The sequence below is a fragment of the Parasteatoda tepidariorum genome, chromosome 10 (genome assembly GCF_982258835.1).
Source record: "Parasteatoda tepidariorum strain Cologne lab strain chromosome 10, Ptep-v5.0, whole genome shotgun sequence".
NCBI lineage: Eukaryota > Metazoa > Arthropoda > Arachnida > Araneae > Theridiidae > Parasteatoda > Parasteatoda tepidariorum.
In genome coordinates this window covers 19375608-19519786 of record NC_141764.1, presented here as the reverse complement: position 1 = coordinate 19519786, position 144179 = coordinate 19375608, and the positions used below count along the sequence as shown (strand labels likewise).

General features: G+C 30.0%; 7 protein-coding genes across 7 annotated transcripts; 1 reads left to right on the top strand and 6 right to left on the bottom strand.

The window, feature by feature from the left end:
- Positions 1-31949: 31949 nt before the first annotated feature.
- Positions 31950-45524, bottom strand: LOC139424803 (uncharacterized). Its single transcript, XM_087153282.1, has 2 exons — positions 44937-45524; positions 31950-32502 (listed from the first exon to the last, which is right to left on the bottom strand). Exons 1-2 carry the CDS (start codon positions 45293-45295, stop codon positions 31968-31970), a joined length of 894 nt encoding a protein of 297 aa, XP_087009408.1. The 5' UTR covers positions 45296-45524; the 3' UTR covers positions 31950-31967.
- A 5981-nt stretch (positions 45525-51505) lies between these two features.
- On the bottom strand, positions 51506-54379 carry LOC122272675 (uncharacterized). Its single transcript, XM_087153281.1, has 2 exons — positions 53778-54379; positions 51506-52049 (listed from the first exon to the last, which is right to left on the bottom strand). The coding sequence occupies exons 1-2, from the start codon at positions 54125-54127 to the stop codon at positions 51602-51604; spliced, it is 798 nt and encodes a 265-aa protein (XP_087009407.1). The 5' UTR covers positions 54128-54379; the 3' UTR covers positions 51506-51601.
- A 2942-nt stretch (positions 54380-57321) lies between these two features.
- Positions 57322-66995, bottom strand: LOC107449845 (uncharacterized). The gene is made up of 2 exons (XM_087153583.1): positions 66482-66995; positions 57322-57874 (listed from the first exon to the last, which is right to left on the bottom strand). The coding sequence occupies exons 1-2, from the start codon at positions 66838-66840 to the stop codon at positions 57340-57342; spliced, it is 894 nt and encodes a 297-aa protein (XP_087009709.1). The 5' UTR covers positions 66841-66995; the 3' UTR covers positions 57322-57339.
- A 7820-nt stretch (positions 66996-74815) lies between these two features.
- On the bottom strand, positions 74816-120313 carry LOC147802204 (uncharacterized). Its single transcript, XM_087153109.1, has 2 exons — positions 119964-120313; positions 74816-75359 (listed from the first exon to the last, which is right to left on the bottom strand). The coding sequence occupies exons 1-2, from the start codon at positions 120311-120313 to the stop codon at positions 74912-74914; spliced, it is 798 nt and encodes a 265-aa protein (XP_087009235.1). The 3' UTR covers positions 74816-74911.
- On the bottom strand, positions 77526-87365 carry LOC147802205 (uncharacterized). The gene is made up of 2 exons (XM_087153637.1): positions 86680-87365; positions 77526-78078 (listed from the first exon to the last, which is right to left on the bottom strand). Exons 1-2 carry the CDS (start codon positions 87036-87038, stop codon positions 77544-77546), a joined length of 894 nt encoding a protein of 297 aa, XP_087009763.1. The 5' UTR covers positions 87039-87365; the 3' UTR covers positions 77526-77543.
- Positions 97928-101478, bottom strand: LOC107440250 (uncharacterized). Its single transcript, XM_043050795.3, has 2 exons — positions 100956-101478; positions 97928-98773 (listed from the first exon to the last, which is right to left on the bottom strand). Exons 1-2 carry the CDS (start codon positions 101303-101305, stop codon positions 98323-98325), a joined length of 801 nt encoding a protein of 266 aa, XP_042906729.2. The 5' UTR covers positions 101306-101478; the 3' UTR covers positions 97928-98322.
- Positions 120314-122647: 2334 nt separating the features above from the next.
- On the top strand, positions 122648-123049 carry LOC147802203 (uncharacterized). The gene has a single exon (XM_087153110.1). The coding sequence runs from the start codon at positions 122648-122650 to the stop codon at positions 123047-123049; it is 402 nt and encodes a 133-aa protein (XP_087009236.1).
- Positions 123050-144179: the final 21130 nt, after the last annotated feature.

The window sequence follows — 144179 nt, the reverse complement described above, 5'->3', positions numbered from 1 at the left end:
GATTGATGAAATTGCGATTTCATTTTTAAAAGTTCCTTATATTGAGGTTCGAAGTGAGATGTGCTTATTTTAAGAAACGAGGCTAAATGCTTGTCTGTTAATCTACTTCTGAAGTAATTTTTTCTGAAATAGTTGTTTTATAATTGAAAACTCTTGTTAACATAAGATTAAGCAAACATAGCACTGATTTTCTAGGCATGAAATACTAAATTTTGGAAACTAGCTTTTGGTAATGATTTGTAAAACTCAAACTTTGACTATTTAGAAACAACTGCTTCAGATGATTGTTAGATTGTCCGCTCGTTGGAGCTTAAAATGCGCAGTCTGCCACATGTGAAGTACAATTCACCTATATTAGATTCCATAAGTCTGCTCCTCGAGAAAGACAAACGCTAGTTGGAGCTGAATCTACGGCTATTCTATAAGGAACGTCTGCTTTCAACATTTTACCAATTGAAGCTGTCTGTGCTAACTATTTACATCAATTTATGTTTTGTAGAACAAAAATAGAGAAACTAAAAAGGTCATCAGTGCTTAGTTAAAAAAGAAAGAACAGAAATAGCTTTAAACAAAGTCGACAAGGAAATGGATATATGTATATTGTTTATATTTGCCACGGATCGGCAAGTTAAAATTCTATCCGAGGGCTGGATAAAACCTTCCGGCGGGCCACAGTTGGCCCGCGGGCCATAGTTTGCCCATCCCTGGTCTAAAGTATTGGAAAATTATTGAATAGTTACGAGCTCCCATGCGTATCATCGACTCGACACTCTATAGCCGCCTAGTGTCCTTATAGGACGATCAACTCCGACGTCATCACGAAGCTTTTCTAAAAGTTTTCTTCGTAGCCTAATAGGCTGTTGCACTGTCTTGCTAAACTGTTAGTTGATACTGTAGATTTGAAATGTCGTAACTTAACGGTTTGTAATTTAGTGTCTCAGTCATATCTTTGCTTACTTCTGTATGATTATATTTGTAGTATGAATAACTGCTGCTTCTCTGAGATTTATAGTTCTAAAGTTGAGATTTCAGCTTGGAATTTCGTAAGTTTTTTCCTACCGAGAATTAATTTCTTATTCATATCAGATATGAATTTCATATGAGAGATGACATGAAATATGAATTTCATTATGTAACTTAAAAACAGAATAGCTGAATTTCAGTTGAAATTAATCATTACAAATTAAAAAAATACTTTCCAAGAAAACTATAAGAATGTATTAATGATCAACACAAATGATACTATTTCAAGTATTTAGGGTGATTCCTTATTGTTGTCTTCCGAATTATATAGATACAGAAATAAATACTATTCTATAAAGAAGAAGAATATTCTATGAGTATTATAGCTCTGCACTTCTGTAATCATATTTATTCATGGGAATGAAATAAGCCATGCGGACTTAAATGACTTGTTCCCTTTAATTTATAATAAATTGAAGACAAACAAAAAATGTATTTTACTTTAATACACACATCTTTAACAGTATGCGATCACGAAATTGGAAGTTATCAGATGCAAGTTTGTTGATAATGGAAAGGAAAAAAGTTTTGAGAAATTGTTCTTCAAATGTTGGGTGCATTCTGTTGATTTGCCAACGTTCTTTGGGTCGTTTTTTAAAGTTTTTATACCTTTTCCTTAGGGAAATTTTGCTTCTTATTTGCTGCTGAAAAAAAAGACGTCATATTCTACCAATGATTCTGATAGAACTAAATGAAAGCCAGAAAGAAATCCTCCCTGCTATTCAAGAGTTGCGATAGCGAATTAACTTTTTACATCTTCAAAAACAAAATTTTCAAATTAATAACAGCAAACGATCCGAAAAACATTTTCATTCATCCCAATCAATTGATTTCTTAGAAAATGTTAGTTTTCGTAATTTTAAATGACAACTAAATAGTTGAATAAAATGATTAGGCCTAATAAACACACTTTTTGGAACATAAATTATTCTTCAGCGATACTTTGAAAGTTAAGTAAATTTTAATATCCGTTTTTATAGGAATTAATTTATGAATGTAGTGTTTTCCTATTTCTTAACATTAGCGAAAAAGAACCTTAAACGAAAGATTTTGAAGATTAAGTAAAATAAAATAATTTAACTAAGGAATATAAATTGCCCGATCATTTTCCATGAAAAGTTCTCAAATTATGCATAAATTAGCTCTGAAGTTTAGAGGAGAATAACAACTTAAAAGATTATACACAAAAAGAAATTTATTTCCAACTAATGGAAAAGGAATATTAATGAGCTTAAAGGTAATGATAAAGATAAGGAGAAAAAATAAGAAAGGAGTTTAATGATTCAGATGTCGAGAGAAGATTGATAGAAAAGTTATCAAAATCAGCACATGAAAATAGTAAATGAAAGGGGAAAAAAAAAGAGTTCATTTAGAGTTTTAAAAATAAAATTTCTTGAATTTAAATGCTTTCCTAAGTATAAAATTATCGCGGTAATGAGGAAATTGCACTAAGTGCTAAAAAAAATCCTGAAATCAGAAAAAAGTTTAGATTTATAGATTATGTGCCAATAAATTCGAATAGTATGTAGTTTATTTTTAAATCAAATGATCGGTTTCTAAGCTATTCTCCGAAAACGGCTTAACTCTCTTTATATTTAAAAAAAAAAAAAAAAAATCTTGAAAGTTATTGCTATCGCTGTCTTGTGTGTTCGAATTTGCTTTATAATTTACTTTGCTGTGCAAAAACTATGATTTAGAAACTTGAAATTTCGAAGATGTGTTAAAATTGTAGAAGGAGTACGTTTTTAATAGGGATAGAAGACACAAGGAGGGAATAAAAAAAAAATAAAAAATATGTTAACCATTCCTGCAAAATCAGTCTGTTGAGTCTCGGAGGTATCATGGGGGTCAAAGCTCCCCAACGTCGTGTCAAACGTCATAATTGTTGCAATGCGGCCACATCGAGCACAGGCCGCCTTTACATCTCATGCAAGTTGCCACTCTCCAACCTGAAGCTAGGTGGGCAACAATTAGTTCGAGGATTATTAACTGTTAAACCTGTAGTAAAAAATACCACGTGGGCTGCTATGAAGGCACAGAAATGGAACTACAGAGAGTTGAAATTTAGCGTGTTGAAACGACCAATTTTGATTATAAGCTTCACACGAGTCTTTTTTTAAAATTTACTTTGTTCGAGAGTTACTGGAATTTTAAGTGCTTTTCTCGCGAATTTTCTGATACTTTTTTTTCCTTTAAGTTAAGTTTTGTTTCGCCGAAAAAAAAAGCTATGACTTAGAAACTGTAAATTACGAAGGTATGTAGATAAATGCACAAGAGGTACAATGGAATCACAAAAATGTAAGACTCTATTATTATGTGGAGAACAATAAACTGTTAAATTTGTAGGAAAAATACCATGGAAGCTGATTTACCGTCTTCTGAAATGCACCTACAGATTTGAAAGTCGACATACGGAAAGAACCATTTTTATTTATTTCACGCATGATTTTATCTTATAACATGCGGTTGAACAGCCGGTCTGATTCTAAGCTTATGACTACCATTATTCAACTTCGTGGCATTGCAATTTTAAACAAAATCCAGAAGACAAGGGAACTCATGGATCAAATATAGGAAGAAACTTTACTTTCGAGGTTGCCTTTTTGAAGGAACTAACCCGCATTTGCATAGAGAGGAAAACCACGAAAACCTCCTACGGTTAGCCTGACGGCAAGGGAACTCTAACTCATGATCCGTCTACCACTGAGGATATGTTACATCAGCACTGTGGTTGATGCGAGCCGGGTGCGTATTTCGTTTCGACCATGCATCGCTTGGATCGAACCCGGGTCACCGAATTTGAAAGCGAGCCCTCTATCCTTTGAACCACCACTGCTCGGAGAGCTTTGATTGTCAGCGTTCTCTAGAGCGATAATGTGTTAAAAGATTCGAAATAAATACTATGGAATTTTATAAAAGGAAAACGCTTTAATTACGATATTTACAATAATTTTGGAAGCCTAATGAAAATTCGAATTACAACATATCTAATCAAAATATACAACTACTGTAGAGTTGAGTTGTAGGCTGCTGATACTTCAACAATAATGTGCAAGACTTGCTCGTTTAGGGAACATTGAACGAATTTCCAAAATAGCATTCATAGAGCGCGGAATCCTTTGAATAATGCATAATACAAGGTTGTTTATCAATTCGAATTTGTGAAATATAGGGCGTGATATGATAGATTGATCTTTATTGATTTTTTGGAAACATCATAAGAATATAATTCTGCAATTCGAATTTTTTAAAAAGTAGTTTAGTACCCATTGGCAAAATAAGGGTTGTTTTGGGTTTAATGGCGTGCGTGCTTACCTTATTTGGACGTCATCACACTTCTCAACTGTCAAGTGTAATAGTAAACAGTGCGCATGCGTCGTAATTGCATGCGTTACTATGGCAACCGCTGCTGCTTGATAATTTTTTTAGAGTTCTTTTTTTTCATTTTTAATTTTGTTATGTATTAAGTTGGTGAGTTTATTTAATTATTGTCTCAAGTTAAAAGTGTAAAATGAACAGAGCAACTTCCATTAACTTCAAAACTATAATATCAAAAATAAAATTCCATAAGTTATAAGAAATCAGGCTAACATAAGCATTAATAAAAAATCGACACAGCAAGATCAAATAAAAAAAAGCAGATGATAATTTTGGAATATCTTGGAGTTGGTTGTTTTTACTTCTTTTTTCTCTTAATTTCCCAAGCGAACATTTTTAATTTCATAGGTAATTATTTTAATGTTCATTTTTGTGAATCACTTATTTATAATTACTATCTTATTGGTGACTTTGTGGGGGATTTATTTATAGACATGTCAACTTTCATCTATCAAAAGGTACCTCAAGATAGAATTGAGTTAACATGTCTTATATACTATTGATTTGGTATTTAATATTTGTAGTGGTAGTTACGCCACATTACTCCCCTTCCAGAATTGTATCTATGATAGAATTCGATGAACAATTAATTACCACTAGTTGATTAATGCTGTTTATTTATTAACTTCAATTTTTGCTCATTATAATTTTTTCTTTCTTTCTTCCAAGCATTTCGCTTGTTATTTTTTTTTTTTTTTTATAACTTTTCGCTATTTTTTCCCATCATTTTTTTTATAGCTTTTCGCTATTATTTTTTTTTTCTAGCATTTCGCTCACTATTATTTATTAACCGGGAGACTTTATTTTCTTCACCAGATTTTTTTTTTTTAAGCAAATCAACGGTTTAATGTGGATTCATCCATCATTATTGACAATTTCTTATCACGTCCGTAGGTCACCAATGTGCGGATTTAATTTTATGAATTTTATTCCTATAAATGGAGAGGACAAACAAAAAACTGCAATAATTACCCCTTTCGGAATCTTTGAATTCAACGTTATGAGTTTCGGCCTCAGAAATGCACCTTCAGCGTTTCAACGCTTCATAAATGAAGTTCTGTGTGGACTTGATTTCGTTTTTCCTTATCTAGACGATATATTAGTGGCATCTCGAAACAAAGAAGAGCATCAATCTCATTTAAAACAACTTTTTGATAAATTAGATAAATATGGCCTCAGAATCAATATCTCCAAGTCAGTCATTGCTGTGGAGAAATTGGAGTTTTTGGGATATGAAATCAGTTCGGAAGGATCTAAGCCCCTTTCCCAAAAAGTAGAAGCAATCCATAATTACAAGTTGCCAGAAACTATACGTGAACTGAGAACCTTTCTTGGTCTAATAAACTATTATAGACGATACATCAAAGACGCTGCTAAAACACAAGCAATTCTCCACGAATATTTGAAAGGAGCTCATAAAAACGACAAAAGAAAAATAATGTGGACTGAACAAGCTATTAACATGTTTGAAAAATGCAAACAAGACTTATCCAATGTAGCCTTGCTAACATATCCGAAGTTTGAATTACCTCTATGCCTTTGCTCAGATGCTACAGATTTCGCAATCGGATCTGTATTGGAACAATACGAAAATGGTGCTTGGAAACCGATAGCTTTTTATTCAAAAAAATTAAATGATGCACAGAAACCATATAGTACCTACGACAGAGAATTATTAGGGATATATCTTTCTGTAAAGCATTTCAAACATCTATTAGAAGGTCGAGAATTTACTATATTTACAGACCATAAGCCACTGGTTTTTACCTTCAAACAAAAAAATGAAAAAGCATCTCCAAGACAAAATAGACATCTCCAGTACATATCCCAGTTTTCGACTAACCTTCAACACATTATTGGCAAAAATAATATCGTCGCAGACGCGTTATCTCGAATTCAAGAAGTAACTAGTGTAGATTATGACAAAATTGCTGATGATCAAAGTAGTGATGAAGAATTAAAACAACTAATGCAATCAGACGCAACCTTAAAATTTAAACAACAACCACTGCTGTCTGGTAAATTTCTATGGTGTGATATCTCTACTAATAAAATTAGACCATATATACCTAAAAATTCAAGAATGATTATTTTCAAGCAGATACATGGTTTATCTCATCCAGGAATCAGATCAACTATCAAACAGATAGCGTCAAGATTTATTTGGCCTGGATTTCGAAAAGATGTTCGATTTTGGGCACAATCCTGTATTGATTGCCAAAAAAACAAAATTTCAAAACATACTAAATCCCAGTTTGGAGAATATCAACAACCCGATGAAAGATTTAACGAGATACATATTGACCTAATTGGACCGTTACCCCCATCCAATGGAAACAGATACTGTTTGACCTGTATTGACCGTTTTACAAGCTGGATAGAAGTAGTTCCTATACCTGATATCAAAGCCGAAACAGTCGCCAGATGTTTCTATGAAAATTGGATAGTTAGATTTGGAGTGCCATACAGAGTAATTACCGATAGAGGATCACAGTTTGATTCTGAAACGTTTAAATCTCTTACCAACTTATGTGGAGTAAAAATCAACAGAACAACTGCATATCATCCTCAGTGCAATGGCAAAATTGAGCGTCAACATCGTACATTGAAAACTGCAATAAAGGCACACAACTCTATTAAATGGTCTGAAACTCTTCCTACTGTCTTACTTGGTCTCAGAGCTGCTCTACGCGATGACACCAACTTTTCAATATCTCAGATGGTTTATGGTAAATGCATTGAACTTCCAGGTGAATTTTTTGATAACTCAAAAGTGACAACATCCACGGAAAACTTTATTAGCAATCTTCAACATCAAATGGAAACATTAAAACCTTTAGAGTCAAAATATTTCAAAAGGAACAAAGTATTTGTGCACAAAGATTTAAGTTCATGTTCACATGTTTTTATGCGGGTTGATAGAGTCAGGAAGCCATTAGAATCTCCTTATCAAGGACCCTATAAAGTGATGGATAAGACAGAAAAGTATTTTGTAATTAGTTATAAAGGAAAAAACGTAAGCATTTCAATAGACAGGCTTAAACCAGCTTATCTACTGAATTCTGAAAATGAGAATCCAGATTACGATGAAAACCTAAAAGCTGCAAAACCTAACGAATGTTTAACATCAAATAAATTACAAGAAAATGCAGTCAATCCCGAGCAAAATGTTAAAATGTCTAGATTTGGCAGAAAAATAAAAAAGCCTGTTCGCTTTTTAGAACAAAACTGTATTAATTAGATACATATACATTTATTTTATATATATATTTTTTATTGCGTTGAAACTAGAATGGTATAATTTGTATCTATGTTACATTAATATCTTGTATATATGTTTTCGTATTATGATGAGTCATTATGTAGTATAATTTTTGAACTGTATATATGCTGTTATATTATCATTATATGACAAATTTGGCATACTTGCCTAGCATCGTAACTTAGTTACTGGTGAGGGAGTATTGTAGGAACATCATATGTCACATGTCTATTCATATTATTTTTATGAGAGTTGCGAATGGCAACAGATCAAAAAATAATAATAAAAAAATGAGTGTTCTAAAAAATGTCTGCTGATCATTTATGCTGTATACCTGTTACGTACAACTTTATATGATATAAATATGAATACTGGAAAGGAAAAGAGTTTTGTGATGTCTTAAGAAATGTATATTGACTGGAATTGATGAAAACCAAAGAACAACGATAAGAAGACAAATCAATTGATGCAGTTTTTGCAACCAATGACAATTTTTGTTCAAAAGTCCATTAAAGAAGAAAAAGAAACCTTTGACTAATGGTTAACCAGTGATTGCAGTAATACAATCACAATTTTCTTCCTTTTGTAAGTATTTTTTTAGCCTGTATTTGTCTTGTTTCAGTTTTTGATGAATATTTTTGTTTCATCAGTTAAAACAATAACAGTAAATTTAAAAAATCTATAACATGCAACAGTATTTAATTTTCTATGGAAAACTATAAATCGCATAATTTTATTGCTTTACCTTTTTTGAGAAAAAAATAAAATCGTTTCAGAAATTGCTGGAAATTCCATTTAACAGCACGGTACACAAAAACATCTTATTGTCAACACAGAAATTGAGTTTTTCTCCGAAAATGCTATTATAAAACGCTCTCTTGCACGATTTGTTATGGAGCTCTGAAACACAGATGAGTAAATGCTCTCTCTGTCTCTCTCTCTCTTCCTGTGATTAGTGGTTTCTATATTAGTGGTTAGTGGTATCCTGGTATTTAAATTATAAAAAAATAATTCTATTAATAATGTCATGTTTGTTATTAAATTTGCTATGTCGTTATCAGATAATGTAAGAGACCAGTCAATTTAACCAAAATTCTGGAAACTGAATAATTCTAATTGATTTAAACTAAAAAATTATTGAGGTAAATTATCCAGTTTAATACGTTTAGAAATATTTCATAATTTTTTTTTGTGCCATAAAAGTAAAAAAAGTAAAAGCAAGTATAAAAAAGTCTAATACGTAATACATATCTACCATAAGTATCATACACAAATTTCAATAATGTAGTATAAAAAATATAAAACATTTATGCTAACAGACATGACATCAGTTTGCCGCCAGTGTAGAAATGGGTTAATCCACAAAATACTAATAACCTTAAAATGCTTGCAATTGTTTTTATACAATTTTAAAGATATAATTTTGAGAATTCAACACAAGTATTAAATACTGGAGTAATATTTTTTACTTTAAAAGAATGTCTAAGAAAAATATTAGGGTTTTATGTTTTGTGAAGCAATACATAAAGCAGATCAATAATGAAACATTGTTTTTTTTATTTTTTTGTTTTTATTTTTTAAAATTTTTTTTCTTATCATTATTATGCTTATATCACATTATAATCAATAGTCGTACAATATCTTTGAGTTTTTATGACATAGTCGGGAAAGTTCTCAGTTTCGAAAAAAGAGTCCATCCTTTTAGGGGCTCATATCACACAAAAAGAGTCCATCCCTTCAGGGCTCATATCACATAATAGTCAAGAATCGTTCAATATCTTTAGTTCTTATGACACAGTCGGGAAAGTTTTCAGTTTCAAAAAAAGAGTCCACCCTTTTAGGGGCTCATGTCACACAAAAAGAGTCCACCCTTTCAGGGGCTCATATCACACAAAAAGAGTCCACCCTTTCAGGGGCTCATATCACACAAAGAGGAGTCCGCCCTTTCAGGGGCTCATAGCACACTAAAAGAGTCCACCCTTTTAGGGGCTCATATCACACAAAGAGTCCACCCTTTCCGGGGCTCATATCACACAAAGAGTCCTCCCTTTCAGGGGCTCATTTCACACTATAATCACCAGTCCTTCAATAACTTCAAGTTTTTCTGGCACAGTCGGGAAAGTTTTCCATTTCAAATAAAGAGTCCATTTGTTAAGGGGCTCATGTCACTCAAAATCTATGCGTCGAATTCTTCACATTTCTGTTGAAAATGTCCAGAAAGTAGTGAAGTTCAAAGTATGGACAATTTAGTCCTTACAATTATTTGGATCATTTCTCATCTCGGAATCGCCAGTGTCCTTAGGATCACCGGAGAAGGCTACATCCAGATTTTCTGGCTGTAGAAAAGTAAATAATACATTAAAATTGTTGAACATCAATTCACAGATCATATATTACTAATATAATGAAAAAATGGCTTAAATGAAAAAGTTCTTAAGCAAGGCATTGAAAACGAAATGTAACAGCAAATCACATTTTCGTATTTTCTGAATATAGCCTAGTTGTCACAAAAATATAAATCTAAGTACATCTGTGTAAATTTAGAAAGAAATAAAATTCAGTTCGAAGTAGATCTACGTTAATTAAAAAAATTAAATTCAGTTAATAGTAGATTTTTAAAATGCAAAAACTATGTAAGCAAATTCAAAAAAAGTAAAATTTTAAAAACTCAATAGTTTTTGTCTGTATATTTCCAATAGACTCTCTTTACCTATTGGTCTATTTATAGAATAGAAATAGGCACGTTATCATTGCTTTAAAACTTGATTTTTAGTGTTGAGGGAATTGTAAATAGTTGTAAAATTTCAACTAATTTTTCTGAAAATCATTTTGCTAGTGAGGATTGTGGTGTTTTTTGGATAGGGGTGTTTTGCTAGAAAGAATTTTGTGTTGACCCCCCCATAGGTCAGGCTAACAATATTTATGCTATTTCCTCTAAAAAAATCTATATTAAACTTTTAACTGAATTATTAATAAAAGGTTGGCTGAAATGAAATTAATTTCTGTATAAGCCTTATGGAAGAATAAATATTGACATACACTAAAAAAATTCTCAATTGTAATAGAAGAATGTTTTAAAAGTGTACTACTTCACTATACCAAAAAGGCCATTTTGAGTGCATGATTTTGATACATTTGATACTCATTTTGGTTTATTTGATAATTTTTTTGAATTTTATTTTTAACTTTTTTTTTTTGAAAATAGAAATGTCAGCTTTAGATATGTAGTGAAATGTAGTCCAGGTAGTTAAGCTAGATACTGACGAAAAAAGTTTTGTAACTATTTTATCTCTTGACATTTGAAAAACACGTTTTTCTGAATGAAAATGAAAGATTTATGATTAGAAAAGCTACATCCTCTTCTATTGCTTAAAAATTTAACATCATAACCTCAAAATTTATTAAAAAAACTTCTAGACTGCCTAAAATTGACTAGCAGAAAATCTAACTTTTAGTCAGTGTTATCAAGAACTTTCAATTCATTTATATCGATCTGGTATCATTGCGATTTGAAAATGAAAAAAAAAAAAAAAAAAAAAAAAGCCGAAGTTTCTAACATTTAAATCAAACAATCCACACAAGCCTCATTACCATGTTTTGACACTAGTCCCAAGAAGACTTATGTTTTTAATGCCTAATGATACGATTTAAGCTGGCTTAGAGATGGTTGGTTACATGCACGCATATAAGTAGAATAAGAAAATTTTGCCATTATTTATTTGGATTTATAAAAATAGAATCGAGAAATAAAAATAAATTACTTATAAAATAAGCATTAATGATACAAGCTAGCAATATTAAATTACCTGAGCCAAATTGAGATCCAGGTATTCTGATCCAATTCTACCCACGAAGGGTTTAATCACATCATAGTTATCCAACACAACATCTTTAAAAAAAGATTTGTGGTTGAAGGGCTTTCCCTTCTTTTTTTCAACCACGCCATCCTCCTTCAAATAGCCATACTTTTTGACGCCAGATCTTTTGACGTTGACTCTAAAAGGAAAATTAAAATGACAGAACACGGGTTTAATCATCCGTTTTATCCGATAAAACTATGATTTCACTCCGTCCTATCTAAAATAAATTTTATGCAGAGAGTATAAGAATAATCCAAAGAAAAAAAATTGAAAAAAACATTTAACAACTGAGCCGAGTTTTAAGGATTACTCACTATTCAATATTTTCAAATACCTTATATTATATTTTGTGAATAAAAATAAACCAATAAAAATAGAACAAGAACCAATCACATAACGGTAAATAAAACAAGCGGAAACCCGATGGTGACGTCAGGGAAAGTAAAGACAGCAAAGAATATCATAGTAACCAAAAAAAGGGGCTTCACTAAAATTGAACGAAAATTGAGCTGTAGTGTAGAATCGGAGGCTCCTTGGTTTGGCGATAATTTTCATTCAGTTTTGCTGAAATCACATTTCTTGTTACCACATATACTTCGCAATCTTTGCTTTTAATGACGTCGTTTACGGCTTAACTCAACTTTTGTTAATCTTTATGTGATTTACATATATATTCGTTGATTTGCAAATCGCCAAAAACGATTGTAAACTATTACCAAAAATTGACACTTAATTAAACAGTCCCTGACTTTACACCTTATTTTTATTATTTACTTATTTTTTATTATTTACTTATTTGACTTTAATTCAAATTAATATATTAAAAAATGCTTAAGTATGAAATAATTTGACTTACATTTGCTTTCTTATCCACTTTTTTACACCAAAAGGCATTTTGAAATATCTCAAAGCACTTAATCAAACCTCTTTTTATAGCAGTTCAATCAAGAATGATACTTTTTTTTGGAACATAACTATTGTAACAATTGATGTTATTTGTTAGCATTGTTAGAATGAGTAAAAACCATCACCATTGTTAACAATTATAAATCGTCAATTGTTTTCTTTTAGTGAATGCATCATTGTTGACATATATTTAATTTTAATTGTTGGGATTGGAAACTGTAAACAGATTCAAATAACGATATTTAGAAATGTTTTAAAGGAAATTAATTTTAGCTGGAGTTCTGTGCTGGAAGCCAGTAACAGTTAAAATTTAATAGCTATTTTAATAGGGCATGCAATTGTACCGCGATTTCCAATCTAATCTAAGATTAGATTCCACTGAAACCGATTTTCGGTTTTTGGCATGACAATCGTCAAAAACTTACGAAAACATCAAGAACAATCAAAAATTTAAATGTGAATATTAGATAATCCGTTTGAAGTTTTTGATGTTAAATTTAAAATATTAAAGTAATGTAGGTTTGAATATATGCTTATGTTAAAGCAAATATTTAACAGTCATTATTTCAAGTCAGAAATTATAGTTATAAGCAAAAATTTTTTTTCTAAACCCATTTAAATTTTCAGTTAGTAACCAGTGTCCGGTAGACTCTAATAACTTAGTAACCACTTTCTCCTCGAACCTACTGCATCGATTAGCAATGCTGAAAGATCCTATTCATTTAATAGCCACTTTTGGCCCATCTTTTTGCTTGGATTGAATTATATGTTTTTTTTTTAAAAAAAATTCATTATACAAATAATCTAAGTTTATTAGAAGTTAATTCAACAACATGAACAATATAAATATATGAAAATATTTAGTTAAACATACTGACTTGACTTCACCGTCCAAGAAAATTCGATGCGCAATACAGAAATATTTTTCCAAAAAAAAAAAAAGAAGATCGGAATTAGTGTCAAATTGCGTATTTTATTTATGTCGCCATATATTTTTGTTGACTCGCCACGTGACTAGTTGTTATTTTCAGATCTACCCACTATACTTTGTCAAATGACAATATTATTTTTGAACTATTCAGAACTATTGCATTTGGTAATGTAAAGCAGAATAAAAGATTTCGCACTAAAAATAAATTAATTTAATTAATATATATATATATATATATATATATATATATATATATATATATATATATATATATATATATATATATATATATATATATATATATATATATATATATATATATATATATATATATATATATATCATTATCAGCTACTTGTAACTGATTTTTTTAAATCAGATTTTGCCAGTAGGTATTAAAGAGTCCTCTTGCTATCAGGCTAACCGTGAAATGTTTTCGTGGTTTTCCTCTCCATGTAACGCAAATACGGCTTAGTTGTCTTCTTAAATGGATTTAAAATTACAAGGCTACGGAGCTCAACATTAGTAGTCGCAAATACTTAAATATCAACTACAACTACCAACTTATAAATGATTAGAATTACTCACAGATGGATCGAAGCTTTTAGTTAGCAATGAATTTAAGATAGGAGGCCCTACCGTGGCCTATCTTTCGTATTACCAATCACGTGTTCGTGTACGAGGCTGTATTATGGGTCATCCTCCATTCGATTCGTTGGCTTAAAGAAAAAAAAATTACAGATAAAATTTTAATTTATACCGCCCTGTCTAGTCTGCATGCAACTCTAAAGAATATTTAGTCCACTTAATGAAACAAGAATTGACAAGCAATATCGTTTTTCATTGGATAAAAGCACATGCAGGCCATAATGGGTAACGAGGAGGCTGATAAGTTTACCAAATTAGCCTGTAAGAGATCGACAGCCAGCCTGTTTGAAGATCCCAGCAGGCGGACTGCAAGAACTTTGGAACACGAAAAATATATTGCATGGCAGGAGAGATGGAATGGTAATTTTACAAAGGGGTGGCACACCTTCCAGCTCCTCCTGAAAGTTCAGAGCAGGAAAATCACAGGGAATTTCTTTTTAAATCAATTCCTAAATAATCATAGCTGTCATGGACAGCATCAGTCCGTCCAGGCTTTCTGGGAGAGTTTAGTTGTGTCATATGCACATAGTTAAAAATGATCGCATCGCTTCAAGAGTAAGGCACCTAAACTATGGCTTTTTTTTATTTTCTTTGGCGACGGAGATTCAAAAAACAGCTTTGTAGGCTATTAATCGGTATTTCCTACACTAAAGTGTTTTTTTCTTCTTTTTCTGAGATTAAGTTTTTTTCTTCCTAATTTACCATTAGTGTGAAATTCGTTGCGAAAAAAATCTTCTCTGGGAGAGAGTTTAGCAAAGGGGAAGACTGGATACTGGTTTTCGAATATTGCATGTACAATTATATGAAGTATTGTATAAGCAATTGTATAAGTAACTGAAGCTAACAAAAGAAACAATCCAAACATTTCCGTCACTAGAACAATTAAAAAAATACATAATTCATTATTATTTCTAAAAACAGCTGTACATCGAAAATTAAAAGTGCTAACAATATAAATGATTAAAAAATGTTCGCAACGTAAATGAATTAAAGTCATAAAATGCTTTTGATGTAACTAATCAATACTTTTTGATATCTAAAAGTCGCCATTCATCTTGTCAGATGAGTTTATTCCATTCTGTTGCGTTGTATTTCTCATGTAGTTCTCTTTTGCTTTCCAATAAAGAGTACGTCTGGTTTTACCATGTTCCTAAAACAAATTAAGAGTTTTATTCCCTTCCTGTCAATAAAGGTAGGTAGGTACTTTATTTACGTCGCACTAGAGCTGTACAATGGGTTATCGCTGACGATCTGGGAAACATCCCCGAGGATAATCCGAAGATCTGCCATCGCAATTTTGATCCTCTGATGAGGGAATGGCTACCTTGCTTTGGTTGGTAGTCCGAATACCTGGACGCAAAGTCGAGCACTTTACGGTAAAACAGTTTAATGAGTACCGATGTCGCTCACCCTCGGTCCCTACGCAGGCTGATCAAAGAGATCACCCACCCGCTTACTGACCGCAGCCAGTGATGCTCGACTTCGGTGTTCTACTGAGAACCGTGTCTTTCTGATCAGTCCACTGCAGGACCCTGGCAATAAAGGAGTTCCTACCTCCCGTAATTTAGAGAGGAGATATAATGGCAACGAATTCTAATGTCTGATTAGCTCTTCTTTTTTTTAAAAAAAAATTTAAAATTAGTTTTCTTTGAATTATTAAAATTTTTGCTTCCTTTCAGCTTTTCGAATTTTTTTAAAAATCTTTTTATTTTTAAAATTTATAACAATTTTGTTTGAAAACGGTTTTTCAGCTTATTTTATTCATTTTCAACGCTCAAAAAATGATGATAATGTTTATTATTTACATTTTAGATATTTTCAAAATAATTAGTAAACTATTTTTTGAATTTCATATTCACGACTGTTACTGATCTTTACTTACGTAGTCGGGGTTTTTAAAGAGAAGGTTGATCCCTTAGGGTTCCGCAGTCGAAAAAAATTGGAACCGCTAGTTTACATGATATATTTATCATACTAGTGGGATGCGCCCAGTGCTCGCTAACGCTCGCCATCCCCCGAAAATTGCTACGCAATCTTATATGGTTTGCATCGCCAACCAAGCTCGCTACTAACTTAGGTACATAGCAAATGTACAAAATTCTAAGAATTCAAAACAATCATTCAAATCCATATAACAACTTTTTTTTTTAAAAAAAACATCTTTTTAGTAAATACTAAGTCATTAAAATAAATTTGAATTCAAATAAATGACATGTAATTCGTTAAACCTATTAGAAATGTGCTATATAATTCATGATATAAATCAAAAATCGTCAAATAAATTCGTAATATATAAATTCGCGAAAAAAAGCGCTTTCGACAAAATACTAAAATAGAGATCTATCGACAAAAACTATTCACTTCTGCCTAGCTTAATAGTATGAGATTGCCGAAGCTGATGGCGTGAATTTCGGAAGAGATCACATTTGGTGAGAATGCTCTCTCTGGTTATTTCAGTTTCCGTTTTCAAAAGCGCTATATGTTGAGCCACCTCAGCTAGATTTGGCATGTGACATTTTTAGCGGCAATCATTGGTCAATTTTCTAGCGTTGCCATTCGGGGAGTTGTAATGAGGCTTTTTTTGTCGTCGTGTAAGAGAAATATATATATATATAGATAGATAATACTCATTTTTGAATAGCACATTCGCAACTGCTAATGAACTTTGTTTACGTACGTCTTTAAAAATGTGAATTTTTTTTTCAATGTTGGACACTTGGGCCTATTTCCCATTGGCCTCAGAAATGCCAGAATATCTACTCTCCTATCGTTACCCGGTGGGCACCTGTGGCTAAGCCGCGAGGGTGGAGTAGCGTTGCCTACGTCATACAGCCACAACCCGTTTTATAGGACGGGTTATATTCACGCAATTCACGCAATGAACAAATTGAATACTTTATAATTATTAAATTTCTCTATTTTAAAATAATCTCAAATCTCGCTGCCGTCGCTCTTTACGGTGTTCAACTTAGCGTTGCATTTAGTTTAGCTGCGCAAAATCTATAAGAACAAGAAGCTTGAAACTATAACGATGTGTCGAAAAATGTTCAAGGAGTACAATGGAATAAGAAAAAATGCAACATTTGAATATCAGCTCAAGAATTATTGACTGTCAAACGTCCAGGAAAAAAATACCATAAGGGTCGCTATGCAAGACGAGCAAAATTATTTTTCGTTTATTTTCCCTTATTGTGTCATACAATCTGTATTTCTTAGTTAAAATATTTTTTTTAAAATTTCAGTCAGATTATTATTCAAATCATTCCGATTATTTTGTCTGATTATTTTTCAAATTCCTGTAATCGTTCAGTTTGTTATGATTAACATATTAACAAAATGCTCTTGCACAAAAAAAATTATAATAATTATATATTTTATTAAAAAATTTTCTTTCTTTTTTTCTTTTTGAAAAAAATCGACTTTTTATGGGGGAAAAAAACGATGGTGAATAATAATCAACCATGGGGGTTGGTGAACTGGGTGAACAGAGGACAGAGTCTCCTGGTAATTTAAAAAAAATTAATCTAATTAAAAAAATTTACAATTTAAAACAATAAAGCTTGCATAAAAATGAAGGATGGAAGACAAAACAGCTTTTTTAAATTCATACTGCCAGATTTCGCTAACCATCTCTTTCCTCCAATCCTACATTGCTCCAAATAATCCACTGATTTAATTAAAATTCAATTTAGAGTTTCCTTAAATACGGCAAAATGTCCCATTACTTTTCGAATATTCAAATAATCCTGTTCTCGATCTTCCAAAGCATGGAATGACAAATAGAGAAGTCACTGCATTATCGATCGAACATATTTATGAGGGAAGATGTAAGTTATAAACAAATAAGATATTCATTTATGCCTCTCAGAGGTATGTTTTCGAACATATTCCATCCGAAATAGCCGCCTGGAGAACGTAAAGCTGTCGTGGCAGTATTTTTGCTTCTTCTCCGGCGGTCGTTTTAACTTGATAATTTATTAGTTATTTATGCAGCCACCAAAATGTGGCGAAAACATTTTTCTGCCTGAAAAAAGTCATTAAGTGTTTTCATCGGTGAGAGAAAGAAATTCACACAAATGACATACAGGGCACAAGATAAAAAAAAAAGAAAAATAAGAAACGGAGCTCACTGAATAACTTTTGATCTAATGATCGGATATTCACGTACTGGGATTCAATCCAATCTTAATAATTCGAAAGTGTCATCTCAAATATGCTAATTAATTAGTGCAGACGATTTTTTAAGTTATGAAATCAGATCAGACACAAAAACGCACTTTCTCAGAATAACTATATATATCAGGGCCCGCGCGAAGCATTTGCCATCTCGCCAAATGCAATAAAATCGTAAATTTGGTGATAAAATTGTATTTCGGCGAAAATATAGACGAATGATTTTTTAAGGGGAAAGAAAAATACATCCTCAAAGAAAGCTAATTTCTCCCAATGCTTAATCCAGGGGTTATTTTGTCTTCTAGATTGAGTTTAAAATTACAAGGCTAAGGAGTTGAATATCAAAGTCGTAAACTCAAAATTGGGTCAGCTGGCCCAATAATAGTTTGGCGATTTTTTAACATCTCTCGAAATAAAATAGTATTTATATTTTTCTCTCGTATAATGCATGTGGACCAAAGAAGGGATAGAAAACTAAGGAAAAAAAGAAGCATTAAAATAAAAATATTGATCAACACTATAAAAACCATTAAGTTATAAGAATTTTATTGCAAAAACTGTTGACGGTATTGAAATAAGGACTCAATCAGATTACTTCCTCCTTCTTTAAAAGTGAGTTCGCTTTCAAAGGCAATTAAGGTTAAATATTGCTTTTGACGTTTGGAAATGTCCAACCTTTCGATTCCATTGGGCATCTTAAAGCACTCCTTCAAACTGCGCCTGATGGTACACCTGCTAAGATGCTGTAATGATCTTGGCCCACCTTCTGGGCAGTCTGGACCTCTCACCAATACGTTGTACCATTCCCAGGCTTTAGTTGTTTCCATCAGGCTGTTCAAATTCATCCAAGCGAAAGTTTTCTGCAAGTCATCGAGAGTCGGAAAGGGATCTGGAACCGAACTCCATAGAATGAGAAGAATAATTGCGTAATCAGAAGAGGGGTGCTTCTTTCCGTACAAGTGGCCCATGAAGAGATACAACACTTGGTATGCTCTCAACTGGACCTAATTATAGTAATCTTCTTCACCCAGTTCATCCAGTTGTCGCTGTACTATTTTCTGACTCAATTCATAATCAACGCTGAAAGGGAAAAAAATAATAGCAATGTATATATTAATAACAATGTCTAAAAATCAACATTACAAAAAGACAATTATTTTAATGCTTTGACAGTCACGTATGTAGAAAGATGACTTTCTTCAGCGTATAACAATATACCAGTTTTCCAATGTCATCAGATAGCAGTGTTTCCCAAACTTAAGACTTTTGTGTACCCTTTCTGAATTTTTCGTAAAGCTGTGTACCACTAGGAAAAAAAATTATAGTATTTATTACTATAAGAAATTGCACAAAAGTTATAAATCACAACTGGCTGCTGACACTAATTCTTTTTCTTCTTTAGCACGACAGCCCCTTACAGGCCTTGGCTGCCTCAACCACGCGTAGCCTCCAACGCCTCCTATCTATGGCGACTTTTTTCCAGTTGTTAATCTTTATTACTTTGAGATCTTTAGTACTGTCATCCAGCCATCTAGTTGGAGGTCTTCCTCTGGCCCGAGATCCCAAGGATTTTTAAAGGTTGCGATTCGTACTGCATTGTTTTCTGGACCTCTCCAGATATGGCCAAGTCATCTTAATCTATTGTTTTGGATGACCTGCACTATCTGTGGCTGTCCATAGAGTCTATATAATTCAAAGTTGTATCTGATTCACCAACAGCCTCTTTCCTGTACTGGGCCAAAAATATTTCTAAGGATTTTCCTTTCAAAAACACCAAGAATACGCTGAGTGTCTGCGTTTAGTGTCCATGTTTCAAATAACAATCACTGAGAACTTTATACTCTTGAATGTTTTGTATCTGGACCTAGGAACGTGCATTCTGTTGTCAGTTTTTTTTAAAATATATTTTTAAGAAAATCTTCAGCAATTAACACTAAAACATGGCAATATTTATTAAAATATTTTTTAAGCAAAACTTTTTTCTTATAGGAAGACTTAATGCAACTGTCGTTGCAATAAAATAGTGGGTCGCTGTATTAGACCCTGGTATAATATTAATCTAACATTCAATATATGCTTTATAAAATATTTAACTTCTTGTACTCATTTGAAATACTTTAAAAAAATTCTAATCAGACAAGTGCAGGTCTCTAAAGAAATTTGAAAGACAATCTTTGTTACATGCCCATAAAATAACAAACAATCACAGAGGGATTGTTTGTACTGTGATTGTTGTGAATGTTGCGTATCTTGACCTAGGAATGTGCATTCTGTTATCAGTTTTTTATAACAATAGGATTTTAAGAACATGTCGTCAATATATAACACTAAAATATGTCGTTATTTATTAAACTAATTAAAATATCTTTAAAGCAAAACTTTGTTCTTATAGAAGGACTTGTTCGTTGCATATCATTTACATTTTTGTCTATGCAATAATTTTTTTAGAAGGAGGATAAGGAAAAAAATAAATTAAATCTAACATTAAGAACACATTAAATTTTTAATATTAATAATACTGTATGAATTTAAAATTAATATGCAAAAAAAAAAAAAAGGCTGACAGCAAAATATAATCTAACATTAAGAACACATTAATTTTTTAAGATTAATAATACTGCATGAATTTAAAATTAATATGCAAAAAAAAAAAGCAGTCAACAAAATATATAGCTGATAACACGGATAGGAAAAAATCCATTAGATTTCACGAAATAATATAAATTTCATGATAATTGTCGCATAAATTACTGAATATGTTACGCATAGGGAATTTTAGGGATTTTTAGTAATCAAAATAAGAAAAAACTGCAATATTTTTCAGTTATGACTGACATTAAACATACTTGAAATGTTGCTACGTGCTATATTAACTCATAATTTCGAACTTAAATAGATATTTAATTCATCAAAGATCAGTAAGAGATTTTTTCAATTAATTTAAAAAGAAAGTTCTGAATAAACATTTTAGAACGAAAAAGGTTTTGAGCTGATTTCTAAAAATGACGTTCATTTCATTTAATAGTAATACTTATTTATATATTCAAGCAAGCAAGAAATAATCTGTTCAAAAGTTCTATTTCCATAGGGAGCTTTTTTAGGAATTTCACTCAAGTTTAGGGAATTTTCTAAAATGTACAAAGACCAAGATAATTTTAATTAAACCAGCACACCAGGAGAAAATTGCAAAAGCCAGTAATCTACTGGAAAATCCAGTAAAGTTGGCAACTATGAATTCCTGATAGGTGTTTAAATTTATTTTCCTAAAAACTAAAAAAGTGTTTCTCTCAAACAAATTATTTCTTAAGGAAGTTTTAAATTCAGGTAAAAATAAGTAGATATGGATACGAATTGAAAAAATATTTACTCGTGCAAAAGCTTTTTGCTGTATGCGTTAAATACAATCATGTATGGGCCCCTGATATTCATTAAGTCCTCCAAATTCAGTGACTAACTTGAAACTTGAAAATTATTCATCAAAAAACAGTGAGATAAATTACCGTCTATAAAAGGTTTATTTTGGAACATCAGCACAAAATCCACCCTCATTTCATTGGAAAGTTCTAGAAGAGATTTTAATTCTTCAGGTTTTGCCAAATTGATAAATATTGTGAACAGGGGACGCATGGAATTTTCATTGATGGAGTCAAATGGATAGAAAGAAGCTTTGATTTTTTCGAACGCAGTAATAAGGAATCTATTCTAGAGGTGACAAATATTCCATATTTCTTTGCTTATAGTTAAGGCTTTTATTAAAATTAATATTTAGCTATGGCACAGCGCTTTAGCTTTTTTTTTTCCAATTTCGAGGATTGATAGAGCAGAGAAATGTGATTCTGTTTAAGATCAAGGAAGTTCTGGTGCAGAATGTAAAAGAAGTGGCACAATTCAGTTTTGATATGAAATGATTGATTTGACTAATTGATTCTTCAGGACGTGCACTCCATTAACGATAGTTTCATGGTTACTATTACTTTAAAAGAGTGCAGTCCTTTCTATTGATAGAGGCTATGTGTTTCTACTCAGTGACAATCTTGTTTTTCAGTCACCACAACCACCTCTGTTTTTCTTCTTAATGATAAGGAAATACATATGTTTAAATTCTATATCTGTTGTTATCAATTTTATTGTTATAGCAAGTGTTCTTATTGTTTCCTATCCCCCTTGTTTCTTTCCTTTTTTCTTCTTGTTAATATTCAAAATGCTTATTCACTTTTTGCTATCAAAATTTACAAGGATGCATAGCTGCCTTTATGGATCGGAAAAAAATCTAGTAGATTTTATGAAGTAATATCAATTTCTTGATACTTGTTACAAAATGCACAAAATATTTTTCACGTATGGATTTTTAGACATCAAAATAAAAAAAATTACAATATTTTACGGATTCTATACGATCAAAATTAAATGAGTTTGAAGTGTTATATATTACGTTTACTCTTAACTTTGAATAGCAATAGGTATTTAATTCCTCAGAGATAGTTAACTAATTTTTATAAATGAGACTCGCTTCTTTGTGTATTAGTAACACTTTTTTAAATATTCAATAAAGCAATAATCTGCTCAAAAATTCTATTTCTATAGGGATTTTTTAAGGAAACTAACTCTATTTTAGGGAATTTTCTATGCAAAACTAGGACAACTATTATTAAACCACCAGGAGAAACTTTCAAAAATCCAGTAGTCTTCTGGAAAATCCAGTAGAGTTGGCAGCTATGATAATATAATAATTAAAACATTAAAGGAACTTAAAAGTTTATAATTTTTTTACATAAACATACATAATTAAAAAATATGCGTTTCCCCCCAATACTTTATTCCCATTGAAAAAATTAGTTTTCTAATTTGTTCCAAGTATGTAATTACTAAGTTAAATTAGACGCCTCACATTTCAGGAAGGAAAATGTTAGAGAAGCGGAAGCCGGTAGATACTTTAAGTACTTTAGTGATTTTAAAAGATTTTAATGATTTAATGCTATTTGAATTTTGTGACTTTACGCAGAGATGTCTACTGGGGAGGTATCAAGTGTGACAAAAAATGATCATTGTATGACATTTGTAATTGTATGTAATTAAATGACATTTGTATGGGTAAGGAGATACATTTTTAATATTTAGATACTTTGTTCGCAGTTTTATGAAAGTAAAATAGGTTTAGGGGATAGTTTTGATTATTTATTGGGAAATTTTCTTTTTTAATTGGGGGCAGGGAAATCTTTTTCAGAGGGAGATATTTTTGCAATCGAAATTATTATATTTTCAACGTATAAATAAAAGACGCACATTTATGAGCAGTTCTTAAGAGGAAATAGCATGTAAATTTGCTGAGGTGGTAGGCTATTTTTAAAACTTTTTAAGTAGAGTGGTTAATTTTTGGACAAATTTTCAGAAGGATACTTGGAATTATGGTAAGGGTTATTTTTCTTGTCAAATTTATTACATCTTCAATTCACAATTTCAAAAAATTTAGTGATATAATTTTATGACTTAGTAATTTGATTTGACTAAAACAGGAGTGCCTTATCTTTTTGCTGGGGTAGCTTTTTAATCATTTTTTCATGATGTTAGAGTTATCAGAGTTTTAGAGTTATCAGAGAAATTCAACGTCTTATGTATAAAGCCTTTATTTTTTGAAACTGCAGTGACAATTGATGACAATTTTATTGTCATAGAAGACGAAATTGATTCACTGTGCATATATTAGGGATTAATCTCCTTAAATTTAAAGGAAAGTATGTAAGTCCCATACATATGGGGGAGAGGGGGGGTAGAGTGGATAATTTGATTAACTTTATTTATAAGTTAAATTTCTTCTGTGAGATATCGTAGATTGGTAACATTTATGTACACTTTTATGTTCAGTTGCATGATCACTCTGTGCATATTTTAATGGAAATAATAATAAAAGTATTAAAAGATGGTGTTTAGGGTGCGAAGTAACTTTCAAGTTATCTTTTTGCACTTTAAAAAAATATTTTATTTTCAAAATTTTCACAAAAGCTCATATTTTATAATTTTTAATTAGTGGTCGCAAAAGCTATATTTCCTTTGTAGTTAACTTCAACTACTTTCTTTTTTTTTAATGTAGCGACTACAAAGTACTTTTAAAATGTAGTCATTACTTCGCTACTTTTAGACGACAAATTTAACAGAACTTAATTTGAATTATGAATTTGTTATTTTAGCTTTTAAACCTTATGCTTTCTTTGACAGTGATTTAAGAAATGCTAGGGAATTATCAAATATTTTTGATTTGAGTGATCAATGTTTTTTCATGTCCTACAAGAAACAAAGTACAGTGCGAAAAACAAAAAAACGGACCACCCTGAATAACTTTGGATCTAAGATCGGATCTTCACGTTCTAGGACTCAATCTTAAGGGTTTGAGGGCGTAACCGCAAATATTAATGCATATGTTAATGTAGACGTAATATAATTCATGCAGACGATATTTCAAGTTACAAAATCAGGACCAAAGCGTACTTTATAGCTCGACTTTTCGTACTTTATATACGAAAGCGAATTAAAAAAATCACTTATGTTCAAAATTCTATTTCTCAGGAACAATTCGACCGATTTCACACCGAGTGAAGTAGATCTTATTAACTCTCGGCCACAGAGGTATTCTCATAGCGTATATTGACGGGCCTGCAAAGGAATTACGCAAATCAAATTCAATTTTTTTTTCTTGCTTTCGAGCTTTTTTTAAATTTTTTTATTTAACTAACGTTGAAAGTAGTTGACGGGAATCACTGCAAATTGTTTTTTTGCATCGCACTACTCACTACACTACTTCTTTTAAAAAGTAGAGCACTGTATTCGTTTCGCAACTTGTAGCATGCCACTTTCGATCACTGCTCATACTTTGCTCTTTTACTAATTTTCTGCTCTGTCCAGGGCAATCATTCAGCACTAGTGGGCTACGCCCCCTGCTCTCCAATGCTCTCCAAGCCCCGAAAATTGCTACGCAATCTTATATGGTTTGCTTCGCTCGCTACTAACTTAGTTACATTGCAAATGCACAAAACTCTAAGAATTCAAAACAATCATTCAAATCCATATAACAACTTTAAAAAAAAAATTGCATCTTTTCAGTAAATACTAAGTCATTAAAATAAATTTGAATTCAAATAAATGACATGTAATTCGTTAAACCTACTGGAAATGTGCTATAGTATAAAATTTCTAAAACTGATATCTCTTTAGAAAGGTTAAAATTTTGGCTATAATTAATCGTCAAATAAATTCGTAATATATAAATTCGTGAAAAAAAGCGCTTTCGACAAAATACTAAAATAGAGATCTATCGACAAAGACTACTCACTTCTACCTAGCTTAATAGTATGAGATTGCCGCAGCTGATAGGGTGAATTTCGGAAGAGATCAAATTTGGTGAGAATGCTCTCTCGAGTTATTTCAGTTTCCGTTTTTAAAAGCGCTATATGTTGAGCCACCTCAGCTAGATTTGGCATGTGACATTTTTAGCGGCAATCATTGGTCGATTTTCTACCGTTGCCATTCGGGGAGTTGTAATGAGGCTTTTTTGTCACCGTGTAAGAGAAATATATAGATAGATTGGGCATAAATGAAAATATATTGCATTGTCTTTGAGTACATTGACGGACCGGGGTCAGCAAGGGACTTACACCAAACAGATTTGAATTTTTTTTTTGCGTTTGAGTTTTGTTTCTTTATTTAACTAACGTTTAAAGTAGTTGCCAAGTAACGCTACAAACTACTGTTTTCTTCCCTCGCACTACTCACTACACTACTTCTTTTAAAAAAGTAGTGCACAACAGTAGTTTTGCTGCTTGCAGCACGCTACTTCCGACCACTGTTTTTACTTTGCTCTTTTATTAACTTTTGCTCTTATAGTATAATTATTCAACATTAGCGGCAAAAACAAAAAGATGTCCTCGTGGTTCTAGAGTAAGCACATAGAGGTGAGGTTAGTGTTTAGTGTAGACATGCCATTGGAAGAAATAAAAATTTACTAGTGGGCTGCTCCCCCTGCTCGCTAACGCTCGCCAACCCCCGAAAATAATCTTATAAGCTCGCTTCGCTCGCTACTAACTTAGGTACGTTGCAAATGCGCAAAATTCTAAGAATTCAAAACAATCATTCAAATCCATATAACAGCGTTTTGCAAATACTAAGTCATTAAAATAAATTTGAATTCAAGTAAATGACATGTAATTCGTTAAACCTATTAGAAATGTGCTATAGTATAAAATCTTAAGATAAAATTTCTAAAACTGATATCTCTTCAAAAAGGTTAAAATTTTGGCTATAATTAAGTCTATTAAAAATTGAAATAAGTGAATTGCAATGGAAAAACCTGCATAAACAAATAAATTCTAGTAAAGCAAATAAATTCGTGATATAAATCAAAAATCGTCAAATAAATTCGTAATATAAAAATTCGTGAAAAAAGCGCTTTCGACAAAATACTAAAATAGAGATCCATCGAAAAATACTACTCACTTCTGCCTAGCTTATGCTCTCTCTGGTTATTTCCGTTTCCGTTTTTAAAAGCGCTATATGTTGAGCCATCGCAGCTAGATTTGGCATGTGATATTTTTAGCGGCAATCATTGATCGATTTTCTAGCGTTGCCATTCGGGGAGTTGTAATGAGCCTTTTTTTGTCACCGTGTAAGAGAAATATATATATAGATGACATGTAACACATTTGATTTTATTTATTTTCTTAATTAGAATGATATACATTTACAAATAGTGGTTTCAATCTCATGTTGAAAAATTAGTATGCAGTCTTAATATTAACTCGCCTATGAAAGGGTTTAAAAAAAACTTAAAGGAGTTGTTTTTATCAAGTTTGTTAAAAAATATAACTCAATATAGATGAATTAATGGAAAAAACAATTTTTATACAGTTATTTACTTATTGCCTTACATTAATCTAAAAGAGCAAACTTTTGAAAAGTCTTCTCTTTTGTGATTTGTTTTCATTGCTGCATGGAGGGATATATCACTCAAGCATTCAAACCGTTTCATTATCAATTTAAAACCAAGATTATTGAAATTGATTCAACTCAAAATTTGTTTCGGTGCTTTCAAATAAGTAAAATTGAATGATAGTTTTCAAACGCATTGTTTTGCTTTCAGACTGTCTTCCTCAGTATAGTGAAATGCTGTATTACAAACTAGTACTTTAATAAAAATATGCCATTATTTATTTTCCTATGAGATTTAGATTAAAATTAATTGCATTTTGGTTTTAGATATACGTTGCAAAGTTATATTAAGTCACTACTTACTAAGTGATCATCAAGATAATCCGCCGTTAAGCGTGACTGGTACAACATTTTCGTAATATATATATATATATATATATATATATATATATATATATATATATATATATATATATATATATATATATATATATATCTGTTACGCTTTGAAAGCCTAAACATTGTAAGTTCGTAGTGTGGCCGGTGCTTCTTGAAAAAGATACAGGAAAATGCAGGAATCCTAATATAATTTTATTAAAGTAAGGGCCAGAGCCCCAGAATGACAACTTTACATGCTGGTGGATAGGTATAGAATAGCACACTTGACCTTGGAAAGAGGGTTTTTATATCTTTCTGGACAATATATTTAAATGTTAATAGGTCTCAGTAGCGTGGGACTGATCAATTTCCCAAGCTACTAAAGCCACATCATCACATTTTTTGAGATATATATATCAGAGTTGGCCGTTGATTACAGTAATCGATTACAACTGTAATTGATTACAGATAATTACAGCTATGTAATCAATTACTTGTAATCACGATTACAAGTAATCAATTACTTGTAATCGTGATTACAACTTTCCAAAAATTTTGATTACAGCTGTAATCATGATTACAATTTTGATTACAGTAATCAATTACTTGTAATCACGATTACAAGTAATCAATTACTTGTAATCGTGATTACAACTTTCCAAAAATTTTGATTACAGCTGTAATCATGATTACAATTTTGATTACAGTAATCAATTACTTGTAATCATGATTACAAGTAATTGCGATTACAAGTAATCACAATAAAAACGATTACAAGTAATTATGATTACAAGTAATCAAAATATATGATTACATGTAATCATGATTACATGTAATTTGATTACATGTAATTGTGATTACTTGTAATCAAACTATACGATTACAAGTTATTACGATTGTATACTATAGTCAAATTTTTTATGTAAGTATTCATGTGCTTACATATTTTTATGTACATAGAATGTACGCACGCATGAACGTACAATTTGCGATTCCTATACATACAATGCATGCACAAACGTTGCTTGTACGTACAATATTCATAATTATATTGTAATATACTTAATGCAATGCGTATATGCTTAGTACATATAATTATGCATTTATGATACATGTACGCATGTATGTTAGTTTGTACAAAAAGGCAATGCTTTGTATCTTTGTATACATAGACAATGTATGTATGAACGTATATGAAAATAATGTTTATGCGTTTGCATGCTTTTATGTACTTAAGTTCATATATTGTATGAATTTACGATAATAGCACGTATATACAATGTACGTTTGTATATAAAATTGTACGTATTTGCGTACAATATGTAAAAATGTTATTTAAAGGTACAATATATGCACATAGTTGCGTAAATAAAATGCGTACATGTATACATGCATATTTATATGTACATCGATATATGTGCACGCAAAGTATGTACTTATGTACCACTTACGTATGTACTTGTATAACTACATACTTTGGTAATACTTATGCGCATGTAATGCATGGATGTACAAAAAAATAGTTATATGCACAATGCATGCATGTGCATACAACGTATACATGTACATAATTACAAGTAATGTACAAATACGTGCGTACATTTAAATATATGTAATTACAATATACACATACATTGTGCATACATTTAAAAAATTTATATGAGTAAAGTTATTAAAATTTGTTTTAAAATTATTCTAAGGTATATGAAACTCGACCTCATATTTTTTAGAAAGCAAACGATAATTTTATTTGGAATTTCTAAATATTAATTCCACACATAAAATTTACCGCTTTTCTTACCATTTAAAAAATTTCTATGAATCATGCATTATGTTATAAAAAAAATAAATCTGTATTGTCAAACATTTCATGAAAATACCTGAAAATAATTTTTTATTCAGAGAATTTCAAAATGATATAGAACAATTAAAGCTGAAAACTAAATTTAAATATCGTTTGATTTTGTCATTTAACTTGCTTGAGTCATTAAAAGTTAACTTACATGCATTTTATTTATTGCATTGTACACATATTTAGACATAAATGTAATGTGCATATGTATACGTGTAATGTATGTACGCATGTACAATGTATGTACATACATTCATGTATTGTACGTGCATATATAGTACATATGGATATGCATACATGGAACATAGGTGTATTGTACATGTGTGGATACATTCATTGTACATATATACATTACACCATATGCATAGATAGGGATAGCATGCATGTACACATGTAAAATTTGTACGAAAGAATTATGCCCAATATATTTATGCACATACGTACTGTATATGTACACACATATGTACATTATATGAACATTATATGTTCATTTCATCATATGTACATTATATGAATATACATCTGTACGCTATATGTATATACATCAGTACGCTATATGTATATACATCTGTACAATATATGCATCTCAAATGTGTGTATGTACGTACGTTATGCATGTCGAATTCATGTATGAATATATGTGAAATATAAATACGCCCAATGTACGTACAATAGTTCACAAATGTATTATGCACATTTGGATACTTACATTTAACATGAACATATTATGTAAATGTACATAAATACACTGGACATGCATATCATGTACATGTATACATACATATATTGTACATCCTACAGATATACCTATATTGTACATGCATACATATATTGTACTGTTCATAAATAAATTGCACATGCATGCATGGGACATACATTGTACAGACAATGTATGTATGTTCGTACAAACACAAGTACTTGTATATACATGCGTACATGAACATAGATATACATTTTATATACACAAATATTTGCATAAAATGCATATATTCATTGTGTATAAATGTACATGCCTACATTGTTTGCACATACATACGTAATTATTATCTATATACATACGTACATATATTTTATACCTACAATATAAGTGTATGTACATGTGTGTGATACTAAAATGTCTGAACATATGCACTTGATAAAATCATATGTACATACATTTCAGTTACATTCATTTGTACGTATACAAATACGTACAAAATGCAGTACATTTTAATACGTGCAAAATGTGTCATTATAAAATACATTCTACTATCTACTGTAAAATATAATCATTTATAAGAATACAATAGTCTTGTAATCGTGTAATTAGATTACATGTAATCATAATTACATGTAATCAAATTACATGTAATCATATATTTTGATTACTTGTAATCATAATTACTTGTAATCGTTTTTGTTGTGATTACTTGTAATCGCAATTACTTGGAATCATGATTACAAGTAATTGATTACTGTAATCAAAATTGTAATCATGATTACAGCTGTAATCAAAATTTTTTGAAAATTGTAATCATGATTACAAGTAATTGATTACTGTAATCGACTATGTAATCATGATTACAGCTGTAATCAAACTTTGTAATCACGATTACAAGTAATTGATTACTGTAATCAATATTGTAATCATGATTACAGCTGTAATCAAAATTTTTGAAAATTGTAATCATGATTACAAGTAATTGATTACTGTAATCAAAAAATGTAATCGATTACATTTTCGGCCAACTCTGATATATATATATATATATATATATATATATATATATATATATATATATATATATATATATATATATATATATATATATATATATATATATATATATATATATATATATATATATATATATATATATATATATATATATATATATATATATATATGGAAAAACTAAACCTTGTAACTCTAGATAACTCGCTTATAAAGGGTCTTGGTTTAATAAGAACACGGATAGGGGGCAATATTTTTGTGATTTGCCTAATTTCATTTCGCCAGCTTATTTAATTTGTTTTTAGAAAAATATCTATTTGATGTTTTCCGGATGGACCTTTTTTTATGTCGACGATGTTTTTCGTTCTATGAATCTCATCCGAAGAATAATAACATAGCAAAAAGACAAGATAGTTCAAAGCAAATTATTAGAGTTGTGGTGGCTTAGGGGATAGAGCGCTCGCCTCCCAATAACGCTCGAATCTGGTAAATATGATAAATTAAGTTTGGTTAGGAGAACCTTTTAAAGCTTGAAACCCCTACTGTTAATTTATTTTTTTGCGTATTTCGCTATATCTCGAGAACTTCTTCGGCGAATTTAAAAATTTTTCGCATGCAATTGTAAAATTTCTATACCTAAAGAAAAATCAAAGCAAAAAATAAAATTTAGTGCATACTTACTATTTTTTATTGTAAGGTATGTAATTTTTCTGTTGTTCAAAACCTATTGTAAAATAAATTAATTAAATAGCATCTGCGTTAATGATAATTTGGCGATTTTTTTGACATCTCCCGAAATAAAGTAGTATTTACATTTTTCTCGTATGATGCATGTGTACAGAAAAAAATCTAGAAAAATAAGGAAAAAAAAGCATTGAAATAAAAATATTGATCAACACTATAAAAGCTACGAAGTTATAAGAATTTTATTGCAAAAACTGTTGGCGGTATTGAAATAAAGTCTCAATCATATTATTTTCTTCTCCATTAAGAGTGAGTCCACTTTTAAAGTCTCCCAAGGTTAAATATTGCTTTAGACGCTTGGGAATGTCCAACCTTTCGATTCCGTTGGGCAGCTGAAAGCACTCCTTCAAACTGCGCCTAATGGTACACCTGGCGAGATGCTGTAATGATCTTGGCCCATCCTCTTGGCTGTCTGGACCTCTCACCAATACGTAGTACCATTCCCAGGCTTTAGTTGTTTTCATCAGGGTGTCTAAATCCATCCAAGCGAAGCTTTTCTCGAAGTCATCGAAGGTCAGAAAGGGATCCGGAATGGAACTCCATAGAATAAGAAGAATAATTGCGTAATCAAAAGAGGGGTGCTTCTTTCCGTAGAAGAAGCCCATGTAGAGACACAGTACTTGGTATGCTCTCAACTGGACCGGGATATTGTCATCTTCTTCTGCTAGTTCATTCAGTTGTTGCCGTACAATTTTCTGACTCAATTCATAATCAAAGCTGAAAAGAAAAAAATGAGTTATAATAACTAAATCAATAACAATAATGTCTAAGAATCAACATAATAAAAAGAGAATCCTTTTAACGCTATGACATTCATATATGCAGTAAGATTACTTTCTTCTGTGCATTGCAAAATTAGTTTTCCAGTGTTATCAGATACGGGAAAGGTGCTTTGGGTCAAAATATTCTTTCACAATCATCCACCCATAAGAGTGGTTAAAAAAATAGCGATATTTTTTTTAATAACGAAAGATAGATGAAAGGAAATTTTGTGTTTATTTGTATTGTATTTGGATTTTCATTGTTGTCATTTTATCTTATAACTATGAGAATAGCATTTTCTGAATCGTCATCTGATTTAATACTGAAAATCAGATGAAATCGTCTGATTTAATACTGAAAATCAGATGAAATCGTCTGATTTAATACAGAAATCAGACGATCGTCTGATTTCAGTAATCATCTTTCAGTATAAAATTTTCTGATTTATTACTGAAAGATGATTTCTGGGACAGGTTTTAACCCAATATTGACTGCGAGAAACAAGCACAGATTCTGTTGAGATGAATACTAATAATTTATGAAGAATCTAATGAGGGAAAAAAAAACCCAGGAACATTAGTAATAAGGTCGGTGGGAAAAAAAGGAAATTGGAAAAGAAAATTTTAAATGGTCCCTTACAAGCTACGTCACGGGTGGTTTAACCAATTTGGCTCTATCCGAAAATGGTTTCAGCATGATAATATACCCAAACCTTATCACCCTGAATAACGTTTGTTCTAATGATCGAATTTTCACGAACTAAGTGACAATCGTAATGGTTCCTAGGGGTGACCTCAACTATGCCTATTAATTAGCTCCAACTATTAATTAAATTATGAAATCAGACACATAAACCTACTTTCTCTGAATAAACATAATTTTTTTTTACATATTTGGAATCCTGATCCTTGAAATAATGGGGGGGGGGTAGACAAAATTTCGAAAAAATTGGGTCTCAATAAAGTTTTATATAAATGACAAAAATTTAAAAAAATGCCAAATTTCCTCGCCATAAAAAGTGAAACAATTGAAATCAATAGAAACTAAATGAATGACAAGACTGCAAGATACGAGTGTCTCTATTGCTAAGTAACCAAGAGGAGAATTTTTGGATCAGCTTTCTGGTCAAAGAAGGCAGTTTTCTTTCTAATCCCTTTAAAATAAAATTTGAATCGGTTACTAAATTGTCAATCATTGTCAAAATGGGTGTTGTTTTGGACTTGATGGCGTGGGCACCTTATTTGGACTTTTCACACTTTTCAACTGTGTTCAGGAGTAGTAGTAAATAGTGCGCATGCGTCGTCTTTGCATGTGTTGCTATAGCGACCGCTGTTTGATCTTTTGAAAATTATTTTTTTTTCACTTTAAATTTTGAACAACTTCTATCAACGTAAAAACCATAATTACAAAAATAGAATTCCACATGTCATAAAAAATCAAGCTAACATAAGCATTAATAAAAAATCGTCAGAGCAAAATCAAATAAAAAAGCAGACGATAATTTTGGAATTTCTTGGAGTTGATTGTTTTCCCCACTAAGTTTTTATTTTGTGACGTTTTAAGAAACGTATATTAAACTGGAATTAAAAACCGAAGAACAACGATTAGAGGACAAATCAATTGATGCAGTTTCTGTTTCCACTGACTAGATGTTTTTTTTCCGTTTATGTAAGTCTATTAAGGAAGAAAAAAAAATATTTGACCAATGAGTAACCAGTGATTGCAATGATACAATCACAATTTTCCTCCTTTCGTAATTAATTATGATTTTCCAAGATTTTAGAACCTGAAAGTTGAATTGATTATCTGACATTTTTTAAAGCTGTTTTAACGTTATTTGTATGAAAATTTTGTTCTAAAACCAAGCTTACATAAGTTATTATAAATTTATGAAGAGTTGTAGGGATAATTGATTTCACACCTCAGTTCGACTCTTTTAGGTAAGGGAAGGAAGAAAAAAAAAATCCTGCAAAAAATTTTGTGGGCCTAATAAAGATAGCGATTCTGATGTACAATCAGAAGGTTTTATAAAATTCACGGTATTTCTTTTCAATGAAATTGGAAAAACTTAGTAAATGCTAAGTGGTATTTTAAAATCATTTTGATATAATATATATAGGGGGGGTATGTAGAGAATAAACTAACTCGTAAATTGTGCTAAATTATTTTTTAAAGATTCACTGAAGTATCCTTAGAGATTCGCTGTTTGTAAAAATTTTTTCAAATATTTAGAAAGATTCTTTAATTTTGTTGATGTATGTTAACTGTGAAAAATATAAAAAAATGTCAATATTTTGATTCAAACAAAAACATATTGCAGTTTGAATAGCATATTGAGTTTAAATAGCATGGTTACAGAATTTTAAAAAAATGTTAAAATATTATAATTCATAATAATTTTGTTTTCGGCTGCTTACTAGGGCCATGGTTTTTGCTTTATATGACTACTTTGGTTTAATGAAACAATTATTAATGATCATTAATATTCTTGTTTCCTTATTACGAAATATTAGACCAATGTATATACACTTATAATTTCTTTAAAACGTGCGTTAAAACTATTCTTATAGGTTATTTAATTAGAAAAAATCATAATGGTAGAAAAAGAACAATTTTTGAGATGATAATTCCAAAAATAGCACAAGTTTGGAATCCATTTACAATATTTCCTTTTAGTAACTGTTTAACAAAACAAAGCAAATCGAGCGTTTTCCTGATATAGCAATATTTTTTTCAATTGTGCTTAAGTTGAGAAATAATAATAACAACTTTTTAAAAGAAAAGGGCAACTTTCCTAAAGTTAGTAAGCAGGAATATCCGGGAATAGCAGGAAATTTTATATCCATAGTTTTTTTGTTCATTTAAAAAACAAAGCAAGGTATATTTTTTTGGCTGTGCACACATACGCTATAACTTTTCATTATTCAAATAAATAAGAAACATTTTTCGAAAACAATAGTATGCTTAGTAAATAGTCAGCTGTTTTGCATCGACTAATTTTGTGTGATCAACAGAATATTTTTAAATTCGTATTCAGATTTAATTCTCAGCTAGCTGGCAAGAATTCTAAGTTTTCTTTCAATAAAAACTTAATAATAATTTAAAAAGGAATTTTATTTCAAAGAAAAACATAAATTAAAGTACTAAAACAATTGATTAGTATATTAATGGAAAAATAATGTACTTGGTAGGGTAAAGAATAAGATTTTGAGAAATATTAAAAAAATGTAATTAAATAGTTGGAAAATTAATTTTACGAAACAGGCGCAGACAGGTAATTAACAAATTCATTTTAAGATTAAGACGATATAAAAGATGTTGAGAGATTTTAAGATGCTTGAAAAAGTTGACCACGTATTCGTATTAATGATTTTAAAATATATATTGAAGAAATTGATAAATATATTATTCCAAATCTATGCTTACGTTTGTATATTATTGAAATTGTATCAATTATTGATGGAAGAAATTAACTAATAAAATTTTAAAAAAGTTGAAGTATAATCACATTTTATCAAAAACATGCTGTTATAAATTCAACAATCGTTAATGTAATGTTCTTATTCAATAAATGTTTTTATTCAAGTCTTTTTATTAAATTATGAATAAATTTTTAGTAGACTAAAAAAGAAAAATCGTATTTTATAATTTAAAAAAGAGATTAGTAATCGGTTTTGAAGGAAATATGAATGAAATTTCGCTCTACGAGAGCGTAAGTCTAATTCCTCGTAACTTAACCACTTGTAAAGATTAATCGCCCCCTTTAAATATTTCTTCATTGTCACCAAATTATTTTTTTTAAATAATTAATTTTAATATTTCTCCTCTTCTACCAAATAAAAACTGTTGAAACTTTAGATTTTGCAATAGAAAAATACGTAGATTAATATGTTATAAAAAAAATTATACCTCGTAATTCAAAGTGTTTTCATCCACAATTAAATTAAATAATAAAAAATAATTATTGGAAATATTTTAACATGAAATTATCTTTGGGTAAGTGGGTTTTATAAGTGAGGGCAATTTGTTTTGAATTGCTCAATAAGTTTTAAAAATGTGACTAAAAATGCAAAAAGTGAAATTAACGTTAAGGTGTCCAAACTTTGGATCGTTCTCCTGACGCAACTACGGGGACCATATTTCACAGATAGCTGTTACCCTCTATATTTTGAAGGTTAAGAATCCAAATATATTAAAAAAAATGTTTTTTTTTTCAGAAAAAAAAACATTTTTGTGTCCGATTTCGTAACTTAATTAATAGTTAGCACTAAATAATTTACATATCTGAGGTCACCTCCAGGAACTATTAAGATTGACACTCAGTACGTGAAAATCCAATCATTAGAACTACAGCTTATCTGTCTTTGTTGCAAGTATCCAATTGCCTAGCGAAGCTGGACAGCATTCCCATTTCAGCTTAATTTTCAAATAAAAGTTTTTATATTATTTTAATCCTGTCTTTGCTTTTACTTACATCAATTGTGATTGATCAGATTTTAAAGATCTGTCTATTCTTTCTCCTTCAGAATCCTAATAAACGTAGTACTTTTATCACACTTTTGCGAGAATTATAAAAATATATAATATGTATCATAAAAAAAAGAAATAAATATTTTTGCTGAATTCTAATTCAGAACAAAGCAAATAAGACATTGAAAATAATTCTTTGAGTTGGGAAGTAAAATGCGACATAATACGCTGTTTTATCACTAGTCAAGGAAGTAGAATAATAAACGTTCAGACTAGTTTGATTTCCTGATGCGATTTGAAGGTGATTTCAATGATCACCTTTTAACTCCACTCAACATTCGCTTGCGATCAAACAGAAATTTTTAGCCTCTTCTTCTTCTGCAGTTATTCGTTAGATTAAGATAATCCATTTTGTTTATTCCTCTCTTAAATATTAATTTCTAACCTTTAATGAGCGAAATTTTTTTTTGACATCAGTTTTGGAATGAATTATAAATTCGGCCACTGCAAAAATTACGAACAGCTTTTACAGAACACTCCAATGTCATTGATAAACGTAACAAATAATAATAGGGAAAGTTCCAATCGAAGCACGTTATAATTTGTAGCAGATCAAAAAGAGATATCAGTACCGTTATTGCAAAAAATTATAATAAGAACATTAGGGCCATTAGTTAAATTACGAAACTACGCTATTTATGAGAATTAAGATTGTGATTGGTGCGAATCCTGACTCTTGTGACAATATGTAATGACGTAAAGGTAAAAGCCAGAAGGGCGGGTAGTAAGGCGAAATAAATAAAAAAAAAGACATTAATTGCACTGTATTCTTTTGTTCACCAAAAAGGGCTATAGACTATTAAAAGTTACAACATAAGTATTTATTTTCATGAAATACATACTGAATAATAGATCATGAAAAAATCTGTTGATTAATTCACAGTGTATCTCTGATGAAACATTCGACTATTCATTTTGTAACTCTCAATATTCCTGATAAAATACAATCGACGCTCTTTAAAACAACCCCATCTACGCAAGGGAAAACGGATGTCATAGCGCGAGGTTCAATTTTAAGAAAATACTAGAGTAATTTAAACGAAAAGGTGCAACTTTAAAACAGTCTTTCAATTTTTGCCCGTTAGTAAAAAAACTCACCCAAGTGGACAAAAAAAAGAGTGAATAGAATTTTCATGCAATAAAAGTATGAGTAATATAAGTATTCCCTTCCATAAGAAATTTCTATAAGTTGTGTAGGTATCTTTTTAACCTATTGAATGCATAGCGGACTTCATGCTGATTTCCATCTGGGGTTGCAATATACATTCTATATAAGATGACGGGTACGGTTAGTCACAAGCTTATTCCCCCAAAAATGAACAAAAGGCATTGTAAGGAGTGTTACAAAGGAATACCTGCTACTAAATGATGGTCAAGATGACCCACCTAACAAGCTCAAAATGTTTTCCCCACAGAGTTACAGAGGATGACTGGTACACTCTAAAAACTGTACCTCTGATTTCAGAGGCACATTTGGATCATTTGTGCCTCTGAATTTTAAGGGCACAACGTACCTTTAAAAATGAAAGGCACAATGTACCTCTGATTTCAGAGGCACATTTGGATCGTTTGTGCCTCTGAATTTTAAGGGCACAACGTACCTTTAAAAATGAAAGGCACAATGTACCTCTGATTTCAGAGGCAAAATCAGACGTATCTCTTAATTTGAAAGGTACATTGTACCTTGGATTTTGCTTTTATGTACCGCTCATTGAAACAAGCATTTAGTGGTACCAAAACCTGATATTTACCAGATTTGAACACATTTTTTTTTAACCTATTTGTAATTTGCCAGCACTTCATATAAAAAGGGACTTTCTGTTTGGTTTACACTATTACCAAGATATTAATTATAATAATTCTTAATGAAAAATATTTTTCAATTCTTTGAATATTGGCCACTTGAAAGTGATCATTTCAAGGGATTCCATCTAAGGCTTTTTCATAGACAATTATAAAATATGTAAATTTATACCATTTCTTTAATTATGTAGCGTTTAATGATACTTCAACAACTACAATGATGCTTTTCTAATCAGATATATGTACAAAAAGATAATATTTATTTCTGTTAAGCCAAGTCAATATAATTCATGGATTTTTTTTCTTTTCCAAAAAGCATCCCCAAAATGGAAATTTATTATAAATTTAGATATTTTTTAAATATTTAGAGATTTCATAAAATAGTTTTATAAGGATCAAAAATTAAACACTAAATATCATGAAATCTAATATCTTTTATTTTCACACATAAAGAACAATTTTACATAATTTAGTAGCAGTTGCAATATGATGTATACAGTTGCACAAATTTGGAAAAACATAGAATATTTTAAAATGATAGATGTAGATTTTGACAACTTGGATATTTTATAACATGAAATATGCTTAAACAAATGACTTAACAAGTGTAAAATAAAAGATTTCTTTCCATTGAAATGAATTTTTTTTAAATCCAGATTTTGGCGAAACATATTAACCCGTTAGACGCCATTATTCCCATTTTGAGAACATTAGCTTTCAATTTTTTTAGAACTAACTGTACTTAATATTATTTAATCGATGATTTTATTTGAGCTCAGAATATATGAAAAGCCTTCTGCAATTTTTTTGGAAAGCTTGTTTCAGAATTTTTTTTTTATATTGTGTTTTAAAAAACGTGAAATTCTGCATTTTTGCCCCAATCATTAAACATGCATTTGTTTTATAAATATTATTAAAATAAAAATTACTTTCGTGCTTAAACTTGATTACAACAATCGGATATAATTCTCTTTTCTATAATCCGAATTTCGATGTCTACAGTATTTCTTAAAACTAGGAGGCTTCGCCCCCTGCTCGCTGGCGCTCACCCACCCCCGGAACTGCTTTCACAGTTCATTTTGGATTGCTTCGCAATCCAATGCTCGCTTTGCTCGCTCATTGGATACGTTCTTAACGTCTAGTTTTTGTATACTTTTTTGAATACTGAAGTTCCGAAAACTTTTCACTGTAGAAAATTCTAAACCTGTACATTTCAATATTAATTTGAAATTGCAAACAGTTCACATATTTTTCTTAATCACACTATTCTAAATTTCAGTTGGTGAGAAAAGTAACTGTTGTAAGTTTTGTTTAAAAGTCTTTCCCACCAGAGGGCTAAAGCCATGTGTTGTAAAACAATATGAAATAGTAGTCTGCCACTGAACGCCGGATGTAAAGCATATCGGCTCTGATGAAGATAATTTTGTAATTTTAATTCTCTGAATGGCGGCACCTTAATAATATGGAATTTATAAAAAAAATGTATATATTTTTGATTGTTGATGAAGCCCATCATTTTGTGTTTTTATCAGTGTTCAGAAGCAGAACAACTATAAGTTTTTTTATTTTATCACAAAAAAATAAAATGCATAAAAAACAAAGAAAATGAGTATAGTCATAGAAAAAGTTAAAATTATAATATAGTATTTGTCAGTTAAAATAAAACTTTTTGTTTAAGTCGTTGCTAACAATTCAAATTTCTCCGAGGCAATTCTAAAGTATAAATTAAGGTAGTATTGTTAAGTTGAAACACAATATTTTTAGTTTCGATGTCAACAATACAATTCAATTTTTCACAAAAACGATTGTTTCCATTATTAAGTTCAATGTCAACAATTCAAATTTTTCTGAGGCAACTCTTAACCTCTAAATATTATTTTTTTTTATGAACACATTTCTAAATGTCAGTATTCAACCACAAAACAACCTCAAATTTAGCATGAAGTTGTAAAATGCAATGAAAGAGAGTCATAGCAATAATGAAAGTAGAAGTAAAGTTAGTACTGTAAAATTAAAACAATATTTTTAATCAATGAGCCAAATTCTTCAAGACGCAGTTGTAGAAGTAGGTTGCTTATTTAAAACTTTTTATAGAATTTCTTTAAGAACACAATTGTTAATTTGGGCATTTGGCGATGCAACACTTTTAGAATTGAAGGATTTGTTACGTCAAGCGCTCAGGTATCATAATTTTGATCTAGTTGCGCTTCTATGTCATTTTGATTTATGTTGCCAAGTTAACTTTCAAAAAATTCTGTGACTGGCAACAGCATTTTTATTTTTTAAGTTGTTTATTTTTATTTGTTTTAGAATTCGTTATTTTTTTAGCGAAATGTTTTTTAACCTAACAGAATTCGTTGCCGACTGTTTTCTCTATGAATGAAGAAAATAAAGTAAATATTTAACTGTTGTGAAAAGAATCTTATTTAGTTGTACAAAGTACTTCAGCCAAAATTTGGGAGCCATGTAAGAGAATTATATATATTAGATCAGAAACACATCATTAAAAGGCAGAATGCTTTGGTGTTTTCAAAACAAAGCAAACGTTGCCACCGGCGGAAAAGAAATACAGCCAAAATTTGGGAGCCACGTAAGAGAATTATATATAATAGATGTCCTATTTCACCACAATAGAAACATTCACGTTCAGATCTAAATTTCTTCACAATACTTGGCGAATTCCATTTCTCATTAAAATGCTCTTTCTGGCGATCGTTATTACACGGAATAGCTTGTGGATCATACTGAAAATTGGCGATGAGATTTTCTTTAAAGTAATAATAATTATCATCATAAATTTCTGACCTTTCAGCAGGAATAAGCTGTAAAGCACACGAAAACCAAAGATCGAAATTCGCACTAAATCTCTTCGCTTTCTGTTCAAAGAGTTCGAAGTACCGTCGAATTCCACACTTCTTGGCATCAATTTTAAACATCTCATTCACTAATTTTTTCTAAAGTAGGAAATCCTTAATAACAATAATATTTGTCACCAATTCTTTCAAAAACTTAATAAAACATTTCTGGAACGAATCCCACCGCTGCCACCAATTAATACATAGCTGTAACGTATCAAGCTATATTGAACAACTGTTCAGTTTTTTTATTAAAACATTTATTTCACACCACAACAAATACAATAACAAATATAAAGTACCCGTAACGGGATAGTTAAATCTTATAAAGGAAACTAGAAAAAGTGCCGTAGCGGGATATATGAAAACTCACCCGTAACGGGATAGATAAAATATCATAAAACAAACTAGATAAACCCGTAACGGGTAATATGAAAACTCAAATTCCACACAAAACTAATTCTAAAAAATCAACAACTTTCTGGTGTTCTAATTTTATCGTCTGCTATTATTATTTATGAATAGTCATAAAATATTTCATTGATGTGCGCATGCGCTTCTTCTCCGTTACATCGTACCGAAGAAAAAAAAGGGAAGCCCATTTGAGAGGCACAGGGAACCGGTAAAATCCTTTCGTACCGCGCATTGACTCGCGTTTGCTTTGGTGCCTTTCATTTCTTGTGGTGCCTCTCATTTTTAAAGGCACATTAGTTATGTGCCTCTAACGAGAGAAAATAAAGGGTACATTTAGCTTGTGCCTTTTATTTAAGAGGTACAGTTTTTAGAGTGTACGGTTCGCCACAAGCTTATTCCCCCAAAAATGAACAAAGAGCATTGTAAGGAGTGTTACAAAGGAGCACCTGCTACTAAATGATGGTCAAGATGACCCACCTAACAGGCTCGAAATGTTTCCCCCACAGAGTTACAAAGGCTATAGGGTTATCCTTTTTAAGGATATGTTCTGAATGCAAAGTCATAAACTTCGTCCGATCTAATATTTTAAAATTAGTTGCATTATTTATATTGTAATTAACTAATTGTAATTATTTAAATTATTTCCGTTGTTTATGACTATGATTTAACTATTACATTCACACCAACAAATTAGTTAACAAAAAATGATTTATTAATCGAAAACAAATTAAAAAGAAAAAAGTGCATTAACATTTAATTAAATTTGTAATTTTACTCCTTTAAATTCGTTAATGCTGAGCAAGACATTTTATAGATGCATTTTCATCATAATGACATGAAATGGTTTTCGCTCCACAAAAACATATTGAATCAGGAATAATTTGTGATTTACATATTGATTCTGACATAGATTTGAATTAAATCATGAATATAAATTTTCAGTATACAAAAAATTAAATTTAACTTTATGATATTAATTTAATTTTAATGATAAAGCACAAGGTATAAAAAAACTAAAACAAAGGAAGGACGTAAAAGAGATTGATTTCTCAAATTTAATGTTATTCTAAAATGACTTTGAATTTTAACAAGTCTTCTGATTTTTCTGCTTTATTCCAAGGTGAAAAATTAATTCAATTTTCATGATAAAGGACAAGGGATGAAAAAAATTAAAACAAATGAAGGAATTAATTTTCATTTTAAAATGACTTTTAATTTTAACAAGTCATCTGATTTAGTCTAAGATAAAAATTAAGTTTACATAAAAGGAAAAATATATATATTTACACAAATTAATATATATGTATATATATCTTCCAACAACATTTACATATGTTTTTTATTTAACGAAGTATAATCTAAACACATCGTTAAATCTAAAATAATAACCTAACATTTATTGTTATTAGAGTATATTGTATGTTATACATGGTTATTATTATTTTTTTTTAACTTAACAATGTAATATTATTTTTCGAAATATAGCTATTCGAAACAAAATTGGATAGCTATATAGCGAAAAAGACTAATGAATATTTTAAAAAAATTTTGAAAAACCTAATGATATTGGGAAATTATGTTATATACTTTTAAAATATTTAAAAAATTTCAAGTATGAATTGAATGAAATATATTTAATGACTTCAAATTATTCTAAAAATATATAGAGAAAACAACTTACAAAAATATCATTAAATAGTATCATCTTAGAAATAAATATCATCTTAGTTAAATGTCCATGAAATAAAAAAACTTTATACATGTGAATGTTGCAGATCTGGACCTAAGAATGTGCTTTATATTGATAATTTCTGTTTTTAAATTGATCTTTTAAAACATATTTTTCAATATTCAGCACTAAAATATGACGAAATTAATTAAAATAATTGAAATATTTTAAAGCTTAAATTTTGTTCTTACTGGAAGAATTGTTTGATTCACATATCATTTATATTTTTGTTTATGAAATAATTTTTTTGAAAAGAGAATAAGAAGAAAAATTATTAAATTGGATTTAATTTTCTTCAGAAAAGATTAAATTTTTGAAATTAATAATACTGTATAAATTTTAAATTAATATACTAAAAAAAAAAAAAAAAAAAAACCACAGCTGTCAACATGGAAAGGAAAAAATTTAGTTGATTACAAGAAATAGAATAAATTCCCGAAATTGTTGCCTAATGTACTAAATATGTTAAACATAGAGAATGTTAGGGATTTTTATAGTCATCAAAATAGTAAAACTGCAGCACTTTTCAGTTATGATTGATATTAAACATACTTGAAATGTAACTATGTATTGTGTTTACTCATAATTTCGTACATAAATAGGCATCTAATTCATCAAAGATAAGTAAAAGATTTTTCTAATAAATTTAAAAAGAGAGCCCTGAATAAAAATAAACTGAACATTTTAGAGCAAGAAAAGTTTTAAACTTATTTTTATAAATGAGATTATTTTCATTATGTATTAGTAATACTTATTTACATATTCAGGAAAGCAAGCAATCATCTATTCAAAAATTATGTTTCATTAGTAATTTTTTTAGGAAACTTACTCAATTTTAAGGAATTTTTTAAAATGTACAAAAACAAGGAACATTTTAATTAAACCAGTACACCAAGAGAAACTGGCAAAACCAAGTAAAGTTAGCAGCTATGTATTCCTGATTAGTGATTAAATTAATTTTCTTATAATAGTTCTCCTTTCAAACAAGTTATTGTTTAGGAATGTTTTAAATTCAGGTAAAAATAAGTAGACATGGATAAGAATGGAAAAATACTTACTCTTGCAAAAACTTCGCTGTATGCAATAAATACAATCCACCCATGCGCCTCTGATATTCATTAAGTCTTCCAAAATCCGTGATTAACTTGAAACTCGTAGGGTTATTCATCAAACAGCAGTGAGATAAATCACCGTCCATAAAAGGTTTATCTTTGAACATCCTTAAAAAATCAACCCTCATTTCATTAGAAAGTTCCAGAAGAGATTTCAATTCCTCGGGATTTTTCAAATTGATAAATACGTTGAACAGGTGACGCATGAATTGTTCTTCGATGGAGCAAAATGGACCAAACGAAATTTTGATTTTCGAGCATGCAGTAATAAAGAATCTGTATTCTTGAGGCGACAAATATTCCATATCTTTTAGTTTATGCTTTTACAAAAATTAATATTAAGCTACGGCACAGCGCTGTAGGTCAGTTATCAGCTTTTCTTTCCAATTTAAAGGAATGATAGAGCATGAAATGCAATACTGTGGTAGCTCAAGTTAGTTCAGGTGCAGAATGTAAAAGAAATGGCACAATTTGGTTTTGACATGAAATGATTGATTTGACTGAATGATTCACCAGGATGTGCAATGCACTAACAATAGTTACATACGGTTACTATTACTGTAAAAGAGTGCAATCCTTTCTATTCATAGAGATCATGTGTTTCTACCCAGTGACCATCCTTCTTTTTGTGACCACCTCTATGCATCTACTTAATGATAAAGAAGTAGATTGAAATGCCGTTGCTGCTGCCCTGTTAGCAATTTTTTTGTTCTAGCACATGTTCTTATTGTTCCCTATCCCTCTCGTTTCCTTTTTTATAGTTTTGTTACGATTCAAAATCTTCATTTACTTTTTGTTATCAAAATTTATAAGAAAATAATAAATAAAACATTATAAGAAAATAAAAGTTTAAAATATATTATGGGAACATATCTAATCAAAAAAATATTCATTTTTCTTTTTGAATCTGTTTTTTAACACTAAAGAAATTAATTCTCTAATTTGCTTCAAGTATGTAATTACTGAGTTAAGTTGAAAGCCTCACATTTTAAGAAGGAAAATGTAAGAGAAGCAGATTCCTTAATAATGATTTTAAAAGGTAATGATTTAATACTATTCGTACTTTGTGACGTCACGCAGAGATGGGGAGGTATCAAGTATGGTAAATCACAATTAGACATTTTCGTGTGAAAGGTGATACCTTAATATTTGTATACTTTGTTTTGCAGTCCTCCGAAAGTAAAATAGGTTTAGGGGATAATTTTTATAATTTATCAGGAAAAATTTTTAAAATTGGGGGAGTGAAGTCTTTTTATGAAGAAGATATTTTTGCAATCATAATTAATATATATTTCATCTTATAAGTAAAAGAAACTCATTTATGACCAATTTTGTTAGATTGAATAGGACGTGAATTAGTTTACATTTTTAACATTTAGATACTTTGTTTTGCAATTTTAATAAAGTAAAATAGGTTTAAGGGATAATTTTGATTAGATTTATTTAGCGGAAAACTTTTATAATTGGGGCAGGGAAGTCTTTTTTAGAAGGAGATATTTTTGAAATCAAACTTATATTTTGAACGTGTAAATAAAAGAAGCACATTTATGATCAGTTTTTAAAACTGAATAGGACCTGAATTTGTTTAGGTGGTAGGTTGAGTTTTAAAACTTTTGGAGTAGAGAGTTTATCATAATTATTATTATTATTTTTTTGAAAACTTTTAAAGAACTTCGAATTTTAATTTTTGTGAGAGTTATTTTTTTGTCAAATTTATTACAGCTTGAATTCATAATGTCAAAAAACTAAGTGACATAACTTCATAACTTAGTGATTTGGTTTTACTAAAATAGAAGTTTTTAAGTTTTTTAGAGGCCTCTCGTAGAAATGTAAAATCATTTAGTCCCTTATATCTTATCTTTTTTGCTGGGGTCCCTGTTTTAATCATTTTTATTATGATGTTAGAGTTATCAGAGAAATTCAACGTTTTATGTATAAAGCCTTTATTTTTCGAGACTGCAGTAACAATCGATAACAATTCTACTATTACAGAAGATGAAATTGATGATTATAGGAAAAAAAGGTACCGGAAAAAAAGGTCCCGGAAAAAAAGGTACCTGGAAAAAAAGGTCCCGGAAAAAAAGGTACGGAAAAAAGGTCCCGGAAAAAAAGGTACCTGGAAAAAAAGGTCCCGGAAAAAAAGGTACGGAAATAAAGGTCCCGGTAAAAAAGGTACCTGTGTGGGGAAAATTCTGTAGGGGAAAGTATTTGAAATGAGAAGATTAGATTGAAGCTCTTTTTGCTGTTCCGTGCATGTTTTTTTTTTTTCGTGCGTCGCGCGTTTTCAAAGTCAATAAACATCCAACACATAAATCCTCCCCGATTGGTTACTTTAAGCCTCACATTAGCAACTCCTTCACAAAATATAATTTAAAATACAAAATGACACATTTTTCACTTAAAAAATTTACAAAAAAACGTAAAACATTATTGAAAAATTTAAATAGTATCTTCCCGCTTTAAAAAATAATCAAAGAAGAATAAATAAATGAAATAAAAATTTTAAAAAAAAAAAAAAAAAAAAACGTAATGCAACCAGCCCTTACCCTTCTCCTTACCTCAATGATCTAATCTGAATTCTTGCAGATAAAAAGAATATTCATTGAAACAGTGAGAAGCATTCATGCTGCCCAGAAAGCGAGTGGGGAAATATCCCTACAGATTTTCCCTATGGAGGTACCTTTTTTACCTGGACCTTTTTTTTCCGGGACCTTTTTTTCCGGGACTTTTTTTTCCAGGGACCCTTTCTTCCAGGGACCTTTTTTTCCGTACCTTTTTTTCTGGGACCTTTTTTTCCGTCTACCGAAATTGATGGAATTGAGGAGAGGGTGGCTGGAGTCGACATTTTGATTAACTTTATGAACTCAATATAGATGAAAAATATCAATTTTTTTATAGATATTTACTTTTTGTCTTAAATTAATCTAAAAGAGCAAACTTTTAAAAAGCCTTCTCTTTTGTAGTTTGTTTACACGCTCTATTGAGGGAAATATCACTAAGCCACGCACTTCCGCGTGTCATGCATTCAAACCGTTTCATCATTAAATTAGAAGTAAGGTTATTAAAACTGATTCAACTCAAAATATGTTTGGTGCTTTCAAATAAGTTAAATTGAATAATAGTTTTCAAACGTATTGATTTGCTTTCAGAATGTCTTTTAGTCAGCATAGTGCAATGCTGTATTTACGAATTATCCTATCAGATTTAGATTAAAATTACTTGCATTTTGGTTTTAGATATACCTTTAAGAGTTATATTAAATGACAACTTAATAAGTGATAAAGATCGCATCAGGGGTTAGTGGGGGCAATAACAATCTTTTTTTTTTTAAAGGAATACACTTGACATATTATATATATATATATATATATATATATATATATATATATATATATATATATATATTATAATAATAATATAAAAATTTTTAATTCAAGTGTAATTCAATACTTTTTAGGAAAAATTTATTAATATACAAAATTTAATTATAAGTTTACGAAAAAGAACTTAATTATTAAATGAGTAAGAATCTCGTCTCTTAAAAATTTTTTTAATATTAAGTGAAACTATCATCTTGTGATATAATAATAAAAAAAGCACTTCTTCAAGCATTTATTTTTAAAAATTATATTAAATTAAGCACTTCGACCATTTTATTTGAATTCTTTAAAAACGTATCATCGGATTAACTCTTAAATAAACTGTTGCTAATTGTTATATCAGAAATCTTAGTAGACGTATTAAAAAAAAATTCAATTTGTTACTAGTTTCTTTCCGTAAATTTAAAATTAAACTAATTCTTGCATGTTTATTAATTTTTTTATAAAATGTAATGAAGAATTAATGAAGAAAAATTATAATACAAATGCAATTATATAGATATTTTTTTTTAAAAAATTAATATGCAAAATTTCATTAGAAGCTTACAGAAAAGAATCTCTTTTTATTAAATAATTAAGAATCTTGACTCTTGAAAAATTAATTATATCAAGTAACTGCACAATCATATTGTGATACACTACAAAAAAAACCTCCTGAAGTATTTTTTAAAAAATTATATTAAATTAAGCAATTTGGACTATAGAAAACATAGAGCATTTTTGAACTTATTTATGGGTTCTATTTACTTGCTTTACTTAGTTCTATTACAGCTTTTGCGTAGTAAGTAAAGCTTATTGTTTTTCTTACTTTTCTTGGTTTTTTCTTTTTGTCCTTTTTACATTTATCTATTATGCTATATATATATATATATATATATATATATATATATATATATATATATATATATATATATATATATATATATATATATATACATAAATACGAATAAAATTTAATGGAACCAAATCACTTTATATGAAACTAATGTTAAATTTCCTCTTATATTGTTGCTTTCAGTCCTCGCTTGAATGCATGAAAAAGAGGTACTGACGTGAAAGAATCTGCTTATTTTTAAGAAATGTTTCACCTGTTAGAATGAAATTTTTAGTTCAGAAGATAAGAATACAATAGGTGGGCACTTCAATTGGGACTTCCTTTTCATTTGATGCTCTGAACAGGTGTTCCAAGTATAGTTTAAGAATTAATCAAATCTTGCTGCCAGTTGTACGTTGAAGTGAATGAAGGGGGCTTAACCCCTCCTGCTTCACTCCCACATATTTAAGAATGCAAAAAAAAAGAAGAAAAAAAAAGACAGAGTGATTTAGTTCACAGTGAAGACTTATGGTCCCCTCCTGATGTGTTATTAGCCTTGATAAGAAAATATTTCAAAAACCTAACACAGTACTGTACAGTATGCCTTTCCCTAAAGTACAATAGTCGTTGCTAACTCCAGTGAGTACAAGTTGAGTGTGAAAAGGAAGAATTTTTAATAATCAAAAAAAAAAAAAAAAAATAGAAGTTTTGGAAGAAATAAATTTCAAAAATCCCAAATTGAAAAAAAAAATTAATCTGGAATTTCTCAAGTTTCGAGGACAAAAAATTTTTTTTTAAAAAATTCTGAAAGTGTCCAAAAGGGCGCAAATCATGAATGTCTTAGTAGAAAAAAAAAACAGAAGGGGAAAATAGAATTCTGATAAATTGACGAATTAAACGAATATAAGAACAATCTTCGAAAACAGGGTTTTTTCTCGAAAGAAGCCAAATAATATTATACTATCTGTATTATTTTTTCTCATGAGCAAAGATTTATTTTTATATAATTTTAAATGACATTTATATTTTATACTACTAACACAAATAGTTTGAATTACAATTGTTTACTGATCATAAAATTGATTATATTTGCAAAACAATACACTATACAATTCATTAGAAACCATTAAAAAGTAAAATTTCGTAAAAATTGAGCATTTAAAAATTGAATAATTCGCTCACCTTTTCCTCGAATAACACGCTTCTTTGAATGGTAATAGTATTGCTTTCTTGTAATAAATATTTCACTCTTTCATTTCTTGTAATTGGAATAAATAAAAAGATTTTTAAAAAAAACTGTACATAAAAATTCATAAAGCAAACGTAAGCCTCAATGTCTAATTTTTTTAATTGTCACTTTGATCTGTACAACTATTGAATATTACATCATTCTGAGCAAAATTACTTGAATATTTTCTGATAATTAAGCTTTTTAGAACTTCAAAATTCAATTATTGAAACTTGTTTTGTTGTCCTAACTGGTGAAACTCAGTTAATCAGGAATTTTCAGTTTTGATTTAGTTGGTTTTTATAGTGAAAAACGTTCTATTCTTTAAACAGGAGAAACGATTCAAATTGCATCTTCTCCAAATACATATTTAAAAAGTCTTTACTTTGAAATATCGCTAAACTTCAACTTAAGAGCCGTCCATATATTGTGCAAGTACTTTAAGGAGATTATCTTATATTTGATGACAAGGAAGAAGAAGGATCATTAGCAATCTTAGCTTAAGGCACTAGAATTCCCACAATTTTTGAAATTTTATTATAAAGCTAAAAAAAAAAGAAGAATTATGTAAAAACAGTTCTGGAAATTAAATAACCATCGTTTCGTAAAGAAAAATTATAAAACTATTCCTTCAAAACGTTTCGAGTTTAATGAAAATTTATCACCGGTAAATAACTTTAAATTTGAAAGGTTTTCCAGTTTCACTTACCTTGATATTATAATCAACGATAATAATATTATGCTGGAAGAAACTGACTCGAGAACTCAAAAAAAGAAATAAAAGCCACTACTCATATAAATATTTATTCTAGATCAAATTCATTACCACGGAAATTAAATATAAAATTTATTAAAGAGTTATAAGATCTTTAGTAACTTATGGTTGTGAAATCTTGGTTTTTAAGAAATGAGATGAAAAGGCTTATTAATATCGCAAGGAAATATATTAAAAAAATGTTTCGGACTGATTCAAATAAACAACTCTCAGTGGTAAATTAAAAACAAAATTAAATGTGACCATTTCCTCAATTTTGAGAACAAATTCTACAACTATCAAATAAGAACACTGAAACCGGACATAAATAATAAGAGATGATGATAATAATAACTTTATTAGATCTTCTATATTCTGCATTTAGATCCAACAGAAGAACTGCTCTGAGATCCTTTTTTCGTTCTGGAGTTCAATTTAAACGTCTCTTAAAAGCAAATATTGCTTCAGACATTTGGGAATGTCCAACTTTTCGACTCCCTTGGGCAATTGAAAGCACTCCTGCAACTGGCGTCTAATGATGCACTTGGACAGATGTTGCAATGATCTTGGACATTTCCCCTCACTGTCAGGATCTCTCACCAATTTGCAGTACCAGTCCCAGGCTTTCATTGCTTTCCGAAAGGTCTGTGGTTTCGCCCAGTTGAAGCTTCTGGTGAACTCCTTGATGGTGATGTAGGGGTCCGGAATGGAGCTCCACAGAATTCGAAAAACAAGTTCGTAATGGAAAGGGGGAAGTATTTTTCCATACCTGTAGTGAAGGTAGAGACAGAAGAGTTGGTATGATCTCAACTTGAATGAAACATCGACTTCCTCCTCATCAAGAAATGCGCTATGTATTTCATCTCTCATTTCTTCATCAATGCTAAAACAACAAATAATATAATGAATACTAATTTAAAACAATGCTAGGTTGCTTCAGACTCTTTCACCCTTTCTTTAAAGAAATATTTTATGGAACACGTATGCATTTTATAAAAACTTTGATTTTTACATATTTCGGTACTATTCCGCTTTGGCCGACCAAAAAAAATAACCTGTTACCACTTTATCTATTCTTCAACATTAGGCACTTATAGTCTCTGCACCAGTTGTACTTTATTATCAGAATTAATTATACATGAGCCATGGTGGCTCAGGGGATAGAGCTCTCGTCTTCCAATGAGTTGACCGGTGTTCAAACACCAAAGATGGCTGATCGATACGAATTTTGTTTCTGGCTCACACCGATCACAGTGCTGACGTAAAATAGCTTCAGTTGTAGACGTATGGGCTGGAATTCCCTTACTATCAGACTAATTGTGGGAGGTATTCGTGGTTTTCTTCTTTATGTTACGCAAATACTGGTCAGTTTATCAAAAAGACTTAACTGAAGGTTAGTCGGTTCAAACTCAAAATTGGATCAGCTGTTCAACGGAGGGAGTAAAATAAGCGTAAGCAATCAGAATTCTTACATATATTTTAAGTGCATAATTTCAACTATCGTAGAAAAAACTATTTTATGATAAGAAACAACAATTATTGTAAAGTAATATTCGGCATTGGTGATTGGCAGCGAACAAGTGTCATAACTCTTAGTATAATAAAGTAAATTGCTATCAACAAAACAAATAAATAATTGGATTTGTATAAAGGAGGGTTCCTGTGGGCGTGAGAAGAAGAATTATATAAGCTTAAGAAAAGTTAACTCAGTTTAAGTTTACATAACCCCAACCTTTTTATTAGAGACAGTGGTAGAAAATATAGTTTTTCCAATACAAGGAAAATAGCAGTCCTATAATTCTGTCAGAAATTTCGATTTTTAATTAATGTTTCTTTCTTTTTTTTTTTTTTTAGCTTTTTTCGCTTTTTGAAAGAAGTCGTACTTTTATTTTAAACTTTTATTTACAAATATTATGCAACCGATTGCCTTTAAAGTTTTAATAATTCTTCGAAAAATAAAAATTATTACATGTAATTATTTATAATTTTTTATTAGTACTTATTATAACTACTTTTTGGGGATTATAATGTATGCAATTATATGCGTCACTTTTAATTACACCATTCGAAGAAAAAAACTGTAAAATTTGAAAGAAATTAATCAAATAGCTCTTGAGAAATGAAAATTAGAAATACAAAAAAGTGTAAATACACAAATGGGCGACCTTTGTGCTAAAATACAAACTAAGGTAGACAACGTTAAAGAGCAAAAAAATACATAAACAAAAATATTTTTGTACAAAAAAGTGTAGTTGAAAAAGTGTAGTTATATTCATGAATCTCAAGCTTACGACCAATATTTCGAGGGAAAAGAACCTTAGTTTGTCAGAAAAAAGGTAAGTTTATTTAGTGAAAGTGCATTTTTTTTGTTTAAATTTCTTAATAATTTATATATATATATATATATATATATATATATATATATATATATATATATATATATATATATATATATATATATATATATATATAAACCCTTTAGATTTAACATTTTAGTATTTTAAAGAGTAATCCATGGAACTAATCAGTGAATCAAAAGTTATCAAGAATTAAAATACACTAAATTGCAATAAAAATAACTTACTAATTCATAACGCTAAAGGAAACTTACTCAAACAGTACGGCTGATGCCCTAAATAAATATAATCCACACACGTGACTGTAATATTCGTTCATTCCACCAAATTCAGTAATCAGTATGTAATTTTCGGGATTGCGTATCAAAGAAATGTGAGATAGATCAGCATTCATGTGCGGCTTATTTTTGAATAACTGTAGAAAGTCCAATTTCATTCCATTCGCAAGTTCAAGAAGCTCTTTTAGTTTATCTGGGTAGTCCAAAAATACAGCTTCGTTATAAATATTATAAAGAAAATATTCATCTAAAGGTTTATCATTCGGTGTTCTTTTCAAATAAGCAATTTTCATGAACTCAGATTCTTCTGGTGTGAAACATTCCATATTTTACTACTTCCTATTCGGAATAGACGTCTTACGAAGACAGAAGGACATGAACTTTAAATAAATTTTTAAGTGAGTATATGAGAAATAACGTGTGAGGACTAGATTTAACTCGATTCACGTCACGCCTTTATCGTACACCTGGATTTTATCTATTGTAACAATAAGTATAGGCTATAGAATGGTTTGTCTACGAATGGCTATGTGTGGTCTCATTCTGCTTGACGATTCTGACAATAGCGAGACAATTCATGGTGGCCCTATTAACCCTATAATTCCTACAGTTTCATAGAATGTGCGGCCTTTTCAGAATGGTGATTTTTAACTTGATTTCGCCGAAAGTTAAGAGACAGGAAGGGGGGAAACTTCACCCCTTTAACTTTATTCAAAATAATTAAGGAGCAAACGAATTTGCATGTTTTCCAAGAAGGGAAGTTAAGAACTTTTGGTGACTAATAAACTAATCTTACTGTTTATTATATTTTTATTTTTTCCCTTCTTTTTAGTGTTATTGAAAACTTTAAAACTGTCATAAATTCTAATATTTTGATTTACCTTTAATAATGAAAAAAATGCTTCCACTGCTCTAGTTCTGAAACGTTGTATTAGTAAATATTTTCTTGACTTGCAGATATTATTGTTTTATTAATTTTTTTGTTCTGAATTATATTCATTTTTTCAATCCGTCATTGCATTATTACTTCTCTTTTTGTGTTGGTGGCTTAACATGAATTAATGAAACAATGGACCTTTATTGATATAATGTTTTAGATCGGAAACTACAAAATTAAGAGTCTATATTAAAAAAAAATGTTTTAAAAGTGAAAATTTACCTTTGTAGCAGAATATAAACCCTAATGGGAAGGAAATAGTTCTTGTGATTGATTGTTGAATAATTTTTTTCTCAATATGTATTTGTTTTAAGGGGGAAACCCTAGGTAAAGTACTTACTAGGGAGCCTTACAGTATTCCCTGGTTGATTATTTATATATATATACACACAACTACTGGAACAGTTATCTTCTATAATAATAGAAAGTTCAAGAAATAATAATATAAATATTAGTTTTTAATTATTTAATAAGAAGAATATCATAAATATATCTTTCAAAGAAGTCATATAGAATATTGTATTCCTTCTGTGCTGTTACATAAAAATTTAGAAATAAAAGTCTTTAACTATTTATTTATCATTGAAAAAAAAAGATAAACGATTGAATAAATTATTAATTATAATTAAATTAGTAAAATGAGTGCTGTCTCAACTCTCATAAAAATTATCTACATCAATATCGATTAAGCTTAAAAAAATTATTAAAAATATTATCTAAAAAAACATTACCTGCATTTTAATTCAATAAATTAAGATTAGCTTCAAAGAATTAGTAAGGCACAAATTCTTTCATGCTAATCGCGCTTTTTTCACCCCACACATGCCAAATACTAAAAAGCTTTATTTTAAACAAAACTGTTAAAGAATTAAATTTAATCGCTTCACAAGATATATAAATTATGAAATCGTTTTATAAATTATGATATATAAATTATGAAAATATGTTTTCTCCAGACAGGCACATTTTTTTATCCTCTTATTGTTAATTTTTCATTTTGCTTATATCACAATATCTCTAGAACTATTTAAGAGAATCAGAGAATATTAACACGCACCTAAAAAGTAAATAATTTGTTTAAAAGTAATTTTTAATAATTATTAAACTTAATTATAATTAAGCCATTTTTGGCTTGTAAGGAAAACGAATTTCAACACAGCGTTTTGCATTGCAGGATGATTTATTCCTTATTCAAACTCCTTTCTAAAATTTCCAGAAAAATACTAAATAGCGGATAACATTTGAAAGTTTTACTGGTTGAAGTTGTGAGGAAAATGTTATTAATTAAGCAGCTACGCTGTTTAAAAATATTGTTATAAAACACTAATTAACTTACTAAGTTTTTTAACACTTTTTAAAAAAAATTTTGTTAAAAATTTCCCCCAATGTTTTATTATTATTTATAAAGCATTTCATAATATTCATTAATTATTCAATATTAATTCTTATTTTTAGGGGGCAATATTTTTGTGATCTGCCTAATTTCATTTCGCCAGCTTATTTAATTTGTTTTTAGAAAAATATCTATTTGATGTTTTCCGGATGGACCTTTTTTTATGTCGACGATGTTTTTCGTTCTATGAATCTCACCCGAAGAATAATAACATAGCAAAAAGACAAGACAGTTCAAAGCAAATTATTAGAGTTGTGGTGGCTTTGGGGATAGAGCGCTCGCCTCCCAATAACGTGAACCGGGTTCGAATACCTAATAATTGATCCGATAGTTTTCTTGCTTTTTGGATTGGGTTCAAAATTACAAGGCTAAGAAGTTGAAAATTAGCACTCGTAAAACCAAAATTGGGTCGGTTTTTAAACAACAGTTATTAAAAGCAAAATATTAAACTTCTTCTTTACTATGCGGAAATAAGAAATAAAAGTAGTATGTACTGAATTTAATAATTAATAAGTCGTAACTATTGAGTTCGACTGAGCAGTGCTCCAAAAAAAAAAAAAATTAACCACCCTGAATAACTTTTGATCTAATGATCGGATCTTCATCTTCTTAAACTTCATTGTTTGAGAGGGTGATCTCAAATAGGCTAATTGATTAGTGCAGACGATATTTTAAGTCGAAATCAGACATAAAATCTTAATTTCACTGAATATTTTCCCTACGGATTCGCATTTCTGACCCTCAAAATATAAAGGGTAGCCGGAATCTGGTAAATATGATCCATTAAGTTTGGTTAGGAGAACCTTTCAAAGCTTGAAAACCCTACTGTTAATTTATTTTTTTGCTTATTTCGCTATATCTCGAGAACTTCTTCGGCGAATTTAAAAATTTTTCGCATGCAATTGTAAAATTTGTTTACCTAAAGCAAAATCAAAGCAAAAAATAAAATTTAGTGTATACTTACAATTTTTTATTGTAAGGTATATAATTTTTCTGTTGTTCAAAACCTATTGTAAAATAAATTAATAAAATAGCATCTGCGTTAATGATAATTTGGCGATTTTTTGACATCTCCCGAAATAAAATAGTATTTACATTTTTCTCGTATGATGCATGTGTACAGAAAAAAGGCTAGAAAAATAAGGAAAATAAAGCATTGAAATAAAAATATTGATCAACACTATAAAAGCTACGAAGTTATAAGAATTTTATTGCAAAAACTGTTGGCGGTATTGAAATAAAGTCTCAATCATATTATTTTCTTCTCCATTAAGAGTGAGTCCATTTTTAAAATCTCCCAAGGTTAAATATTGTTTTAGACGTTTGGGAATGTCCAACCTTTCGATTCCGTTGGGCAGCTGAAAGCACTCCTTCAAACTGCGCCTAATGGTACACCTGGCGAGATGCTGTAATGATCTTGGCCCATCCTCTTGGCTGTCTGGACCTCTCACCAATACGTAGTACCATTCCCAGGCTTTAGTTGTTTTTATCAGGGTGTCTAAATCCATCCAAGCGAAGCTTTTCTCGAAGTTATCGAAGGTCAGAAAGGGATCCGGAATGGAACTCCATAGAATGAGAAGAATAATTGCGTAATAAAAAGAGGGGTGCTTCTTTCCGTACAAGAAGCCCATGTAGAGACACAGTACTTGGTATGCTCTCAACTGGACCGGGGTATTGTCATCTTCTTCTGCCAGTTCATTCAGTTGTTGCCGTACAATTTTCTGACTCAATTCATAATCAAAGCTGAAAAGAAAAAAATGAGTTATAATAACTAAATCAATAACAATAATGCCTAAGAATCAACATCATGAAAAGAGAATCCTTTTAACGCTATGACAGTCATATATGCAGTAAGATTACTTTCTTCTGTGCATTGCAAAATTAGTTTTCCAGTGTTATCAGATACGGGAAAGGTGCTCTGGGTCAAAATATTCTTTCACAATCATCCACCCATAAGAGTGGTTAAAAAAATAGCGATATTTTTTTTAATACCGAAAGATAGATGAAAGGACATTTTGTGTTTATTTGTATTGCATTTGGATTTTCATTGTTGTCATTTTATCTTATAACTATGAGAATAGCATTTTCTGAATCGTCATCTGATTTAATACTGAAAATCAGATGAAATCGTCTGATTTAATACTGAAAATCAGATGAAATCGTCTGATTTAATACAGAAATCAGACGATCGTCTGATTGCAGTAATCATCTTTCAGTATAAAATTTTGTGATTTATTACTGAAAGATGATTTCTGGGACAGGTTTTAACCCAATATTGACTGTGAGAAACAAGCACAGATTCTGCTGAGATGAATAGTAATAATTTATGAAGAATCTAATGAGGGAAAAAAAACCCAGGAACATTAGTAATAAGGTCGGTGGGAAAAAAAGGAAACTGGAAAAGAAAATTTTAAATGGTCCCTTGCAAGCTACGTCACGGGTGGTTTAACCAATTTGGTTCTATCCGAAAATGGTTTCAGCATGATAATATACCCAAGCCTTATCACCCTGAATAACGTTTGTTCTAATGATCGAATTTTCACGAACTAAGTGACAATCGTAATAGTTCCTAGGGGTGACCTCAACTATGCTTATTAATTAGCTCTAACTATTAATTAAATTACGAAATCAGACACATAAACCTAGTTTCTCTGAATAAACATAATTTTTTTTTTGCATATTTGGAATCCTGACTCTTGAAATAGTGGGGGGGGGGGTTGACAAAATTTCGAAAAAATTGGGTCTCAATAAAGTTTTATATAAATGACAAAAGTTTAAAAAAATGCCAAATTTCCTCGCCATAAAAAGTGAAACAATTGAAATCAATAGAAACTAAATGAATGACAAGACTGCAAAACATCGAGTGTCTCTATTGCTAAGTAACCAAGAGGAGAATTTTTGGATCAGCTTTCTGGTCAAAGAAAGCAGTTTTCTTTTTAATTCCTTTAAAATACAATTCGAATCGGTTAATAAATTGTCAACCATTGTCAAAATGGGTGTTGTTTTGAACTTGATGGCGTGGGCACCTTATTTGGACTTTTCACACTTTTCAACTATGTTCAGGAGTAGTAGTAAATAGTGCGCATGCGTCGTCTTTGCATGTGTTGCTATAGCGACCGCTGTTTGATTTTTTGAAAATTATTTGTTTTTCACTTTATGTTTTGAACAACTTCTATCAACGTAAAAACCATAATTACAAAAATAGAATTCCACATGTCATAAAAAATTAGGCTAAAATAAGCATTAATAGAAAATCGTCAGAGCAAAATCAAATAAAAAAGCAGACGATAATTTTGGAATTTCTTGGAGTTGATTGTTTTCCCCACTAAGTTTTTATTTTGTGACGTTTTAAGAAACGTATATTAAGCTGGAATTGGGCATAATATAAAAAAAACACAACTACTTCCACTTAGTAGGAATAACATTTACTATGACGCAATGCTAAATTCTATGCCACTATCCACATAAATGCCACTATCCACATAAATCAATTATTAATCAAAAATCGAATATGAATTACTTTTCTTTATAATGCAATAAAATCTGGTGAGCAGCTATTTAAACGATCAAACACTTCGTTTGTTTATTTGTGGTTTGAAGTTAAGCTCGCAGAAAATGCCGTTCATGGGTTAAATTTAGTAGGAATAACACAACCTGTGACGTAGGCTATATTATACCCAATTAAAAACCGAAGAACAACGATTAGAGGACAAATCAATTGATTCAGTTTTTGTTTCCACTGACTAGATGTTTTTTTCGTTTATGTAAGTCTATTAAGGAAGAAAAAAAAATATTTGACCAATGAGTAACCAGTGATTGCTATGATACAATCACAATTTTCTTCCTTTCGTAATTAATTATGATTTTTCAAGATTTTAGAACCTGAACGTTGAATTGATTATCTGACATTTTTCAAAGCTGTTTTAACGTTATCTGTATGAAAATTTTGTTCTAAAACCAAGTTTATATAAGTTATTATAAATGTATGAAGAGTTGTAGGGATAATTGATTTTAATCCTCAGTTTGACTCTTTTAGGTAAGGGAAAGAAGAAGAAAAAAAAATACTGCAAAAAATTTTGAGGGCCTAATAAAGATAGCGATTACAATCAGAAGGTTTTATAAAATTCACGGTATTTCTTTTCAATGAAATTGGAAAAACTTAGTAAATGCTAAGTGGTATTTTAAAAATCATTTTGATATAATATATATAGGGGGGGGGGGTATGTATAGAATAAACTAACTCGTAAATTGTGCTAAATTGTTTTTTAAATGATTCACTGAAGTATCCTTAGAGATTCGCTGTTTGAAAAAATGATTTCAAATATTTAGAAAGATTCTTTAACTATGTTGATGTATGTTAACTGTGAAAAATATAAAAAAATGTCAATATTTTGATTCAAACAAAAACATATTGCAGTTTGAATAGCATATTGAGTTTAAATAGCACGGTTACAGAATTTTAAAAAAATGTTAAAATATAATAATTCATAATAATTTTGTTTTCGGCTGCTTACTAGGGCCATGGTTTTTGCTTTATCTAACTACTTTGGTTTAATGAAGCAATTATTAATGATCATTAATATTCTTGTTTCCTTATTACGAAATATTAGACCAATGTATATACACTTATAATTTCTTTAAAACGTGCGTTAAAACTATTCTTATAGGTTATTTAATTAGAAAAAAATCATAATGGTAGAAAAAGAACAATTTTTGAAATGATAATTCCAAAATTAGCACAAGTTTGGAATCCATTTACAATATTTCCTTTTAGTAACTGTTTAACAAAACAAGGGAAATCAAGCGTTTTCCTGATATAGCAATAGTTTTTTTTAATTGTGCTTACGTTGAGAAATAATAATAACAACTTTTTAAAAGAAAAGGGCAACTGTCCTAAAGTTAGTAAGCAGGAATAACTTCGAGCGTCAAAATAAAATTTTATATCCATAGTTTTTTTGTTCATTTAAAAAACAAAACAAGGTATATTTTTTTGGCTGTGCACACATACGCTATCACTTTTCATTATTCAAATAAATAAGAAACATTTTTCGAAAACAATAGTATGCTTAGTAAATAGTCGCATCGACTAATTTTGTGTGATCAACAGAATATTTTTAAATTCGTATCAAGATTTAATTCTCAGCTAGCTGGCAAGAATTCTAAGTTTTCTTTCAATAAAAACTTAATAATAATTTAAAAAGGAATTTTATTTCAAAGAAAAACATAAATTAAAGTACTAAAACAATTGATTAGTATATTAATGGAAAAATAATGTACTTGGTAGCGTAAAGAATAAGATTTTGAGAAATATTAAAAAAATGTAATTAAATAGTTGGAAAATTAATTTTGCGAAACAGGCGCAGACAGGTAATTAACAAATTCATTTTAAGATTAAAACGATATAAAAGATGTTGAGAGATTTTAAGATGCTTGAAAAAGTTGACCACGTATTCGTATTAATGATTTCAAAATATATATTGAAGAAATTGATAAATGTATTATTCCAAATCTATGCTTACGTTTGCATATTATTGAAACTGTATCAATTATTGAAAGAACAAACTAACAAATAACATTTAAAAAAAGTTGAAGTATAATCACATTCTATCAAAAACATGCTGTTATAAATTCAACATTCGTTAATGTAATGTTTCTTTTCAACAAATGTTTTATTCAAGTCTTTTTATTAAATTACGAATAAATTTTTAATAAATTAAAAAAGAAACATCGTATTTTATAATTTAAAAAAAGGATTAGCAATCGGTTTTGAAGGAAATATGAATGAAATTTCGCTCTACGAGAGCGTAAGTCTAATTCCTCGTAACTTAACCACTTGTAAAGATTAATCGCCCCATTTAAATATTTCTTCATTGTCACCAAATTATTTTTTTTAAATAATTAATTTTAATTTTTCTCCGCTTCTACCAAATAAAAACTGTTGAAACTTTAGATTTTGCAATAGAAAAATACGTAGATTAATATGTTATAAAAAAAAATATACCTCGTAATTCAAAGTGTTTTCATCCACAATTAAATTAAATAATAAAAAATAATCATTAGAAATATTTTAACATGAAATTATCTTTGGGTAAGTAGGTTTTATAAGTGAGGGCAATTTTTTTTGAATTGCTCAATAAGTTTTAAAAATGTGACTAAAAATGCAAAAAGTGAAATTAACTTTAAGGTGCCCAAACTTTGGATCGTTCTTCTGACCCAACTACGGGGACCATATTTCACAGATAGCTGTTACCCTCTATATTTTGAAGGTTAAGAATCCAAATATATTAAAAAAAAAATGTTTTTTTTTTCAGAAAAAAAAAACATTTTTGTGTCCGATTTCGTAACTTAATTAATAGTTAGCACTAAATAATTTACATATCTGAGGTCACCTCCAGGAACTATTAAGATTGACACTCAGTACGTGAAAATCCAATCATTAGAACTACAGCTTATCTGTCTTTGTTGCAAGTATCCAATTGCCTAGCGAAGCTGGACAGCATTCCCATTTCAGCTTCATTTTCAAATAAAAGTTTTTATATTATTTTAATCCTCCCTTTGCTTTTACTTACATCAAGTGTGATTGATCAGATTTTAAAGATCTGTCTATTCTTTCTCCTTCAGAATCCTAATAAACGTAGTACTTTTATCACACTTTTGTAAGAATTATAAAAATATATAATATGTATCGTTAAAAAAAAGAGATAAATATTTTTGCTGAATTCTAATTCAGAACAAAGCAAATGAGACATTGAAAATAATTCTTTAAGTTGGGAAGTAAAATGCGACATAACACGCTGTTTTATCACTAGTCAAGGAAGTAGAATAATAAACGTTCAGACTAGTTTGATTTCCTGATGCTACTTGAAGGTGATTTCAATGATCACCTTTTAACTCCACTCAACATTCGTTGCGATCAAACAGAAATTTTTTAGCCTCTCCTTCATCTGAAGTTATTCGTTAGATTAAGATAATCCATTTTGTTTATTCCTCTCTGAAATATTAATTTCTAACCTTTAATGAGCGAATTTTTTTTTGACATCAGTTTTGGAATGAATTATAAATTCGGCCATTGCAAAAATTACGAACAGCTTTTACAGAACACTCCAATGTCACTGATAAACGTAACAAATAATTATAGGGAAAGTTCCAATCGAAGCACGTTATAATTTGTAGCAGATCAAAAAGAGGTGTCAGTACCGTTATTGCAAAAAATTATAATAAGAACATTAGGGCCATTAGTTAAATTACGAAACTACGCTATTTATGAGAATTAAGATTGTGATTGGTGCGAATCCTGACTCTTGTGACAATATGTAATGACGTAAAGGTAAAAGCCAGGAGGGCGGGTAGTAAGACGAAATAAAAGAAAAAAAAAAGACATTAATTGTACCGTATTCTTTTGTTCACCAAAAATGGCTATAGACTATTAAAAGTTACAACATAAGTATTTATTTTCATGAAATGCATACTGAATAATAGATCATGAAAAGATCTGTTGATTAATTCACAGTGTATCTCTGATGAAACATTCGACTATTCATTTTGTAACTCTCAATATTCCTGATAAAATGCAATCGACGCTCTTTAAAACAACCCCATCTACGCAAGGGAAAACGGATGTCATAGCGCGAGGTTCAATTTTAAGAAAATACTAGAGTAATTTAAACGAAAAGGTGCAACTTTAAAACAGTCTTTCAATTTTTGCCCGTTAGTAAAAAAACTCACCCAAGTGGACAAAAAAAAGAGTGAATAGAATTTTCATGCAATAAAAGTATGAGTAATATAAGTATTCCCTTCCATAAGAAATTTCTATAAGTTGTGTAGGTATCTTTTTAACCTATTGAATGCATAGCGGACTTCATGCTGATTTCCATCTGGGGTTGCAATATACATTCTATATAAGATGACGGGTACGGTTAGTCACAAGCTTATTCCCCCAAAAATGAACAAAAGGCATTGTAAGGAGTGTTACAAAGGAATACCTGCTACTAAATGATGGTCAAGATGACCCACCTAACAAGCTCAAAATGTTACCCCCACAGAGTTACAAAGGCTATAGGGTTATCCTTTTTAAGGATATGTTCTGAATGCAAAGTCATAAACTTCGTCCGATCTAATATTTTAAAATTAGTTGCATTATTTATATTGTAATTAACTAATTGCAATTATTTAAATTATTTCCGTTGTTTATGACTATGATTTAACTATTACATTCACACCAACAAATTAGTTAACAAAAAATGATTTATTAATCGAAAACAAATTAAAAAGAAAAAAGTGCATTAACATTTAATTAAATTTGTAATTTTACTCCTTTAAATTCGTTAATGCTGAGCAAGACATTTTATAGATGCATTTTCATCATAATGACATGAAATGGTTTTCGCTCCGCAAAAACATATTGAATCAGGAATAATTTGTGATTTACATATTGATTCTGACATAGATTTGAATTAAATCATGAATATAAATTTTCAGTATACGAAAAATTAAATTTAACTTTATGATATTAATTTAATTTTAAAGATAAAGCACAAGGTATAAAAAAAGCTAAAACAAAGGAAGGACGTAAAAGAGATTGATTTCTCAAATTTAATGTTATTCTAAAATGACTTTGAATTTTAACAAGTCTTCTGATTTTTCTGCTTTATTCCAAGGTGAAAAATTAATTCAATTTTCATGATAAAGGACAAGGGATGAAAAAAATTAAAACAAATGAAGGAATTAATTTTCATTTTAAAATGACTTTTAATTTTAACAAGTCATCTGATTTAGTCTAAGATAAAAATTAAGTTTACATAAAAGGAAAAATATATGTATTTACACAAATTAATATATATGTATATATATCTTCCAACGTGCCATATTTAAATATGTTTCTTATTTAACGAAGTATAATCTAAACACATCGTTAATTCTAAAATAATAACCTAACATTTATTGTATATTAGAGCGTATTGTATATTAGAGTATATTGTATGTTACACATGGTTATTATTATTTTTTTTAACTTAACAATGTAATATTATTTTTCGAATTATAGCTATTCGAAACAAAATTGGATAGCTAGATAGCGAAAAAGACTAATGATTATTTTAAAAAAATTTTGAAAAACCTAATCATATTGGGAAATTATGTTATATACTTTCAAAATATTTAAAAAATTTCAAGTATGAATTGAATTAAATATATTTAATGACTTCAAATTATTCTAAAAAAATATAGAGAAAACAACTTACAAAAATATCATTAAATAATATCATCTTAGAAATAAATATCATCTTAGTTAAATGTCCATGAAATAAAAAACTTTATACATGTGAATGTTGCAGATCTGGACCTAAGAATGTGCTTTATGTTGATAATTTCTGTTTTTAAATTGATCTTTAAAAACATATTTTTCAATATTCAGCACTAAAATATGACGAAATTAATTAAAATAATTGAAATATTTTAAAGCTTAAATTTTGTTCTTACTGGAAGAATTGTTTGATTCACATATCATTTATATTTTTGTTTATGAAATAATTTTTTTGAAAAGAGAATAAGAAGAAAAATTATTAAATTGGATTTAATTTTCTTCAGAAAAGATTAAATTTTTGAAATTAATAATACTGTATAAATTTTAAATTAATATACTAAAAAAAAAAAAAAAAAAAAAAAACCACAGCTGTCAACATGGAAAGGAAAAAATTTAGTTGATTACAAGAAATAGAATAAATTCCCGAAATTGTTGCCTAATGTACTAAATATGTTACACATAGGGAATTTTAGGGATTTTTATAGTCATCAAAATAGTAAAACTGCAACACTTTTCAGTTATGATTGATATTAAACATACTTGAAATGTAACTATGTATTGTGTTTATTCAAAATTTCGTACATAAATAGGCATCTAATTCATCAAAGATAAGTAAAAGATTTTTCAATAAATTTAAAAAGAGAGCCCTGAATAAAAATAAACTGAGCATTTTAGAGCAAGAAAAGCTTTAAACTGATTTTTATAAATGAGATTCTTTTCATTATGTATTAGTAATACTTATTTACATATTCAAGCAAGCAAGCAAGCAATCTTCTATTCAAAAATTATATTTCATTAGTTATTTTTTTAGGAAACTTACTCAATTTTAAGGAATTTTTTAAAATGTACAAAAACAAGAAATTTTTTTACTAAACCAGTACACCAAGAGGAACTGGCAAAATCAAGTAAAGTTAGCAGCTATGTATTCCTGATTAGTGATTAAATTAATTTTCTTACAATAGTTCTTCTTTCAAACAAGTTATTGTTTAGGAAAGTTTTAAATTCAGGTAAAAATAAGTAGACATGGATAAGAATGGAAAAATACTTACTCTTGCAAAAACTTCGCTGTATGCAATAAATACAATCCACCCATGCGCCTCTGATATTCATTAAGTCTTCCAAAATCCGTGATTAACTTGAAACTCGTAGGATTATTCATCAAACAGCAGTGAGATAAATCACCGTCCATAAAAGGTTTATCTTTGAACATCCTTAAAAAATCAACCCTCATTTCATTAGAAAGTTCTAGAAGAGATTTCAATTCCTCGGGATTTTTCAAATTGATAAATACGTTGAACAGGTGACGCATGAATTGTTCTTCGATGGAGCAAAATGGACCAAACGAAATTTTGATTTTCGAGCATGCAGTAATAAAGAATCTGTATTCTTGAGGTGACAAATATTCCATATCTTTTAGTTTATGCTTTTACAAAAATTAATATTAAGCTACGGCACAGTGCTGTAGGTTGGTTATCAGCTTTTCTTTCCAATTTAAAGGAATGATAGAGCAGGAAATGCAATACTCTGGTAGCTTAAGTAAGTTCAGGTGCAGAATGTAAAAGAAATGGCACAATTTGGTTTTGACATGAAATGATTGATTTGACTGAATGATTCACCAGGATGTGCAATGCACTAACAATAGTTACATACGGTTACTATTACTGTAAAAGAGTGTAATCCTTTCTATTCATAGAGATGATGTGTTTCTACCCAGTGGCCATCCTTCGTTTTGTGACCACCTCTATGAATCTACTTAATGATAAAGAAATAAATTGCAATGCCATTGCTGCTGCTCTGTTAGCAATCTTTTTGTGCTAGCACATGTTCTTATTGTTTCCTGTCCCTCTCGTTTCCTTCTTTTTTATAGTTTTGTTATGATTCAAAATCTTTATATACTTTTTGCTATCAAAATTTATAAGAAAATAATAAATGAAACATTATAAGAAAATAAAAGTTTAAAATATATTATAGGAACATATCTAATCAAAAAAATATTCATTTTTCTTTTTGAATCTGTTTTTTAACACTAGAGAAATTAATTTTCTAATTTGCTTCAAGTATGTAATTACTGAGTTAAGTTGAAAGCCTCACATTTTAAGAAGGAAAATGTAAGAATAGCGGATTCTTTAATAATGATTTTAAAAAGTAATGATTTAATACTATTCGTACTTTGTGACGTGACGCAGAGATAAGGAGGTATCAAGTATGGCAAATCACAATTAGACATTTTTGTGTGAAAGGTGATACCTTAATATTTGTATACTTTGTTTTGCAGTCCTCCGAAAGTAAAATAGGTTTAGGGGATAATTTTTATAATTTATCAGGAAAAATTTTTAAAATTGGGGGAGTGAAGTCTTCTTATGAAGAAGATATTTTTGCAATCATAATCTATATTATATAAAACGCTAATACGTACGTATGTATCAATAAAACCGATGATATTTCTTTTCTCGCGCTGGCAACAGTTTTCATTTTTAATCGATTGGATTCGGCGCGCAAGAGCACATAGTGAGCAACCAGATAACAATAACCAGAGTGAGCATTATCAGGTTGTTCAATTCAGATTCATGTACTAAAAACATGACAATATTTAATTTAAACTCAATTAGGAATTAATTAATTAATTGAAGTGAGAATGCTTTAAAAGGCCGCTGTTGAATTGATATTTTTCTACTGGGAGCTACCTAAACGTCTAAAAAACGTTTAAGTGTTTGTATTGAATGCATTGAATTTTTTTTATATTTCGCGTTTATTTATGCATTGAATTTTCACGCTTTAAAATGCAGAATATTAGTGAAGCAATATTTGATAATTTATTTTGCTAATATGTTTCTTATTTAGCTAATGTTTTGATTTTTTCACCATGTACAATCTAAATAGCTAATATACTTTTTTAAAAGCCAATAAGAACATTGGTAGAAATTTTCTACATAAGTACAATACTGTGTCTTTGATGATAAAATACTATGTCTTTGATGATAATATATTATGTCTTTGTGCTAGAACATTGTGTTCACTGGCGAGCGAGCGCAGCGAGCCATGGTTCACGGCGTGAACCACATATGATTGCGTAGCAATTCTCGGGGGTTGGCGAGCGTTAGCGAGCAGGGGGCGGAGCCTCCTAGTTAATATATATTTCATCTTATAAGTAAAAGAAACTCATTTATGACCAATTTTGTTAGATTGATTAGGACGTGAATTAGTGTACATTTTTAACATTTAGATACTTTGTTTTGCAATTTTAATAAAGTGAAATAGGTTTAGGGGATAATTTTGATTAGATTTATTTAGCGGAAAACTTTTATTGGGGCAGGGAAGTCTTTTTTAGAAGGAGTTATTTTTGAAATTAAACTTATATTTTGAACGTGTAAATAAAAGAAGCAAATTTATGATCAGTTTTTAAAACTGAATAGGACCTGAATTTGTTTAGGAGGTTGATTGATTTTTAAAACTTTTGGAGTAGAGAGTTTATCATAATTATTATTATTATTTTTTTGAAAACTTTCTAAGAACTTTGAATTTTTATTTTTTGTGAGAGTTATTTTTTTGTCAAATTTATTGCATCTTGAATTCATAATGTCAAAAAACTAAAAGTGACCTAACTTTATAACTTAGTGATTTGGTTTTACTAAAATAGGAGTTTTTAAGTTTTTAGAGGCCTCTTGTAGAAATGTAAAATCATTTAGCTCCTTATGTCTTATCTTTTTTGCTGGGGTCCCTTTCTTAATCATTTTTATTATGATGTTAGAGTTATCAGAGAAATTCAACGTTTCATGTATAAAGCCTTTATTTTTCGAGACTGCAGTAACAATCGATAACAATTCTACTATTACAGAAGATGAAATTGATGATTCTAGGAAAAAAAGGTACCGGAAAAAAGGTCCCAGAAAAAAGGCACCGGAAAAAAGGTCCCGGAAAAAGGTACGGAAAAAAGGTCCCGTAAAAAAAGGTCCAGGAAAAAAGGGTAAGGAAAAAAAGATCCCGGTAAAAAAGGTACCTGTGTAGGGAAAATTCTGTAGGGGAAAGTATTTGAAGTGAGAAGATTAGATTTGAAGCTCTTTTTGCTGTTCCGTGCATGTTTTTTTTTTTTTTTTTTTTTCGTGCGTCGCGCGTTTTCAAAGTCAATAAACATCCAACACATAAATCCTCCCCGATTGGTTACTTTAAGCCTCACATTAGCAACTCCTTCACAAAATATAATTTAAAATACAAAATGACACATTTTTCACTTAAAAAATTTACAAAAAAAAACGTAAAACATTATTGAAAAATTTAAATAGTATCTTTCCGCTTTAAAAAATAATCAAAGAAGAATAAATAAACGAAATAAATTTTTTTTTTTTTAAAAAAAGCGTAATGCAACCAGCCCTTACCCTTCTCCTTACCTCAATGATCCAATCTGAATTCTAGCAGATAAAAAGAATATTCATTGAAACAGTGAGAAGCATTCATGCTGCCCAGAAAGCGAGTGGGCAAATATCCCTACAGATTTTCCCTATGGAGGTACCTTTTTTACCGGGTCCTTTTTTTCCAGGGACCCTTTCTTCCAGGGACCTTTTTTTCCGTACCTTTTTTTCTGGGACCTTTTTTTCCGTCTACCGAAATTGATGCATTATGCATACATTAGGGTTTAAACTCCTTAAATTTGAAGGAAAGTACTAAAGTCCCTTACATGAGAGGGTGGCTGGAGTCAACATTTTGATTAACTTTATGAACTCAATATAGATGAAAAATATCAATTTTTTTTATAGATATTTATTTTTTGTCTAACAATCTAAAAGAGCAAACTTTTAAAAAGTCTTCTCTTTTGTAGTTTGTTTACACGCTTTATTGAGGGAAATATCACTAAGCCACGCACTTCCGCGTGTCATGCATTCGAACCGTTTCATTATTAAATTAGAACTAAGGTTATTAAAACTGATTCAACTCAAAATATGTTTGGTGCTTTCAAATAAGTTAAATTGAATAATAGTTTTCAAACGTATTGATTTGCTTTCAGAATGTCTTTTAGTCAGCATAGTGCAATGCTGTATTACGAATTATCCTATCAGATTTAGATTAAAATTACTTGCATTTTGGTTTTAGATATACCTTTAAGAGTTATATTAAATGACAACTTAATAAGTGATAAAGATCGCATCAGGGGTTAGTGTGGGCAATAACAATCTTTTTTTTTAAAAGGAATACACTTGACATATATATATATATATATATATATATATATATATATATATACATATATAAATATATATATATATATAGCACAAAAAAACAAAGAGAAAAACGAAAATAATTAATAAGTTTTATTAACTGCGCATAAGCTGCAAGTATATAGAACTCATTATATAAGCTAAAAAATTGAGAAAATATGGGAAAAAATACAAAATAATGACAAGAGAAAAAAATTATTAGCAATAATATTTTAAAAGAATTTAAAAGATCATAATTTTTAATACCTTAAAAAAAAAAAAAAAAAAAAAAAAAATTGGAAAACAAAACTAAGAAAAGATATAATCTCTTCATCAGCTCACACGATTATATCCGCAAAAGGAGTGCTATAAGATATCACTTTATTTATGCTTCTGTTTTCATATATTGTAATCTGGCAATCTTATTACGAAAATATTATAAATCATTCTTGAAAGATTCCGGTACGCGTAAGTTCATTTAATTCGCTCCTCACTATGTAGATTTCTTTTCGTGTACTGATCTCTAATCTCTTTACATTTTATTTTCAGTTATTTGCTTGATATATTTCTTTGTTTTTCCGTACATATTTTTTACTTAATGTGTTCCAATTTCGTTAAAAATTTTGTGAGTGCTCCTCACTCTGTTGTATTGATATATTTTGCTTTGGCTATATTAATACAATATTAGAAAGCACTCATTTTGCGGATATAATCGTGTGAGCTGATGAAGAGATTATATCTTTTCTTAGTTTTGTTTTCCAAATTTTAATTAATAATTTTTTTTTTTTTAAGGTATTAAAAATTATGATCTTTTAAATTCTTTTAAAATATTACTGCTAATAATTTTTTTCTCTTGTCATTATTTTGTATTTTTTCCCATATTTTCTCAATTTTTTAGCTTATATAATGAGCTCTATATACTTGCAGCTTATGCGCAGTTAATAAAACTTATTAATTATTTTCGTTTTTCTCTTTGTTTTTGTTTTTATTGTGCTATATATATATATATATATATATATATATATATATATATATATATATATATATATATATATATATATATAAATTTTTAATTCAAGTGTAATTCAATACTTTTTAGGAAAAATTGATTAATATACAAAATTTAATTAGAAGCTTGCGAAAAAGAACTTTATTATTAAATGAGTAAGAATCTCGTAACTTCAAAAATTACTAATATTAAGTGAAACTATCATCTTGCGATATAATAATAAAAAAAAGCACTTCTTCAAGCATTTATTTTTAAAAATTATATTAAATTAAGCACTTCGACCATTTTATTTGAATTCTTTAAAAACGTATCATCGGATTAACTCTTAAATAAACTGTTGCTAATTGTTATATTAGAAATCTTAGTAGACGTATTAAAAAAAAATTCAATTTGTTACTAGTTTCTTTCTGTAAATTTAAAATTAAACTAATTCTTGCATGTTTATTAATTTTTTTATAAAAAGTAATGAAGAATTAATGAAGAAAAATTATAATACAAATGCAATTATATAGATATTTTTTTTAAAAAAATTAGCATGCAAAATTTCATTAGAGGCTTACAGAAAAGAATCTCTTTTTATTAAATAATTAAGAATCTTGACTCTTGAAAAATTAATTATATCAAGTAACTGCACAATCATGTTGTGATACACTACAAAAAAAACCTCCTGAAGTATTTATTAAAAAATTATATTAAATTAAGCAATTTGACTATAGAAAACATAGAGCATTTTTGAACTTATTTATGGGTTCTATTTACTTGCTTTACTTAGTTCTATTACAGCTTTTGCGTAGTAAGTAAAGCTTATTGTTTTTCTTACTTTTCTTGGTTTTTTCTTTTTGTCCTTTTTACATTTATCTATTATGCTATATATATATATATATATATATATATATATATATATATATATATATATATATATATATATATATATATATATATATATATATATATATATATATATATATATATATATATATATATATATAAATACGAATAAAATTGAATTGAACCAATTCATTTTATATGAAACTAATGCTAAATTTCCTCTTAAATTGTTGCTTTCAGTCCTCGCTTGAATGCATGAAAAGAGGTACTGACGTGAAAGAATTTGCTTATTTTTAAGAAATGTTTCACCTGTTAGAATGAAATTTTTAGTTCAGAAGATAAGAATACAATAGGTGGACACTTCAATTGGGACTTCCTTTTCATTTGATGCTCTGAACAGGTGTTCCAAGTATAGTTTAAGAATTAATCAAATCTTGCTGCCAGTTGTACGTTGAAGTGAATGAAGGGGGCTTAACCCCTCCTGCTTCACTCCCACATATTTAAGAATGCAAAAAAAAAAAAAGAAGAAAAAAAAAGACAGAGTGATTTAGTTCACAGTGAAGACTTATGGTCCCCTCCTGATGTGTTATTAGCTTTGATAAGAAAATATTTCAAAAATCTAACACACTACTGTACAGTATGGCTTTCCCTAAAGTACAATAATCGTTGCTAACTCCAGTGAGTACAAGTTGAGTGTGAAAAGGAAGGATTTTTAATAATAAAAAAAAAAAAAAAATAGAAGTTTTGGAAGAAATAAATTTCAAAAATCCCAAATTAAGAAAACAAATTAATCTGGAATTTCTCAAGTTTCGAGGACAAAATTTTTTTTTTTTTAAAATTCTGAAAGTATCCAAAAGGGCGCAAGTCATGAATGTCTTAGTAGAAAAAAAAAAACAGAAGGGGAAAATTGAATTATGATAAATTGACGAATTAAACGAATATAAGAACAATCTTCGAAAACAGGTTTTTTTTTCGAAAGAAGCCAAATAATATTATACTATCTGTATTATTTTTTTCATGAGCAAAGATTTATTTTTATATAATTTTAAATGACATTTATATTTTATATTACTAACACAAATAGTTTAAATTACAATTGTTTATTGATCATAAAATTGATTATATTTGCAAAACAATACACTATACAATTCATTAGAAACCATTAAAAAGTAAAATTTCGTAAAAATTGAGCATTTAAAAATTGAATAATTCGCTCACCTTTTCCTCGAATAACACGCTTCTTTGAATGGCAATAGTATTGCTTTCTTGTAATAAATATTTCACTCTTTCATTTCTTGTAATTGGAATAAATAAAAAGATTTTTAAAAAAAACTGTGCATAAAAATTCATAAAGCAAACGTAAGCCTCAATGTCTAATTTTTTTAATTGTCACTTTGATCTGTACAACTATTGAATATTACATCATTCTGAGCAAAATTACTTGAATATTTTCTGATAATTAAGCTTTTTAGAACTTCAAAATTCAATTATTGAAACTTGTTTTGTTGTCCTAACTGGTGAAACTCAGTTAATCAGGAATTTTCAGTTTTGATTTAGTTGGTTTTTATAGTGAAAAACGTTATATTCTTTAAACAGGAGAAACGATTCAAATTGCATCTTCTCCAAATACATATTTAAAAAGTCTTTACTTTGAAATATCGCTAAACTTCAACTTAAGAGCAGTCCATATATTGTGCAAGTACTTTAAGGAGATTATCTTATATTTGATGACAAGGAAGAAGAAGGATTATTAGCAATATTAGCTTAAGGCACTAGAATTCCCACAATTTTCGAAATTTTATTATAAAGCTAAAAAAAAAAGAAGAATTATGTAAAAACAGTTCTGGAAATTAAATAACCATCGTTTCGTAAAGAAAAATTATAAAACTATTCCTTCAAAAAATTTCGAGTTTAATGAAAATTTATCTCCGCTAAATAACTTCAAATTTGAAAGGGTTTCCAGTTTCACTTACCTTGATATTATAATCAACGATAATAATATTATGCTGGAAGAAACTGACTCGAGAACTCAAAAAAAGAAATAAAAGCCACTACTCATATAAATATTTATTCTAGATCAAATTCATTACCACGGAAATTAAATATAAAATTTATTAAAGAGTTATAAGATCTTTAGTAACTTATGGTTGTGAAATCTTGGTTTTTAAGAAATGAGATGAAAAGGCTTATTAATATCGCAAGGAAATATATTAAAAAAATGTTTCGGACTGATTCAAATAAACAACTCTCAGTGGTAAATTAAAAACAAAATTAAATGTGACCATTTCCTCAATTTTGAAAACAAATTCTACAACTATCAAATAAGAACACTGAAACCGGACATAAATAATAAGAGATGATGATAATAATAACTTTATTAGATCTTCTATATTCTGCATTTAGATCCAACAGAAGAACTGCTCTGAGATCCTTTTTTCGTTCTGGAGTTCAATTTAAACGTCTCTTAAAAGCAAATATTGCTTCAGACATTTGGGAATGTCCAACTTTTCGACTCCCTTGGGCAACTGAAAGCACTCCTTCATCTGGCGTCTAATGATACACTTGGACAGATGCTGCAATGATCTTGGACATTTCCCCTCACTGTCAGGATCTCTCACCAATTTGCAGTACCAGTCCCAGGCTTTCATTGCTTTCCGAAAGGTCTGTGGTTTCGCCCAGTTGAAGCTTCTGGTGAACTCCTCGATGGTGATGTAGGGGTCCGGAATGGAGCTCCACAGAATTCGAAAAACAAGTTCGTAATGGAAAGGGGGAAGTATTTTTCCATACCTGTAGTGAAGGTAGAGACAGAAGAGTTGGTATGATCTCAACTTGAATGAAACATCGACTTCCTCCTCATCAAGAAATGCGCTATGTATTTCATCTCTCATTTCTTCATCAATGCTAAAACAACAAATAATATAATGAATACTAATTTAAAACAATGCTAGGTTGCTTCAGACTCTTTCACCCTTTCTTTAAAGAAATATTTTATGGAACACGTATGCATTTTATAAAAACTTTGATTTTTACATATTTCGGTACTATTCCGCTTTGGCCGACCAAAAAAATAACCTGTTACCACTTTATCTATTCTTCAACATTAGGCACTTATAGTCTCAGCACCAGTTGTACTTTATTATCAGAATTAATTATACATGAGCCATGGTGGCTCAGGGGATAGAGCTCTCGTCTTCCAATGAGTTGACCGGTGTTCAAACACCAAAGATGGCTGATCGATACGAATTTTGTTTCTGGCTCACACCGATCACAGTGCTGACGTAAAATAGCTTCAGTTGTAGACGTATGGGCTGGAATTCCCTCACTATCAGACTAATTGTGGGAGGTATTCGCGGTTTTCTTCTTTATGTTACGCAAATACGGGTCAGTTTATCAAAAAGACTTAACTGAAGGTTAGTCGGTTCAAACTCAAAATTGGATCAGCTGTTCAACGGAGGGAGTAAAATAAGCGTAAGCAATCAGAATTCTTACATATATTTTAAGTGAATAATTTCAACTGTCGTAGAAAAAACTATTTTATGATAAGAAACAACAATTATTGTAAAGTAATATTCGGCATTGGTGATTGGCAGCGAACAAGTGTCATAACTCTTAGTATAATAAAGTAAATTGCTATCAACAAAACAAATAAATAATTGGATTTGTATAAAGGAGGGTTCCTGTGGGCGTGAGAAGAAGAATTATATAAGCTTAAGAAAAGTTAACTCAGTTTAAGTTTACATAACCCCAACCTTTTTATTAGAGACAGTGGTAGAAAATATAGTTGTTCCAATACAGGGAAAATAGCAGTCCTATAATTCTGTCAAAAATTTCAATTTTTAATTAATGTTTTTTTCTTCTTTTTTTTTTTTAGCTTTTTTCGCTTTTTGAAAGAAGTACTTTTATTTACAAATATTATGCAACCGATTGCCTTTAAAGTTTTAATAATTCTTCGAAAAATAAAAATTATTACATGTAATTATTTATAATTTTTTATTAGTACTTATTATTACTACTTTTTGGGGATTATAATGTATGCAATTATATGCGTCACTTTTAATTACACCATTCGAAGAAAAAAACTGTAAAATTTGAAAGAAATTAATCAAATAGCTCTTGAGAAATGAAAATTAGAAATACAAAAAAGTGTAAATACACAAATGGGCGACCTTCGTGCTAAAATACAAACTAAGGTAGACAACGTTAAAGAGCAAAAAATTACATAAACAAAAATATTTTTGTACAAAAAAGTGTAGTTGAAAAAGTGTAGTTATATTCATGAATCTCAAGCTTACGACCAATATTTCGAGGGAAAAGAACCTTAGTTTGTCAGAAAAAAGGTAAGTTTATTTGGTGAAAGTGCATTTTTTTTGTTTAAATTTCTTAATAATTTATATATATATATATATATATATATATATATATATTGTATACAGATATATATATATATATATATATATATATATATATATATATATATATATATATATATATATATATATATATATATACATATTCAGTTTGTTTGCAGAGCTTATAAGTGCAGACGATATTTTAATTTGAAATCAGACATAAAATCTTAATTTCACTGAATATTTTCCCTACGGATTCGTATTTCTGACCCTTAAAATATAAAGGGTAGCCGGAATCTGGTAAATATGATCCATTAAGTTCGGTTAGGAGAGCCTTTTAAAGCTTGAAACCCCTACTGTTAGTTTATTTTTTTGCGTATTTCGCTATATCTCGAGAACTTCCTCGGCGAATTTAAAAGTTTTTTTTTGTAAAATTTGTTTACCTAAAGAAAAACCAAAGCAAAAAATAAAATCTAGTGTATACTTGCTATTTTTTATTGTAAGGTAGTATATAATTTTTCTGTTGTTCAAAACCTATTGCAAAATAAATTAATAAAATAGCATCTGCGTTAATGATAATTTGGCGATTTTTTGACATCTCCCGAAATAAAATAGTATTTACATTTTTCTCGTATGATGCATGTGTACAGAAAAAAGGCTAGAAAAATAAGGAAAAAAAAAGCATTGAAATAAAAATATTGATCAACACTATAAAAACTACGAAGTTATAAGAATTTTATTGCAAAAACTGTTGGCGGTATTGAAATAAAGTCTCAATCATATTATTTTCTTCTCCATTAAGAGTGAGTCCATTTTTAAAGTCTCCCAAGGTTAAATATTGCTTTAGACGCTTGGGAATGTCCAACCTTTCGATTCCGGTGGGCAGTTGAAAGCACTCCTTCAAACTGCGCCTAATGGTACACCTGGCGAGATGCTGTAATGATCTTGGCCCATCCTCTTGGCTGTCTGGACCTCTCACCAATACGTAGTACCATTCCCAGGCTTTAGTTGTTTTCATCAGGGTGTCTAAATCCATCCAAGCGAAGCTTTTCTCGAAGTCATCGAAGGTCAGAAAGGGATCCGGAATGGAACTCCATAGAATAAGAAGAATAATTGCGTAATCAAAAGAGGGGTGCTTCTTTCCGTAAAAGAAGCCCATGTAGAGACACAGTACTTGGTATGCTCTCAACTGGACCGGGATATTGTCATCTTCTTCTGCTAGTTCATTCAGTTGTTGCCGTACAATTTTCTGACTCAATTCATAATCAAAGCTGAAAAGAAAAAAATGAGTTATAATAACTAAATCAATAACAATAATGTCTAAGAATCAGCATCATAAAAAGAGAATCCTTTTAACGCTATGACAGTCATATATGCAGTAAGATTACTTTCTTCTGTGCATTGCAAAATTAGTTTTCCAGTGTTGTCAGATACGGGAAAGGTGCTTTGGGTCAAAATATTCTTTCACAATCATCCACCCATAAGAGTTGTTAAAAAAATAGCGATATTTTTTTTAATACCGAAAGATAGATGAAAGGACATTTTGTGTTTATTTGTATTGCATTTGGATTTTCATTGTTGTCATTTTATCTTATAACTATGAAAATAGCATTTTCTGAATCGTCATCTGATTTAATACTGAAAATCAGATGAAATCGCCTGATTTAATACTGAAAATCAGATGAAATCGTCTGATTTAATACAGAATTCAGACGATCGTCTGATTTCAGTAATCATCTTTCAGTATAAAATTTTCTGATTTATTACTGAAAGATGATTTCTGGGACAGGTTTTAACCCAATATTGACTGCGAGAAACAAGCACAGATTCTGCTGAGACGAATAGTAATAATTTATGAAGAATATAATGAGGGAAAAAAAAACCCAGGAACATTAGTAATAAGGTCGGTGGGAAAGAAAGGAAATTGGAAAAGAAAATTTTAAATGATCCCTTGCAAGCTACGTCACGGGTGGTTTAACCAATTTGGTTCTATCCGAAAATGGTTTCAGCATGATAATATACCCAAACCTTATCACCCTGAATAACGTTTGTTCTAATGATCGAATTTTCACGAACTAAGTGACAATCGTAATGGTTCCTAGGGGTGACCTCAACTATGCCTATTAATTAGCTCCAACTATTAATTAAATTATGAAATCAGACACATAAACCTACTTTCTCTGAATAAACATAATTTTTTTTTACATATTTGGAATCCTGACCCTTGAAATAATGAGGGTAGACAAAATTTCGAAAAAATTGGGTCTCAATAAAGTTTTATATAAATGACAAAAATTTAAAAAAATGCCAAATTTCCTCGCCATAAAAAGTGAAACAATTGAAATCAATAGAAACTAAATGAATGACAAGACTGCAAGACATCGAGTGTCTCTATTGCTAAGTAACCAAGAGGAGAATTTTTGGATCAGCTTTTTGGTTAAAGAAGGCAGTTTTCTTTTTAATCCCTTTAAAATAAAATTTGAATCGGTTAATAAATTGTCAATCATTGTCAAAATGGGTGTCGTTTTGGACTTGATGGCGTGGGCACCTTATTTGGACTTTTCACACTTTTCAACTGTGTTCAGGAGTAGTAGTAAATAGTGCGCATGCGTCGTCTTTGCATGTGTTGCTATAGCGACCGCTGTTTGATTTTTTGAAAAAAAAATTTTTTTCACTTTAAACAACTTCTATCAACGTAAAAACCATAATTACAAAAATAGAATTCCACATGTCATAAAAAATCAGGCTAACATAAGCATTAATAAAAAATCGTCAGAGCAAAATCAAATAAAAAAGCAGACGATAATTTTGGAATTTCTTGGAGTTGATTGTTTTCCCCACTAAGTTTTTATTTTGTGACGTTTTAAGAAACGTATATTAAGCTGGAATTAAAAACCGAAGAACAACGATTAGAGGACAAATCAATTGATGCAGTTTCTGTTTCCACTGACTAGATGTTTTTTTTTTTTTCGTTTATGTAAGTCTATTAAGCAAGAAAAAAAAAATATTTGACCAATGGGTAACCAGTGATTGCAGTGATACAACCACAATTTCCTTCCTTTCGCAATTAGTTATGATTTTCCAAGATTTTAGAACCTAAACGTTGAATTGATTATCTGACATTTTTTAAAGCTGTTTTAACGTTATCTGTATGAAAATTTTGTTCTAAAACCAAGTTTATATAAGTTATTATAAATGTATGAAGAGTTGTAGGGATAATTGATTTTAATCCTCAGACTCTTTTAGATAAGGGAAAGAAGAAGGAAAAAAAAATCCTGCAAAAAATTTTGAGGGCCTTATAAAGATAGCGATTCTGATGTACAATCAGAAGGTTTTATAAAATTCACGGTATTTCTTTTCAATGAAATTGGAAAAACTGAGTGGTATTTTAAAAGCAAGGTGTTCAAAAGTTCTAAGTGGTATTTTAAAAGCATTTTGATATAATATATATAGGGGGGGGGGTATGTAGGGAATAAACCAACTCGTAAATTGGGCTAAATTGTTTTTTAAATGATTCACTGAAGGATTCGCTGTTTGAAAAAATGATTTCAAATATTTAGAAAGATTCTTTAACTATGTTGATGTATGTTAACTGTGAAAAATATAAAAAAATGTCAATATTTTGATTCAAACAAAAACATATTGCAGTTTGAATAGCATATTGAGTTTAAATAGCACGGTTACAGAATTTTAAAAAAATGTTAAAATATAATAATTCATAATAATTTTGTTTTCGGCTGCTTACTAGGGCCATGGTTTTTGCTTTATATGACTACTTTGGTTTAATGAAACAATTATTAATGATCATTAATATTCTAGTTTCCTTATTACGAAATATTAGACCAATGTTTATACATTTATAATTTCTTTAAAACGTGCGTTAAAATTTTTCTTATAGGTTATTTAATTAGAAAAAAATCATAATGGTAGAAAAAGAACAATTTTTGAGATGATAATTCTAAAAATAGCACAAGTTTGGAATCCATTTACAATATTTCCTTTTAGTAACTGTTTAACAAAACAAGGGAAATCTAGCGTTTTCCTGATATAGCAATATTTTTTTTAATTGTGCTTAAGTTGAGAAATAATAATAACAACTTTTTAAGCAAATATTTTCAACTTTTTAAGAGAAAAGGGCAACTTTCCTAAAGTTAGTAAGCAGGAATAACTTCGAACGTCAAAATAAAATTTTATATCCATAGTTTTTTTGCTCATTTAAAAAACAAAGCAAGGTATATTTTTTTGGCTGTGCACACATACGCTATAACTTTTCATTATTCAAATAAATAAGAAACATTTTTCGAAAACAATAGTATGCTTAGTAAATAGTCAGCTGTTTTGCATCGACTAATTTTGTGTGATCAACAGAATATTTTTAAATTCGTATCAAGATTTAATTCTCAGCTAGCTGGCAAGAATTCTAAGTTTTCTTTCAATAAAAACTTAATAATAATTTAAAAAGGAATTTTATTTTAAAGAAAAACATAAATTAAAGTACTAAAACAATTGATTAGTATATTAATGGAAAAATAATGTACTTGGTAGCGTAAAGAATAAGATTTTGAGAAATATTAAAAAAATGTAATTAAATAGTTGGAAAATTAATTTTGCGAAACAGGCGCAGAGAGGTAATTAACAAATTCATCTTAAGATTAAGACGATATAAAAGATGTTGAGAGATTTTAAGAAGCTTGAAAAAGTTGACCACGTATTCGTATTAATGATTTTAAAATATATATTGAAGAAATTGATAAATATATTATTCCAAATCTATGCTTACGTTTGTATATTATTGAAATTGTATCAATTATTGAAAACTAACAAATAAAATTTAAAAAAAGTTGAAGTATAATCTCATTCTATCAAAAACATGCCGTTATAAATTCAACATTCGTTAATGTAATGTTTCTTTTCAACAAATGTTTTATTCAAGTCTTTTTATTAAATTACGAATAAATTTTTAAAAATTAAAAAAGAAACATCGTATTTTATAATTTAAAAAAAGGATTAGCAATCGGTTTTGAAGGAAATATGAATGAAATTTCGCTCTACGAGAGCGTAAGTCTAATTCCTCGTAACTTAACCACTTGAAAAGATTAATCGCCCCCTTTAAATATTTCTTCATTGTCACCAAATTATTTTTTTTTAATAATTAATTTTAATATTTCTCCGCTTCTACCAAATAAAAACTGTTGAAACTTTAGATTTTGCAATAGAAAAATACGTAGATTAATATGTTATAAAAAAATTATACCTCGTAATTCAAAGTGTTTTCATCCACAATTAAATTAAATAATAAAAAATAATTGTTAGAAATATTTTAACATGAAATTTTCTTTGGGTAAGTGGGTTTTATAAGTGAGGGCAATTTGTTTTGAATTGCTCAATAAGTTTTAAAAATGTGACTAAAAATGCAAAAAGTGAAATTAACGTTAAGGTGTCCAAACTTTGGATCGTTCTCCTGACCCAACTACGGGGACCATATTTCACAGATAGCTGTTACCCTCTATATTTTGAAGGTTAAAAATCCAAATATATTAAAAAAAAAATTTTTTTTTCAGAAAAAAAAAAACGTTTTTGTGTCCGATTTCGTAACTTAATTAATAGTTAGCACTAAATAATTTACATATCTGAGGTCACCTCCAGGAACTATTAAGATTGACACTCAGTACGTGAAAATCCAATCATTAGAACTACAGCTTATCTGTCTTTGTTGCAAGTATCCAATTGCCTAGCGAAGCTGGACAGCATTCGCATTTCAGCTTCATTTTCAAATAAAAGTTTTTATATTATTTTAATTCTCTCTTTGCTTTTACTTACATCAATTATGATTGATCAGATTTTAAAGATCTGTCTATTCTTTCTCCTTCAGAATCCTAATAAACGTAGTACTTTTATCACACTTTTGCAAGAATTATAAAAATATATAATATGTATCATAAAGAAAGATAATTTTTGCTGAATTCTAATTCAGAACAAAGCAAATGAGACATTGAAAATAATTCTTTAAGTTGGGAAGTAAAATGCGACATCACACGCTGTTTTATCACTAGTCAAGGAAGTAAAATAATTAACGTTCAGACTAGTTTGATTTCCTGATGCTACTTGAAGGTGATTTCAATGATCACCTTTTAACTCCGCTCAACATTCGCTTGCGATCAAACAGAAATTTTTAGCCTCTCCTTCTTCTGCAGTTATTCGTTAGATTAAGATAATCCATTTTGTTTATTCCTCTCTTAAATATTAATTTCTAACCTTTAACGAGCGAAATTTTTTTTGACATCAGTTTTGGAATGAATTATAAATTCGGCCACTGCAAAAATTACGAACAGCTTTTACAGAACACTCCAATGTCACTGATAAACGTAACAAATAATAATAGGGAAAGTTCCAATCGAAGCACGTTATAATTTGTAGCAGATCAAAAAGAGATATCAGTACCGTTATTGCAAAAAATTATAATAAGAACATTAGGGCCATTAGTTAAATTACGAAACTACGCTATTTATGAGAATTAAGATTGTGATTGGTGCGAATCCTGACTCTTGTGACAATATGTAATGACGTAAAGGTAAAAGCCAGAAGGGCGGGTAGTAAGGCGAAATAAGAAAAAAAAGACATTAAAAGACAAAAAAAGACAGACTGTATTCTTTTGGTCACCAAAAATGGCTATGGACTATAAAAAGTTACAACATAAGTATTTATTTTCATGAAATGCATACTGAATAATAGATCATGAAAAGATCTGTTGATTAATTCACAGTGTATTTCTGATGAAACATTCGACTATTCATTTTGTAACTCTCAATATTCCTGATAAATTGCAATCGACGCTCTTTAAAACAACCCCATCTATGCAAGGGAAAACGGATGTTATAGCGCGAGGTTCAATTTTAAGAAAATACTAGAGTAATTTAAACGAAAAGGTGCAACTTTAAAACAGTCTTTCAATTTTTGCCCGTTAGTAAAAAAACTCACCCAAGTGGACAAAAAAAAGAGTGAATAGAATTTTCATACAATAAAAGTATGAGTAATATAAGTATTCCCTTTCATAAGAAATTTCCATAAGTTGTGTAGGTATCTTTTTAACCTATTGAATGCATAGCGGACTTCATGCTGATTTCCATCTGGGGTTGCAATATACATTCTATATAAGATGACGGGTACGGTTCGCCACAAACTTATTCCCCCAAAAATTAACAAAAGGCATTGTAAGGAGTGTTACAAAGGAATACCTGCTACTAAATGATGGTCAAGATGACCCACCTAACAAGCTCAAAATGTTTCCCCTACAGAGTTACAGAGGATGACTGGAACGGTTCGCCACAAACTTATTTCCCCCAAAATGAACAAAGGGCATTGTAAGGAGTGTTACAAAGGAACACCTGCTACTAAATGATGGTCAAGATGACCCACCTAACACGCTCGAAATGTTACCCCCCAGAGTTACAGAGGATGACTGGAACGGTTCGCCACAAACTTATTTCCCCCAAAATGAACAAAGGGCATTGTAAGGAGTGTTACAAAGGAACACCTGCTACTAAATGATGGTCAAGATGACCCACCTAACACGCTCGAAATGTTACCCCCACAGAGTTACAAAGGCTATAGGGTTATCCTTTTTAAGGATATGTTCTGAATGCAAAGTCATAAACTTCGTCCGATCTAATATTTTAAAATTAGTTGCATTATTTATATTGTAATTAACTAATTGTAATTATTTAAATTATTTCCGTTGTTTATGACTATGATTTAACTATTACACCAACAAATTAGTTAACAAAAAATGATTTATCAATCGAAAACAAATTAAAAAGAAAAAAGTGCATTAACATTTAATTACATTTGTAATTTTACTCCTTTAAATTCGTTAATGATGAGCAAGACATTTTATAGATGCATTTTCATCATAATGACATGAAATGGTTTTTGCTCCGCAAAAACATATTGAATCAGGAATAATTTGTGATTTACATATTGATTCTGACATAGATTTGAATTAAATCATGAATATAAATTTTCAGTATACAAAAAATTAAATTTAACTTTATGATATTAATTTAATTTTAATGATAAAGCACAAGGTATAAAAAAAACTAAAACAAAGGAAGGACGTAAAAGAGATTGATTTCTCAAATTTAATGTTATTCTATAATGACTTTGAATTTTAACAAGTCTTCTGATTTTTCTGCTTTATTCCAAGGTGAAAAATTAATTCAATTTTCATGATAAAGGAGAAGGGATGAAAAAAATTAAAACAAATGAAGGAATTAATTTTCATTTTAAAATGACTTTTAATTTTAACAAGTCATCTGATTTAGTCTAAGATAAAAATTAAGTTTACATAAAAGGAAAAATATATGTATTTACACAAATTAATATATATGTATATATATCTTCCAACGTGCCATATTTAAATATGTTTCTTATTTAACGAAGTATAATCTAAACACATCGTTAATTCTAAAGTAATAACCTAACATTTATTGTATATTAGAGTATATTGTATGTTATACATGGTTATTATTATTTTTTTTAACTTAACAATGTAATATTATTTTTCGAATTATAGCTATTCGAAACAAAATTGGATAGCTAGATAGCGAAAAAGACTAATGAATATTTTAAAAAAAATTTTGAAAAACCTAATCATATTGGGAAATTATGTTATATACTTTCAAAATATTTAAAAAATTTCAAGTATGAATTGAATGAAATATATTTAATGACTTCAAATTATTCTAAAAAAATATAGAGAAAACAACTTACAAAAATATCATTAAATAATATCATCTTAGAAATAAATATCATCTTAGTTAAATGTCCATGAAATATAAAACTTTATACATGTGAATGTTGCAGATCTGGACCTAAGAATGTGTTTTATGTTGATAATTTCTGTTTTTAAATTGATCTTTAAAAACATATTTTTCAATATTCAGCACTAAAATATGACGAAATTAATTAAAATAATTGAAATATTTTAAAGCTTAAATTTTGTTCTTACTGGAAGAATTGTTTGATTCACATATCATTTATATTTTTGTTTATGAAATAATTTTTTTGAAAAGAGAATAAGAAAAAAAATTATTAAATTGGATTTAATTTTCTTCAGAAAAGATTAAATTTTTGAAATTAATAATACTGTATAAATTTTAAATTAATATACTAAAAAAAAAAAAAAAAAAAACCACAGCTGTCAACATGGAAAGGAAAAAATTTAGTTGATTACAAGAAATAGAATAAATTCCCGAAATTGTTGCCTAATGTACTAAATATGTTACACATAGGGAGTTTTAGGGATTTTTATAGTCATCAAAATAGTAAAACTGCAACACTTTTCAGTTATGATTGATATTAAACATACTTGAAATGTAACTATGTATTGTGTTTATTCAAAATTTCGTACATAAATAGGCATCTAATTCATTAAAGATAAGTAAAAGATTTTTCAATAAATTTAAAAAGAGAGCCCTGAATAAAAATAAACTGAGCATTTTAGAGCAAGAAAAGTTTTAAACTGATTTTTATAAATGAGATTCTTTTCATTATGTATTAGTAATACTTATTTACATATTCAAGCAAGCAAGCAATCTTCTATTCAAAAATTATATTTCATTAGTAATTTTTTTAGGAAACTTACTCAATTTTAAGGAATTTTTTAAAATGTACAAAAACAAGAAAATTTTTTATTAAACCAGTACACCAAGAGGAACTGGCAAAATCAAGTAAAGTTAGCAGCTATGTATTCCTGATTAGTGATTAAATTAATTTTCTTATAATAGTTCTCCTTTCAAACAAGTTATTGTTTAGGAATGTTTTAAATTCAGGTAAAAATAAGTAGACATGGATAAGAATGGAAAAATACTTACTCTTGCAAAAACTTCGCTGTATGCAATAAATACAATCCACCCATGCGCCTCTGATATTCATTAAGTCTTCCAAAATCCGTGATTAACTTGAAACTCGTAGGGTTATTCATCAAACAGCAGTGAGATAAATCACCGTCCATAAAAGGTTTATCTTTGAACATCCTTAAAATATCAACCCTCATTTCATTAGAAAGTTCCAGAAGAGATTTCAATTCCTCGGGATTTTTCAAATTGATAAATACGTTGAACAGGTGACGCATGAATTGTTCTTCGATGGAGCAAAATGGACCAAACGAAATTTTGATTTTCGAGCATGCAGTAATAAAGAATCTGTATTCTTGAGGCGACAAATATTCCATAGTTATGCTTTTACAAAAATTAATATTAAGCTACGGCACAGCGCTGTAGGTTGGTTATCAGCTTTTCTTTCCAATTTAAAGGAATGATAGAGCAGGAAATGCAATACTCTGGTAGCTTAAGTAAGTTCAGGTGCAGAATGTAAAAGAAATGGCACAATTTGGTTTTGACATGAAATGATTGATTTGACTGAATGATTCACCAGGATGTGCAATGCACTAACAATAGTTACATACGGTTACTATTACTGTAAAAGAGTGCAATCCTTTCTATTCATAGAGATGATGTGTTTCTACCCAGTGACCATCCTTCGTTTTGTGACCACCTCTATGAATCTACTTAATGATAAAGAAATAGATTGAAATGCCATTGCTGCTGCTCTGTTAGCAATCTTTTTGTTCTAGCACATGTTCTTATTGTTTCCTGTCCCTCTCGTTTCCTTCTTTTTTATAGTTTTGTTATGATTCAAAATCTTTTTATACTTTTTGCTATCAAAATTTATAAGAAAATAATAAATGAAACATTATAAGAAAATAAAAGTTTAAAATATATTATAGGAACATATCTAATCAAAAAAATATTCATTTTTCTTTTTGAATCTGTTTTTTAACACTAGAGAAATTAATTTTCTAATTTGCTTCAAGTATGTAATTACTGAGTTAAGTTGAAAGCCTCACATTTTAAGAAGGAAAATGTAAGAATAGCGGATTCTTTAATAATGATTTTAAAAAGTAATGATTTAATACTATTCGTACTTTGTGACGTGACGCAGAGATGGGGAGGTATCAAGTATGGCAAATCACAATTAGACATTTTTGTGTGAAAGGTGATACCTTAATATTTGTATACTTTGTTTTGCAGTCCTCCGAAAGTAAAATAGGTTTAGGGGATAATTTTTATAATTTATCAGGAAAATTTTTTAAAATTGGGGGAGTGAAGTCTTCTTATGAAGAAGATATTTTTGCAATCATAATCTATATTCGCGATCGCAACGCTCGAGTACGCCGTCTAGCGGGAGCCTGTAAATATTGGACATTAATTTATCACGTTTTCATTTAGTTCCATCAAAGTCATTGACTGAATCAGACGCCATTTTTTAGCAGCAAATAAGAAACAAAATTTCCCTAAGGAAAAGGCCGAAGAACTTGAAAAAAATCTCCAGAATATTAGTAAATCTTTCAGGAACAGAACACGCCAAACATTTGAAGAGAAATTCCTCAATAATTTTTAATTTTTATTATCAACAAACTTGCAACTGATGACTTCCGATTTCGGATACTGTTACAGATGTGTGTATTAAGGTAAAATGCATTTCTTCTGTCTTCAATTCATTACGAATTAAAGTGAAGTCAACATTGCTTTCGTCATTCCAGTGAATAAATATGAATTCAGAACATACAGAATTGTAATAGTTATAGCATATTCTTCTTCGTTATAGAATAGTATATATTTCTGTATCATATAATTCGGAAAACAACAATAAAAAATTATCCAAGTTACTTGAAATAGTGCCATTTGTGCTGATTCTTAATTAATTTAAATCGTTTTCTTGGTAAGTTTTTTTTAATTTTGAAAGAATAAGTTCAACTAGAATTCAGCTATTCTGTTTTTAGCTACATATTCAAATTCATATCAATTATAAAATTTTGCTGTGTAGTATGTTATCTAAAAGTAATGAAGGGATAAACTATGTATCTATTATTTGAGAATAAAGTTTTCAAACAAGGAACTTATCATTTTGGTATTCTCCGGGAATTATAAATCAGTTAACTGCAATGATTTTTACAATAAAAAATTTGCTTGTAAATATTTTTTTTTCATTTGATGATGGTTCTCTACAGAATGGTTTTTTACGTCTGATTAAGAACTATAAGAATAATTAAAAAAGAAACAATATGAAAGTTTTTATTTCAATGTAAAGAATTCTTAAAATCGTTTTTTTATTCTAAGAATTCTTTATTTTCCGCTTTTTAGTTTATAATTTTTTGATAAAAATTGTTCTCAAAATACTTTTTCTGAAAAATTAAATGGTATAACATTATGTGTTTATGTATACTTCTTGTATATTCCAATGTTTGAAGTAATATGATTCAGAAAAGTATGGAATAAAAATTCGGTACTTAACGTATTAACGCCACCGCCGCTACAGATTTGGCGGTTTTTAAGTGCCGCCAATCTACACTTAAAATTTTTGCGACAATTCATAAAATAAAACACTTTATTTAAAATCAAAATAGTCAATCGGATTTCGGTGGAAAATGAGCCGATATAGAGTTTAGCATAGATTCAAAACAATCATATCGCCATATGAACTCTGATAAATAAGATTCCAAATGAAATAACATTTCCAAAACGTACGTTTATTAAGATAAAGTTTTATGTTGTGGGAATTGGTACATTTTCGTTTTTTCGGTAAAATATTTCCCTCCTGAAAAAATAAAATTGCATCTTGTTTTGTTTTTGGCAAATCCCAAAGACGAATATTCGTAGCACTAAAAATGGCGACAAAAAAGAATTGTTTTTTGTTTTTGTTTCGTCAGCATTCTTTATTTTACGTTTCTTAGTTTCTAAATAATGATTTTTTGTGAAACTTGAAATTTTTTGATAAAAATTGTTGTCAAAAAACGTTGTTTACAAAATTAAATTTCATAAAATTATGAGGCTTACGTATACTTTTTGTTCATTTTAATTTTTGAACTAATATGATTCTTAAAACTATAGAATGTAAAGTTTAAATGGGCCTTTCATGTTATATCATTACATTTAGTAATACTATTTCTCGGGCATTAGGTTTTAACTCTTATAAGAATATACATATTTTTTTCTGTTAATGTACAAATATTTTTCCGATGTGTTTTGGATATTCCTTCTCTAATAAAAAGAGATACCATTTTGTTTTCGGTTGTACAAGAAAGAAGATCAAGCATTTTTCTTTTTTAAATTTAATAAGCCACATTAAAGAAGGAACGTTGCAATGCTACACGCTACATTAACGACGTCTCCAGAGTAACTGAATGACGGTTCATATGGAAATCGCAGGTAAGCGTCTCATACAACAACGCCCCCTATAGTTCGTTGCGATCGCGAATTATATAAAACGCTAATACGTACGTATGTATGTATCAATAAAACCGATGATATTTCTTTTCTCGCGCTGGCAACAGTTTTCATTTTTAATCGATTGGATTCGGCGCGCAAGAGCACGTAGTGAGCAACCAGATAACAATAACCAGAGTGAGCATTATCAGGTTGTTCAATTCAGAATCATGCACTAAAAACATGACAATATTTAATTTAAACTCAATTAGGAATTAATTAATTAATTGAAGTGAGAATGCTTTAAAAGGCCGCTGTTGAATTGATATTTTTCTACTGGGAGCTACCTAAAAGTCTAAAAATCGTTTAAGTGCTTGTATTGAATGCATTGAATTTTTTTTATATTTCGCGTTTATTTATGCATTGAATTTTCACGCTTTAAAATGCAGAATATTAGTGAAGCAATATTTGATAATTTATTTTGCTAATATGTTTCTTATTTAGCTAATGTTTTGATTTTTTCACCATGTACAATCTAAATAGCTAATATACTTTTTTAAAAGCCAATAAGAACATTGGTAGAAATCTTCTACATAAGTACAATACTGTGTCTTTGATGATAAAATATTATGTCCTTGATGATAATATATTATGTCTTTGTGCTAGAACAGTGGTTCCCAACCTTTTGTGGACCATCGCCCCCCTCTTGGGGTTGGCAGACAGCTATCGCCCCTTTCTCTTTTTGCTCAAAAAACCATTTATTGTTGCTTGTGAGCAACCAAACACTGATAATATGCCATGTTATTTGATTTTAATTTAAATTGTATTGCAAATAAGGAGGCACATTTAACCTGTCATTTTTATTAATTAAAAAAAAAATGTGCATCTTTTTTTTTTCAAAAAGAAATGATATTTAAAACGGAATAATCAAAACAAAAGTGAATTTTTTTAAATTCATATTTTAATGTAATCAAGAAAAAGTTAAAACGTTAACAACTAAAATTTGAGAAAAAAAATGAAGAGGGAGAAAGTACATTTTTGCCACTTCAATGACTGCCCTGTGCTTGGTGTATTTCAAGTTAAAGCTTGAATGTCAGGTTTTATGCTCGTCAGATTTAAAAGCGGGTCTCCTTTGAAGAAAATGTCCAACCTATCTCTTTGCTTTGTGAGCAGCTGGAAGACAGAACTAAATCTTCTCTCCACTAAATATGTTGACGGGAACGAGATGAGAAGCGACTCAGTTTATTTCCACAATTGTGGATAAGTGTCCATAAGCTTTACCCAAGCTAACTCGTAACCGTATTTTTAAAAGACGACTTTAGCCTCACAGTCATACTTCAAATCTAAAAACTACAAAGAGGAAGTGAGCTTATCCACAACTTCAAAAGAGATGGGATCGAAAATCCAATCCAGAATTTCTAATTTCATCAAATCTTTAAATCTTGACTCCATAACTGATCAAGGTGATCAGTAAAATTTAAGATTTTATTTTCGAGAATCTCGATATCTGCCATTGAACACTTAAGGGTTAGAAATTGCATTAGCTCCTTGCGACCAATGTTTGACTTGTAGATATCAAATTTGGCGATGAATGAAGATATGATTTCCTTCATTTTATTTCCTTGAAGTTTTACGTTGAGTTTCATCATTTTTTCACAACTATGAGTGAGGTACGCAGTTTCCAACTTGCGTTGCTTCAAACTCTCACTTAAAACAGGATCAGTGGTGTCGAGAAACTTAGTAACCGAATCCAGCAATTCGAAGAAACGGCTCAGTTTCCAAGACAGTGTGAAAGCCATCTCACAGCTGTATGTAGGAGCAGGAATTCGAAATCTTTATCATTTTCATGGCAAAGTTCTCGGAACAAACAGTTATTAGGAGAATTAGCTTTTATTTTATTGATTCCAGAAATAACCAATTTTTCGCAGCCAAAAGTTGACGATGAATGACATAATGAATGGTGAGATAATTTCCGGTACTACTTTTTTAAGGTGACCCAGAAATCCAGTATGACAACCAGACATGGTTGGAGCACCATCTGTTGCACAAGTACTTACATTGGGGAATTTCTTTTACCTCAAAATAATCTTTGACCAATTTAAAAATCGATGATCTTTTTGTATCTGTGTACAAAGTTCTTGTAAACAGCATTTCCTCGTTAATCTCCTTACTCTCATTTATGAATCTCACGTAAGCTAAAACAGCTCTGTTATCTATCACGGTTGATTCATCAATCTGCAACGTAAATTTACCTTCTTTCAGAAATTTGATGAGTTTTGATTCAACGTCGGCGGCCATCTCATCAATACGCCTGGAAACAGTATTATTGCTCAGAGGAACAGAGTGACTTATCAGATTTCCGACTGCGATACCAAAACGTATGATGAAAACGATCCTGCACTTGAATTTTTTTTAATTTTTAACTATCATAATTCTTTGTCTACACCAGAACCATAGGTTTCATATATATTTTCAATTTCAATCTCAAATAGCTTTTATTATTAATATTATTAGCAATTTTTAACTTTTGAGTACTCGTCGCCCCCTGATCGCCCCCCTACGGATTATCGCCCCCTTGAGAAGCTCTATCGCCCCCAGGTTGGGAACCACTGTGCTAGAACATTGTGTTCATTGGCGAACGAGCGCAGCGAGCCATGGTTCACGGCGTGAACCACATATGATTGCGTAGCAATTCTCGGGGGTTGGCGAGCGTTAGCGAGCAGGGGGCGGAGCCTCCTAGTTAATATATATTTCATCTTATAAGTAAAAGAAACTCATTTATGACCAATTTTGTTAGATTGATTAGGACGTGAATTAGTTTACATTTTTAACATTTAGATACTTTGTTTTGCAATTTTAATAAAGTGAAATAGGTTTAGGGGATAATTTTGATTAGATTTATTTAGCGGAAAACTTTTATAATTGGGGCTGGGAAGACTTTTTTAGAAGGAGATATTTTTGAAATCAAACTTATATTTTGAACGTGTAAATAAAAGAAGCACATTTATGATCAGTTTTTAAAACTGAATAGGACCTGAATTTGTTTAGGAGGTTGGTTGATTTTTAAAACTTTTGGAGTAGAGAGTTTATCATAATTATTATTATTATTTTTTTGAAAACTTTTAAAGAACTTCGAATTTTAATTTTTGTCAGAGTTATTTTTTTGTCAAATTTATTGCATCTTGAGTTCATAATGTCAAAAAACTAAAAGTGATGACCTCACTTTATAACTTAGTGATTTGGTTTTACTAAAATAGGAGTTTTTAAGTTTTTTTAGAGGCCTCTCATAGAAATGTAAAATCATTCAGCCCCTTATGTCTTATCTTTTTTCCTGGGGTCCCTTTCTTAATCATTTTTATTATGATGTTAGAGTTATCAGAGAAATTCAACGTTTTATGTATAAAGCCTTTATATTTCGAGACCTGCAGTAACAATCGATAACAATTCTACTACTACAGAAGATGAAATTGATGATTCTACGAAAAAAAAGGTACCGGAAAAAAGGTCCCGGAAAAAAGTTACCGGAAAAAAGGTCCCGGAAAAAAGGTCCCGGAAAAAAAGGTACCCGGAAAATAAGGTCCCGGAAAAAAAGGTACGGAAATAAAGGTCCCGGTAAAAAAGGTACATACCTGTGTAGGGAAAATTCTGTAGGGGAATGTATTTGAAGTGAGAAGATTAGATTGAAGCTCTTTTTGCTGTTCCGTGCATGTTTTTTTTTTTTTTTTTTTCGTGCATCGCGCGTTTTCAAAGTCAATAAACATCCAACACATAAATCCTCCCCGATTGGTTACTTTAAGCCTCACATTAGCAACTCTTTCACAAAATATAATTTAAAATACAAAATGACACATTTTTCACTTAAAAAATTTACAAAAAAACGTAAAACATTATTGAAAAATTTAAATAGTATCTTCCCGTAAAATTTAAGTAGTATCTATCTATCTTAACTATCTATTTAATAGTAATTTTTTTAAAAAAAAAAGCGTAATGCAACCAGCCCTTACCCTTCTCCTTACCTCAATGATCTAATCTGAATTCTTGCAGATAAAAAGAATATTCATTGAAACAGTGAGAAGCATTCATGCTGCCCAGAAAGCGAGTGAGGAAATATCCCTACAGATTTTCCCTATGGAGGTACCTTTTTTACCTGGACCTTTTTTTTCCGGGACTTTTTTTTCCAGGGACCCTTTCTTCCAGGGACCTTTTTTTCCCTACCTTTTTTTCTGGGACCTTTTTTTCCGTCTACCGAAATTGATGCATTATGCATACATTAGGGTTTAAACTCCTTAAATTTGAAGGAAAGTACTGAAGTCCCTTACATATAGAGGAGAGGGTGGCTGGAGTCGACATTTTGATTAACTTTATGAACTCAATATAGATGAAAAATATCAATTTTTTTATAGATATTTACTTTTTGTCTTACATTAATCTAAAAGAGCAAACTTTTAAAAAGCCTTCTCTTTTGTAGTTTGTTTACACGCTCTATTGAGGGAAATATCACTAAGCCACGCACTTCCGCGTGTCATGCATTCAAACCGTTTCATCATTAAATTAGAACTAAGGTTATTAAAACTGATTCAACTCAAAATATGTTTGGTGCTTTCAAATAAGTTAAATTGAATAATAGTTTTCAAACGTATTGATTTGCTTTCAGAATGTCTTTTAGTCAGCATAGTGCAATGCTGTATTTACGAATTATCCTATCAGATTTAGATTAAAATTACTTGCATTTTGGTTTTAGATATACCTTTAAGAGTTATATTAAATGACAACTTAATAAGTGATAAAGATCGCATCAGGGGTTAGTGTGGGCAATAACAATCTTTTTTTTTTGAAAGGAATACACTTGACATATATATATATATATATATATATATATATATATATATATATATATATATATATATATATATATATATATATATTATAATAATAATATAAAAATTTTTAATTTAAGTGTAATTCAATACTTTTTAGGAAAAATTTATTAATATACAAAATTTAATTATAAGTTTACGAAAAAGAACTTAATTATTAAGTGAGTAAGAATCTCGTCTCTTAAAAATTTTTTAATATTAAGTGAAACTATCATCTTGTGATATAATAATAAAAAAAAGCACTTCTTCAAGCATTTATTTTTAAAAATTATATTAAATTAAGCACTTCGACCATTTTATTTGAATTCTTTAAAAACGTATCATCGGATTAACTCTTAAATAAACTGTTGCTAATTGTTATATCAGAAATCTTAGTAGACGTATTAAAAAAAAATTCAATTTGTTACTAGTTTCTTTCCGTAAATTTAAAATTAAACTAATTCTTGCATGTTTATTAATTTTTTTATAAAATGTAATGAAGAATTAATGAAGAAAAATTATAATACAAATGCAATTATATAGATATTTTTTTTTAAAAATTAATATGCAAAATTTCATTAGAAGCTTACAGAAAAGAATCTCTTTTTATTAAATAATTAAGAATCTTGACTCTTGAAAAATTAATTATATCAAGTAACTGCACAATCATATTGTGATACACTACAAAAAAAACCTCCTGAAGTATTTTTTAAAAAATTATATTAAATTAAGCAATTTGACTATAGAAAACATAGAGCATTTTTAAACTTATTTATGGGTTCTATTTACTTGCTTTACTTAGTTCTATTACAGCTTTTGCGTAGTGAGTAAAGCTTATTGTTCTTCTTACTTTTCTTGGTTTTTTCTTTTTGTCCTTTTTACACTTATATATATATATATATATATATATATATATATATATATATATATATATATATATATATATATATATATATATATATATATATATATATATATATATATATATATATATATATATATATATATATATATATATATATATATATATATATATATATATATATATATATATATATATATATATATATACATATATATATATATATAAATACGAATAAAATTGAATGAAATCAAATCATTTTATATGAAACTAATGTTAAATTTCCTCTTATATTGTTGCTTTCAGTCCTCGCTTGAATGCATGAAAAAGAGGTACTGACGTGAAAGAATCTGCTTATTTTTAAGAAATGTTTCACCTGTTAGAATGAAATTTTTAGTTCAGAAGATAAGAATACAATAGGTGGGCACTTCAATTGGGACTTCCTTTTCATTTGATGCTCTGAACAGGTGTTCCAAGTATAGTTTAAGAATTAATCAAATCTTGCTGCCAGTTGTATGTTGAAGTGAATGAAGGGGGCTTAACCCCTCCTGCTTCACTCCCACATATTTAAGAATGCAAAAAAAAAAGAAGAAAAAAAAAAAAGACAGAGTGATTTAGTTCACAGTGAAGACTTATGGTCCCCTCCTGATGTGTTATTAGCCTTGATAAGAAAATATTTCAAAAACCTAACACACTACTGTACAGTATGCCTTTCCCTAAAGTACAATAATCGTTGCTAACTCCAGTGAGTACAAGTTGAGTGTGAAAAGGAAGGATTTTTAATAATAAAAAAAAAAAAATAGAAGTTTTGTAAGAAATAAATTTCAAAAATCCCAAATTAAAAAAACAAATTAATCAGGAATTTCTCAAGTTTCGAGGACAATTTTTTTTTTTTTAAAAAATTCTGAAAGTGTCCAAAAGGGCGCAAGTAATGAATGTCTTAGTAGAAAAAAAAAAAAAAAAAAAAAACAGAAGGGGAAAATTGAATTATGATAAATTGACGAATTAAACGAATATAAGAGCAATCTTCGAAAACAGGGTTTTTTTTTCGAAAGAAGCCAAATAATATTATACTATCTGTATTTTTTTTTTCATGAGCAAAGATTTATTTTTATAAAATTTTAAATGACATTTATATTTTATATTACTAACACAAATAGTTTAAATTACAATTGTTTATTGATCATAAAATTGATTATATTTGTAAAACAATACACTATACAATTCATTAGAAACCATTAAAAAGTAAAATTTCGTAAAAATTGAGCATTTAAAAATTGAATAATTCGCTCACCTTTTCCTCGAATAACACGCTTCTTTGAATGGTAATAGTATTGCTTTCTTGTAATAAATATTTCACCCTTTCATTTCTTGTAATTGGAATAAATAAAAAGATTTTTAAAAAAAACTGTACATAAAAATTCATAAAGCAAACGTAAGCCTCAATGTCTAATTTTTTTAATTGTCACTTTGATCTGTACAACTATTGAATATTACATCATTCTGAGCAAAATTACTTGAATATTTTCTGATAATTAAGCTTTTTAGAACTTCAAAATTCCGTTATTGAAACTTGTTTTGTTGTCCTAACTGGTGAAACTCAGTTAATCAGGAATTTTCAGTTTTGATTTAGTTGGTTTTTATAGTGAAAAACGTTCTATTCTTTAAACAGGAGAAACGATTCAAATTGCATCTTCTCCAAATACATATTTAAAAAGTCTTTACTTTGAAATATCGCTAAACTTCAACTTAAGAGCCGTCCATATATTGTGCAAGTACTTTAAGGAGATTATCGTATATTTGATGACAAGGAATCATTAGGAATATTAGGATCATTAGGAATATTAGCTTAAGGCACAAGAATTCCCAAAATTTTTGAAATTTTATTATAAAGCTAAAAAAAAAAAAGAAGAATTATGTAAAAACAGTTCTGGAAATTAAATAACCATCGTTTCGTAAAGAAAAATTATAAAACTATTCCTTCAAAAAGTTTCGAGTTTAATGAAAATTTATCACCAGTAAATAACTTTAAATTTGAAAGGTTTTCCAGTTTCACTTACCTTGATATTATAATCAACGATAATAATATTATGCTGGAAGAAACTGACTCGAGAACTCAAAAAAAAAGAAATAAAAGCCACTTATAAATATTTATTCTAGATCAAATTCATTACCACGGAAATTAAATATAAAATTTATTAAAGAGTTATAAGATCTTTAGTAACTTATGGTTGTGAAATCTTGGTTTTTAAGAAATGAGATGAAAAGGCTTATTAATATCGCAAGGAAATATATTAAAAAAATGTTTCGGACTGATTCAAATAAACAACTCTCAGTGGTAAACTAAAAACAGAAGTGAATGTGACCATCTCTTCAGTTTTGAGAACAACTTCTACAACTATAAAATACGAACACTTAAAGCAGATAAAATAATAAAAGATAATAATAATGACTGTATTAGATCTGCTATATTCTACATTGAGATCCAACAGAAGAACTACTCTGAGATCTTTGTTTTGTTCTTGAGTTCAATCAAGAAACGTCTCTTAAAAGCAAATATTGCTTTAGACATTTGGGAATGTCCAACTTTTCGACTCCCTTGGGCAATTGAAAGCACTCCTTCAACTGGCGTCTAATGATACACTTGGACAGATGCTGCAATGATCTTGGACATTTCCCCTCACTGTCAGGATCTCTCACCAATTTGCAGTACCAGTCCCAGGCTTTCATGGCTTTCCGAAAGGTCTGTGGTTTCGCCCAGTTGAAGCTTCTGGTGAACTCCTCGATGGTGATGTAGGGGTCCGGAATGGAGCTCCACAGAATTCGAAAAACAAGTTCGTAATGGAAAGGGGGAAGAATTTTTCCATACCTGTAGTGAAGGTAGAGACAGAAGAGTTGGTATGATCTCAACTTGAATGAAATATCGACTTCCTCCTCATCAAGAAATGCACCATGTATTTCTTCTCTCATTTCTTCATCAATGCTAAAATAACAAATAATATAATTAGTGCTAATTTAAAACAATATTGGGTTGCTTCAGCCTCATTTCACCCTTTTTTTAAAAAAATATTGTATGAAGCGTAAACATACATTTTATAAAAACTTTGATTTTTACATATTTCGGTACTATTCCGCTTCGGCCGACCAAAAAAATAACCTGTTACCACTTTATCTATTCTGCTACATTAGGCACTTATAATCTCAGCACCAGTTGTACTTTATTACCAGAATTAATTACACTTGAGCCATGGTGGCTCAGGGGATAGAGCTCTCGTCTTCCAATGAGTCAAACACCAAAGATGGCTGATCGATACAAATTCTGTTTCTGGCTCATGCCGACCACAGTACTGACGTAAAAATAGCTTCAGTTGTAGACGTATGGGCTAGAATTCCCTTACTATCAGACTAATTGTGGAAGGTTTTCGTGGTTTTCTTCCTTATGTTACGCAAATGCGGGTCAGTTTATCAAAAAGCCTTAACTGAAGGTTAGACGTCTTAAACTCAAAATTGGATCAGCTGTTTAATGGAGGGTGTAAAATAAAATTAATTAGGCATCACTGAAGTCAAATATATATATATATATATATATATATATATATATATATATATATATATATATATATATATATATATATATATATATATATATATATATATATATATATATATATATATATATATATATATATATATATATATATATATATATATATATATATATATATATATATATATATACGTATATATCACAGGCGTAAGCAATCAGAATTCTTACATATATTTTAAGTGAGTAATTTCAACTGTCGTAGAAAAAACTATTTTATGATAAGAAACAACAATTATTGCAAAGTAATCTTCGGGATTGGTGAGAAGAAGAATTATATAAACTTAAGAAAAGTTAACTCAGTTCAGCTTACATAACCCCAACCTTTTTATTAAAGACAGTGGTAGAAAATATAGTTGTTCCAATACAGGGAAAATAGCAGTCCTATAATTTTGTCAAAAATTTCGATTTTTAATTAATGTTTTTTTCTTCTTTTTTAGCTTTTTACGCTATTTAAAAGAAGTCGTACTTTTATTTTAAACTTTTATTTACAAATGTTATGCAATCGATTGCCTTTAAAGTTTTAATAATTCTTCGAAAAATAAAAATGATTACATGTAATTATTTATAATTTTTTATTAGTTCTTCTTCTTATTTTTTGGGGATTATAATGTATACAATTATATGCGTCACTTTTAATTGCACAATTCGAAGAAAAAAACTGTAAAATTTGAAAGAAATTAATCAAATAGCTCTTGAGAAATGAAAATTAAAAATACAAAAAAGTGTAGTTGAAAAAGTGTAGTTATATTCATGAATCTCAAGCTTGCGACCAATTTTTTGTTTAAATTATAGGGACCCTTCTTTTGTGATTAGCGTAACATACTTTGATTGGGGGAAAAGAACTTAGTTTGTCAGAAAAAAGGGTAAGTTTATTTAGTGAAAGTTGCATTTCTTTTTGTTCTAATTTTTTAAGAGTATCTAGTCTATCTATCTATCTATCTATCTATCTATCTATCTATCTATAACTATATATATATATATATATATATATATATATAATATATATATATATATATATATATACTATATATATATATACTATATATAATATATTAAATATATATATACTCTATTACTATACACAAGAAACAGACTCTCTCTCAAAACTCACATACACAACACATTCTACACACACCACGAAGCAGAATCACTCACCCTCGCCTCCTCAATGACCCCATCAATTCCCCAGCGAAAAATAGTCAGCTTTACGTTAAAATACTATATTTTCATTTATTAAAATGCAGGATCATACACAAGTACTCTACATTATTTTTTAAACCAAGGCAAACATTCTTGATTCGCTACTTTTTCAATCACTTTTGAAGTGTAAAATTTTGTTAATGACGACGAATTAATGATAAATTATTATCGCAGGAAAACACTGTCACTTATTCAAGATACAAATTGTTCTGCAGGACTTCGTTTGTTCTGTGTTTTAGGCATTTTGTGCTTCTGGGTATATATATATATATCAAAAGTTATCAAGAATTAAAATACATAAAAACACTAGATTGCAATAAAAATAACCTACTAATTCATAACGCTAAAGGAAACTTACTCAAACAGTACGGCTGATGCCCGAAATAAATATAATCCACACACGTGATTGTAATATTCGTTCATTCCACCAAATTCAGCAATCAGTATGTAATTTTCGGGATTGCATATCAAAGAAATGTGAGATAGATCAGCATTCATGTGCGGCTTATTTTTGAATAACTGTAGAAAGTCCAATTTCATTCCATTCGCTAGTTCTAGAAGCTCTTTTAGTTTATCGGGGTAGTCCAAAAATATAGCTTCGTTGTAAATATCAAAAAGAAAATACTCATCTAAAGGTTTATCATTCGGTGCTCTTTTCAAATAAGCAATTTTCAAGAATTCGGATTCTTCTGGTGTGAAACATTCCATATTTTACCACTTTCTACTCGGAATATACGTCTTAACGAGAACATGAACTTCTAAATAAATTTTAGAGTTAGTATAAAAGAAAGAACGAGCCTAAATTGCGCTAAGTATGACATGAATAATGACCTTTGACCTCCTCCACGCTTACACATCTGGACAATACTTCTGGGAAGTGGAGGGCAGGGGGGATTTTGAATACTTGTTGTAACCTTACTTACTGGCGAAGTTCAATTTACTTAGAGGCGTAAGTACGCCAAAATAAAGCCTTTACTTTCATAAAATCACCTTCAATATTTTTAGCCAATAAATTATGCAAAATATTTTTGTGTAAGTCATACTGTATTAAATTTAAAAGAAACAAGTTTTAAAAAATAAATATTAGTTTAAAGCGATATTAAATAAAAAATATTTTACTTAATTTTACATTTTATTATTCCCAGAATGTTATTATTATTTATTTAAATAATGAATATGATGAATCATGAATGTATTTATAGTCTACAGCAATTCTGACTGTAACCATTTTTAAAGAAGAAAATGCCTCAATAAGTACCTACCAAAATGTAACGAAAAAGTGTAAAAATTTTAACTGTGAATTTTAGTTGAATTTAATTCAAAATACAACAGATAAGCTTAAGTGTAAAATGAAAGGAAGAATAGATAAATCATGAAATGTAATAGTCCTGTTTTTTAAATAAACATCGTTTAACTTAAAGATATGTTAAAGAAAAAAAAAGAAGAAAATTATTACAAGTTCTTTTAGAAAAAAAAGGATTAAGTAAAATAAGCAAAATTTTGAGAAATAAAAAGCACAAAAATAAAAAAAAGGCTTTTAATACTAAAATACAAAACTGTACGAAGTAATGATGTGATGTTTGCTTTAAACTTTTGATGAATTCAACTGACGATTCACTTTGGAAACATGAGCTCAGATAGGTATTACTTCTAACTTTAAATAATATGCAAGAATTGATTTTGTGATTACAAAATATTATTAAATTCGCTTTTGGGAAAGCTAAACTTTAATTCTTTAGAACTAATAAATGAACGAACTAATAAATGAAGAATTAAATGAATGCGCAAAATGTATATTTTATATCCAAATATAAATTATATGTTTTCTACCATTTAGTTTTGAAATGGTAGAAACTGTATTGGAATGAAACAAACGTTTTTGTTAACTTTTTACGTAGTCACAAATTAGATTTTAATATGAATCGTAATATACAATTTAAAAATATTATACAAGTTTAAAAAAAATTAAAACAATAATAAATAAATAAATAATATTAATAATAATAACTTTAAGGAAATAGCATATTTAAATATTTAGTCATTATTCTCAAAGTAAATTTGTACTCTGACTATTGAAAAGTTCGTGTCCATGAGTTTAGTGTGAGGCAATAATATGTTTTGTGGCCAAAATTCACAAATGCACATAAAGAAAAAATAATAAGAGGGAGAAAAGTTTCTCTCTCTCCTTTGTTTTCAATTTTCTACAAAATAAAGTAGCAAAATGGAGCAAAAATACAGATTATAAACCTGAAATTTTCTTGGTACTTTTTTTTTTAAATCATGTAACCGCTAAAACAGTGAGAAACTATTTACTTAACTTAATCAAATATTTCCTATATTTCTCTTCACATCTTTCATTCTTTGCATTGATTTTTGCTATCTCAAAATGAAACTTTTGTAAAGTCACTAAAAAAACTTTCAAGTTTTCTTAATTCGATACGCTGCTAATTTTGAAAACAGTTTCTACCTTTTTAACTCATGGCTATGCACCGGTGTTTTATAAAAGTAACGTGTGACAGTGAAAATCGATTAATCGAAGAAGTCTTGCTTGTTGCACAGTCTTGTCAAATTTGAATACTGATTAACACAAATGAATCACAAAACTAACATAAAAGAGTTACAAGAGAGGAAGGAGAAATGCACTAAAAAGGCACTGGAAAAGAAGAACTGGTTAGTAAAGTTCTCGTAAAAAGCATAACATTAGCTATGTAAATTTAAAGACTGATTCGATGTGATCTAACATTTTCGAAATAAAAAAAATTGCAAAAGTTAGAAAGTACTTATATTTTAAAATATAATTTGTCGAAAAAATATTATTTGTACAATATTAGATCTGTAGGTGGAGAGAGAAATGAAAACAGGGACCTGCGTGGAACAGAATTGTGAAACAAGCTAGGGTTCGCAAAGGGCTGTAGAGATATGGAAAGAGAAGAAATCCCTATACAATAAATGTACTTATCGATATTTAGAAAAATTTTAGAGCTGCTGAAGAGTGAGTCTGTCAAATAGCATGAAGTGAGGACAGTTCCTATCCGCAAACTTTAAATTAATCCTTATGCATTTATTAAATTTTTAAAAAATAAATCTAATATCTTTCAAATACTAACATTTCTTTCAATGTTTAATTAAATTAAATTTTGATGCATCATCCTGAATTCTACCAGCAGTTAAATCCATATAATTATCAACAAGGTAATATTTCCTAATGGTTCCTTTTGGTGGTTTTTTTTATTTTTTTTTTATTTTTTATTTTAAATTTTTACATTTTTTTTTGTTTTTTGAACCAACAAATGAGGGACCCCAAACACAATTACTTAACAAAAAACTACATCGAATTAGATGATAACACGCCGTATCCTCCTTCCATGTGGGCAGCTGACTCTTCTGATCTGTGGCGAACCACTAATTCTTGTGCGAGTTTTCACAGCAGGTTTAGTTTATTTTTTGGAGCAACAAACCCTAACATCTTTCTTTTTGTCAAAAACCTTAATTTAATACAAAGTGATACCTACATTAGAATAAACACTGCCGAGGCTAGTGAACTTCGAAAAATAACAAAAAAAGAACTATTTATTAACGAAAAAATTGCCGAGTTTAAAAACGGAAAAATAGGATATTTTGACTTTTGAAATGTAGTGTCATATAAAACAAAAGCAATTGAAAGAAAAATTTGAACAAAAATAGTTAAAATAAATTAAAGTTAAAAAAAAATTTGAACAAAAATAGTTAAAGTACATTAAAGTAAGAAACTAAGGTTCTATTGATTCTACTTGAATCGAAGCATTTGCCTTGAAAACTAAAACGATATTTTTTAAGTAAATATTAATTATTTTAATTTTTTGAAGAAGATAAAGTTTTCACAATTTTTTAATACCATTCTGTATTTTGTAATTTTTTATATTTTTTAAAATATAACAGTGAAGATGATAATTTAAGTTTCAAAACCGCACACAAACATGACAAGTACGATAAATTTGGAACTTTTTTTTTAACAATTTTGGTACTATTTTAATATGTTTTATCTCGCTTTTAGAACAAATTATTATAAACCAAAAATTCTCAGCATTTTTTAATAAAATTCACGCATTCGAGGATTAAATCTTATAAAAAAAATAATAATAAATATACAAATAAAATAAATAAATAAAAATTAATAACAGTTTTTTCTTATTTTTAATATTTTTTCAATTTAAATAAAATGGTAATATCGCATGTGGCAAAGATACCATTTTAATTATTTTAATCTCAGTATTTGACCATTAAAAATTACACATTTTTATACAATATATGCTTTACAATGAAAAACTGTTAAAAATACTTTCACCGTAAACTTATTTTAGAGTAAATAGGTGGAAACAATATTTGATTCCCACTTTGGGGAAAGCCTCAAAATTGAAAAATAATATTTAGAGGTTCACATTTTTAATATGTCTTCTAATTAAACGAATGAAACCAAAACTTATCAGCTATTCCCACATAAAAAAGGATCTTAATATAAATCCGTCCAATTCTGCCCATTTAAACATATTTATTTAACATTTCTCAATATAATATTTATTTATTTATTATATGTGCTTGGAAAAAAAAATCTTTGATTATAAATTAGTAAAATAAGTGTCTATCAATTTCCTGCTTATGTTAACAATCGGAAGAATTTAAAAAAAAAAGAAAGGAACGAGAGAATATTGAGAAAGAATATCTTTTGGCGAAAAACAGCCAATTTTGTAGCTACCTTTTTAAACTATTTCTTTTGAAATCTACTTCCGACTTTCTTTCCCCTCCCGTGACGAATTTTGGTGAGGAGGAGAGTTCGATAATTGATGTCACTGATTGAGGGGGGTTGAAAATTTTGCGCAGTTCAGGTCGACCCTTCCTACAGTATCATAGAATGTGTGGCCTTTCATTAGGAGACTTTTCAGAATGACGGTTTTTAACTTGAACTCGCCTATAATTAAGAGATAGGAAGGTAAGTCGTCCCCTTTAACTCCATTCAAAATAATAAGGAGCAACAGGTGTTAACAAAATTGCATGTTTCCCAAGAAGGGAAGTTAAGAACTTTTGGTGACTAATAATCGAATTTTACTGTTTATTATATTTTTATTTTTACCTTTCTTTTTAATGATATTGAAAACTTTGAAACTGTCATAAATTCTAATATTTTGATTTACCTTTAATAATGAAAAAAATGTTTCCATTGCCCTAGTTTTGAAATGTTGTATTAGTAAATATTTTCTTGACTTACAGATATTATTATTTTCTTCATTTTTTTGTTCTGAATTACATTCATTTTTTCAATCCGTCATTTCACCATTACTTCTCTTTTAGTGTAGGTTGATTAACACGAGCTAATGAAAGAATGTACCTTTTTTGATATAATGTTTTGGATCGAAAACTGCATAATTAAGAGTCAATATTTAAAAAAAAATGCTTTAAAAGTGAAAATTTACCTTTGTAGCAGAATATAAACTCTAATGGAAAGGAAATGGTTCTTGTGATTGATTGTTGAAAAATTTTTTCTGATAAGTATTTGTTTCTTACTAGGGAGCCTAGCAGAATTCACTTTCTTATTATTTATATATACACACAACTACTCGAACAGTTATCCTTTATAATAATTGAAAGATCTAAAAAATTAATATAAATAATAATTTTTATTTATTCAATAAGAAGAATATGATAAATATATCTTTCCAAGAAGACATATAGAATATTGTATTCGTTCTGTGCTGCTACAGAAAAAATTTGGAAATAAAAGTCTATTATTTATTTATCAATGATAAAAATGAGATAAACGATTGAATATATTAATTTTAATTCAATGAATAAAATGAGTGCTGTTTCAACTCTAATAAAAATTATCTACATTAATATCGATTAAACTTATTAAAAATATTATCCTAAAAAGCGTTACTTTCAATTTAATTTCATTAAATTAAGATTAATTTCAAAGAATTATTAAGGCACAAATTTTTCATTAAACACGTTTTTTTATGCTACACATGCCAAATACTAAAAAGCTGTATTTTAAACAAAGATGTTAAATAATTAAATTTTAACACCTCACAAGATATATGAAATATGAAATCGTATTATAAACTATGAAAATATGCTTTCACTAGACATACAAATTTTTTTCTAGCCTATATTGTTAATTTTTCATTTTGCTTACATCACAATAGATCTAGAACTATATAAGAAAATCAGAAAATATTAGCACACGCTTAAAAAATAAATCATTTTTTTAAAAGTAATTTTTAATAATTATTAAATTTAATTATAATTGAATCATTTTTGGCTAGTAAGGAAAACGAATTTTAATATAGAGTTTTGCAAGATGATTCATTACTTACTCAAATTCCTTTCTAAAAATTACAGAAAATACTAAATTGTTGGTAAGGTTTGAAAGTTTTACTTTATTCGCTTTGGACATTCTTATAAGTTGTGAGGAAAATGTTTTTATTTAAGCAGCTAAGCTGTTTAAAAATATCGTTATAAAACCCTAATAAACTTACTAAGTTTTTTACACTTTTTATTAAAAAAAATTTGTTGAAAATTTCCCCCAATGTTTTACTATTATTTATAAACCATTTCATAATATTCATTAATTATTCAAAACCCCGTGGTCGTAGCGCCGTATGAAAAATAAAACAGTAATGGCCGTTTAAAAAATGAAAATATTAAATTTACTATTTATTTTATAAAATTTTGAGAAGAATATTCTTTAGGTATTCTTCGTGTTTTTCTTTGTCGGTCGAAAATCTCGACCTCTAAAAAATGGTAAAAGAAATTTCTTTTTCCAACTTTTTTTCCCTCCAAATTGCAAAAATTAAACTTTCAAAGTGCGAATTCCTTTGTTACATCTTTTGGCATTTATTTAAAAAGTGTAAAATAAGGGTTCTCTACTGTCCTAAGTCTTACGCAAAGATTTCACATAGTTCTTCTCCCCTACTAAACAAATCACAATCTCCCCACTCAGGGAAGAAATTCCGTAATATTTGAGCGACAACAAATTAAATATTTAGCCAGTTTTTTTTCTTTTTCTTTGTCGACAATGCAAGAGTATATCGATATATTTCATCGAAACAGTTGGAAACTTTGCTCGCAACGAATTGTCTACAACGAATTGTGTCTGTAGCAAATTGTCATTGCAACAGATTGTGCTAACCAAAGAAAGATCAATCACTCGACCAACGGACGTCAAGGTGAAAGTTGACATCACTGGTCTAGTAACTACAGTGGGGCATCGTTTATACGACGATCACTTATACGACGTTTACATTTATACGACGTTTTAGTGTGGTCCCAAATCATTCCTATTCATTTTAATGTAAAAATATATCGTTTATGCGACGCACAGAATCGGTTATACGTCGGTTTTTAGATTTTGTTCACGTTTATTTAATTTTTTATTTTTTCTTGTGTATTTTAAAAAAGGGCGGAATTTGCCAACATGAATGATACAGAAAAGGGTGCCAACAAGAATGCTTGGATGACGACCGCAATTTTTACTAGATGACTGAAAAAACTAGACAATGTTATGAAGAGGCAAAAACGAAAAATTTTGATATTCATCAACCAATGTCCAGCGCACCCATCGATACTAATTATTTTGGAAAATGTAAAAGCTCTCTTTTTTCCTGCAAATTGCACAAGTGCGCTTCAGTCATTAGATTTGGCCGTGATTAGAAATCTAAAATTGCATCATAGAAAGCAGTTCAACTTGCTATTCAAAGCATTGTAGAGACTAATAGCAAGAAAATATAATTAAAGGTAACATGCATTCAAATTGCTCACTGCAATTTTTCTTCTTTGGTTATTTGTTTGTTTTGCTTTGTCTAATTTAGAAATTTATGTAAATCAACACGTTAAACATTAAAATTAACTGAAAACAGAGTTAGTTTCAGTTTTAGAAGTAAAAATCGATTATACGACGTTATCGTTTATACGACGTTTTTCGGTGGTCCCTTCGGCGTCGTATAAACGATGCTCCACTAGTTTGTACTCTATATCTACGCCCTCTAGTGAACTGCGGTGCTCGTTTATTGCAGCTGTAGATAATTTGTTCTTTTTTAATTTGATTTTTATAAGTTGTAATGATTAATAATAATTGATAACATTCAGTCTCTTTTTGCCAGAAAAATCTACAATTCACAAATTTTATGACACATTTTTTTTTCCAGATTTTTTTAAAGATTTATAATTCGTAAATTTTAAACTTAAAAAAAAAAAAAAACTAATATGTTATTCAAATTTAATTCTTTATATCATTCTGAAATTCAAATATTTCAAATAAAATAAAACACAATTCATGTATTTACAAAAAATTAATAAATAAATAACATAAAGAACATTTTAGTAAACATTCCAAGCTAGTCAAAACATTATATTTCATATTAAGCACAAGAAATTGGAAAGTGATAATAATTGCTGAGATATAATCTCATTATTGCCTGTTAGTGTACAATTAGTTTGCTAGTAAAACGTTTTCTTGGTTTTCATTTGTGTGTAATGGAAATTCTAATTATTTTTATTCAAAAAATCTTTCAAAATATGATTTTACTCCTCTATTTCAATTATAAGGTACTTTGATATATGGGTCGTGTTAAAAGTTAAAAATATAAGAAAGTGTTTCACAACATCCACTAAGATGATAAATTGTCTGTCAAGGATGATAAAAAAAATCAATGGTTAAAAAAACAATTCATTGCGATAATGAACATTGAGCTGTAATGCAATTATTGTTCAGCAATCTAAAAGACATTTTCGTGGTTTTCCTTTGCATTTAACGCAACATTTGATTTGTCTAAATTTTAATTTAATTTTAAATAATATATAGGTTGCTACAAAAGCTTTTATAAACATGATTTTACTCTGATATTTAAATTGCAAGTTACTTTGATTTCTGGATCGTGTTAAAAGTTAAAAATATAAGAAAAGTATTTCACAACATCCATTTGGATGACAAATTGTTTGTGAAGGATGATAGAAAAAATTAATGGTTAAGAAAATAGTTCATTGCGATAATGAACATTTAGCTGTAATCTTATTATTGATCAGTTATCTAAAAGAATTTTTCGTGGTTTTCCTTTGCATTTAACGCAACACTTGATTATTTTAATTTCAACTTAAACTTGGTTAAAATAAATTATTTTACTAACTTTTATAAACATTGTTTTACACCGATATTTAAATTGCACGCTACTTTGATTTTTGGAAAGAGTTTAAAATTTCAAAAAATATGAAGAGCATCTCTTTAATCACCGAAATAATTGACTGTCTGTCAAAGACGCTAAAAAAATGATTTATTATATAAAAAAAGTTCATTACGATTACTGAGCATTTCGCTGGAACTCTTTAAGCGTCAAGCAATCTGAATGATATTTTCGCTGTTTCCCTTTACGTGTAACGCAAAATATGATTGTTTTCTTTAAAAAAAACATTCATAAAGGCAGCAATGCTTAAATATTTACATAAATTATGAGTTATTTTATCTTTATTCCTTGTTAAATCCAAACAAAATGAAGAGCATTTGATTGTGGGCAATTAATTAGCAAGGTAGATAGTCTTACGCGGACATTAAGAGATGAATTGGGAGATTTTGATAGGGATATATATATTATAATAATTTGAATAATTATTCGAGCAAAGGCATTAATAAAGATCGGACATTGAAAGATACAATCGAATTAATAATGCTATGAACAATTATTTTCATGAAAAAAAATTTTATTTTTAATTCTCATCGGAAAATTTAAAAAAATTACGGTTGCATGGCTTAGATATTGTTTAAAAAAATGTGTCATTAATGTGCATTTTAATTATAACGATTTTAAAACAATAATAGTAAACTTATAAAATTCAAAGGGTTTTAGTTTTGAACTCGTACTGTTAAATCAAATTTTTAAATATAAAAAAATGCTAATATAAGCATCCATACTTCAGTTATAATAGAACCAGACGCTTTAAACTAATAACTACGGTTGAATAAGCAAATATCCTTCCTTCGGTTTTAATTAACCCAAGTTCTGAAAACCGAAACTAAACAAAACCGAAACTATAGTATATAATTGCTCGTAATCTGAATGATATCTGGTTTTAAAACTTCAATAAACAAACAAATAAATTATGAGTAATGAATAGACATCTTTAAGCAATATACAAAGTAATATACTGGTTTGCGGAAATGAAAAAATTTTAGAATTTAAACTAAATTGCTTTTTAATGATTACGCGCAATGCTAAGGTACAGCGGGAACTTCAGAAAATAATCCCTAGGATGACGCGAACGCCACTTTTTGTGCGTAAAACCGGTCTGTCAAAAGCGTGTTGCTTTTCGTGTTGCGTGTTTCAGAATTGTCCCAGACAAATTTTGGGAGACGAATAGACGCAGAATGGCATAACAGAGTCATAGATTTTAAATGCAGATTCATACATTTTCCTCAAAATACAGACTTAATGTTTAATTTAGTATTTGCCTTTAGGGTTCATGCTTGAATAAAATGGTTTAAAGGAGTTTTATAGTCTGCGTTGCTTTAATTTACCTTAATTGTTATTAGACAGTGTTTTAATTTTTTTTTATTTTGCAAATATAATTTTTTACTAATAATGTTCATACCTTTATCCGGTGGTTCTAGCTCACACCGACCACATTGCTGACGTATAACAGCCACAGTCTAGGAGGTGTTGGTTGTAGGCGCAGGTCTTCGTGGTTTCTTTCTTAATGTTACGTAAATATGGGTCAGTTTATCAAAAAGTCTTCTCTGAAGACTATGTAAAATCTTAAATATCAGGTAACACTATACATCTTCATTGTTTTTTCGCAACTGAAACCGGTTTGTATTTGTTTACCTTCATGCATCAATTTGTTAAATTCCACGATATATAGTATAAATTCGAGGATTGAATAAATTAGACGATTTATTGTATAAATTAGAATATTTCCTTATATCAGGTTTTATATTTATATATCATAATAAATTGACTAAATTATTAGACGCACTGTAGTTTTTTAATAATTACGTGTATTGCACAAGTTTAAATTCAATACCTTTATATTCAATCATACATGTAATGGGTTTTTATTCAGGAGACTTTTTATATACTTCTTATTCGTATTTATTTTCAACGTATTGCATTGCATTGTTAAACAATCGATACATGAACGTAAGCAAGTGCAGACTGGCTAAAAGCTGAGTAAAAACAATAAAGCTGTATTGTATCACCTGATCATTAAGCTTTTACAGCTTATAGTGCGTCTAATAATTTGGCCAGGTAGCGTCCTCCTGAGTCATCCATAGGTATTGTTTACTTTTCCATGCCTACGACTGCTGATTCTCTTGTCATTTATTTTATTTTCAATCTTCTTAAAAAACTTTATTAAATATTTTCCTTAATAATTAGAGTCAAATGAAATTTGGTTTAGATTCTTATCTATGCTCACCGTTAATTTCAAATCTAAGTTAAAGAAATTGTAAAGAAAGTTCTAACAAAGAGATTTATACATTAGAACAGGAAGCAAATACCAGGATTTCAACCTATATATGAAAATAATGATGGTGTAGCAGTTTTTACTTTGTTGTGGTAACATTTTTACAAGTCAAAAAATAACATAGTTAAGATCCACATTTCCGACAAAAATTTCCACATTTATTATTATTATTTTGGATACTACCTTATTATTATCGCCAAAGCTATTTGTAACTTAACAGTATTTAGAACTCAACAATCGTTTCACACACAACGAGATAAGTGCACGAACTTTTTTTTTTAATATATCAGCCTGTTTGGCAAGTGGAAACATTATAAGCTTATAATATATGGAATGAACCTCAAATAAATCATAAACTTATATAATGGTAGAATCATAAAAATTAAGTAGAATATCATTAAATTTATAGAAACTAATACAATGTGGGAAAATGAAATAGTGACAACTTAGCACAACAAAGAAGTTTTCAAAATCTTACCGGACATTTATTTTTATTTCTTTGATTGATTATCAGAGCATGATTTATAGATAACATTGAAACATTTTTCATCGAATTATAAATGAGTATTTGAAATTTCAATGGTCATATTGCCAAACATAAAATATTATTCATCACCAACATAGCGAAAAAAAATCTTGACTGAAACTGAAAAAGGGAAGAAAAAAAAATAACAAAACAAAATCTTTCCTATTAATAGTACCAGTGGCGCCATCTGCTATGAAATTATGAAAAAAAAGTCGATACATCCTGCCACCCAAGGAGGTGGAAATGTCATATCTTTATCAATGGACATATTTTACAGATAGGCCTGGTAATTTCTCCACGAGCTGTTTTTAATTTAACAACCCTAATAATAGCATCGTTTCCAGGAAATACCTGCACAACTCGTGCAAGAGTCCACTTTAATGGAGGTGAGACATTGTCATTTTTGAGAAGAACTAAATCTCCAACATGAAACTCTGAGCCAGAAACAGTCCATTTAAACTTTGCTTGTAGAGTTTGGAGATAATCTTTACTCCATTTGATCCAAAATTGAGCACGAAGTTTTTGAATTAAGGACCATCTAGACTTGAGACACAAGGATGGTGATGGGTCTCTCTCAGGCAATGAATGAAGTGGAGCACCCACAATGAAATGTCCAGGGGTAAGAGCCTCTAGATCACTTATTTCTGAGGTTAATGAACATAACGGTCGAGAATTGAGGCAAGCCTCAATTTGACACAAGAGCGTAGCCAGTTCTTCGAAATTTAGTATAGCTGAGCCGCATACTTTCAGCAGGTGTCTCTTGGTTGATTTAATATTAGACTCCCAGAGTCCGCCACAATGAGGTGTAGCTGGAGGAATAAAGTGCCAAGAGATTTGAAGGTTGCAAGAAAAATCTTGGACTGAATTTTCTCGAACAATTTTGTACAGAGACTTCAAATAGTTACTGGCTCCTTTAAAATTTGTGGCATTATCACTATATACATCAGGTAGAAACCCTCGTCTAGCAATAAATCGACGAAAGGATGCTAAGAAGGCTTTTGTTGACAAATCAGAGACAAGTTCCAAGTGGACAGCCTTCGTAGCAAAACAAATGAGAAATGCAATGTACGACTTTAATGTGACTTTAGATCTAGGTAAATTTGGTTTGGTTGAAATTGGACCTGCTAAGTCCAGCTCAATACGTTGGAAAGGTTTGGATTGAATAACTCGATCACGAGGCAAATCGGCCATGAGCTGGCTTGAAGAAACAGCATTTACCTTTAAACAAGTTATACAGTCTCTGAGGATTTTTCTTACTGTGTTTCTCCCAGCTGGAAACCAAAATGTTTGGCGAATTAAAAATAAAACTACAGAAATACCAGAATGTAATGAAAGCTTATGATAATATTCTATAATGAACTTGACAAAATGATGACTTCTCGGTAAAAGAATAGGATGTTTAGCCGACAGTGACAGATTTGAATTTTTGAGTCTCCCACTAATTCTTAAGACCGTGTCAGAGTCTAGAAAAGGTGAAAGGGTTAGGATTTTATAGTTTCTTGGAACACAGCCTTTATTTTTGATTGACTTAATTTCAGCACTGAATTCCACCATTTGAATTTCTCTAATAATTGCGATAAAAGCATTATCCAGTTCACAAACTTGAAGACCACCCTTAATCCGATTTTCCGAATTTCTCGAGTTGAACATGAATCTTCTACACCAAGCAACCACTCTTATTAATTTGCTGAATGATGAATATTTTTGAATTAACTCTTACATGGAATTACTTTCAGCTGATGAGGCATGTATTAGAGTGTCATGGTTGGAATTATCAACAGAGTTTGGCTTAACCTCTTCGGTGAATGCTGAATTTGCATTAGATAGCCAATCCGGACCCTGCCACCAAAGTTCCAAGTCCATAAGCTTCTTTGGAAAAATTCCTCGAGATGTGCAGTCGGCAGGATTTGAATGACCAGAGACGTGATTAGGTATTGATTCAGTCAAAGATGTGATCATGGCTACTCTATTTCTGACAAATTGATCTTTTAATGAATCTGATCGTATCCAGTAAAGTACTATTTCTGAATCAGTCCTAAGGAAAACTTGATCCCAGAATTTATTCATCTATCATGAAATTGTATCAAACAGTTTAGATAGTAGATGGACTGCGCATAATTCCAGATGTGGCAGTGAAATTGCTTTCAATGGAGCTACCCTTGCTTTAGCAGTCACTATGTTGACAGTGATTTCGTTGTCATGCACAGAACGAATATAAAAGACTGCTGAATATGCTTTAATAGAAACATCACAAAAGCCATGGAGTTGAATACATTTAGCTGGAGTGTCAGCTGGCATTAATCTTAGTTTGATTTTTACGTCTCTAAGTTGCTCCATTTCCGAATGAAATGTTTTCCATGTCTTATCTACTTCTTCAGGAATAGATTCATCCCAAGGCAACTTATTTTTCCAAAGAATTTGTAGCATTACTTTTAAGACAATAGTGGTTGGAGACAAGAAGCCTAGGGGATCATAAATCTTTGCGATGACTGAGAGGAGATTTCTTTTTGATAGAATTTCACCTGGCTGTGAAATCTTAACTCGAAATGTATCTTCCTTAAAATTCAAAAACAGTCCTAAAATCTTATGAGACTGGTTTTCCCTCATTGAAATGTCTCAAATCGCAAGAGCATGGTCAGGAATATTGTTAAGAACTTTGGAAGCCCATTTCCTTAAGTTAAATCCTCTCTAGAAGTGCATTGAGATCAGTCACAAGTTGTTTAGCTTCTGTAATAGAATCGGCACCTGAGAGTAGATCGTCAACGTAAAATTCATCCTTTAATACCTTTGAAGCCTCCGGAAAACTAACTTCTTCATCGTTGGCTAACTGCTTTAAAGTTCGTACCGCAAGAAAGGGAGCACATGCTGTCCCATAAGTCACTGCAAGCAATCTGTAAACCTGTAAATCGCTATCAGGGTTAAATCTCCAAACAATTCTCTGAAAATCGCAATCTTCATTGGAATTTGGCGGTACATTTTCTCAATGTCCCCGCTGATTGCTATCTTGAAATATCTAAATTTCAATAAAATTGAAGAAAGCTCTAGCTGCAAACGAGGGCCTAAAAACAGTGTACTATTAAGAGAATTTCCATTAGAGTCTTTAGAGGAAGCATCAAAGACTACTCTTAGTTTAGTAGTCGAACTATCTTCCTTTATGACAAAATGATGGGGGTGGTAAAATGATTTCTCTTCATCATTTCTTTCATCAGGGGGAACAAGTTCCATTTGTCCTAACTGAAGGTACTCTAGCATAAATTTCGAGTGTTGCTCCTTAAGAGAATTGTTTTTACTTAATTTAGTTTCAAGGTAGTTAAATCTCGTAAGAGCTTGTGAGGTAGAATTGCAAAAATTATTATTAGACTTAAATGGCAATCTTACAGTGTAACGACCTGAAATCCGAGTGATTGTGCTATCATAAAAACTTTCGCAATCACCATCATCTTTGGTTCTCAACTCAGTTTGGGGAATAGATTCAAGTTCCAAAAAAGCTTTCAATTGACTTTCTAAAGTAGCAACTATGTGGCAGTTCACAACATCCTTTTCGTGTTTAGCGGCAGAAAAAGTTCTTCCTGACACTAATCAACCCAAATGAGAATTTATGGCAACTGGTGTACCCTTTTTTCCAGAAATAAGTTGACCTAATAGCATTTCGGCATACATATCTGCAATGAAATGTAATACATATATGCATGTATTTACTGCATATATGCATGAAATGACATACATATATGCAATAAAATGTCAACTGGGCTTGCAATAAAAAATGTAGGATCGGCAAGTTTAAATCCTTGAAGGTGTGGCCAATAACTAGAGTCAAATTTAAAATTTGTCAAATCACTCGTGATTTGTGTTAAAACTAGTGCAGTGCAATTAAATTCTTCGTTTTCATTAAAATGAGGCTTGAATTCTAAAATAATTTCAATTAAGATTTGTCTCAATCATTGTATTATTTATAGCAGATATTGTTTTATTTGAGACAGTCTCTGTTAATTGCAATAAAGTTGCACACCTTTTACTTATGATGCATTTCTGGGAGCCATTATCAATCAATGCTCTGCATGTAATTAAATTACCCTCTACATTTTTTACCTTTATCAAAGCGGTTGACAAAAGAGTATTACTATCTACACAATTAGAATTTAAACAAGTTGTGCTAAATTGAATACTTACCCTCATTGTAGGAACATTTTCAGAATTGGCATTATCTATATTTGAGTTAGAATAGCAAACTGTATTGCTTACATTAGGTTCTTCAGAATTAGAATAAAATCTATGCAATGAAGTATGATGTTTTCTTTGATGTGCCTTACAGGTGTTAGTAAAACGGCATTTATTTGCCACATGAAATTTTCTTTAACAATTTATACACAGCTTTTTAGATTTAACTACTCTCCACCTGTCATCAACAGACATCTTATTATCATTGGGACAATTAACAATCGAATGAATTTCATTGCAAATATTGCATAAATTTTCTGTTTTGTTTAATACCACATCATTTACAAAAGCCTTTTTAGGAAGAACCCTTGGCTTGCATTCTGTTTGATTTGGAATACTTTTCGCTTGTTGCTCAAGAAATTTATCCAATTCTAAAAATTTTGGAATATATTGATTAGTAAAAGATAATTCCCATCTTTGCTTTTGTGTATCATCTAGTTTTCCCAAAATAAAATATATTAAAATAACATCTACCATCGGATTAACTTCTAACTTTAAAGTTGAAAGAATTCGAATAACTTCATTACTCGCTTCTGAAATTTCAAATATCGAAGCCGCAGAATTAGATTTAATTGCCTTTAGATGAAATAGTTTTGAAATTAGCGCGAACGTTAATTCACGTTTATTATCATATCTCGCAACTAGAGTCTGCCATGCTTGCTTATAATTTTCATCTGTGAGCGAAAATCCGGAAATAAGCTTGTGTGCAGTACCCTTTAAACTAGCAAACAAATATTGAAATTTATGAAGTTCTTTTAATTCTGGATTTTTATCTATGGAACTCAGAAATAATTCTTTAAATGACATCCAATTATTGAAATCTCCATAAAAACTCGGTAACTCGAATTTGGGCAATTTTAGACAAGAATCAAGTTAGTTTCAGTTTCGATTTATCTGGAGAAAAGCCGCCATTATTAGTAGGTACTGTTTACTTTTGATTTCAATTCCGACATTTCCCGCGCAATATTAATTCGCAACGTATCAATATTAGATGCCAAATCATCAAATTCTTTCATATTGATTGCCTCTTCCTCATTCTTGCAAGAAATTATAATTTCCGTATGAATCTCATTAACCTCCACCTATATTTCATTCATTTGAGCCGGAAAAAAATACATTTTATTCGCTCTTTCTATTTCCCCAGACAGAAATTTCGGTTTCAGAATATTGTTTATACGTGTTACTTTACCTTTCAAAATACTACGTCTTTTTTTTAAAGTTTCCATTATAATTACAAAATAGAATCAAGATTTATCGACGGACCGAAAATAAGATCAAAAAACAATATTAACTGGAGCAATCTAAAATACTTTTATCTAGCTCTCTTAATTGAAATCAAAGCGACAATTATAAACAATAGCTCAGTTTTTTCGCTCCAGTCTCGAAGGACCAAAAAATGGAATGAACCTTAAATAAATCATAAAGTTATCTAATGGAAAAATCATAAAAATTAAGTAGAATATCATTACATTTATATAAACTAATACAATGTGGGAAAATGAAAAAATGACAATTTAGCACAACAAAGAAGTTTCTAAAATCTTACCGGACATTTACTTTTATTTCTCTGATTGATTATCAGAGCATGATTTATAACATTGAAACATTTTTCATTGAATTATAATTGAGTAATTGAAATTTCAATGGCCATATTGCCAAACATAAAATATTACTCATCTACCAACATAGCGAATAAAATCGAAACTGAAACTGAAAAAGGGAAGAAAAAAGTAACAAAACAAAATAGTACCAGTGGCGCCATCTGCTATGAAATTATGAAAAAAAAAGTCAAAACATCATATATATATGAGCAATTCTACAAATAAACGCCAGTTAGGCGGCCAAAAAAAAATTAAAAAAAATTTGGGGGGCACACTATTTCTACATGAATTTTTTTCTTCCTTACACTCTAAAAAGGCGAGAAAAAATCGTGAACATGAAATTTTTTCTTTGTGACATACTTTAAATGTGACATACTCTTTCTGACATAGTCAGATAAATCTGAGCCGTTTATTCAAATAAAACGATTTTTACATAAATATAATATTATTATAATGTTTTTCTAAAATGTATTTATAGAGATTTCATAGTATAAGATTATATTTTAGTATAAAAATTGGCGTTTATTTGTAGAATTTCTCATATCGTCGCTTTGAAACTAAACCGTGGTAACTCAAAAAAGCAAATTTTTCAGGAGAGCAATTTCTATCTAGTGCTAATCACGCCAATGCGATAACGATTTATCTGCTCTCTAAATTAATTTTATTGAACTATGAAGATAATACTTTTTTTCTCTAAAAGGGTGATTTTTTTTACACAAAATGACCCAAATATCTCATTTTTCGATTTTTTTGAGTTTTACGGCGATAAAAGCGACGATATGAGCAATTCTAGAAATCAACGCAATTAGGCAAACAACAAAAATAATTTTTTTTTTGCACGCTATTTCTACATGAATTTTCTTCTTTTTTACACCCTGAAAAAGCAAGAAAAAATATTAAACATGAAATTTTTTCTTTGTGACATACTTTAAATGACAAAATACCAATTTTGAATTTTTCCCGATTTTTTCAATTTACGAAATTTGATTTTAAATTTTTTTTAGTTTTGTTTTTTATACTAAAATATAATCTTATAGTATGAAATCTCTATAAATACATATTAGAGAGACATTATAATAATATTATATTTATGTAAAAATCGTTTTATCTGAATAAACGGCTCAGATTTATCTGAGTATGTCAGAAAGAGTATGTCACATTTAAAGTATGTCACAAAGAAAAAATTTCATGTAGAAATAGTGTGCCTCCCAAAAAAAAATTTTTTTTTTTTGGCCGCCTAACTGGCGTTTATTTGTAGAATTGCTCATATATATATATATATATATATATATATATATATATATATATATATATATATATATATATATATATATATATATATATATATATATATATATATATATATATATATATATATATATATATATATATATATATATATATATATATATATTCAAAGAATAATCTATGGAACTAATCATTAAATCAAGAGTTATCAAGAGTTTAAAATAAATAAAAGCACGAATTTGCAATAAAAATAACTTACTAATTCATAATGCTAAAGAAAACTTACTTTAACAGTCGGTCTGCCGCCCAAAGTAAATATAATCCACACAAGTCACTGTTATATTCATTCATTCCACCAAAATCAGTAATCAGTATGTAATTTTTGGGATTGCATATCAAAGAAATGTGAGATAGATCAGCATTCATGCGCGGCTTATTTTTGAATAATTGTAGAAAGTCCAATTTCATTCCATTGGCAAGTTCAAGAAGTTCTTTTAGTTTATCGGGGTAGTCCAAATATATAGCTTCGTTGTAAATATCAAACAGAAAATACTCATCTAAATGTTTATCATTCGGTGTTTTTTTCAAATAAGCAATTTTCAAGAAATTGGATTCTTTTGGTGTGAAACATTCCATGTTTTAACACTTTCTACTCGGAATATACGTCTTACCGAGACAAAAGGACATGAACTTAAAATAAATTTTAGAGTTAGTATATAAGAAATAACATGTGAGGACAAGATTTAACTCGATTGACGTCACGCCTTTATCGTACTCCTGGATGTCATCTCTTGTAGCAATAAGTATATGTTATAGAATGGTTTGTCTACGAATGGCCATGCGTGGTCTCATTTTGCTTGACGATTCTGACAATGACGAGACGATTCATGGTAACCCTATAATTCCTACAGTATAGTAGAATGTGTGGCTTTTCATAAAGAGACTTTTAAGAATGGCGTTTTTTTTTTTTTTTTTTTAACTTGAACTCGCCCATAATTAAGAGACAGGAAGGGGGGAAAGTCGTCCCCTTTAACTCCATTCAAAATAATTAAGGAGTAACGGGTATTAACAAAATTGCATGTTTCCCAAGAACGGAAGTTAAGAACTTTTGGTGACTTATAAACGAATTTTACTGTTTATTATATTTGTATTTTTTCCATTCTTTTTAATGATATTGAAAACTTTAAAACTATCATAAATTCTAATATTTTGATTTACCTTTAATAATGAAAAAAATATTCCTTAAGCCCTAGTTTTGAAATGTTGTATTTGTAAATATTTTCTTGGCTTACAGATTTTATTATTTTCTTAATTTTTGTTCCGCATTACATTCATTTTATCAATCCGTCATTGCATTATTACTTTTCCTTTAATGTAGGTTGGTTAATATGAACTAATGAAGGAATGGACCTTTTTTGATATAATGTTTTAGATCGAAAACTACAAAATTAAGAGTCAATATTAAAAAAAAAAATGTTTTAAAAATGAAAATTTACTTTTGTAGCAGAATATAAACTCTAATGGGAAGGAAATAATTTTTGTGATCGATGGTTGAATAATTTTTTCTCGATAAGTATTTGTTTCCTTTAAGGAGGAAACCCAACAATCCAAAGGGCTCGGCCACATTGCAAAGTACTGTCACCACGACGAAACCTGCACCAACTGCGGATCGATTGGGCACAAAAGGAGTGAATGCAAAGAAAAGAGTAAATGCATTAATTGCATTAGGGCCATTTCATCCGAGCATTGAATTCCACCGAGTGAGGTTGTGTTGCGACTGAGCTCGGAGCTACCATGTCAACGTACCGATTCGGCCGCGGAGGGAGACCTTCCATACTCACCGGGAACCAGATTTGAATCTCACAGCGATTAAGGATGAAACAAGGAGATTCGCCCAAAGTTTTCTGGATAAGAAACCTTCGTCCTTTGATACAGAGTTCAAGCGCGCCCAAAGAATTGCTATCAACATCGATGACGAGATTGCAGAATGTCGCCGACGAAAGTCTTCTTCGACTAACTACCTCGAAAACCTGTACAGAGCGAAATTCTTAGCCGAGAAATTGCAGATTATGAAGAATATTAGAGACTTCCAAAGCATTCCCCGACACCAGTCATCCAGATGATAGAGGAAGAGCCTGCTGCAGTGACTGATTTAACCATCGAGTCTTCAGAACCTGAAATGACTCCAGTTCAAATAGATACAGTGCCAGAGCGGCCTGATCCTTCACCTACACCTGATGTTAGTGCAGAGAATTCCAAAGAACAACTGGAAACTACTGATACTATCAAGAAGACTCCAGAACAGGAGAAGGAACCACAGAAAGAGGACGACACCGAACCTCCAAAAAATAAGAGAAAAAGGAAGAAGAAAAATCCTCCTTCTCAAACTACAGAAAGTATGGACATTCCTTCTACTAGCAACATCACAGAACTTGTAGCCACACCTGCAACCCCACCAGCAGTTGAGACCGCAGAACAGAATCAGACGGAGAATCTACACAAGAACAGTGGAACACTCAAATTTCTCATAAAAGGACTTCCTAAAGATTTCGGTCTTGGAAGAAGAACTCCACAGCTAATGGTCATCGGCTAATCAGAGTTGAGCAGCTTAAGAGAAGGCGTGGTGAAGGATACAAGCTCCTCCCCCTTTTTCTGATCCTACTTCCAGATAGCCCTGAGAACAGACTATTTTTTGTTCACGCTGGAACATCCGAAATGTTCGCTCCAGGTGCGGAGCTAATTTACAAAGCTTCAAGCCAAACTGGAGACTACCATGGGCAAATGAATTTTGATAATTTCAAAAACTGGGTGTTGGAAAAATTACTCCGAAATCTTCAACCTGAGAGTGTAGTTGTTATGGACAATGCCCCTTACCACGCTAAGGTGGAGAATCCAACACCCACAAAATATGCAACGAAAGCAGTTATGGTGGATTGGCTGACACTAAACAGTATTGACTGAGATGTGGGTATGAGGAAGGCTGAACTTTTTTCCCTTATCGAAAACAATCGCCCAAAAGAAGTGGTTTATTCAATTGATAAGCTGATTAAAGATCAGGGACACCTTCCTCCATATCATTGCAATTTAAATGCCATAGAACATGCTTGGGCAACTGTTAAAATATTTGTGAGAAATACAACAGGAGATTTAAGCCTTGCTAATTTAACTGCTCTTCTTTACGATGCTGTAAATAGGGTGACAGCTGACGAATGGTGCTCTCATTGTCAACATGTCGAAAACCTCGAAAACATATATTGGGAAAAAGATGGGTTAATGGCAGACAGCATAATAATTAGCACAGCAGATAATTCTGATTCTGAAGGAGCAGAATCTTGCGATGAGGAAACTGATTCTTGTGATGAAGAATGGTAATTATAGAGAAACGCAAAACTTTCAAATTTTTTTATTATTAATGTTTTTTTACCTCGCAAATTTTTCAGTGAATGAAGCTGTAATTTTTAAATTTTTTTCAAGTATTTATAATTTTTTAGTATTTACCAAATTGGAAAGTTTTTCCTTCATTTATTTTTTTAAACAAAAAAAAAATTTACTTTTTAATTCTCTTTTAAAAAATAATTACATTTATTTATGTATTTAATGTTTTGTGGCTATTTCAATTCTACTTATTTTTATATTTTAAACATTATCTTTCTTTTTTTCAAAAAAAGTTTTAAAAAGAAATGTTTTAAGCTAATAGTTAGTATCATCTTAAGTTCCTAATCAATTTATTAACATCTTTTTTCCAATGTACGAGCTCTTAAATTAGTAAGACTTAACTCTCCTGCTAAATTTCCCTCTCTGAATATTTGAAAAATCGATTTATTAGTATCATGATTTTATTTCATCGTAGTTTCGCAGTAGGTAACATTTGAGAACATGCTTTTCCTTGTTATTTTACTTAGCTTTGTATAAATGTAAATATATTGTTATGTAAATGTATGTATATAACATATAATGTTAATGTATAGCTTTAAGACCTTATATGTTTTTATTTATTATTAAAATTTAGTGTTTTACTAATATTTCAAAAAATATTATGCATCAGAAAGAAATCAATTCTTATATAAATGAATTACTTTTAAAATAATTATGAAATATTAGAAATGTATCAATCCTGTAATATTACCTATTTTAACTTGATTGGCAGCAATTGTTTTTCTTCATAGGGGTTTAAAATTCTTAATTATTTGTTAAGATTTTTTGTTTATAATTTGTTCTCGTAATCATATCTTTGCCATACATTCATCTTCTTGAATATTTTTTTATAATGTTATTGAATTTCGTGCAATGTGCAAAGTACAATGTTTATTTTGAAATATGAAAGTTTTCTTTTTTGAAATGGTGTTATTTACGTTTGTAATTTTAGTTTGCCATTTTTAATATTTATTTTTACATCTAACCATTGTCCTTCAAATGCGTCGTTTTATCTCTTTAAAAGCATTTTGAGTATAATATTTTAATATTTAGCAATATTTTAGAACGCCTGTTTCCTTGAAGCACAGATATAGGAAAAAAAAGTAATACTTTTTTGTATATTTTGTATAATGTAGTATTCCTTTTTTTTTTAACTTTCTGGGTTGTTATTAAAGAAAAATAAGAGTTTTAGCTAACAATCATTATAGGTATTATGGGAACGATTTCTTTTTCCCTGTGACAATTTGATTTATTCCAGGCATTGAACTGCCAAAACACATAGTTCACGAATGACTGAATGGACGAATTCAGAAAACGGAACTAGTGCTAAAATAAGTTGAAGATAAAGAAATAGTTCCCATTATCACAATTTGATAAATATCTAAAATCAGCTTATTTTAAGAAATTAAAAAAAAACAATTACTTTAGGAAATGTGGTGTAAAAAAATGCATGAAAACTGACGAAACATAGTAAAATTAGCTCGATCAAATGGAGGTTTATGTTATATTGTATGAGAAAAAAATATTGGAAAGGGAATTTTAAATCTATGTTTCAAATGTCTATCTATGTAAGGTAAGTATAAATTTTTTCGTGATAAGATATTTATAATTTACAAAAAATTGCTTCCTAAATTCAGAGAATATTTAAATTGTAATGGTCTAAAATTTTATTAGAAAAAATTATTTTATCTAAACATCAGACAATTTTATTCCACCTAAAATGTTCTATTTAGAACAAATTTTACGGTTAAAAGCATTAATTTTATAATAAAAATAGTACTAAGTCAAAACTTTTGGTGTTCTTTAGCTGCATGTCTTCGCCAGTCGCTCGCCAGTTTTGTCATTGCAATATATTTCGAGCAATCTAGCCTGAAATCAATAACATTAAATATCTGAGCGTAATTAAATAACATTTTAAAAACATTGAAATACAATATTTATTTTGAAATATGAAAATTTTATTTTATAACAAATTACGAACGAATTTTTAAATAAATATATGGGGTTTCTTTTATTCGAAGTTAAGAGAATACTAAATTTAAAGCTGTGCTCTTTTCCAAAAATTCTTTAGTAATTTTTTTTACCCTATGGAGCAAAAAAAAGAAAAAAAAAACAAAGTAAGAAAATTTTTATACTTAGAAGTTCTAGTTATACTTAGAAGTTATTTACTTATTATAGTTACTTATACTTAGAAGTTATTTCTAGTCAAGGTCACTCACTTTTTCTGACAACTTTCCAGAAATCAGCTGATTTGGACACAATAGGAGAGGAAACGGGCACAACAACGACAGCGTGGGAATCGCAACTAACCATTTCTCACTCATTGACCATGGTAGCTTTTCTTGTTAAATTTCAAAGATACCGCTCAGCAATTTGAATTGAAGTTTCTTAACATTGGTATTCCTACTTTGCGCTGCATGAATACAAAACCTAATATTTTAAATATGTTCATATCTTCAGCGGTAATGTTACTTTTCTTTTCATTAAATTTATGATCAGAAAAAACTCTTCAAAATTCTTAGTTTCTTAACAAAATTAAATATTTTTTAAAAAGACCAATACCTTACAACTAAGAAGTTTATTTTTTTTTAAAATTTGTTTTTTCTTTTTAAATGAACGATATTACAAAAGTTAAAGTAAGAACCACCAAGTATTATAAAATTTAAAATAAGAACAAAATCTTCGTAGCAAAAAGTTGCTCTTCGAATTGCATAATACATTATTCTAGTAGATATCATTTGAAAGAGTTTTTAACTTTCAAATTGATTAATTTAATTAATTCTTAAATTTATTTTAAATTTTGATTTCTTTTTCTTAGTTAGATATTTTTTAAAGCCTTATAGTCCTTAAAATTTCATACATAAAAAAAAAAAAAATTGTGAGGAATAATGTTAATGAACTTTCCATATGAAGTGTAAATGCTTTATCCGATCATTTAATAAAAGGTATTCAAAAGCTGCATGAAAATAAGATTCTATTTTATACAAACAAAAATTATAATAAAAAGTTAAATACAAATTTGAAATTGAAAATTGCTTTTTGTTAAAATAAACGGCAAACTAATAATTATATAATAATGCTAATTTAATAATAAGTTTAGATATCAGAATCATTCATAGAATTTTAGTTCTATATTTATCTTTGGAGTAGTAATAAAATTTAATAGATTTTAAACATCATTTCGGTCGAGTCATATTTTCACAAATATGTCAAGTCTTAGACAGGAATAAAATGACATGATGTGTCCAGTTTATGAAATCCTTATTCCAGTTTTATGTATGTAACAACAATTAATAAATTAATCGCATGAAAAAGAAAAACTATATACGTATAAGAAACCTAAATCAAATGCCTCTCTTGAAAATAGCGATTAAAGAAAGATAAATATCTTTCTTCTTTAGCGAAAAAAAATATTGATCGAAACAGAGAAATAATCTCAAAAGTTTTTTTTATGAGGCAAAAAAGGTTGATTAAAAAAACGTTTTTAACCACCATTAAAAAAAATTATTTACAATAAATAAATAGCAGCTGAATTCCAAATAAATTAACGCATATCGAATAAAAGTATAAATGAAAATACGATTTAGTTTAAGCCTATATTATTTTTTCTCCCTAAGAAAAAGCAATGGAATTGTCTAAATATTAATTCAAAACTTTGAATAGGTCTCTTGAAAGCGGATAAACCAGCCTATCTGGTAGACCAATCATTCCTCCATTACACCCCTATTAGAAATGTTATCTCACTCGTTAGTCGTTACCGTAGCAGCAGACAGCGCCCCAGACTTTTTGACGGGAGCTGTTTGGTGGAAAACTTCCCAGAGGATAATCCGAAGACATGCCATCACAATTTTGATCCCCTGTAGACGGGATGGCACCCCCCGCTTCGGTAGTTCAACGACCTGCGCGCGAAGTCGAGCACTTTACTGTAAAACAGCTTTACAAGAGCCAATACCGCACACCCTTGGTCTCTTCGCAGACTGATCCAAGTGGTCACTCACCCGCGCACTGACCGCAGCCAGTGATACTTGACATCGATGTTCTCCTGGGATCCATGTCTTAACGATCAGTCCACTGCGAGACATCAGTTTGTTGTATATTTTAATAATTTAAAATGTAGAATAAACTGTTACATTTATAATTCTGTGTGCCACTATGCGCAAAATAACATTGATATTAATTTGGTGTTTTTTTTTTACATTTTTCTACCTTCAACCAAAGTGCAGATTTCAGTATGTAAGCTCTTTAACAGTTATGCCTATAATCTATTGTTATTAGTTATGATGATTAGTTATTATTATTTTTATGATGGCAAGTCGTGTAAAAAGAGTAACGTTATAGTGATTTGGTAAATGACTAGTACAAAATATTATATAATTAAATGCTGTTTTAGAGAATGAATAAAAAAAAGAAAGAAAGAAAGGAAAACAGAATAGCATCTCCAAATCCATTTTTCTGGCACGGCTCCAAAAATGGAACAATACAGTAATCGAGACGATTTTTCTGTCAAAGTTTTTTCTCATTAGCGGAAAGTATTTCTAAAAAAACTTTTTTCTTAATCATCCGAGTTTTAAAAAAAAATCGATTGAATATGTATTTATGATTTTACATTCTTTGCAGAACTAAGAGGAGCTTTATTTGTCCTTTAAAATAAATGAAATGTAGGAACTCAAAATGTTTTAACGTCGTAACAATATGCCACAAAAAAAAGGGAATTTTTGTCATTAAGCAAACAATTTTTTTTCGCGATAACAATACCGTTTAGCTTATGCAAATTAAACACAATTAAAGTATTGTTGCAGAAACTTTATCAAAATATTTGTTTGTCACGTTTTGGAATAATCCAAATTCTCTTTTAGTCAATCAGTGCTTTAAAATATAAGTATATTTTCAGAAAAAAAAAGTTTTATATCAGAAGCCCTTCTAAAAATATGCAGAAATTTTTCAAAGATTAATTGCAGAAAAATAAATAGTGTAAGCAAATTATCAACTAGCGTGACTGTTGAGAAAATTTTTTACAGTGCTTACAACATTTATGTTAAAACATAAAAAAAAATCTTAATTTTTAAATTGAAACATTAAACTGTTTTGCATACCATGGCAAATGTATTACACATATATCTATGTTGCCGTATGAAGGCTGTAAAAGCTTAACGTATGAAGGCTGTAAAAGCCAATGCCAAAGAACGTAGACGGAAGTACCTTAAGCGTTACGCACAAACGGAAAAACGAAAGGATTCCGTTCGCAAACGTAAGCATGAAGCCCGTCCCTCACGTACCAAAGTGGTTGAGAGAATTGAACCCTTCCGAAGAACCCTACCGTATTAAGAACTTGCATAAAATCTTATAGTGCGTCTAATAATTTGGCCAGGGAATGTACATATGCAGATTTGTGTGCTCATTTAACTAAACTCCTGTTTGTGAAAATTGCAACAGCATGAAGAAATTGTCATAATTGAATGAAATTTAATACACAGTTGAGTGGTAGTGGTACAAATAAATGACTAAACTTTCAAAGCAAACAAACAATAACAAGAGATCGAAATCAGTATTTTGTGTAGCCAACACACACCGCAATAAGCGCTGCTACACGACGTGGCATGGAGTCAAGCAAATTTTGAATGTCTGTCTGAGGAAGAGCATTCCATATAGTTTGTATGCGTACCCAAAGTTCATCTGCAGAAGCAACAGGACGAGGATCACGAGCGAGGCAACGACCAACGAAATGACACACATGTTCAATCAGTAAAATAGCTGGGGAATACGCAGGCCAAGGAAGAAGCTGTACCTGTCGCAATGCAAGGAAGGATTGAACAGTCCTAGCAGTATGAGGGCGGGCATTGTCTTGTTGAAATACAGCGCCTGGCAAGGCTTGAAGGAAGGGAACAGCTTGGAGCTGTAAAACTTCACTGATGTACCGGTTGTTGTTCAGATTATCCACAATTCGTAGCAATTGAGATCGTCCATGATATGCTATGGCGCCCCAGACCATAACTCCGGGTGTTCGTCCACTGTGGCTTTTGATAATGCACTCCGGAAGGTGGCGTTCACCGGCATAGCGTATGACACGAATGCGGCCATCATGGTACCACAAATTAAAGCGGGATTCGTCAGAAAACACGACACGCTGCCAATCAGCACGCCAGTCCCTATGCTGATTGGCCCATTGTAGCCGCAGGCGGTTATGGTTCAGCGTGAAGGTGATCCTGTATAAAGGAGTCCTTGCGCGCAGTCCACGCTGCAGTTGACGTCTACGAATTGATGAAGCACACAATGAAACACCTGTAGCTATTGACCACTGTGCTGCCAGTTGTCTAGAGGGAGCCGTACGGTCTGTCAGCACCATGCGGACCAGGTGTCTATCATCGCGAGCTTACGTAACATTTCGAGGTCCACTCCCGGATTTCCGAGTTGTCTGACACTCGTCCGTCCACTGCTTCCAAACACGCATCACTGTGGTTCTGCTATGCTGCACACGAGCGGCTACTGCATGATAAGACAATCCAGCTTCACGAAGGCCGATGATTCTCCCCCTTTCAAACTCCGTAAGTTGTTGAAATCTCGCTCTCTTTCGTCGAAGAGGCATAAGTAACGTCTGAGCAAATGTTTACTACTAGCAGATAACCACCGATAACCATAAACGCCTCGCTACAGCTGTCTATTTATTCGGATCCATCCGTCGTTCAGAGGGCGCTGCTCAGCATACGCATGCGCTACGGGTCTGAAATTCTAATCATTTGCATATTGTGCTCTACTTTGCATTTCCTGAAAATTTCAGCTCACTCGCGTAAGTCCTTCAAGGTGTTGCAATTTTCACAAACATGAGTTTATGTAGCCACGTTTTTAGTTTAAAAGAAAATCAGAATCAAAACATTTTTATGGTTTATATAAACCACATGAAATCATATACGACTTTGAATTTTAGTTTATATAATTACACAGTCCAGTCACATTAATGTGACCACCTGTCAAAAGCCAGAATAACCACATTTGGCTGAGCGGACTGCTACGAAACGTGCAGGAAGAATGTCAATTAGGTTTCTGAAAGTGGTCACTGGGATGTTGAGCCATGCCGACTCCAGTGCCGTGGCCAGCTGCGCTAGATAACGCGGTTGAGGATCTATGGCCCGAACAACCCGATCGAGGTGGTCCCACAGATTCTCGATTGGGTTCAAATCCGGTGAGTTTGCTGGCCAGGGGAGTACGGTAAATTCATCCTGGTGCTCTTCGAACCACGCACATGCACTGCGAGCTGTATGACACCTCGCATTGTCCTGGTGGTCGATGCCATCATTCTGAGGAAAAATCATTTGCATGTAGGGGGGGACATGGTCCGCAAGGACAGATATGTACTTATACTGATCCATCGTGCCTTCCACAATGATGAGTGCACCCAGTGAATGCCAGGAAAACATTCCCCAAACCATAACGCTCCCTTTTCCAGCCTACAGCCTTCCGGCAATTGTTGCAGGGTGTTTGTTTTCAGACGTTTTACGCCGTATACGCCAACGTCCATCTGTCCCATGGAGCATAAATGTGATTCATCGGAAAAAGCCACCTGTTGCCACTCTGTGGACGTCTAGTTGCGGTACTGGCGTGCAAATTCCAGCCTTTGTCACCGATGAACAGCAGTCAGCATAGGTGCATTAACCAGGCGTCTGCTGCGGAGGCCCATGCGCAGCAACGTTCGCTGAACAGTTGTTGAGGATACACTTTTGGTAGCCCCTTGGTTCATCTGGACGGTCAGTTGCTCAACAGTTGCACGTCTATTCGTCTGAACGCATTTCCGCAGCCTTCGTTTGCCTCTGCCATCTTTGGCTCATGGTGCACCACATGTGCCACGCCGTTTGTTTTGTATAGTGCCATTTTGCCATGCACGGTATACTTTTACCACGGCGGCACGCGAACAGTTCACAAAATCAGTCGTTTCCGAAATGCTTCCACCCTTGGCCCGAAAGCCAATAATCATACCCTTTTGGACGTCGGATAAATCGCTACATTTCTGCATTGCGCCAACGACTGAAATGCTTTTCGATGCCCTAGGACATCCAATATATACACTACACTGTAATGTGCTGCCACCTGCACTCTGTGAGTGGTTATTTCACGTTGACGTCGAAAGTAGGTGGTGGTCACATTAATGTGACTGGACTGTGTATATTGAATTAATTTATAACAGAGTAATTCGAATTTTGTCATTGTTTTATATTTCTGAGAATTGCCAATTTTGGAAGAAATTTCTGGACTACTTCAGTTATTAGCCATAGCATTATTAGTCATCGTCGTTATTAGTTATTCAATCACAAAATTATTAATTTTTGCTGGATAGTATTCATTCTTAAATATCAATTTTTTGATACTTGAAAACTCCCAAGTAGTTTTAAAACAATATGCTTTGAAAAGCGTGATACGAATTGTGTTTTCGCTTGATTGTCTATTCACAATTGCAGACCGATTTGCTTGACGTTTGCATGATTGTTGTAATGCAGAATTGTTTTTAAAAACAAGTAATACTACTTTCCAACTGGTTACTTTTTAACAATAACATTGCATATAATAGAGTTTTGTTTAAGTTGGTAGGCAAAGAATTGCATATTATACAGTTTTTGATAATTATTATTTATTAAATCTACATTTTAATGGTAGTTGTCGTAGTACATTTACGCCGCACTGGAGCTGCACAATGGGCTATAGGCGACGATCTGGGAAACATTCCTGAGAATGATCCGAATACACGCCATCACAATTTTGATCCTCTGTAAAGAGGATGGCACCCCCGCTTCAGTAGCCCGTTGACCCGGACAAAGTCGAGCACTTTACGGTAGAACGAGGACCAATAGAGAGCACCCTCGGTCCCTACGCAGTCTGATCCAAGTGGTCCCCCAACCGCACACTGACCGCAGACATACATTACAATGGTAACATACGAGATCTGTTAAACAATGAAACTCAAAATGAAAGAACTTATAGATCTATTTGTCCAGGGCTATTTAAAACCAGAAATACTGTAAAAGAGCGTAACTTTCCAACAACTTCTAAAAGAAAGAGTCCAGCAGTGGACTGATCATAAAGAAGCGGTTCCCAGTAGAACACCGAAGTCAAGCATCTCTGGTTCGGGTCAGTAAGCGGGTGGGTGACCATTTTGATCAGCCGGTGTAGGGACCGGAGTTGAGAGGTATCGATCCTTGTTAAACTGTTCTACCGTAAAGTGCTCGACTTCGCGCAGGTCATCGGGCTACCAAAGCAGGGGAGCCATCCTCTCTGCAAAGGATTAAAATTGCGATGGCATGTTTTCAGATCCTCCTTAGAGATGTTTCCAAGACCGTCGCCAACAGCTCATTGCGCAGCTCTAGTGCGACATATATAAAGTATCAACGTATCTAGAAGAAAGAAAGTCTCATCACGGATTAATTTAGTAGTCAGACGTAATAAACATTAACTAGTAGTTCGAGAAAACAAATATTAATTGCGCAGTGAATGAAAATAGCTCGATCCTGATCAGAAAAAAAAAAATGACAATACGTTCGGGCTACTAAACTGTGCAGTGGTTTATTGGATTTAGAAACATTTGCAGGCTTGTGTGCTCAATTTAAGCTTATAAACCTTTATCAAATAAAATGATAAATAGCACAATACAGAGAATAACAGCACGAAAATACATTCAGGTCTAACAGCTAGATTCGAAATCTCCACCTCCACACTTTGCACAGCACTTAACGAACGATTTCGCTTCGTCAGTAAGGCTCCTGCCAAGTGGGGGTAAATACAAAAGAGTTCATTACGTTTGGACTACTATGGAATCAAATTTCTTGTTTATGTTTACCCGTGCTAAAGCCTTCTCTTTTCTAGGAGGTATTGCCCTGTAACGCGAGCTTGCTGTAATGATCATTTTTTTCCTTTACTGTTTTTGTGCAATCAATTTACTCTAATTTAGAACGCCCTATAGATACGACATAAATTATATTTAAATTTAAAAAAATCTGGAAATGACAGTACTTTATTTACGTCGCACTAGAGCTGTACAATGGGCTATTAGCGACGGTCCGGGAAACATCCTTGAGGATGATCCGAAGATATATCGTCACCATTTTAAGGACTAACACAATAGACCGAAGAAAGAGATTTCCTTTCTCTCGCCAACAAGAGCCAAAATCACTCCAAAACAGTGACCCCGCACCCCTACTTGAAATAGTCATACCTGGTTACCATAGTCACAGCCACAGGTCCAGACAAATGTCTGGGGAGTTCTTATTTTAGGCTAACTATAGGTACCTTATTTACGTCGCACTAGAGCTGCACAATGGGCTATTGGCTACGATCTGGGAAACAACTCCGAGGATGATCCGGAGACGTGACATTACAATTTTGATCCTCTGCAGAGGGGATGGCTCCCCTGTTTTGGTAGCCCAACGACCTGTGTGCGAAGTCGAGCATTTGACGGTAGAACAGTTTGATGAGAGCCATTACCACGCACCCTCGGTCCTTACGCAGGCAAAGTGGTCAAACACCCGCTTACTGACCGCGGCCAGTGATGCTTGACTTCGGTGTTCAGCTGGGAACCGTGTCTTTACGATAAGTCCACTACGGGACTGGAAATAATGGACAATTGTTATGTTATCCGGCACAGACCTCTTGTTAAAATTTGAAAGTTGTAGTTGATTGGGATTTGGCATGTATTTCGATTGACAATAAATTCCTTTTGTCCATAATAGCGTGATTATTTTTGCTTGTCGCAATAGGGAAATAACAAAAACTTGTATTGTCATTCGACTTTTAAAACTCCCCTTGTCGACAATTTTGCCCCTTTTTTTGATTGTGGCAGTAAGGAAAATTGAAAACAGGGCCAATATTCCAGTTGAAATTTGAGTGCTCTAGATAGTCTGAAAGTGGTCGAAATTTTAATTTTAAGGCTTCACTTTGTGACTTTCACCACACGAAAACGTGTTTTTAAAAATTCGGTTAAAAATTTTTTAAAAATCCATGAAAAAATAAAGAAAAAGTAAGCTTTATATAGTTAACAAATTACGTGAAATTTGAAAAGCAAACTTTTGTTGTTATTTTTAATTTTAAGTACATTTATGTTTTCTTTTTCCAACGCACATAAAAGAAAAATTTGAAAAATTTAAGTATACACAAAGCAGAGAAAAGACTTGTATTCAGTTTTTTTTTTTTCAATTCTGAGGACTAGATCTTATGATTTGAAACATTCTTTTCTTCGAATTCTTTCCCTTCTCTATCTTTTCTTAGAATAGACATTTTCTTATACGTAGAAAAATGTTTCGAAACTTTTAAAGTGACACGTGATATAAATATCGATTTCTTTTTTGAAAATATCGCATTTCTAACACGATTCTAATGGCGTTTGAAGCCATCTGGGATACTCAACCATTGGGAATTCAAATTTATTTACATCCCTTGTAGTTTTTTTTATTTTTACTTTTTTCTCTCGTTTCTAAGCAAATCGTTAGTACTAGTTTACGTTTTTTTTCTTCTACTTATCATTTTTACCCACTGAAATTCGAAAAAAATATTCTAAGCTGCTTATATATTTTCAAACTTGAATCCGTTTTTTTAGTATCCATATTTACTTCTGAAAACACTTTAAGAAGATCTTTTCAACTTATCTTTAACTTTTGCTCAGAAATATAATCTCAATTTTATACATTTTAAATAATTACGGAATTTTTTAATTCATTTAAATCTTTCTACAATTTTTTTAATTCTTCAAAAAGAACCATTGAAATTCAATTACTATCATTTTATTCAATTTTTTTTTTTTACAAAAATAATTTTTGGATCTGTACTTTATCAATTCAAATGAAGTTTCTTTTATCGATATCTGTTGAAAATTTAAGTTAGAAGCTTTAAGTATGTAAACTGCTTCTAACACAGAAAAATATGAATTTCCACTCTAATGTTAAAGTATATAAAATGACGATTTTTTTTTCTCAATAAGTAGTGAAATTGCAACACTCGAACAAGCCATTTTAACGCTACGTTATTGTAAAAAGGCTTGGTTACTTATTAAGTTCATGACTGTATCGTTTTAATTAATTATTCTTGTTTGACTTCATGAAGTTTTTTGTAATCGCTCTATTATTTGTTTTATTTTAGCTCTGTAAAAATGCTTGCATTAATGAAAACAATCATGGATTAATGAAAACAATACATCTCATAAAATAAATTAGGACTTATTTTAAATATTCTCCGTAGATTTCTTGGTCTAAAATTTTTTTCAACCTTGAATAAAATACATATTTATATTGATGACAAGCACCAGTACTCCTTTCGAATTAAAAAGTACGAAAAGTGAAATTAATGCCGATTTTTTTCTTTTCTTTGTTTTTAGAAGAACTTAAAATATGACAAAATTTAACTGCAATAAATAAGAACACTTTTTATGCATGATAGAAGAAATGATTGGAATTTATTTGAAAATTCTATTTTTCTAAATAAATGTACAATATGAAAAAAATAAAAAATTCGAAGCACTAACATCAGTTTAGGCAATCTTAATCTTTATTTAATAATTTTTATTGCGATGAAAAAAACATCACTATTGTAAAACTATTAGCACTTAGAGAAATATGTCATTTCTTCATGCTATAAATGAGCGCAACGACAGAGACACGAAATTATTACCATAGAATGTCAATTGTTCATATCTAGTGCATCGACTAAACGTTTCTTTTAAATGTCACTAAAGAGCACAGGAACCCGTTAGGCAAGGAGAAACTTTAAGAAAAGCTGTGTGTTGGGAACAGTGTGGATGGTCCTTAAGTATTAAAGTTCATGGTTTCCACTCTAATGCACCCCGCAGTGGACTGATCGCTAATACACGGTTCCCAGCAGATCACCGAAGTCAAGCATCACTGGTTACGGTCAGTGTGCGGGTGGGTGACCACTTGGATCATTCTGAGTAGGGACCGAGGGTGTGCGGTATTGGTCCTTGGTAAACTGTTCTACCGTGAAGTGCTCGACTTCGCGTGCAGGTGGTTGGGCTACCGAAGCAGGGGTGCCATACCCTCTGCAGAGGATCAAAATTGCGATGGCATGTCTTCGGATCATCCTCAGGGTTGCTTCCCAGACCGTCGCAAATAGCCCATTGTGCAGCTCTAGTGCGACGTAAATGAACTGCAACTACAATAACAACAGCCACTCTAATGCTGGAGCATATAAAAAACTATGCGTTTCTTCAACGGACGGTAAAATGGCAACACTTTCGCCTTAAACGTTTCCGACTAGTTATATTTATGAATTTGTCGTTTTCTTTTACACGTTGGCAAAATGGACCTTAGTTTGGATTTCATGACGTCCTCAACTTTCAACTACAATAATCAAGAGTAATAGTACATAGTGCGTTGCGATGGCGACGGCTGTTGCTTGATAATTTTTTTTGGAATTGGGTATAATATGAAAAAAACGCAACTACTTCGATTTAGTAGGAACAACATATAACGCAATGCTAAACGAATGGAATTTAGTTGTTGTTTATTTAGTTATTGTTATTAGTAGTTGTTGTTATTTGTTTTAGTTGTTGTTGCTTATTTAGTTGTATTTAGTTTCAATAACTTTTCTTTATAATGCAATAAAATCTGGCGAGCAGCTATTTAAACGATCGAACACTTCGTTTGTTTATTTGTGGCTTGAAGTTAGGCTAGCAGAAAATGCCGTTCATGAGTTGAATTTAGTAGGAACAACACAACCTGTGACGTAGGCTATATTATACCCAATTATTTTCTTCATTTCAATTTTGCTATGCATTAAGTTGGTGAGTTCATTTTTGAGATATGAAATCATAGAGATCCCTTAAATACTTGAGTTGTTAATAAAAAAAGAATTTTATCATTTGAACGATATCTTTGTTTTTATTGTTTTAATTAAGTATCAGAAATTCTTAATTTCTATAGTTCAAACTCGATCGTTTTCAATACTAATTCAGGTGAATATCACGAATATAGATGGTAATCACAGACTGACACGGTCCCAAAAGTTAGAGTTGAAGTAAAAAAAAATGATACCTAGGCCAAAATTATCGAGGCTGAAAAAGTGAAAGTCAAAGAACGTAGACGGGAATACCTTAAGCAGTATACACAAACGAAAAAGCGAAAGGATTCCCTTCGCAAACGCAAGTATGAAGCCCGTCCGTTACAAAATTACCAAAGTGGTTGTGAGAAAATCCAACCCTATCGAAGAGCGAATGGTGACTCTAAGAACCCCTTTCATGCAAATACGAGAACTGGGTATTGATCACCAGTTATGGATAAAGAATCCATAGTCAACGTACCCAATAACTTGCACAAAACAGTAGACTGTCTTACATGAAATATGAATGATTCATTCACTATTCATGTAAAATTGAAAAAAAGAAGAAAAAAAGCCTGGTTTTCAAATCATATTTCATGAATGAACCTGTGAATAGGAAACGGTTGTATGATGCAGCTTACAATCTTCATCAAATACCATTGTACCCATCCGAAAATGATAATATTGATCTCGATTGGCTGTTCAACGTCTATTCAGTCATCAAAAAAATCTGCATCGGAAATTTCATTTCCAAAAACAGTTAGATAATGACAATTTTGCCAATGGGCAACATGTGATCGCCGCAAGGCGATCACAATTTTCTTTATTTTGTAGTGAATCGTATTTTTTTTTAATTTTAATTTTATTTAAAGGAGCGAATCTCTTAAAATTGGTCTCTTGTTAAAACACGTGCTTCAAATTCTAATAATACCCACTATTGTTCAAAAGTGTTCAAAAATGTCTTTAAATGAGTTTTTTTTTTAAAAAACCAAAACATGATATCTTTGCAGTCCATATTTAAGAAGCAATTGAGACACATTGTGAATTTTTTAAATTTTTTGAACAGAGCGATTCTCTTAAAACTGGCTTCATGTTAAAACACGTTCATCAAATTTTCTAAAAATGCCTAAATTTGTCCAAAAGAGCTCAAAGAATGTCTTTAAATGAGATTTATTTTTTACCAAAGCATATTTCCACAGTTTATATTAAAGAGGCAACAGAACAGACAATTTGTGAATTTTTTTAAATTTTTTGAAGCGAGCGAATCTCTTAAAATTAATATCTTGTTAAAACACGTGCGTCCAATTTTCTGAAAATGCTTATATTTGTCTAAAAATGTTTAAAAAATGCCTCTCAACATTTCTTTTTATGAAAAGATGATATTTCTAAAGTCTTTATTTAAGGAGCACCAGAGCGGACACTTTGCGAATTTTTTAAAATTTTTTGAAAAGAGCGAATATCTTAAATCCATTTTCATGTTAAAACACGTGCGTCAAATTTTTTGAAAATGCCCACATTTGTCCAGAACTGCTTAAAAAATGCCTTTCAACAAGCATTTTTCACGAAGACATGATATTTCAAAATTCTATATTTAAGAAGCAGTAGAATGGACACTTTGTGAATTTTTATAATTTTTTTGAAAAGAGCGAATATCTTAAAACTAGTTTCATGTTAAAACACGTGCGTCAAATTTTCTGAAAATGCTCACATTTGTCCTAAAGTGCTTAAAAGAAGTTTTCCAAATTAATTTTTTTATATGAGAACATGATATTTCAGCAGTTTATATTTAAGAAGCGGCAGAGCGGACACTTTGCGAATTTTTATAATTTTTTTGATAGGAGCGAATATCTTAAAACTAGTTTCATGCTAAAACACGTGCGTCAAATTTTCTGAAAATGCTCACATTTGTCCTAAAGTGCTTAAAAGAAGTTTTCCTAATAATTTTTTTTATATGAAAACATGATATTTCAGCAGTCCATATTTAAGAAGCGGCAGAGCGGACACTTTGCGAATTTTTATAATTTTTTTGATAAGAGCGAACATCTTAAAACTAGTTTCATGGTAAAACACGTACGTCAAATTTTCTGAAAATGCTCACATTTGTCCTAAAGTGCTTAAAAGAAGTTTTCCTAATAATTTTTTTATATGAAAACATGATACTTCAGCAGTTTATATTTAAGAAGCGGCAGAGCGGACACTTTGCGAATTTTTATAATTTTTTTGATAAGAGCGAATATCTTAAAACTAGTTTCATGCTAAAACACGTGCGTCAAATTTTCTGAAAATGCTCACATTTGTGTTAAAGTGCTTAAAAGAAGTTTTCCTAATAATATTTTTTATATGAAAACATGATATTTCAGCAGTTTATATTTAAGAAGCGGCAGAGCGGACACTTTGCGAATTTTTATACTTTTTTTGATAAGAGCGAATATCTTAAAACTAGTTTCATGCTAAAACACGTGCGTCAAATTTTCTGAAAATGCTCACATTTGTGTTAAAGTGCTTAAAAGAAGTTTTCCTAATAATATTTTTTAGATGAAAACATGATATTTCAGCAGTTTATATTTAAGAAGCGGCAGAGCGGACACTTTGCGAATGTTTATAATTTTTTTGATAGGAGCGAATATTTTAAGACTAGTTTCATGCTAAAACACGTGCGTCAAATTTTCTGAAAATGCTCACATTTGTCCTAAAGTGCCTAAAAGAAATTTTCCTAATAATTTTTTTATATGAAAACATGATATTTCAGCAGTTTATATTTAAGAACCGGCAGAGCGGACACTTTGCGAATCTTTATAATTTTTTTGATAAGAGCGAATATCTTAAAACTAGTTTCATGCTAAAACACGTGCGTCAAATTTTCTGAAAATGCATACATTTGTCCTAAAGTGCTTAAAAGAAGTTTTCTTAATAATTTTTTTATATGAAAACATGATACTTCAGCAGTTTATATTTAAGAAGCGGCAGAGCGGACACTTTGCGAATTTTTATAATTTTTTTGATAAGAGCGATTATCTTAAAACTAGTTTCATGCTAAAACACGTGCCTCAAATTTTCTGAAAATGCTCACATTTGTCCTAAAGTGCTTAAAAGAAGTTTTCCTAATAATTTTTTTTACATGAAAACATGATATTTCAGCAGTTTATATTTAGGAAGCGGCAGAGCGGACACTTTGCGAATTTTTATAATTTTTTTTGATAAGAGCGAATATCTTAAAACTAGTTTCATGCTAAAACACGTGCGTCAAATTTTCTGAAAATGCACACATTTGTCCTAAAGTGCTTAAAAAAATTTTTCCAAATTATTTTTTTTATATGAAAACATGATATTTCAGCAGTTTATATTTAAGAAGCGGCAGAGCGGACACTTTGCGAATTTTTATATTCTTTATGATAAGAGCGAATATCTTAAAACTAGTTTCATGCTAAAACACGAGCGTCAAATTTTCTGAAAATGCTCACATTTGTCTTAAAGTGCTTAAAAGAAGTTTTCCTAGTAATTTTTTTATATGAAAACATGATATTTCCGCAGTCCATATTTAAGAAGCGCCAGAGCGGACACTTTGCGAATTTTTATAATTTTTTTGATAAGAGCGAATATCTTAAAACTAGTTTCATGCTAAAACACGTGCGTCAAATTTTCTGAAAATGCACACATTTGTCCTAAAGTGCTTAAAAGAAGTTTTCCTAATAATTTTTTTTACATGAAAACATGATATTTCAGCAGTTTATATTTAGGAAGCGGCAGAGCGGACACTTTGCGAATTTTTATAATTTTTTTTCATAAGAGCGAATATCTTAAAACTAGTTTCATGCTAAAACACGTGCGTCAAATTTTCTGAAAATGCTCACATTTGTCCTAAAGTGCTTAAAAGAAGTTTTCCTAATAATTTTTTTTACATGAAAACATGATATTTCAGCAGTTTATATTTAGGAAGCGGCAGAGCGGACACTTTGCGAATTTTTATAATTTTTTTTGATAAGAGCGAATATCTTAAAACTAGTTTCATGCTAAAACACGTGCGTCAAATTTTCTGAAAATGCTCACATTTGTCTTAAAGTGCTTAAAAGAAGTTTTCCTAATAATATTTTTTAGATGAAAACATGATATTTCAGCAGTTTATATTTAAGAAGCGGCAGAGCGGACACTTTGCGAATGTTTATAATTTTTTTGATAAGAGCGAATATCTTAAAACTAGTTTCATGCTAAAACACGTGCGTCAAATTTTCTGAAAATGCTCACATTTGTCTTAAAGTGCTTAAAAGAAGTTTTCCTAATAATTTTTCTATATGAAAACATGATATTTCAGCAGTCCATATTTAAGAAGCGCCAGAGCGGACACTTTGCGAATTTTTATAATTTTTTTGATAAGAGCGAATATCTTAAAACTAGTTTCATGTTAAAACACGTGCGTCAAATTTTCTGAAAATGCTCACATTTGTCTTAAAGTGCTTAAAAGAAGTTTTCCTAATAATTTTTCTATATGAAAACATGATATTTCAGCAGTCCATATTTAAGAAGCGCCAGAGCGGACACTTTGCGAATTTTTATATTTTTTATGATAAGAGCGAATATCTTAAAACTAGTTTCATGCTAAAACACGAGCGTCAAATTTTCTGAAAATGCTCACATTTGTCTTAAAGTGCTTAAAAGAAGTTTTCCTAGTAATTTTTTTTATATGAAAACATGATATTTCCGCAGTCCATATTTAAGAAGCGCCAGAGCGGACACTTTGCGAATTTTTATAATTTTTTTGATAAGAGCGAATATCTTAAAACTAGTTTCATGCTAAAACACGTGCGTCAAATTTTCTGAAAATGCACACATTTGTCCTAAAGTGCTTAAAAGAAGTTTTCCTAATAATTTTTTTTACATGAAAACATGATATTTCAGCAGTCCATATTTAAGAAGCGCCAGAGCGGACACTTTGCGAATTTTTATAATTTTTTTGATAAGAGCGAATATCTTAAAACTAGTTTCATGTTAAAACACGTGCGTCAAATTTTCTGAAAATGCTCACATTTGTCTTAAAGTGCTTAAAAGAAGTTTTCCTAATAATTTTTCTATATGAAAACATGATATTTCAGCAGTCCATATTTAAGAAGCGCCAGAGCGGACACTTTGCGAATTTTTATAATTTTTTTGATAAGAGCGAATATCTTAAAACTAGTTTCATGCTAAAACACGTGCGTCAAATTTTCTGAAAATGCTCACATTTGTCTTAAAGTGCTTAAAAGAAGTTTTCCTAATAATTTTTCTATATGAAAACATGATATTTCAGCAGTTTATATTTAAGAAGCGGCAGAGCGGACACTTTGCGAATTTTTATATTTTTTATGATAAGAGCGAATATCTTAAAACTAGTTTCATGCTAAAACACGAGCGTCAAATTTTCTGAAAATGCTCACATTTGTCTTAAAGTGCTTAAAAGAAGTTTTCCTAATAATATTTTTTAGATGAAAACATGATATTTCAGCAGTTTTTATTTGAGAAGCGGCAGAGCGGACATTTTGCGAATGTTTATAATTTTTTTGATAAGAGCGAATATCTTAAAACTAGTTTCATGCTAAAACACGAGCGTCAAATTTTCTGAAAATGCTCACATTTGTCTTAAAGTGCTTAAAAGAAGTTTTCCTAATAATATTTTTTATGTGAAAACATGATATTTCAGCAGTTTATATTTAAGAAGCGGCAGAGCGGACACTTTGCGAATTTTTATAATTTTTTTGATAGGAGCGAATATTTTAAGACTAGTTTCATGCTAAAACACGTGCGTCAAATTTTCTGAAAATGCTCACATTTGTCCTAAAGTGCCTAAAAGAAATTTTCCTAATAATTTTTTTATATGAAAACATGATATTTCAGCAGTTTATATTTAAGAAGCGGCAGAGCGGACACTTTGCGAATTTTTATAAATTTTTTGATAAGAGCGAATATCTTAAAACTAGTTTCATGCTAAAACACGTGCGTCAAATTTTCTGAAAATGCTCACATTTGTCTTAAAGTGCTTAAAAGAAGTTTTCCTAATAATTTTTCTATATGAAAACATGATATTTCAGCAGTCCATATTTAAGAAGCGCCAGAGCGGACACTTTGCGAATTTTTATAATTTTTTTGATAAGAGCGAATATCTTAAAACTAGTTTCATGTTAAAACACGTGCGTCAAATTTTCTGAAAATGCTCACATTTGTGTTAAAGTGCTTAAAAGAAGTTTTCCTAATAATATTTTTTATATGAAAACATGATATTTCAGCAGTTTATATTTAAGAAGCGGCAGAGCGGACACTTTGCGAATGTTTATAATTTTTTTGATAGGAGCGAATATTTTAAGACTAGTTTCATGCTAAAACACGTGCGTCAAATTTTCTGAAAATGCTCACATTTGTCCTAAAGTGCCTAAAAGAAATTTTCCTAATAATTTTTTTATATGAAAACATGATATTTCAGCAGTTTATATTTAAGAAGCGGCAGAGCGGACACTTTGCGAATCTTTATAATTTTTTTGATAAGAGCGAATATCTTAAAACTAGTTTCATGCTAAAACACGTGCGTCAAATTTTCTGAAAATGCATACATTTGTCCTAAAGTGCTTAAAAGAAGTTTTCTTAATAATTTTTTTATATGAAAACATGATACTTCAGCAGTTTATATTTAAGAAGCGGCAGAGCGGACACTTTGCGAATTTTTATAATTTTTTTGATAAGAGCGATTATCTTAAAACTAGTTTCATGCTAAAACACGTGCCTCAAATTTTCTGAAAATGCTCACATTTGTCCTAAAGTGCTTAAAAGAAGTTTTCCTAATAATTTTTTTTACATGAAAACATGATATTTCAGCAGTTTATATTTAGGAAGCGGCAGAGCGGACACTTTGCGAATTTTTATAATTTTTTTTGATAAGAGCGAATATCTTAAAACTAGTTTCATGCTAAAACACGTGCGTCAAATTTTCTGAAAATGCTCACATTTGTCTTAAAGTGCTTAAAAGAAGTTTTCCTAATAATTTTTCTATATGAAAACATGATATTTCAGCAGTCTATATTTAAGAAGCGCCAGAGCGGACACTTTGCGAATTTTTATAATTTTTTTGATAAGAGCGAATATCTTAAAACTAGTTTCATGTTAAAACACGTGCGTCAAATTTTCTGAAAATGCACACATTTGTCCTAAAGTGCTTAAAAAATTTTTTCCAAATTATTTTTTTTATATGAAAACATGATATTTCAGCAGTTTATATTTAAGAAGCGGCAGAGCGGACACTTTGCGAATTTTTATATTTTTTATG

What these genes read in the sequence shown, in the direction of transcription:
- LOC139424803 (XM_087153282.1), bottom strand. Translation starts at nt 45,295, where the DNA reads ATGGAATATTTGTCGCCTCAAGAATACAGATTCTTTATTACTGCATGC. An exon ending in ACAGCGAAGTTTTTGCAAGA is followed by an intron (nt 32,503 to 44,936) that starts GTAAGTATTTTT and finishes TTTTCTTTTCAG; the next exon opens with CTTTGATTATGAATTGAGTC.
- LOC122272675 (XM_087153281.1), bottom strand. Translation starts at nt 54,127, where the DNA reads ATGGAATGTTTCACACCAGAAGAATCTGAGTTCATGAAAATTGCTTAT. An exon ending in GCATCAGCCGTACTGTTTGA is followed by an intron (nt 52,050 to 53,777) that starts GTAAGTTTCCTT and finishes TTGTTGTTTTAG; the next exon opens with CATTGATGAAGAAATGAGAG.
- LOC107449845 (XM_087153583.1), bottom strand. Translation starts at nt 66,840, where the DNA reads ATGGAATATTTGTCACCTCAAGAATACAGATTCTTTATTACTGCATGC. An exon ending in ACAGCGAAGTTTTTGCAAGA is followed by an intron (nt 57,875 to 66,481) that starts GTAAGTATTTTT and finishes TTTTCTTTTCAG; the next exon opens with CTTTGATTATGAATTGAGTC.
- LOC147802205 (XM_087153637.1), bottom strand. Translation starts at nt 87,038, where the DNA reads ATGGAATATTTGTCGCCTCAAGAATACAGATTCTTTATTACTGCATGC. An exon ending in ACAGCGAAGTTTTTGCAAGA is followed by an intron (nt 78,079 to 86,679) that starts GTAAGTATTTTT and finishes TTTTCTTTTCAG; the next exon opens with CTTTGATTATGAATTGAGTC.
- LOC107440250 (XM_043050795.3), bottom strand. Translation starts at nt 101,305, where the DNA reads ATGGAATGTTTCACACCAGAAGAATCCGAATTCTTGAAAATTGCTTAT. An exon ending in GCATCAGCCGTACTGTTTGA is followed by an intron (nt 98,774 to 100,955) that starts GTAAGTTTCCTT and finishes TTGTTATTTTAG; the next exon opens with CATTGATGAAGAAATGAGAG.
- LOC147802204 (XM_087153109.1), bottom strand. Translation starts at nt 120,313, where the DNA reads ATGGAATGTTTCACACCAAAAGAATCCAATTTCTTGAAAATTGCTTAT. An exon ending in GCGGCAGACCGACTGTTAAA is followed by an intron (nt 75,360 to 119,963) that starts GTAAGTTTTCTT and finishes TTGTTGTTTTAG; the next exon opens with CATTGATGAAGAAATGAGAG.
- LOC147802203 (XM_087153110.1), top strand. Translation starts at nt 122,648, where the DNA reads ATGAGGAAGGCTGAACTTTTTTCCCTTATCGAAAACAATCGCCCAAAA.